The sequence below is a fragment of the Diadema antillarum genome, unplaced genomic scaffold, assembly GCF_040938485.1.
Source record: "Diadema antillarum isolate AM-2024a unplaced genomic scaffold, OU_Dant_1.0 seq00000644_RagTag, whole genome shotgun sequence".
NCBI classification, from domain to species: domain Eukaryota; kingdom Metazoa; phylum Echinodermata; class Echinoidea; order Diadematoida; family Diadematidae; genus Diadema; species Diadema antillarum.
The window spans coordinates 122,731-266,909 of NW_027271558.1; the positions used below are offsets into that span (position 1 = coordinate 122,731).

Genomic DNA, 144,179 nt, shown 5'->3' on the forward strand with positions numbered 1-144,179 from the left:
ATTCCCTGTAATTTACCCTCGGAGCTGAGTGCATACTAGTACTTCAGTATTGTATTTGGGAGAATCTACCCCCGCCTATCACAGCATGTTTGTGTATGGTCCTGTGATCCGCAGGGAATGCATTTTTCCCAGCACATACACACCGTGCCCCTTGGACACAGTTGTACATTGTATGTGGACTGGTGGTGCGATAGCTACAGTAAAGTGATTAGATTTGTTTGACAATTCAGCCACGATGAATGTGAAGATCTGTCTTCTGTTGCTTCTGACAGTGGCTAAATTGGTCACTGGCTGTGGTCCCACGACGCATATCGAAATAGGTGAGTATTCAAAGAAAATTACGGCTGGATTTTAAGGGAGCTAACGTTCGTTAGGTAGATCAAGTCTGACTGATGATAGTGAAAGCGGAACAGAGAGGGAAGTTACGCCGAAGCGCTGGGCATAACCAAGTTGATGAGTGCGCTGGGGAATCACGGGCTGTACACAGCTCTCCCAACATGGCATATCACATACGTATCAGTGACAGAGACCACGGAATACATTGCATGATGTTACAGGAGGTAACAATTTTGGGTATTGCTAATGTAGGTGATATCAGATGCCTCTCGAATTGCAAAAATAATTAACAACCACATCAAAGTAATGTGTAAGAATCGTGATTGATGAGTGCATATCTTATTGTCATTGATTCCTTGTTACCGGTAATACCGGTATACTTCAGCAAAGGGGTCGAGGAGGTTATGTTTTCATCGGCATTGGTTTGTTTGTTTGTCTCTGCGCAAAATAACTAAAAAATGTGTGAATGCATTTGGCTGAAACTTACAGGAAAGGTTGAAAGTGAAACAAGGAAGAGATGATTAAATTTTGATAGTGATTCGGGAATTTTTATGGATTCTATGACGGATTTTCGATATTTTGGCAGGTAGGATCATACTCAATTCAACTACAAGTACAACTAGTTTCTAGAAAGCACTCTGAAGTGAGAGCACAGACCTCTGCCAAGCAGCTAGTCCACTGCTGATCCTGTTCTTTCATAGAGATCAGTGATTTCCACCCATTGCATGCTGACAGTCGCCTGATTTCCCAATACTAGTCCTTTTGACTTCCAGCTGCGCAGCACGCCTCACCCTCTAGCAGAAGCTAGAGCACGCAATTTAGTGTGCATTGATATTGTCACGGAATGGGATATAAGATTATGCGAGAATCATTCAAATAGAAGTTAATGTAAATATGCGTGCGCCACAAATGACGCACGCCCATAGGGCACGAGCACAGCATGGGCTCTGGGTATAAAAGGGAGGGGGGCAAGTGAACGTGGCAGAGTGTTTGGGGGAGAAGCGGAGGGCCGGAACCGGTGGCGAGAGTTGAGGAAGGCGTGGCTAGGCGCAGTTTATAGAAGTAGCCAAGTGCGGTCCGGGCAGACAGAATTGTGAACGCCGATTGTTGAGTGAGTCAATTTCACCTTTCAATAAAGGCTTCGGTCATTTGTCATTCTAATGGAAATCGTGAGAACAGCTGTCATGTTTAGAGAGTGCGTTTCTGTACCCTGTTTGGAAGGAGTGGTCGTGAGCGAGAGTGGTCCCGTTACAATATGAAAACCTCAAAAATGCACAGCTAGCTTAAACTCCTAACCGCCCTTTGGCAGAGGTAATGAACTTGGGAGTTCAAGCTGCACATTTTTTGAGGTTTGCATAAAAGTGCACTCAAGTGCATGCTCTAATTTCTGCAACAGGAAGTTGATGACTTAACAATAGTAAATAGGTTTCTTGCATATATTGGGAAATCGCGCGATTTTCAGCATGCATACGTATGGGTGTAAATCACTGATCTCTTTGGAAGAACAAAATCAGTGGTTGAAATGAGCTGCTTGGTGGAGGTCTGCGCTCTCAGAGTGCTTCTCTAGTTAAATGTAGATTAGGAGTCAATTCAACACAGTCTATCATACAATGTATACTTTGGCTCAGTCAATCTCACACTTTTTACCACAGTATAATTGATGAATTACAGTTCCCTCATCCTGAGGTGAAAACAAGCACCCAGAAGTGTAACGTTTGTAGGTCATACATGCTTTTCTCACTTTGATGTTTATAATTGATATTTCTACTTCTAAACTAGATGTTCAGTTAGTACTGACAAGTAGATGTCTTTTTCTTCATATTGATTTCCTTCCTTCATTCCTGAAGATTCTTGTCTACTTTCACAAGCTTGTACTCCAGGCAATGCTATGCTATAAAAGTAACCAGATGATGTAAGAACAATTACCATAGGCATAAAACATCATATCAGACAGTTAAAATTCCCTTCTGCTTACTTGCTGATGCCATCCATAAATTTACAGAAAACAATCACTAATTTCACTTTATTAACGCAAGCCACCTATAATTTGACCAGTGCACAACAGCGTTCAAAATTTGACCGCCTGCTACATGTAGAAAGCGTATGCTTTTACGCATGGTTGAACCTAGGCACGGGAGGTCGAGCCTTGGTGCGGGTGCCATACTTCATTATTGTACAATTAACCACCCACAGGGAATTTATTGAAAAGGGAGATCAAACTATTAGTTGCCAGCACTTTTTCCTTTTTGAATTCTTTTTTTTTTAATGATCTTTAGATATTCTGCCCTTGAGTAAAAAAATACAATACTCACTTTATGACTTGACATATGTTATGCATAGTGCTTATCAGTGTAAACATATTTAGACAACAGTAACATAATGTATGCTCTGACTTTGCAGGACACCGGGCCACAAAGTACTTCAAAGATACAAGAGGCCAAGTTGACTACAAACAGGTGATTTAAACCTTGGTGTGCTTTGAGTACTGATTGACACAGTTAACCCGTAGCATTATACACTGTATACGCTATATATTTCGCAGGGGTTTTATTTTCGTGAATTTCGCGAGTCGGGAGCTATTCGCGAAATTAACAACACGCGAAAATATTACCTTCCAAAATGAATCCCTTGCCTTGATGATACGAATATTTCAGTACTAGTATACCATGTCATGGCCTACCGAACAGACCATGCTGGCTAAGCTTGTTTATACATATAGCACGTCCACGTCTACTTACTGTAGAGAGCCAATCCATTATCGCAAGGGGACCACTCATCAGAAATCTAGCGCGATGGACTTAACCACTTCAAAAATGTTGACTTCTAACTTACTAGTTTGCAGAGTTTTGTAAAGTATTTTTCATGCAGTGTATTACTAGTATCATTCTTATTTGCTAGTAAGTTGAAAATTCACACTTTCTTTGCCACTTCATATTTTCTCTGGTCCCCCAATCGCGAATTTAACCACTCGCGAAAATGTGTGACAGCGGCAATTCGCGAAAATTTATGTACGCGAAAATTATAGCGTATACAGTACACTTTCCAAAGTCCCTGCCAGAGAAAGAGTTAATGCTTCATGTAAACTGTTATTCCAACACTCAGTGACATACTGAAATTGGTAGTGGTAGGTTTTGAAGGTAAAGATATCTTGGAAAGCTCATTCAGTGATTAACACTGAGAGGAAGTCACTGTTTCCACACTGATGAAGAAATTGCTCAAAAAATGTCAGGAAACTGATTTTCTTTTTCCTATTGAAGTTCATTAACTTTTCTCTTTATTTTGCTCAGTAATTATACACAACTGGTGAAAACAGTCATGATTGAATGTTATATGATTTATATAATCACATGGGTGCTGACAAACCCACTGCCCACACGCCCCAGGAAGAGTTAATGACATGCAATCATTCATAGTGAATGATCTTAAATTTGTAAATTGCCATTTTTTTTTTGGCTGAAGCCCAGTATATTATGCAACATACAATTAAAGTTACAGCTTTATGATTTCAGTCATTATTTGTTTATCTCTATCAATTCGTTCAGTTTGAAGTAGTTCTTACGTATCACAATATACAGCATAAACTGTGAAGTACACAACTTCACAAGCATGATATTTTGCAATATCCAGACTTGTAAAACAATTTTGCAAGTGGTTGAATTTGCATTTACATGTGTAAGCCCAGCAAAAGAAGTGTTCTCTGTTCAGGGAGTAAAAAGTTTTAGTTGCTCCACTGTGGAGGCAACATAATATGAAACATTAGGCCTGCATGATGTAACAGTCCTGAGGCAAAATTTTTGAGTGTAGTTTTAATTCTGGTGACATGTGTCCCCTTCCAAAATTCACAAAAATAAAACCACAGCAAAAAAAAAAAAAAATGCATCAAAAAATAAGTGATCTATGAGTGCATGTATTGATTCCTTGATAAATCTAGATGATTTTGATCTTCTTACAGTTGATCATCGAAAACCAGGATGCCTTCCAAGCTGGTAATCCATACCCAGATGCTTACTATGACTCCCCTTGCCAGGGAGGTAGGTATACAAAGATTAATTCTTTTGTAGGTGCACTTCTTCCATGTTTATAATACAGAGTCTCTCTTTAAAATCTAGTTGGAAGTAAAGAGTTAGATGCTGACCATTCAGTGCATAACTCATGATATCATGCAGATGTTCACTGACAACATTTGTCTCAAGACTTGTGATTAGCTGTAGGATATGTGAAATTAATCTTATTCAAAGAATGTACTTAACTGAATTTCTACACTAATACACAAGTATGCTTTGTAGTACACACATTAAAGGGACTGTACAGTACTGGTTGAGGGGAGGATTCAGGTTTATAACTTATTAGTGAGATAATGACAAACCTCTTAAGAAATATGAAAGAGGATGTAATTTTAAGAAGGATTCAATGTTTATTTGATGAAAATTGGTTTTCAAATGCCCGAGATATAAAAAAAAGCGATTATAATAAAAGGCGTCAGGCTATGACTTTTATTAGGATCTCTTTGTTTCACCTTGTTTTTGGATATCTCGGCCATGTCAAAACCAGTTTTCATCGAATAAACTTTTGATTCCCCTTAGAATTGTACATGCTCTTTGACATCTCATACATGTAGAGTGGTTTCTGAATATCTCAAAACGTTAAAAGCTAAATCCTCACCTCAACCAGAACTGTACAGTCCCTTTAACCCGTTGAAGGCAGGCTGATTTTGCTATGACAGACACACATTTCCCATGGACACTTGTCCCAGTATACTCAGGACTCGTCCTCAATGGGTTAAACACACACGCACATGATGCATTACGTGCATGTTATTTATTGGGTTCTTCTTTGACTGAAAAGAGTTGATTTACAAAAATGTGATATCTGAGAGTTGGCGGACAATGGTATCAAGATGTTTCACTTTCCATGTTTGCAATGAATTCATTAACTTTCATATACTGCAGGAGTTAGAATTATTCCATTCATACATTTCTATGCTGATGTATGCTTTACAACAAATGATGCCACATACTACAACAATGTCAGTAATTGCTCATAAAGCAGTCTTTCATTCTTCCCACAAGGCAAGTACCATGATGTATCTGAGGACACACACTGGGCGCCGTTCCTGAAGACTACTGTAGAGTATATCAGGCAGCACTATCCCAAGCCTTGGAATGAGGTTAGTCACGGCATTCATGACATTTTGTTTTTTGCTACTTTTTCTTAAAACCTATGATATACAGAAGCTTATAAGCCCCACCAAAAAGAAAATATAATTCCTTGCCTCTTAAACCTTGTCAGGCCTGCCTTAGAAGGCGAGGTCCGAGACGTCATATTCTCATCTTTTTGTCTTTTTAGTCCAAGTAGGCGAGAAGGCCAGGTCGAGATCTCGTCTTTTTTTTAATGACAATACAAGAAGGTGAGGAGGTGAGATATGCTTGTGAGATCTCATCAGAAAAGTCCAGGAGAAGAGATCTTGCACCTCGCCTCCTTCTGTGGACTCCAAGATGTTGAGATGACAAGATCTTTCTCAACTTTGTGGATCTGAGAAGGCATAAAGACAAGAAGATGAGATTTTGGATCTCGCCTTCTTTCCTTTCTGGAGCAAAAAAAAAAAAAAAAAGGTAGAAAGGTGAGGAATGTCTGCCTTATGCCACTGATTCACAAAGATTTTTCATTTTATGGACAATAAATAAATTGAATGAAATGAAATGAAATAAACTTTCTAATCTCCTTGATGGTACTCATAAGCTTCTGTAAAGGAACAGGCCATATAAAATGTCAGTTGACTGTTGTTGTTGTTGTTTTTGTATTTGAGGCGTGTCATTCAAATATGAATATTTACGCCTTTATCTTTATAATATAATTATTTTACATATAATAAATCAATAAAAAAAGTATAACTTTTTACTATCATTTTTATGCGCGCTATGTGTCTGCTGTTATACGGTTGGGACAAATAAGTTCTGGTGCATGCTGATGGCAAACTCTGATCAGCCCGGCTCGTTACATTGAGTAGGCTTCTCGGTGACTGTGTCAGAGTTGATAGTCTTGCTTCCAGCTTGATAGTCTTGCTTCTCTGACTGTGTCAGAGTTGATAGTCTTGCTTCCAGTCTCACTTTTGAATAGTCATGATATTCTCAGCTTTTGCTATTTTCTGTGAACTACACCATAAACTTCATTTATTTCATGTCCAAAGAACTGAATTAGTGTAAATCAAATTTTGTAAAGCCAGAACTGTTACTTTTTGGCATATAGTTATGATAATTATGACTGGTGCCATGTTTGAACAGCTGCTTCCCATCTGAAACGTTCACCTCCTGGCTTGCATTGTGTTATTCTTGCATTTTGGCAAATTGCTGCTGAGTATGATGTGTCATGTAGTGGATCTGTTTGGTGAAACTTAGTTTGAAATATTGCCAGTCCTCAGACCCTGGACAGATTAAATTGTCATGTTGGTGCTGGAAGAGGGACAAGCAAGCTTCACTGTTTGTGAATCATTTTGTGAATATCACCTTCTTTAACCTTCTTTAAAAAGATGTTTTCGTAGATCTCTATGTAGCTTGCATTCATGCTTTCAAGATTGTTGCTGTCCATAACAAGGATTTCAGTTGTTGAGAAAGCACAAATTTGATGAAGTACTATCATTTAGGATTCGTCTGCTAGTATAACTTTGCCATCTGTTTAGATGTCTTAAAACTAATTGACAATTGTTGTGTAATCATTTTTTTGGTACAATATCATATGTATGTCATTTAATTGTAAGGTGCTGTGTTCATAATTCTTGTTTTGTTGTTGTTGTTGTTGTTGTTGTTGTTGGAGTTTGTTTCCTTGAGCATTATGCTTAAAATGCTGTAGTAAGATATGGTCAGAGTCAAATTGCCCAACAATAAAGATCCTGTAATTTTACAAGGCTCTACTGTGTAGGAGTGTCACACTGTTTCACCCAAGTGCCTTGAGTATTGTAGCTTTCATTACAGCCAAACTTAGTGGTGACTTGAATGGTTGCCAGTAGAAAAGTTTGGCAAGTTTATATGGCAAGTTTATGGAAATATAGTATAAGGGAATATTATGATAGAGAGAAATTTATCGCAAGAAATAATTATAAGTTGCAAGTGTTTCAGAAAAAATGGTGTCTTTTTAGACACCTTTTTTCTTGATGTATATTGTATTGAATTCGAAAAAAAGCATGATGTAATTTGAAATATGTTGTAATATGTTTATAGATGAAAGAGAATAATAAATATCCCAGTGAGGGGAAAAAAAAAAGATTATAGGAAATCTAAAAAAAAAAAAAAAAAGTTTATATGGCTAATTGTATTAATGCATAAAGGTTGAGCCAAGTGGTAAACCTAAAAACAGCCAACAAACAAACAAACAAACAAACAAACAAACAAACAAACAAACAAACATGTAAAACCCAGCCTTAACCCTCCAAGTCTAATGCAAAAGAGTATAATCAAGGTAGGCATAGTGGCTGCTGTCTTTAGTGGCTGCCTGCTTTTTGTGGCCTCTGTAGACTCCCTCATAGAGAAAGAATATGTTTTATGAACACTTTGTGTAATGGTCACCTGTTTTATGAGACCAGCTACCATCAAAATATGTCTCTCATGCTGAACGTTTCATTATGTAAAGTGAACACTGACTTTAGGTTGAGTCCTGTCTACCAGTGTACTGAGTTTACCATTATACTACATGTATAACCCTTTCCTACCGAAATGTTCATAAAAAATAAGACCTATATTTTGAAACGATATAGAGACAGTAACATGATTTATAGCATTTGGTCCATGGAAATACCATAGTCCAACCCATTATGGTAGTTGGTCACAGATCCTATGCAATGGAATAAAATTTACCACCAGTCTGTTTATCGTGGCCACCTGTCTATAAAGGCTACTGTTTTTTTTTTTAATATCCCATGATTACTGTAAACATGGAAATGGAAAGATAAAAATAATGCAATATTTGGGAGATATAATTGAACTGTGTACAAAAATGCCAGTCTCAGAAAGTATGGGTAAGTGTGTTTGTGGTAGCTGCGACAGACAGGTTTGATTGTGGTTGCTGTTGGTAACGAGATGCCCCACCCATCTTGTGTTCTCCAGGATGCTAGGAAGCTGGTGGTATTCCTCCTGGGATTCGCCTCACACCAAGTGGCAGACATCTCATGGCATAGTCTGGGCATTGACCAGGGTTTCCTCACCACCATGGGAGATGTGAGTGGACATCGTGTCTGCCTCATCAGACTTCTTTCTCTCTTGATATGTTAGAGATAGTAGTCTGCAATATAAAATCTTTCCTACTTTTTGACTTCATCCTGATTGTAATTATAAACATCTGCTGCTGGTGTCCCAGACTCTGGGGTATAGGCAGCAGGTGGCTAGAGTGTCTAACCCCCACTCTTCATGCAAGTCTAATACCTACTCTTTATGTAACTCTGTTTTGTGTGTCAATGTGGGTCAGGTTGCAAATATTTTCATGTTGGCCTTGATACATTTAGACCAAGTCTTCCCTGGTTTTGTTCTTTGTTTTGTGGGGAGTTATTAGTATGGAGCAAAAATGCATTGACTAAACCAAAATATAAGATGATGGTCATGTACTGGCAAAAGACAAACACTAATAGATAAATGATAATGCACAAACATCAATCCTTCTGGATGATACTCTATTTGCATAGCTAGTGACAGGAAGATGACGTGGTGTGTTTTAACCCCTCATTTCAAATCTCAGATGCACTCTTATCTGACATTTGATGTATCATATCCTGAACATGAAATTCCGTAGAGCCCAAAAGTAGGATTGCTGCAGCAGCTTGCTCTTAGATCAGTGTTTGTCCTTATCTCAACTTCATGTCAATTTCAGTTGTCATGAATTATTCTGAGTTACAAGTGCTTTAAATAGCCAAGAGACATGAATAATTCACAGAAATTATACTTAAGTGTGATGTGAGAGCAAAGAGAAACAGGAATCCAGCAAAATCAAAACTGACATGCTGTCAACATGCTATATAATACAAGTGTTAATTCAGACCTTAACAGGAAAAGGCTAGTTTCAGATTTCAGTGATAATTAATCCATTAAGTTTAGTGTCCACATTTTTGATTCATGGTCTGTACATAATGTGTAAGTGAGAAGTGCACCATTTGTATCTATATGCTATCAGGAAATGTATTGAGCCGTCAAGAAAAAATGAAAAGAATGTCAAGAGATATTTTTAAAAAAAAAATCTTTGTTACCTTCATAGGGTAATACTAATAGGGTAATTGGGGTGCAATTTTCTTCAAGCAAATTACCTTTAACATATGGTATTCATGATGATCCCAGGAGGTGGTAAAGTAAGTCTTCTTTCATCTTTAAATCAGAGATTCAGAACTCGAAGATATTTTGCTGTTTGTCCCTAAAGGTCTACACACTAAATACAATGTTTAGCATAAAGTGTCTCCAAAAATGCTTTAACGTTTTTAGTTCGGAAGCTTTTTTCTGTTATTGTTGTTGATGTCCTTTCAAATGGGTTGAGGTCCATAAGACACAATATCATAAGTTTGTAAAATTTTGAAAAAAAAAATTGTCTGTAAAAGTCATAGTTTGAAAAGTAGATTTGCTTGTTTTTCTTCTTTCTTTCAGATCAATTTCTTTGGATCTTTTCCCAATGCTCACAGTGTAGGAGACATTGGTAAGATGACTGAAACACTGACAAGAATCATCACAAAAATGGTGTTTAGTGTGATACATACAACATGTACTTTTTTTATTGTCATGGGCAGAGCTGAATACAAGTTGCTGATTTGGTTAAGAAACTTGATCTAAAGTGCATAGTATCTGAACTGCAAAATTTAAAGAGGTGATGAAGAGAAATAAGATGCGGAATTACTGAAAATAAACACTCGATGTATGATTGAAATTACTTTACAAATAGATTCAGTCTAAAGGATTGTGTGTTATATGACAATGCATGTTGTGAATAATGCCGTGAATACTACAAATCTTTGTCTAAGGTCCATTTTGTCCATGTTTCTCATTTCTCAGGTGGTGATATTCTCTCAGAGGCTGAGTTTGAGCTGAGTTATATTTCAGCTCTGCAAAATTGGTAAATATGACAGATTTTATTGTTTTTTGGAATTGATTTATTGACAAACCATCTTTCATAAATCAAATTGAACTACTTTACAACTTGAAAGGAAAGGATGTGTAGTCTTATTATCCAAGAAGAATTTAGAGTAATTCAAACAATATGATGTAAACATAATTCTACAGGATTTTGTATTGCCTTCACTGAAAACTTTTTTTTTTTTTTTTTGGCTTTTAAACAAGAACAGTGTCCAAATTTTAATATGAACACATGAAGGACAGTGCTCCCACATTGTTGTAGCCTCTGAAGCATGAAGCTATTATGTTCATCAGAACTGAAAAGTTATACAATCTAAATTAAAAGGTGCTGAACTATGATTAATAAAAGCTTTAGCTCCCTGTAGCTGTCAGTGTCTTGTAATGGTAGTTTATGTGTTCTAATTATTTTCCTTTTTTGAGAGAGAGAGAGAGAAATGATAATGACATGAAGGTAGGCAAATATCCTGTATTGTTTTAGTTCATTGATAAAAGTTAAAACTTGAATTATGGTGATCAAGGAAGAACATTTTTAGACTTTTTATTAGAATGCAGGTCCTCCTTATTCTGATGATATGACAATGTAGTTTGAAACTACAGTTTTTATTTGACCTTAAAGATTCATGAGATAGTTGTGTTGTCATCATAATTATTAAGTCTTACACAAGGAAACTATTCTTTAATCCGTTCTTGTTTAGCATTGTCTCAGTATCTTACATTATTGCATCCTTTCCAAAAATATGAATGACATTTCAAAGATAAAAACCAAAAGAAACTTGATTTTGATTCATGAAAATTTCATAGGTTAGACTTTAGTGCAGATTCTTTGATTTCAAAAAATCTTTAGATTTAAAAATGTGATCTTGGAGCAGGAAGAAGTGTGGCATCAAAGTAACCCTTTAACCCTCAGCTTCTTGTGGATTTAATTTGATGGTCCAGGTACGTCCCTGTGAAGGATCTTTATGAGATTTACAAGATGTACTACAATGGGAGTGTTGTCATACCAAAGGATGTCATTGTCGAATGTACTTCCATTCTATTCTTGGCCAGGTAAGAAGTCTTCTCTCATGGATGTTACAATTAGCATTAAATCTTTCTTCTCTAGTTTTTGTTAATCCCAGCCTGGGTATATTGAACCTCTCCAAGTAGTATTGCCATCCTTTGCTCAAAATACATAGAAGCTGTAATGCAAATTAGCCAACAAAGTAAGATTTTCTTTTTCTGCTGTCTGTTGTAAAGTCCCTTTATTGTTATTCAAGAATGTATAATGCTCATAGATTTGGTTCAGTCAAATTTCCTGATGGTATCTGGTATGTATTGTGTGGTATATGCAGTATATGGCTTGTTTTATTTACTGTAATTGTATACCCTTCTAGAAATCATGTGCTTTTTTGTTTACAGGGTTTGCTTTGTCGTTCATTTAAAATCATGATTTCATATTAATTCTTTAAAATTTAGTACTGTGGTTTAATGTTGTTTACTTGGATTTGATTATTGCACATTATTTTTCCGTGTTTCATTTGCCATTCACTAGGTTAGGTGAAAAGCTTGCATTGTCGAAGGTGAGTTTTATATTTAGGTTGAAGACTAGCTAGTTAAAATTGATTTGAATTGCGGAAGGGAATTTATGCATTGAATATACCTGACACACTCGGTATTGTGTTACTTCTCTCGAGTCTTGTTTTATCATGTGACATGCGGGACCTTTGTGAAAAGTTAATTCCTGCGTACAGTTATAGGTCTGTGAAGAGTATAAAGCATGCAATGAATACCCAGGGAGCATTAAGTAAATAACAATCATTCCAGTGTGAGTGCTTCACACACATGTCACAAGTAGCCACTTGAAGAAGTTTTAACAATGGATATAAGTCACTGAGACAAAGAAATATAGGCAGAGATACCACCTAGGGGAGAAAATGCTAAAGAAACTCAAGTATTTTAGCTAGCCAAATGATCTATGATGGTACAGATTTCAGTCTGATCCAAAAACTTGTATGTCGGAAGCATAGACACAGAGTTTCTTTAGATAGAGACTGCAGTAGAAAGGAGGCTGTACGGTATGTGTGAATATTGTATCATGAAAGGTATATTAATTTGTGTATGAACCCTTTGTTGCCATTTTGTGTATGTTAGCAACAGTCACGTACCTTTCCCTCCAAATCCTTGCTGTGGATTAGAATTTCTATACAAATAGCCCCTTTCTATGACTCACCCTACCGTGACTGCGAGACTCAATTAATTCATTTCTTTGGCCAAGTCTTCTTTGCCAACTTCGGTATTACCTTCCGTAGAGTTATTGATTTCCAGTTTCCTTTGTGTACGTGTCCGTGACCACTTCACTACAGTTTTCATCATGCTCTTTGATAATAACAAGTGAAACTGGGTATTTCCGGTATGTGTTTTAGCTGACCCTGCACACATTGATGTTACCGTGTTATCCGTGTATCATAATCTTGTTCAATGGACAGTGTTATGTACATGTCTTTTTACACACGCAATTAAAAAAGGCATTCTCACTCGTAGCAATGAACTTGTACGACTTTCCAGACATTTTCTGAATCAGACATGCTGTTTAATGACCCAACATTGGGCCCAGGTGTAATACTTCATTGCATAAAATGCAACAAGTGCATTGATTTTGTTTAAAGAATATCAAATAATTTCCTCTGTATTTCCAGTGAGAATGCCATTCTAGCCTTGAACAGCAACAGAATATCACTCATGTTATATTTCTAGCGTGCATAAACACAAGCTTACTATATATGTAAAGTCTATTACTAAGTATATTAAAAGCCTATATCTCATCTCTACTCCAAGCTTTATCCAGACTACTCCTCCAAGTCACCTTTCATGGTGGAAGAGTTTGAATCCTACTTCCTGGGCGGGGTCAATGACATGTCGTCATGGACGCAGACTGTCTGGCATGAAACCATCACCATGCTGGAGGAGGGAACCAAGTGAGTTCAGCAAGGTTGCTAGGCAACATTTGCAGATTTGGAATTCATGTATGCTTGCTTATGTAACAAGAAAATAATTTTGTGATACTTTAGTATCTGAATACATGACATCAGGGACTACTTTATGAACATGCTAATTTATTAACATGTTGTTTTTTTAAATAATGGAACTTTTGTCATTTATTTCTGGTAGTAGTGCTTGATATTCATTCTAAGATAAGATATAGTGCCTTCATTCTCTTAAAATCACTCGTTATTAATGTCTTAATCTAACTTCATACCTCCATCAAGTTGTAAAATCAATGATCTCTCAAAAAGAACTTTTAAGATAGTTTGGAACATTCTTTTAATGATGTTGACATTTCCTTGAACTTCAATATTGAAGTCAGGCATAATGCCTCCAGGGTATGATACATTTTCTGTACGACTATGTTATATTGCACTTTTTTATGTATGGCCAAATAGATAATGATAGTAATAATGATATGTTATTGAAAGTCATGCTTTATTCTCAATCTTGTATAGCACTGTGGCAGTGGTCTCCTGTGATCACATTTAAAATTGCACCTAACAATCATCACTGACCAATCAGTAACTGGCTTCCATATGAATATTCATATCTGACACTGTCCCATATTTATAACTGCTCTGCAGCAAATGCAGCATCCCCCACAATCCCATCTACATCAACTGCTCTGGGGATGCGTTGCTAGGGAGTGATGCGGGCCTGGGATGGGATACATCGGTGAGGGGTGTCAGGAAGAAGATCAACCTACATGGATTGACCAGGAGGGATGTAAATGTGACTCAAACACCCAGAGGGGTGCATATCTCCCCCTCGGAGAGGATTAAGGTTAGTTTTTTACCTCTCTCAATACCGAAAACTTTCTCTCCTTCTTGAACTCTTCGGTTTTCATATAATTATTGTAACACTGCTCTTATTTTGTATTATACACAAAATCTCATTTGTAAATGGCTTGTTCATTTGAAATTTCTGGTGTGTCATCTCATATCACGAGGATTATTATTATTTTTTCTTTATTTATGTTTGTTTCATATTTCATCATTTCTATATTTTATAATTTTGTATGTTTTTATTTCTTCAGTAGATGATATTTGTAGAAGTATGATATGAGAAAATGTGATTATATGAGTGTGATATGAATGTGTGATAGCTTTGGTTACTTACTGTCTGGTGCATAAAATGATGTACCTTCCTTCAAAACATACTCAAATCTGGTATGACAAGAACAGGAGCCAGAGTATTTTTTTGTCTCTTTGGGTTTCACACATAGCTACATACAACTAAACACCCTCACACATGAACCATTATCATTGTTCACCTCCAACCAAACATTCCATGTTGTCATGAGCTTTGAAATATTTCTAAATCATTGTGTTCCTAGATTTATTGTATGTTTCTCTTCACAATGCCATCCGTGTCAAACAGCCATAATTTGTGATTCTCTTATTTCTCTCCACAGTCAAAGTTGGAATCTATGAGTAAAGACATGAAGGATAGATTACGTGACCAGAAGAGTGACGTCACAAAGACCAAGACCAAGGCAGAGTCTGTGATGTCATTGTATGTCAACAATATGTATGCAAGACTGGGCTTGTGAGTATTTCTCTCTCATCTTTAACTTCGTGCATTTTTGTCCCCGCCGAACGAGTTCGAGCAGGGGACTATGAAACGGGCTCCGTACGTGTGTGTGTCCGTGTGTCCGTCCGTGTGTCCGTCCGTCCGTGTGTCCGTCCGTCCGTGTGTCCGTCCGTCCGTGTGTCCGTCCGTCCGTGTGTCCGTCCGTCCGTGTGTCCGTGTGTGCGTCCGTGTGTGATCAAAATCTTCAATTTGCTACTTCTCTGTCATTTATGAGCCAATTTTGATTCTGTTTGCTTTATATGATAGCACTACATGGGAGCTTTGAAACTTCTACACAGAATTTCAGTCGTGACCTTTGACCTTGACCTTTGACCTATATTGTACATTTTGCTACAAAATGCTACTCCTTCGCCATTTCTAACCCGATTTCGATTCCGTTTGCTTTATGTGATGGCACTAGGTGAGGGCTTCAAAACTTCTACACAGAATTTTGACCTTTGACCTTGATTTTTTGACCTATATTGTACATTTTGCTACAAAATGCTACTCCTTCGCCATTTCTAACCCGATTTCGATTCCGTTTGCTTTATGTGATGGCACTAGGTGAGGGCTTCAAAACTTGTACACAGAATTTTGACCTTTGACTTCTTTGACCTTTGACCTTGATTTTTGACCTATATTGTACATTTTGCTACGAAATGCTACTCCTTCGCCATTTTTAACCCGATTTCGATTCCGTTTGCTTTATATGATGGCACTAGTTGAGGGCTTCAAAATTTCTACACAGAATTTTGACCTTTGACTTCTTTGACCTTTGACCTTGATTTTTGACCTATATTGTGCATTTCGCTACAAAATGCTACTCCTGCGCCATTTCTAACCCGATTTCGATTCCGTTTGCTTTATGTAATAGCACTAGGTGAGGGCTTCAAAACTTCTACACAGAATTTTGACCTTTGTCTTCGTTGACCTTTGACCTTGATTTTTGACCTATATTGTACATTGGCTACAAAATGCTACTCCTTCGCCATTTCTAACCCAATTTCGATTCCATTTGCTTTATGTGATGGCACTAGGTGAGGGCTTCAAAACTTCTACACAGAATTTTGACCTTTGACTTCTTTGACCTTTGACCTTGATTTTTACCTATATTGCACATTTTGTTACAAAATGCTACTTCCGGCGGGGACATATGTTACGCACCGCGTAATTTCTACTTTTCCTTGTTCTTTTTAACAAAGAGTACATCTGTGTGAGTGATAATTAACCTATAAACAAATGATTCCTGTCCAACCTTGATATTTGTACATATTGAAAAAGCAACCATGTCTGTAATGAAATACTTGCATTTTTTTTTTGGGTACAGCAGAGAGTACATCAGATGTGGCTAATGACAAAATTATAAAATACTGCTAATGCATGTCCAGGCTTGACATATGCGTATATTGAAAGGAGTAAGCAAGTCTGTAATAAAATACCTGTAGCACTACCTTGCTTGTGAATCATCAGTTAAAGAGGCATACAATCTTCAGTGCACAGTTGTAACAAAATTTGTTGCAATGAAGTAAAAATTCAGGTCCCAAAATTACTGCCCAAATATATCTTTATACAGTTTATTTGTTTGGCTATAACAAAAGAAAACTGCCGGTCCAGAGGACTTCCTTATTACAGGAGACACCTGTAGTTGCAAATGAATTTCATGCTCTTTCTTTGTTACTAACCAGCAGCCAAGCTTATCTTTTAAGCAGCTTCATTTAGGCTTTGACTCCAAAAATTTCCAGCAAGGACAGCCAGCTCTCAAAATTCTACTCTAATTAAAAAATATAATTTGTTATGATTTCCAGGAGTATGATCACAGCCAAGATGGGAGGGAGTGAGGAGGAGATTCTGGTGGTAGGAGCCCCAGACTACGGGAGGGAAGGCCAGCCCCAGCTGGGTAGAGTCTACATCCTCAGAGGGACCGGTGGTAAGATGAGGAACCAGACTTCGCTGGACCTGGACCAAGACACTGATTTCATCTTCCAAGGCCTCCATGTAAGATAGAGCAATTTGGATTGTTGTCTCAGAATATCTGAAAATCTTTAAAGGCATTGTTTACCATTTGCAGATGAAACAAATACTGAGCTTTAGTGCTTCAAAATAGTTCTAAATGTGAGTTAGGCATAGAAAGAACCAATGTAAAAATTTGAATCAGTATAATTATTGTTAAGTATTGTTAATTTACAAAATGTGAACAATAGTTATAATAAAAAATTTTCTAGACTAAACCATCTACAGTTATGGTTTATTGAGAAAATTAATGATATCTCCTTATATTGTAGGCTTTGTTGCAAAATGTTTACATGCATGTTTGGATATTTTGTGATACAACTGACTTACACATATACATCAATTGTGATATCTTGAACATTTTATAAATCACTGCTCCCAGTGGTAAACAGTACTTTTAATGTGAAGTCTGGTATTGTGTAGTAAGTGATAAAAAGTATTGTAAATTTGCCATATATCATATATTTGGCCTTCTCTACTCTTCAGTCAGGGGGTAAATTTGGTTCAGCTATGGCTGCTTTGGATCTCAACCAAGATGGCTTCATGGACATAGCTGTCAGTGCGCCCTCTGTTGGCTCGGAGAAACTAACCTACATGGTAAGGCACCATCACCCACAATGTGCTTGCTATTGTGAAACATTCTGACCAGAGATCACTTAGTAACATGTATTTAGCTGTGCTTTTATTTTCACAGATGTGTAAAGTCCACTTGTATTTGCAAAAACGACTCACAAAAATATTGTCTCCAGTGACAAAATGCATTGTACATTGTGTCAAGGGTGGGAAATTGTTGACTTTTTTAATGGAAAAGAAGAATACTTCTTTCTCATTCCTTCGATGTGGTTCTCAATGGCAAATTCAGCCACAAGCTAAATTGTCTTACATGCTGCTTACATGTCCCAATTTAGAAAGCACTATACTCACGGAACATATCTTGTATATACAATAGTAAATATTTCATGTGAGTAACATGTTGAGACAGTGGACAAATGTATTGATATTTACAAAGACTGACCCAAAATTTGTGGTGAAACATTCTATTTACAAATTTTATTAAAATAATAGTGATGATATTATGTTTAAATGATTGTCATGCTACATGGACTGTAGTTTGACCTCATGCTAGTTTTGATTTCTAAATTTCAGTAGAGATACTGATGGTATTATGAGTAGGCAACAATTATATTTTTCATTTTTACAAAATGTACATGACTCACTGATGTGTTGTTGAACATGAATAGTTACAGATACAGTTGATTAAAAGAATACGAATACAATGACGATCAAATACAGATTGTGTGTGTACAGTTTGTACAATTATGTTTTTGTGTGATGACATTTGAATTAGTGGTCACATATGGTCAATGTTTGGTTTGTAGGGAGAGGTGTATGTGTTCTTTGGAAGCAGCAGTGGTCAGTGGAGTAGTGTCCCGAATGTGACCATCACATGCAAGGTGAGATCCATGGGTCTAGAGTGGGTCAGGAATATTGAACGTCCAGCAGGGTTTAGGACAAATAATTGTAAAGAATGGTAATTTCTGTTTCCGCATTCCCTGATTTTATTTTAATGTAGAGTATGTGAACATCAAAATGACTTTACCGCTTTATGTTTCATATTGAATACTGTCAGTTTTCAGTTTTATTCAATATTAGTGGACTAATATAATCAAACAGATAGATGAACATACAAAAAGAAAGAAATATGTTAAGAATGTTGTACTGCCACATCTATCCATGAAATTGGATTTCTGATAGAGATAATGATTTTCATTTATGTACTACTAGGTATACATTGTACACCTCAAGCAGAATTAAAGAGGAAGCCTTTAATGTTGTACTGTATAATAGAATGGTGTTCTTTAATCTTGATTGAATGACTAGAAAGGCAGAGTAGTAAGACAAGAATAATGATGTAGTTATTTGTGCTGTGGAGGGAGGGAGATTTTAACCAACCTTTGTGCCAGCTGAAAATGATCTGATGAAACATATTAAGAATCTAAGCTATTTCTCTGTCTGTTCTCAGCTAAAATATTGCAATCTTGGATGGTCACTGGCAGCTGGTGATGTCAACCAGGACGGTCAGCTTGACCTGGTGTTGGGGTCACCCTTTGCTCCAGTCTATGACCATGAGCAGGCAGGGATAGTCTCCATCTTATACTCTGATAGATCTTATCAAAGTAAGTTCTTGCTATTACTGGAGACTAGAAATATATTATTTATGATTGTATGATCTAATCATAGGAATCTTTGGTTTTGTTTGCATTGTCTTTTTTTTCAGATATTCTACCATCTTTGTTAACTTAATACTCAGTTTGTTGCTGAATATGATTGCTGTTTTGCTGCAGGTTCGACACATTCAGTGCTTTGCCAGCAATAAACTGAATGCAATGAAATATTTTGATAAAGCATTCAAGATATTTCTGATGCACATTGATTTTTTTTTTCTACAGACAATGGCACTTGAATACCTGGGATTAACTAGTCTTGTTTTGTATAGATATGAAAAACTGGCTCCCTCGATTGAAAGATATCATATGATTACTACAGAGGATTGCATTACTGTTAATTCATTTTACCATCTCAGCTGTATTTCCATGTAAGCAGTGTCAATATTTCCTGAAAACCAACCCCATGTTTCAAGTAAGAACTATGACCTTTTATGGATTCTTGCCTGATGGCTTATTTCAAACTTTAGAAAGGCTTTTTGCTCCCCTGTTTTGGACCTGTCAAAACATGTTGCACGCAATTTGTGACTACATGCAATGTATTACAACAAATCATCTTTCTGCATCATGACAGTTAAAGATGTCATCCATTTCAATTTGACAGAGGCTCCGTCATTTCAGCTGACCAGTGAGGACATGAACATCACCTTAAAGGGAGATCAGGTTAGTTTGCTGTCACTGGTTATCACAAATAGATTTAAGTTCCATCAACTTCTAAGAGAAATCTCTCAAAATCTATTGCTATTGTTTTTTCATGTATGTGCAGACTGCACACTGATTTTTGTCAGGCTACATGGGAGTATCAACCATGAGGGGGTGTATTGTGATGCAGTTGTTTCCAGTAGCCACATATTATAGAATGATATTGTTACTGACCTTTCTCTCTGCTCATGGCAATGGATATTGTATTATGGTTAGTTCCTTTTGTAGAGCTTGTTTTGAGAAAAAACACCATCACCTGAAATCCATTTAATATGTACCTGCAGTAGTTATAGAAAGATGTGCCATTGGAATACCAAGAATTACCAAGTATTTGTCAATGTTTTGACATCAATATTTGAGGCAATCATTCATTTCATTTCATTTAGTTCATTTCCAACAAAAATGTTATTGCAATAAAACATTTGAATACACATAATGACACAAAATCAGTACAACAATATATTTAAAAAATTCTGTGAACTGAATTACAATTAATGTTGTGACTTTTAGGACAAATACCCAAAAAAGGTCATTAGTCATGAAGAAATCAATCATGTAGCTAAGCACAGATGTGAAGGTAAAGGGAGACTCGCATTTGTAATCAATGATTTATGATACATCACACTCATGAAATGAATGTGGTGTTTGGTGTCAGATACAGTGTACAGGCAAGGTGGAACCAGCTTCTCCATTCATTCCTATTGTTTACATCATCTTCCAAATGCCTTGTATGATATCAAGTATACACCTTCTCTTTATTTTGTTTTTGGTTTTCCTAGGAATATGGTTGGTTTGGTCACCAGGTGTCCTGTCGGTCAGACGGAGGGGTCTATCCTCTCCTCCTCATCTCTCAACCAACCTATCGCATCTGCTCCAGGTGAGTTTAAAGTTTAAAACAATTCTCAGTCCCTTGCACAACCAGTTTTATACTGCAGCCTTGCTGTCAACTGTGCGACATGTAGACAGCTATCTATTAGCCAAGGTTTTGTTCGATTTAAATGTGACCAATTGCTTATGCTTCTTGAGAAAATGTAGCACAAATTTGAAACCATTTCCCTTTCAGGGAGGAATATTATGACTATTTCAAGTTATGCCAAGAAAGTAATTTTATCATGGATTTATTTTATGTGTGTATGGGTGTATGGGTGTTTGATAAAGCGTGATGAAAAGAGCTTGCTGATGTTTATGTAATATTCTATCCACTGCTTTCTACCAGATAACTTTTGTTGATGAGAATTACTTTGTTACGTGATCTAGATGTTTGTTGCATTTTTTTGGTGTTTGTTACATATTAGTGACAATTGTGCCCAATCAGTAACCAATGCAATCTTCTTCCGTATTCGCAAACAGGTGGGGCTTATTTCTCTAAAGTTTTTCTCTAAGACCAATAGCTCACCTGCTTATGGAATACAGTGAAGAAGGCAATACACAAAATATCAGAAGATGATGATGCAAAATATTGGAAGGAAAAGTTAGAGCCACTCCTTTGCCAAAGAAAATTTTCAGAGTTATTACTGCTCGAGAAAGAAAACCTCACATGGATATCCATAATGTTTAAACCACCTTGAAATGTTTGAAAGTCTGCATGATTGTATGAATATATTTTTGGTTTATGGAATTGATATAATCGTTATAATGATTGTTAGTGTTAAATATTCTATTGTTGATATCGACGCATTAATTTCACAGATGTCATCTGTATTATATGTTATCAAAATTGTGATTTGTAACTTTTGATTTATACCTGCAATTATCTAAATGGATAATAGACCTAGTTATGTATGTTCAACATTTTCTTAAATAAAGAAATGATTCAACACAATGCATATACTCATAACTGGATATATAACACCCATCCCTGGCTATACAGGACAGACTGTTCCTACTCCACCAGTGATGTTCAGAGTGTAGGGTCTCTGTTGGTGTATGCCTGGCACTCCTTCCCCCAACCTCTGGCTGTCTTCCGGGGTAGAGCTAGCTTTGAAAAGCTTGGAGCTAGCATGGCACTGGGGGCGCCATTCGGCAACTCAACCTTGGTCCTTGCAGTGGCTTCCTCAACCCAAAGTGAGTCAGAAAAGAGGAGAGTGTGGAAGTTGGCATCTCTGTTTGTTACAGAAAGGAGTGTCATGGATTGTGTTATTTATGTATGGGAATTATCCCTAGGTAGCTTAACCTCATGTAGTGTACAGTTTACAGTGTACAGGTTTGTCATATGTTCTTCCAATTGCACTAGTTTAGTTTTAATGTTTTGCTCTCATTTCACACATTAGTCAGCATGATGTCTAGTGGATAAGCATTCATTCATTTACAGCATGTTGGAGAAGATATGTGGATATGTCTTTTTGATTTGGGAAGAAAGATCTTGAATGCCTGTGAAGTGCTTTGTCAGAAGATTCACTGCTTAATGATATTAAAAGATTTTCATACTTTCACATCACAGCTCATTATAGTGCAAAGGCTTCTGAGGGGAGAGACATAATAAAACAGCTCCCCACATACCATTCCACTTAGAATATTTTTAATCCCCAGAAGTTAATATTCCCCAGTTGTATGGTGTCTCGTGAGTGGTGAATAATCTGCTTACAGGTAGTTCACTTAGAAGTTGCTACTTCACAGTACAGTCAGACCGCAGCACCCGATAATTCGCTCGTATTTATTCAACTCGTATGCTAGCCCGCTCGAGGCTTGCGTACGTAATGAGCTGCGTAAGGGGATTTTGTCCTTGGGCTTTCAGCAACAAAAAAAAACCCTATATTTACAAATTTGGTATCAAATTCAAGGAAAATATGTAAGCTATCGTCACATGTTACTCAAATTATTGTAAATGAAAAATATCATAGCGTAATTTGAGCTTGAAAAATGATGAAAAAAGTTATTCGTGCAGTACATGTTCAAGACGTCAAAAGAATACCAAAGTCACCTTGCGTCTCAATGAAAATGCATTATTTGGTAGTCTATCTCTTAATCTTTGTATCCATGTAAACATCTTGACAATTTGTTGCTTAATCCGTTGATGTCAGGGCTGGTCAGCTTGAAACCGTGCAATCTCAAGAGTAAGCTCTCTCATTGGACAGCGCTTGCATTCAGCGCTTGCATTACGCCATTACGCTGCTACGGTTTCATGCCACGTGCGTGCATAGCGCATGCTTGCATAGGCACGCGTGTAGATTTCTGTGTTACAGTGGTACAGTGCGCACTGAATGCAAGCACTGTCCAATGAGAGAGCTCTTTCGCCCCACTGTACACTTTGTATGGAGCATACTTCCAGCTTAGGAGTGAATTTTACAGACATGTCAAAACGGAAAAACTAGTATAAATCATGCTTGCGTCTCCTTGACTCCAATATATGATGAGCATCTAAGTTTCTTCTCTACGAAAAGCCAAAATCAGAAACAACAGTTTCTTAATCCGGTCAGGAACCAAAAACGAACTTTAGACGACAAAATCTTCCGTGAAAAGCAGGTAAAATTTACGCAAATTCAACTGATTATATCGTCATGATAAGAACCGATATTATACGCAAATTTATTATCAAAATAAGGATCAGAGTCTGCAGAATAATTTACTGTGACTTGTAGCCATGATGAATGTATGTACAAGTCGCTCTACTGTGAAAACCATAGCCCTGTCAAACTCTTGCAAAATCTCGCACGACGAGACACCTTTCGAACGCAAAGATCGTCAACGAGAGTGCTGAATAAATCTTGCCGGATCGGCTCATTAGCATACATGCTGAGGTCTGACTGAGTAGCTTATAACAGTTTGACTGTTCTCTTGTGTCTAGGCGTGAAAGGTTCTATGGCCGGTGTCTCCATGGAGTTTAACCAGGCAGGCCGAGTGGTTCTTTACAACGTCTCCTCCATGAGACGACCCAGCTTCTTGTCTTGGAGGGATCCAACAGGTGGACAAGGTCCTCCTAGTGACGGTTACCTTGACAACGGTGTACCAGTTCCTGAAATCATCGCAGTGTTTGAGGGGGATAGGAAATTTGGACGATTTGGTGGAAAAGTCATGTTTGGTGATGCAACTGGTGATGGCATAGGTAACTTAGAAACTTAATTTTGTCTCAATACTCTTGGTAATGTTACTTTAATTGTGGCATAAATTTGATATTTTAGAATGGAGATGTCTGATTCCTGATATGTTATTTTGTGGAGAAGAAGGGTCATTGATGACATTTTTGAAAATTGATTTATAGTTCAGCTAATATCATAGAATTCTACAGCATGTCATCTGATTTAATAGTGATGTCAGGTTTACATTTTTTTCCAAAGACTGAAACAATTTATTTGGTGGCATAATTGAGCTTCAAACCATTTCAGGTTACAGTATTAGCATGCAAAGATAAATGCCTTTCTTTCTCTCCTTCTCCTCTTTCTGTTACACAGCTGTGCCATAATCAGAAAATATTTGGCATTTATAGCAAGCATTCTTCCTATCAAGCAGAAATGTTACAAATATATTGTATTTCTTCTATCCTTAAGTTGTTGTCTTAATACATTGTTGCCATAATCTCAGGCCAGTCATGCCATATCATCAAACCTAACCTAGGAAACAGTACAATATATGCAGTCTTAATTGTGAAATTCTTGCGTGTATGCTTGTCTTTGAAAGATATCATAAGGAATCATAGGATGTTTCCTTGATACTGATGTATAACTACGGTGTTGAAGTCCACAGTAAGGTAGTTATGTTATGTAATTTTTATGCATGTTGTGGGCCAGCTCACTGATTCACTAATAATGAGTGAGTAAATCACAATTTTGATTCTTTGTTTCACATTTGATGATGTATAGATGATCTTATAATCAGTGCTCCATTCAGAACTGAGGATATCACAGAAGAACTCTTTAAAGGTTTGGAAACCTCATGTATTTGTCATTGTGCAAAAATCTTGATACTTAATTGTAAATCTTGAAAGATACATAAAAAGATATGGCTTCCATATGTGATATCAGGGATAGAAGTGTAACACTGTAAAAGTAGAATTTTTTTTAGTGCAAAGAACTTTGGCAAATGTCTCGAGGAGCCAAGATTCGCAAAAGTAACATGCATGCAAAAAGTTCTGTCTACAGAGTGCGTTGAATGCCATTGGCAAATATGTGAAAGTTTCATGCTCTGAAAAAAAAAAAAGCTGTCGGCTCCAATAGCTTCATGCTGCGAATGTTTTTAGTTTTATGGCAAATAATTTTGCTTGATTCAGGTTGTCACAAGTAATACCAAGGGTTTCCCTATGTACTTGATTGGGCAAGTGATCAGTACATCTAAAGCTTGTTGACCATATCTTTGAGTTATTACAGTAGGTTTGATGACCATGGTTTCTATGTTGTAAGTTAACCATATCTTTCTCAACAGGGAGCACTACTTAACACTGGAGGACTGATAACTTGACTGATGCAAAAGTTTTCATATGACTTCACTATCTGTTGCATGTTGCATCATTATTTTTACAAATATATTTTGTAATTGCAAAGGAAATCACATGTCAGTTGTCCTCGCTTACGGTGATTTGATCTTTTCAAGTATAGAACACATCATCAAGTAAAGGCTTGTAAATATACCAACTGAATTTTTAATCACTGTGTGTCTTGTGCTTAAATATGATACTGTGTATTAAACACCCTTTTCTTTGGTTGCAAGTATTTCAACCTGCACTGAGGTTAACTACATACTTTCTGCTACAATATTCTGATTTGGATTGTCCGTTATGCAGTTGAAGAGGGCGCTGTTTATATCTACCAAGGTGGGCCGTCCTTCAAGGTTGGGAACGTTAGCAGAGAGTGTGGAGGTCTGACTGTTGTAAAACCGTGCCCTTCACATCAGGTGAGATCTGTGCTTGTTACTACAGGTTTGATCTTTAGAACAGGGTATAGAGAACCTTCCTTAGAAAGCTAGGTGAGATAGGGTAAAAAAAAAAGAGAACAAGATAATGATAATAAAAGAAAAAATTATATAAAAAATATTAGGCAATTAAGACTCATTTTTTCTTTCCTTTTTTGTCTTGGTCTATGCCTCGTGATGATCAAGACAATGTGGAAACTATTGAAATATCAACAAATCCCACTTCGTAGTTTGTCAAGACTTCTGTCCATTTGTTATGGGGTCAAGGTGTTCATACCTTTTAGTTAGTTCTAAATCGTGGTCTATGACATACAATAATGAATTGAGAAAAAGATCAATCAATCATAGACCAGTTTATGAATGTATTAAAATCAAGCATATCTTTGCTAGAAAGGATTTCCCTGACACCAGAGAAAATTTGCCCGACAGGGCAAATACTGATCTATGAAATATCTGGAATCCCAAATTTGGAATGTATTTAGGTAAAGGGGGAGGGGGGGGGGGGTGGGGGGGAGAGGGGACCATAACTCTCAATACCTTAATTAACAGGAATAATGGTATCCCTAATGAATATTCATATTTTGTGCTGAACCAGTAGGATATTTTCTTACTACATTGTGGTACAGATCAGTGCATTGGACTTCACGGAGGTGCAATATGATTCATTTGAAAAGCTCTATCTCTAGCGTGGGTCAAAATTACAATTTGCTTGTTTTTAGAAAAAAAAGGAAGCCCAAACTGTCAAAAATAGACAAATTTGAGGGAATACATGTACTCTTCTGAATATCACGATAAGATTTGGAGCTTGTTGATTAGAAGAAGGCAAAAAAAAAAAAATAAAAGCCTAACAAACAGACAATCAAAGCAATGATGGAAACATCATCTATTGATGCTTCCATCTATAATTTCTATTGCATAATTTTGTGTTGTTTTCGAATGCATGGAGCCATTCCCTAACTGCTGGGGATGGTGAAAGTGAAAGTGATATGTATGTCATGAATTGATGTTTAGTTGTTACTGCTATAAGCTGTCTTTTGTTTTTCCCTCCCCAGGCGTATGCAGTTTTATCATCTCAAGAGGTGAGTTTTTTTGTGTTCTCTTTGTTAAAAGTTACAACTTTATTAGAAACTGAAATCTAATCAAACTGGGCAATGTGCACTTAAAGTAATGGTGAGATATTCAAGTTTAATTGAAAACTCAGCATTTGTGGTTGCTGTCATTTTTAGTTTGAATCGACATCTTGCGTGTAATTCAAGTGAATCTCAGAACTGATATGAAGTACTGTATACGCCATTATTTTCGCATACAGATATTTTCGCGAATCGCGGTATCAGCGGCATTTTCGCGTGTTGTTAAATTCGCGATTGATACTAGTAACGTTAGAAGTAGGGTCTACTGCCAAGCCCGAGAAACACGTTCAAACACTTGCCAACGTACTCGTAACGTTTTTCCATTTGCATTGTGACTTCCCAAACATGACAATAGAAAAGACACAGTAGAAGATTTATAAAATGAAACAATTACGGGAACTTCCAGTGAGACACTCACACACGGCATTCACAAGTACCTACCAAATGTTGCAACAAATATAGATGTAGATGACAAATTTTCAGAGCTGCGCTAGCGCTAGCGAAAGTTTTACATGCATCCCTTGGCCTCACCCAACCACGTCGAGCCGGTGTTCGTTCGCGTAGGCAAACGTAGCACGTAACTGCAACCAGCAGCCCTGTACGCATAGCGTATAATGGGGCCACGGACTGTAGCATTCAGGATCATGACAGGGGAATATCGTGGACAAATATCAACTTGAAATCGAAAAATTTTTCAATTTGAAGACTTACTTGTAAAGATGAAGTATTGAAAACAGGGTTCGTGCAACGTTTGGTCCTGCCAATAGTCCCTTTCTGTTTGAATTGAGGACTTAATGTGACTCAGTCCAGAGGAACTTGGGAGAGCTACACTGAATTAACGGCCAGCGCATACTCACACATAAATCTGTAAATTTGTGCGCATGTGATGTGTGCACATGCGCTGGCCGTCAATTCAGCGTGGCTCTCGAGCTCTCCCAGGTTCCTCTCGACTGAGTCTCATTAAGTCATCAATTCGAACAGAAAGGGACTATCCGCAGAACCAAACGTTGCACGAACCCTGTTGTCAATACTTTAACTTTACTGGTAAGTCTTCAAATTGAAGAAATTTTTTGATATCAAGTTGATATTTGTCCGCGATTCTACCCTGTCGTGATCCTAAATGCTACAGTCTGCAGCCCCATAGCGTACGTACTAGTATGAGTGTGTGTACGTACTGGCCGGTGTAACAGCCGCGTTGGTCTGGCCAGCGTTGGATGCATTTTGTCATTGATTTATACATAAGGTATGACGGGGTAATATTTTCGCGTGTTTTTAATTTCGCGATCAGCCTGAAGCTCGCGAAATTCGCAAAAATAAAACCCTCGCAAAAATAACCGCGTATACAGTATATCAAATGTTGTCATGGGAACAGTTGATACAATTTCTTTTGGAATGATAAAACAAGGATTCAAATTACAATGTTCTTGTTAATGTTAACCATAGATCATGAATTTGAGTGTATCCAGAGTAGCTATTTATTTGACTTCACTGTATTCCCTATAGGGAGGATCTCGATTTGGTTCAAGTACTGCTGTATGGACTTACCAAAAGGTAAGCCTGGTTGTTGTAAACATAAATCAACCCTTCCCAGATGACCTCTCAATTGAAGAACATCTGGATCAGTGCTTAGAGGAACAGTGTATGACACAGATTTGAATGTTAATTTCTGCTTGTATTCTCATGTCACATATGAAGTCAATTGTAATGTTTCCTTGAATCCCTCTAGGCTTTGTATAAACCAACAAAACAGTTTCCATTAGTATCAACTTGGCTCTCCAGCTATATCATAACCTTATTGTTTACAAACTGTTCTATGTTCTGTGGTGTATATTATTAATTTTTTGTAGACTCTGTTGCTGGACCTTTTTCACCATTGTGTTGCATTAGGTCTGGGTGTCATTTCATAAAAGAGGTTATGACAGCAATTCTTGCTAGGATAACAGCTTCTTATAGCAACAGCCAATCAAAAATTGAGATTCTTGTCACTACCCTAGCAGCAAGAGTCGCTGTCAGAATAACTTCCTATGAAATAGAGTCCTGACATGTTCATATCATTTTCCAGTTGTTACCATTCACCAAGAATGAATGAAGCCAGTTATACAATCTATTTTTTTTCAGAGTCTAACCCTTCACCATTGTCATTGTGTGTTCTTTGTAAGACCTTGATTGGGATCCTACTCTCGCTCTGTCATAAACTTGACTCTCCATGTACATCCCTTGTAGGAGATGGAATATTCCAGGTTGTGGTAGTCACAACCTGCTTCCATCCAACAGTTTGAATCTGTGGCTACTTCTCAAACTCAAATCTTCTCATTCTTTCACCCATTGTAAAGTTACATTTACCGGTGAGGATATTTAAAATGACGATGTAAAAACCGTGACAATCACCTTGTTATGTCAAGTTTCTCACTGTATCAGGTACAGAAATGATAATAAATAAACAATAAATAAGATATGAGGAGTACAGACCTGTAAAGTAACCTTGTTCTGAGAGGATTTTAGTTATATCCGACCTCTTTGTAAAGAGGTTCCACTGTACTTCTCACTTTAGATTGCAAACTTATATGACTACTCGGGTAAAATGCAAACTTATATGACTACTCAGAATGCAAACCTATATGACAGCTCAGTTAGAATACAAACTTATTTGATTTATTAATTTGCTTTCTGCAGAAGAGATACCTTGTTGTGAGTGCTCCAAACAGTAATCATTCAGACAGACTGGCAGGCAAAGTCTACATCTATGCCATCTAGAAATGGTAAAATATTCCACTGGAGGTGACGGAAGGGGTAACCAACATCTGCTCCTGGAGAACTGATGGTCAGCTGGTTTCCAAGAAACTCCTGGAGGTGGCCAGTGAATGGTCACATGAGATGATGTCAGGGTCCACAAGATTTAATACTGTACTAGTCAGAATCAGTGAAGAAATCTCTTGTCAGACAATCCTGGATTGATGGCAGCTGTCTTTTGATACTTTTTTTATTACATTTTGTGTACATTAAGAGATTAATAATTTGCTACAGCAATGAAATACTACGATTATAACATGGCAGACACTTTTAGACTCGATATAATTGCCCTCCTAGAACTTTAGTATCAATTCACTAAAGCTGTGAAATATAAATGCATATGCAGAAATCATGTTAGCACACAAGTCACTATTCATATGGTCCCACATATGCCTATAAATATGTGCATCATGTTGTTTTTGTACCCCCCCCCCCCCCCCCCCACAGGCTGGTAATGGTAATGCTTTACAAAACTTCACAATTGTTAGAAACTGTCTGGTGAACAAACTATTAGTAGCGATCTTATCACAGCTATCAGGAGGGTTGGTTTCTTATTCTACATGATCAGAATCCATGCCAAAATAATGATCAATAAATGTTTTAGTCACCCATCATTATGTAGTTCACTTTTCCTCACGACGCAGTGTGAAATTCAACTTGTAGGTCATGCTGCATTTACTGAGTTGTTGCTGCAAGTATGAAATAAGATTATGGTTTCATCTAGAATTCTCCATTTTGATGGCACATGAAAATATATCTTCTTCTTCTGCTATAGAGATTTATCAGCAAAGTTTATTTCCTTGCCAGTTATGTGTAGGAGTACAAAATTTCAGTACCTGGTGTATGGTGTCATAAGGGGTTGGGGTATCAGCTGGTATGTCATTTTTGATAAATTCGCTGGGCTTTCAATCTTCCACTCGGTCTTCTAAAATTCTGTAACCTATTGACGTGAATACCTAATGGTCTTTAGAAAGACCCATTAGTTCCAAAAAATTGAATAGTCAGATTTATGCACCACTCTGGGAAGACTTGTCAAATGTTGGACAGTTTTGTTTTGTGACCTGGGGGGCATTTCATGAAGGAACTTGTCGGATAAAATATCTGACAAGTCGATTATATCCGACTAGTTTTGAGAAATTCTTTAGTCTGATTAGCTGATTTCTCTGAACTTGTCAGATATAATTGACTTGTCAGATATTTTATCCGACAAGTTCCTCCATGAAATGCCCCCCCCCCCCCCCCCGATCACTTTATTGACACCGAGTAGGCAAAAAAACAAAAACAAAAACAAAAGCAAACCTGCTGTCTCACCATCTTTTTTTCAAGTTTTACCCTTTGACTGACCAGGGTTAAATGCCATCTTCCAGTTAATATACCTCGTGGCAGTCATATTTTTTCACAGATTTAATCTTAAAAGATGCCTTCGAATTGATAGTTACTGCTTTGCAATTGCTATGAATATGAGATATTCCTAAGTTTTGGAATACAATATAAAGGTTTACATATTTTGATCTTTTCTGTTTCTATGCAATGACATGGGACACTGTGTCCAGCTAATTAGTCTGGCATGCTGAAATATTTCAGGTTTTATAACCATGAAGACAGATACCTCTCAAAGGCTTACTGTCTGTTATCTATAAATCATGAGGTGTAATGTAAGTGATTTTTCATGTGTACACCTGGGGGGTGTTTCATGAAACTTTTTGTCGCTGATTTACACCGACAACTGTTAAAAGCTACTGAAATCATTGCATCTGATTGGCTGATAGCAAATTTGTCGGTGAAAACCTCCGACGAACTCGTTGATGAAATGCCCCCCAGGGCTGCATTTCATAAAAGATGTTAGGATAGCAACCCTTTGCTTGTATGGCAACTTCTCATAGCAACAGTGAATCAGGAAGCTGGATTCTTGTTATTACCAGACAATTGCCATTCCAGCAATAGTTGCTATCATATCAACTTTTTCATGAAATGGGGCCCTGGTGGACTCGACTGTCATATTCTGCCTAGCAGAAAAATTGTACATGCATAATGGTTTTCTGAGAATGATTTTACTGAAAGATAGTATTCAGAGGGATGAAGGTTCAGGAGGGTGTTTCATCAACGCTTGTCAGCGCCGACAAGTGTCGGCCCTGACCAATTTCAGCAAAATCCTTGATTTTGATTGGCTGAGATGCTCTGGTCACTGACTGTTACTATGGTGATTCAAGTTGTCAGCGCCGACAAACGTTGATGAAACACCCCCCTGGTGTGAGTTTCTTCAATTTGTCTCCTTCTACAAATTAAATTTGTTAAGATTGCAACTGCTGATCTGTAAATATGGTTCCCGTTTTCCGACAGGGTTGTTAAATTACAGATCAGCAGTTGCGATCTTAACAAATTTAATTTGTAGAGGGAGACTCTCACACCTGAATAATTTTGATGTTTTGAAGATTTTATGATGTAAATGTGAAGTGCAATTGATGATGCATTGCTTGTTGAAATTTTCAGTGAATCAGTGATATTCATATTGTTTATATTGCTTTCAAATATGTGTATTTTTGTATAAATGCAAGTTGCTGCTATGCAGAGGAATGGGATAAGAAATATGTCCCCATATTACTTTTATCACACATGCACCGTATACATTCTATATTTCGTGAGTTATTTCACAAATTGATACTTGCAACAGAATCTAACTAGTAGTTGAATTTGTGATCAAGAATTACATTGATGGAATGAGTAAGAAGTATTATCACCTGTTAATAAGAAAAGTTAGCGAGTTTACACCTTTTGGACATTGAACAAGGCATTTATGTTACAATACTTTTGTGTAGTGATAATACATGTACATGTGTAGTCTGTTTTTATAATGTATTCAAATCTATGGATGTTTCATTCCTGGAAACATAGTGATGAGCTATTCCATAAACCTGCTCTTCTCAAATGAAATTCAGTTGCTGGACTCCAGTTTGTATGTATTACTTGTTGCTATGTTGGACAAGCCTAGGACAAGCTTTCAGGTTGTCAAGAACAACTTTTGTTTAAAAGGTATGCATAAAATTTGAATATGTTGCATAAACCGCCTATTACCCACATATTGGTCAATGCATATAATTTATGATACTGAGTATGCAGTACACTTATGTCATTTGCTGCTTTAAATCGAAGGTGTGTAAGTGCTTTTTGCAGAAATACTACTTGAAATCAATCATGGCATGTAATGTCATAATATATGTCTACATTTTGTATATTCCTGGTACTGTACAAGTACAAAAGAACTGAACCATTTTAGTTCATTATTTTTGTACAGTGCACTTCTGTTATAATGAATATAATTATAACTAAGCTCACATTACGATGAAGTAAAAATGCATGTCCCCAAATTAATCGCTACATATCTTTGTATAAATTATTGTTTGGCTATAATGAAGAAAACTCATGGTCCGGGGAGTAGCTTGCACTTTTAATTTTTAAAAATAAAGAGTTTATGAAGGAGAAAAATTAAAGTTTTGCACATCTAAACAATGATTAAAGGGGAAGGCTAGTAACTGATCAGTGGGAATCAGTGGAAATTCTGGGAGATGATTGTTCCAATCCTTATGGGATTCATTCAAGAGTTCATTGTATATCTATTGTTGTGTGAAAATGATTTGCTTCAGAATGGTCTCATATTCAAGTAATGAGCAGTTACATGCTTCCAGGTTAGCGTCCCTGGTCAGTGACGGAGCATTAATCTGCACATTACTTGAATATGAGACCGTTCTGAAGCAAATCATTTTCACACAACAATAGATATACAATGAACTCTTGAATGAATCCCATAAGGATTGGAACAATCATCTCCCAGCACTTCCACTGCCCACTGATCAGTTACTAACCTTCCCCTTTAAGAACTGCTTTTAATTTTGTACACTTCAATGTAAGTGTTGTTGGTTATGAGTATGAAAGTGAAAGAAATATAATGATCACACTTCATGGCTACTCTACATGTTCTTGCGAGTTACCAAACAAAATGAAACAAAAATCCTGTCAATATCTTACTGTATGTTTTCCACGTTCCATCCTGATGTGTGAAAGCTCTTTTCTTCAGCAAACTAATACAGCATAATAATCTTTCTCATACTCAATCGTGACATTAAGAAAAGTATTACATACATTGTACAAACTTTCCAACTCACATTGGTAACTAGAGAGGGGCCGTCAAAGGCGGCAGACCCACGCCTAAGTACAAAGTCGGGGTAAACATAATGTGCATTCGGTCATCTACCAGAATTCGGCCACTTAATTGCCAGTGTGCTTTATCACCAGCCAGTGAGTTCTACCAAAGATCGTACACTGAAGTGTACGATCTTTGGTTCTACAGTCACATCACACGCAAATCACATAATTACACATACGGCATTAACACTCATTCACGTACAGGAAAGTCCTTAAGTCTCCTCCAAAAATCCATCGAAAATCCCAAATTCCATCGTCAAAAGTGCAGAATCGGAACTTTTCCAAGCGCGCGCGAATTAAGTCCAGTTTTAAGAGTATTGTCTACGCGACGGGTCGCGGAAAAAGCGCTAAAAATCGAGAAATACGCCGTTTTCTTGCGGGATATTTTGATTATAGCAAGCCGAGAGTGTGATGATATCAAAGGTCGTATGAGTGTACGATCTTTGATGGTATCCACAAAAGCAAAAAAGAAAAACAAAATTTACGTACCCCCTAGGCAATTACCCCTATGATTAGTGTCTACGGGAATTATTCAATGCAAGGGTTGAATGCAAATGTCTACTGCACCAGTATTCGGCCACCAACGAGCGCCGCAACGTCCCCGGTGCAATTTTGCACCAACAGTGTAGAGCGCGATGCATTTTCAGCGGCCTTGCACACGCATTGACATTGAGCACGCATATCGTGCAGTGTGACTGCGACCGAGCAAAATGCTCCTCCAACGAAAAAAACAATCAATGTTAATTTGAAAAATCATCAAAATACGGGCCAGTTTGTGATGACGGAGAACAAACTTTCATAAATCTAGAAGGACATAGTCCCTCAAATAGGCCTAAACGTAAATTTCGGAATTCTTACGAACATTTGAGCAGCGAAGTCGGATCGTTGGGGAGTTTATGTCTTCGTATGGTAGCGGAAAATCGCAAAGTGAGAAACGGGAAATTTTCGGAATGGTCACTATACCATGGGGTCAAAACTTCAAGGTCACACAGAATTTGCAAGGGTCAACCGATTATCACCAAAATCTAATCGATTCTTTCCTGTCATTATCCATATTCCCTGAACATTTCGTGCAAATCCGTTTACCCGTTCTCTTGTTATCTTGTACACAAACAAACAAACAAACAAACAAACAAACAAAAAACCAACAAACAAACAAACAAACAAACAAACAAAAAAACAAACAAACAAACAAACAAACAAACAAACAAACAAACAAACAAACAAACAAACATACGGAACCCTTTACATAACCCCCTGCCGATTTTCATCGGCGTGGGTAACAACAGAGTACACAACACATAAACAGCAATCTTGATTTCTGTGCGTGTAATGTCAAATACACACTGACATTCAGTTTAATTTTCACTGCATTTTGTGAAATTGACACAGACATATTCAAGTCGTATATTGCCACAATACGTACATAGAAGGCTCCATGAAGCCAAATAAAATTATTATCTTATCAACATGCAGCTACTACCTATGATACTTCACCACACAACTCACATGTAAAAGTACAACAAAGATTGTACAGCTCTGAAATATTCAAATAATGTGCAGTGGGTTGGCACTTAACATTTAACTTAAGTCTTAACCAACTTTTTTGACAATGAAATATCGAAAAAAAAAACAACTGCAAGCCACTTTATAGAAAGCTATCTGAAGACTTACAGGTGATGTTTGCAGCCGGAGAAATCTCACTTTATGCTGCTCCATCCTTACTCGCCATACAGCAGCTTGAAAACTAGAATTCTCTTTGCTTCCTGTCAGTATAGTGAGGTCATCTACAGAGTGATTAAAGGGGTAGTACAGTATTGGTGGAGATGAAAATTGGGCTTTAACTTTTTTGCAAGATACCAAGAAAACACTTATGAAATAGTACAGAGCATACCATTTTAAGAGGAATTCAAAGTTTATGTGATAAAAATCGGGTTTGGAATAGCTGAAACATCCAAAAACAAAGTAAAACAAAACGATCGTAATAAAGTGTGGGTCCCACATTTTATTAGGTTCGCTCTGTTTTGGATATCTCGGCCATTTCAAAACCAATTTTCATCAAATAAACATTGATTCCCTCTCGGAATTACATGCTCTTTCATATTTCATAAAAGGTTTCTCACTATCTCACCAAAAAATGATAAAAACCTGATGTTAAGGCTCAACCAAAACTATACGATCCCTTTAATGGAATAGCAAATTTTGTAAGATATTGATTCCCTACATCCCAAAATATGACTGACAAAACAACAGACAGCAAACAAGGTCATTACTGATTTGGCTTGTACCAAAAAAGTTGTTATTTTTGTAAGGGTTTAATTTTTGCAAATCACTGTTGGACCGCAAGTTTAACAACACCCAATATTATTGTGACTGGACAGGCATCAATGCACTTACAATATATGTGAATAGCCTTGGTGTCAAATTGCAAAAAGAACATCTTGCTAAAAATGTCCGAGATTGCATCATTTGTGACTCTGCACCTCAAAACAAACAAAAAGTCACCAGACATGAATTTTTAGTTAAGACCATATTCTGAAAGAGCAGACTTTAAGCTTTAAAATTATGTATAACTCAAATCAAATGGACTCTCCTAACCTATCTAAATATTGGAAAGAAAGCACAAACTCACGAAAAGTGTGAACGGAGAAAAGAGCCTCTGAAGTACAGTGTCTATTCAAGCGCTTAATCTTTACCAAACCGTGCTGGCTGTGCGATGAATGGGACAAAAAACAGGAAGTAAACTACCAGAGTAACAACAATGAAGGGATTATTGGATTAAACTGAAATTAAACATGCCTCATTAACCCATTCTGTCCATAATCAATGCCAACTTTCAAAGCAGTAGCATTATCTTTTTAAAAGTTATTAGAGTTGAAAGTGAAGAGTGTGGACAAGGTTTTTCAGAAATGAAAAAGGGATTCTAAAGACACACCTAATCACACTATTCTACCAAAAACGTTCGAGATAAACTGCTAAAAAAACACACTTTTCTGCCCGTTTTATGATACCAAATTTTAGCATAATGTAAAAGAAGATCCGCTCTTTCTGAAAATATAAAAAAGTCAAGTTCGGCTAGGTTGACCCATTTCACTTATTTTCAGTCCTCACGCAAAATCAGTGTGTGCGACTTTTTGTTCGTTTTGAGGTGCACGGTCACATTTGCAAAAATATCTGCACACTATCATACAAATAATAGCTTTCACAGTATGTTTTAGCCATTGATTGGGCTGTCTGAATGAGTAGGCCACCCACATGACACATTCGCTCTTGTAATCCTCTGCTCTTTAAATCCCTCAAACCAAGTCCCATCACCAGAATATTATGGATGCATGCATAACTTTATATAGTTCAAAAGATATATGACCCCTTGAAGTACTCCAAGCTAAAGTACAGGCGATTTGAGTAAAATTCTGTTATACACTTAGACAGTGAAGTTTGCTTATCATACCAGACTTGGGTCTTACAAAAGTAAAATCTTTTGCCAAACTGCTTGTTGGTAATTGGTGGATTTCTCTTTAAGGTAGACACCGAACAGCTGCATATATCATGGATTTGTCTTTTTGCTTGTGGCTGACTTCAGTACAAAACATAAAACCAAAAGAGCAAGATATGTATTTATGACCTTTTCACGTACGAGCAGACAGCAAAACAGCAACAGTTGGAGCAAACACTTCTCAACCCTTCATAGCAATACTAAGACTTTATCCTGATATTCTCAGAAATCTTGTGTTGCTGGTACACAAATAAGAACCTTCATAAATATTTGCGACTTTCAAAAAATTATATATCTACGAGTACAAAAGACTAATTCTGTATTGGTGTTGTATCAGTAGATACAAAAAGATATCTCAGGTTTCCTTGTAAGATGGAATGGGGAGTTTAATAGAAATCTGTTGTGGTTAAAATGTATTGAAAAAAAAAGGACTTCAGTATCTGCTCTTAAAGTGGGTTCATATTCTTTTACAGCAAAATCAGTTTGTAAAGCATATCATCATACATGTTGATTGTTTCTACTCAATGGCAAGAACATAACTCAGAGAGATAAGAAAAGAAAAGAAAAACAATCAGTGGGAGCAAGATGTATTCATTCTTGGCTTCAAGATTCTCCATGTGAAAAGAATGCTACCATCTGCATAAAGTAAAATCTTAACAATTATAGTTTGGCTAATTAGAAACAAAACTTTCCAACAGACCATAGATAATCAAGATAACTTTATACATGTACTTTCTGGAAACACTTCTGAGGTCTACAATCTTGTTAGGTAATACTTTTTATCATCATGAGGTATTTGTCTGGGAGTCACACCAGTGTATATATCTCACTCGTCAGTAACGTCATGATGACATACAATGGGCAACTTACAACTGGAAAATGTGTTAGTGGGTATTGTGTTAGTAGACAATGATGACTTTTCAAGGGATAAAAGGTCCAAAAACGCATCCCTGCTTTAAACAAGATACTACGATTCAAAATGAGACAAGCTTACACTGCTGTAAATATTCTGCATAGTGATGAGACAAACGTGTGCTTAAAACTGAATTTGTGGCAGATCATGAAGTACAAATAGTGTTTTCATTCCATACTGATCGTGTCAAACTTTGATTGTGTAAGAATGAAAGAGCTGCTAGCTGCTTTGATTCAGCGATGTACTCAGTCTGTGTTTTACTTGAGATATTTCAGACCCTTGCACACAAACAGACAGACAGGTGGACACAAGACAAGATTCACATTGAGATGGCAGTTCTCTTCTCTAGCTCAGTCGTCTTCTTCCTCCGCCAGGACTCGTCTCTTTGTTGCCATGACAACCGCTCAGGATCAATGCTGGATAAACTGCTTCAAGAATCGCTCCAGTTCATTGTCCAGCCACCCTGCCTTGTTCCTACACAAAGAAAATTTGCAAAGAAATGACAAAACTATTGATCACAGATCTCCCTCTGCAAAGGAATGCATCAAGTCAATGCTGTTGCAATTTGCTCTTTTATTCACACACCCTCATTCCTGAAGACAGCCTTTCTCAATGATGTAAAAACAAAAAAACAAACAACCCCCCCCCCAAAAAAAAAAAAAAAAAGAAAAAAAAAGAAAAGAAAATGAAGTGCAGCATTTGCATGCATGAAAGCCTAGAGTGACAACTACTTTATGTCTTAAATGACAAATTTTTCTTTGTTATCTTCCAAAGGATGAGAAACTTCATTCTTTGGGTGTAAAACATTTTTGAACACAATTTTTGAACACCTATACAATAATAACACTAATACTTTTTTTTTTCTCAAAACCTCTCAACAAAGTATACAACTTTGCAGACATGATGCCAAGAACACTTTATAAACCTCAGAGATATATTCATTGTATGTCACAATTGCTCTGGTATCAATATAAAATATAACATATTTTGTCCATTTCTTAGAAATAATATTATCGTACTTGCTACCATTTCGCCAGAGTTGGGTTATTCACTCATCTATCTGTTTCAGCTAACAGGATTGTGAAATAAGAAGGCTTTACAATTCTCTCTCAAAGCAAAATACAGGAATTGTGTAACTATCAATCCAGACTCCAGAACCTAGTCCGGGTCCAACTGGACCACCTGGTCCTATGACTCACCTCATGAGTTTGGCCTTAGAGATGAGACCCTCCAGTCGTTTGGTCTCTAGTTCCAGGTCCATTATGTCCTTCTCCAACTCCTGCTTGGCATTCTCCACCTCCACAGACAGATGGGCAAACGTCCCCGACAGCTCCCTAGAATGGACCATCAAAAACAGCATTCATGATGTACACATAGCTTGCTCGTCATACCAACAGTATACATAGAACAGACCCCCACCAAAGAGAGCATTCATAATGTACACATAGCTTGCTCGTCATAACAACAGTCTATCTTGCTCAGAAGGTTTGGTGTTTTACTACTTATCTTGATAATGACAGACATGTACTTGAAAATGATTCATGATCTGTATGATATATGAATAGCTTGCTCATCATGATGAAAATGACATACATATTACATGCTCATTTTCATGATGAAGATACACACAGCTTTACAATTATCATGCTCCACTGACTTCCTTTGGCTCATAAAAAACAACAACAACAAAAACAAGAAAAAAATCACGACGCCTGTGAATTTCCAATGTATCCTTCCTTTCATTCTTCCCGTCTGACCCAGACCCCTCGCCCCCTTGGTACCGCAATTCCCGAGACTGAAAAATGCTCTGCAGCCCCTGTATATCTCTCATATATCTCTCACTGAAGCACTTTGTTGACAGTAGAAGGGAGAGGATTCCCAAAGTGGTTGTACAATGGGAAAAATTAAATTGTACTACAGGCTGTTCTCCAGACGACTGTCAGTTTAAATGTAAAGTACATCATTTGTTTATTGTAAAATTATCATAATTTGACCCTTTCACAGTGACCACTTTCGCATATTGGCCAAAAATCTTATGAGCAAAGTTCTTAGTCTGACCATGATCATAAAACATGTGACTAAAGAAAACCAATGTGCATGATATTTTCTAAGCTGGTTGTCTCAAATTGTACTGGCTGTGTATCAGGATTTCCTATGTGTACATGATGGTGTGACAGAATAAGATGATATGTGACCGTGCATCACAAAACGAACAAAAAGTCGCACACACTGATTTTGAGTGAGGACTGAAAATAGGTGAAATGGGTCAACCTAGCCGATCATGACTTTTTCATATTTTCTGAAAGAGCAAGTCTTCTTCTAGATTATGTTAAAATTTGGGATCATAAAACGGTCAGGAAAATGTGTTTTTTAGCAGTTTATCTCGAACATTTTTTAGCAGAATACTGTGACTAGATGTGTCTTTAGAGTCCAATTTTCATTTCTGAGAAACCTTGTGCACACTCTTCACTTTCAACTCTAATAACTTTTGAAAGGATGACGCTACTGCTTTGAAAGTTGGCATTATTATGGACAGAGTGTGTTAATAAGGCATGCTCAATTTCAGTTCAATTTGATAATCCCTTCATTGTTGTTACTCCGGTGGTTTACTTCCTGTTTTTTGTCCCATTCATCGCACAGGCAGCACGGCTTGGTAAAGATTAAGCGCTTGAATACACACTGTACTTCAGAGCCTCTTTTCTCAGTTCACACTTTTCCTGAGTGTGTGCTTTCTTTCCAATATTTATATAGGTTAGGAGAATCCAACTGAATTGAGTTATACATCATTTTAAAGCTTAGAGTCTTCTCTTTCAGAATCTGCCCTTAACTAAAAATCCATGTCTGGCGACTTTCTGTGTGTTTTGTGGTGCAGGGTCACATATCAAAGTGCCTAGATACATGAAACATCAAAAATTGAGGGAAATGGTAGACAAGGCCCCCATGGACTCACTGTTGGATCTGGTGGCTGAGGTTAGAGCTAGTGAAGCTGACCAACAGTTTGAGTTTATCTGAGGCGTAGTCCACAAATTGGCGCTTGAAGGTTCTCTCCTTAGCCCTGTTGGTCCATGTGAGTCTCTCATAGACGTAGACCAGTCCGTAGAGCCCGCCCCCTACCACCAGCACTCGCCAGCCGACTGATTTCCACACCTGTCACATTAAGAAACATTGCATACATTAGTACTGGTCTCACGATGGATCAAATCAACATGCTATCACATGGAATACTGCAAAAATCTGTTGTGACATATTGAGTATACAATGTACCTGATGGATCAGTGGAGAAATGAGGCAAGTACTTCACATTTACAGTGGACTCCCGTTATAATGAAGTCCTCAGGACTGGCAGTTTTCAATTGTTACATTGAAACTTCATTATAACCAAACAGAGGAAAAGTAGATGATAATCATGGAACCTGAATTTTCATTTCATTGTAATCAGAATTTTTGTCTAACCTTGTTTGTTATAATGGGAGTGGGAGTGCACTGTACACACAAACACTATCAACATTGCACTTGAATGTTGATGCTCATTACAGGTTCGGTGTAAAAATGGCAGAGGTAAAAATGGCAGGGGTGAAAATGGCAGGGGTAAAAATGGCAGGGGTAAAAATGGCAGAGGTAAAAATGGCAGAGGTAAAAATGGCAGGGGTAAAAATGGCAGAGGTAAAAATGGCAGAGGTAAAAATGGCAGAGGTAAAAATGGCAGGGGTAAAAATGGCAGGGGTAAAAATGGCAGGGGTAAAAATGGCAGAGGTAAAAATGGCAGAGGTAAAAATGGCAGAGGTAAATAATTATGTGGTAAAAATGTCACAGGTAAAGTTGTCAGTGGTCGAAATGTCAGTGGTCAAAATGCTAGAGATAAAAATGCCATTGATAAGAATTTAGTCGATGAAATGCAAGAGGACAAGGTAAAAGTGACAGAGATTTTTTTTTTTCTTCATGTTTCTGACACCTTTCTCGCAATACGCGCGAAATAATACGCCTGAAATAAAGCATGGGGGAGACCGGGGAGAAATGGGACACGGGAAGAAATATGGGACACTCATGTAACTTGAAAAATGCTCGGCCAGTCAACAATCCAATTATATCAGTAAAATGATAAGCCTCGGTACACCTGAAAATGGACATATTAAACACTAAATAGCTCGACATGTATCTTGTCAGTAAAATATCAAACTTACTTTAGATCTGGTAGGGCCTATGCTATGTTGATAAGTATTTCAAAAAGTGTGCAAGCTTCTGGAAATACAATTGCTTGATAACAGACATGCAGGTATGAAAAATTGGCAGGGATCTTTTATTGTTTCTGTTACCACTGGGAGAAATCTAAAAGGGCAGTGTTACATTTCTCCCCGCGGCACATGTAAAGAGAGTCTTGCAGAGCTTCAGCGATCCCTGTGTAAATTGAATCGCGATCATATGGTAGTCATGGACGGTGATTTCAATCTACCTGGATGGGATTGGATTGGATTTTCTTACTGTTGTTGTATAACGAGGGAACAACGTTATTTTCGGTGGCTGAATCTACCAATCTTTAGCAACACACCATGTTGATAACATAATTGAATCTGACTTTGGAGCAACAGCTAAGTTTGAAAGGCATCAAACATTTACATTTTTTCGTCTGCGAATTCGTTCAACAATGGTTGAAAGAAATCCCAAGCAAACTATCAGTTTTTACTCTCACTAGTAGAACAGTTTATTGCTCTAAAGTTCATCTCCAGTTTTAATAGGCATAAGTTGGTAAAGTGACCACAAAGTGTTCATTAAACTTCGAGATATTTGTTTTTGCGCCATGTGATACTTGAACAATATAATACAATATTTTGCAAGAGCTTACTTATGTCTGCCGATACATCTGCTGTAGTTTGTTTTCTGTGTTTTGTATTTTTACTTCTACATTATGTTGTGATCAGGCCTTGTGAGATAAATAGGCTCCAACGAAACCTGAATGTGAGAAAATAATATTGAACAGGTGAAAAATTAGCGGTTTGCTTCGACTATGTCTCCTTCACTTTTTTACACTAAACAGTTCAAAAAATGAAAAATTATGACAATATACTAGCCTGGACGTGAGCGGAATTCGTTTGTGCAAGACTGTGTATGTGAGAGTATGTATATTTGCGTATATGTTTATACCAAAAGTGGGTTCGTGAGTGTGTGTGTGTTTGTGTGTGTGTGTGTGTGATAACTTCATTGGGCGAAACAACGTAGGATTATACTGTTTAAGGGCTTTGCAGCATTGTTGGAACCCCCTTGTAATGATAGATAATAATAATAATAATAATTATAATGATAACAATGATAATAATAATAATAATAATAATAATAATAACAATGATAATAATACTGAATAATAAAAATAATTTCCCATAGGCCTACTAGGCTCTTAGCTGGTTTATTATTTCTCTGCACACAGACAGATTACGCCACTGCACTTGAATCAAACTCAGAATAATGAGAGTGCTCTAATCTTTTTAAAACATAATTAAATCAATATTTTTCAAATCTGCAATTTGGATTTGATAATTCCATAAATGCAGTTTGTTCTGACTAGGTTATCATTCAAAACCTCTTCATACGTTTATATCTGACGAAACCGCTCTCATTACTTCTGACATTTCACTTCTGCCATTTTTACCTCTGCCATTATTACCTCTGCCATTTTTACCCCTGCCATTTTTACCTCTGCCATTTTTACCTCTGCCATTTTTACCCCTGCCATTTTTACCTCTGCCATTTTTACCCCTGCCATTTTTACCTCTGCCATTTTTACCCCTGCCATTTTTACCTCTGCCATTTTTACCTCTGCCATTTTTACCCCTGCCATTTTTACCTCTGCCATTTTTACCTCTGCCATTTTTACCCCTGCCATTTTTACCCCTGCCATTTTTACCCCTGCCATTTTTACCTCTGCCATTTTTACCTCTGCCACTTTTACCCCTGCCATTTTTACCTCTGCCATTTTTACCTCTGCCATTTTTACCTCTGCCATTTTTACCCCTGCCATTTTTACCCGTGCCATTTTTACCCCTGCCATTTTTACCTTCGCCATTTTTACCTCTGCCATTTTTAACCCTGCCATTTTTACCTCTGCCATTTTTACCTCTGCCATTTTTACCTCTGCCATTTTTACCTCTGCCATTTTTACCCCTGCCATTTTTACCTCTGCCATTTTTACCTCTGCCATTTTTACCTGGCACCCATTCACATGAGCATTTTCTAGACTAGACTAAGTCTGCAATAAACCAGTCTGAAGGTACAGATAGGAGAAGAGATGGGTGCAGTATTGGGAAGAGAGAAAAATAAAAAGGAGAAGGGAGGAGGTGGAGGCTTACAATTCCAGTGACGATCATGAGTCCAACCGACGTGCGAGAGTATAGCGATGCGATCCCAGACAGCATAGCAACCGTCATGTCGGTTGACGACGGATCCTCCACGTCCGTCACTGCGGATGGCACTCCTGTAGGGACCTGCAGAGATACATGAGTTGTTTTCAAGTTCACTTTTATCATGGCAGTCTTCAGAATAATCAATAAGTTAATTTTTAGTGTGTGCTCACTGGAGTCTTTAGTTCAAGTCATATAAGTCCACATGTTTTAAGGAACTGTAAATAACTGGTCACTACACAAAAAACATATTTTGCTTAAACTTTGTGATGTGTCATACATACTTTTATAATTGTAGACCAGACACAATTCATTCACAGTTTGATAACAAATTGAACCATTCCATTCCATGATAAACAATTACACAACTAAAAATATCAGTAAGTCAATGTACAGTAGTAAACTTATGCCTAATATGACATACTCCACTGGAAAGTAAAAAGATTAACCCTAACTAACCTCGACGTTCCGCGCGATGTATCGCAATCGCAAAAAGCTATCACCGCGACGTTTCATGACTTTTTTCTTTTGAGTCTCCCGCATCTTTTGACACCAAATTAACGACGCCTGGGCGCGCGGTTCTGAAGTTACGCATAAATATGTACATGCATGTCAGACCAAAAATTGCTCAAAAACGTTAATTTGTGTACAATTTCAATGCAAGCTGTGCTTACAGGCAAATTTCATAAAAGCACGATTATTTTGGTGTTTTATCGATTAAAATCAATGAATAACATATTTTCTTGTTCGGAGCGATGTCGCGGACAAATCTCATTGAAAAAACAATGAAAAACATAAAGTCAAAAAACAAGGAAATACATAAGAAATTCAAAAAAACCATAAGATACTTAAGAATTTTTTCTGATATCACAATTTTTTTTTATTACATTTGCTCAGGACACTAAAAAGAATATCTACACAAAAAATGTGCCTGTTTTGAGCTTTATTTTGTGATTTATACCAAATAGTCCGATTTCATGCATCATTATGCATAAATTAGCATAATTTAGTATAAATGATAACTTTTTGAAAAATTAACTTCATGGTATTTTAGATTACATCATAGGCAATGTGTGTGCCAATTTTCGTCGCGATCGCGCGGTCGATGGCTGAGATCTGGAGAGGGGGGGCCTGGGAGGCCCACCTAAATAGCCCGGCCTAGTTAGGGTTGATAATTGAAACTCTGCAATAAATCTTGCCATCAGCTCTGCCACTAACTGAGTGAGAAAGTATTAAGAATCACGTTAGATAGATCCCTCACCATTCCAGTGAGACCTGCCAGGGTAGCCCTAGCCCCCCTTGCTCCCAGGAAACGGTTCATGATGGCCGTGATGCCAAGCGAGAAGCGGAACTCAATATTCTCCTTGAAGTCGGCAAAGAGATGTTGGCAGTCGAGACGGTAGCTCAGATCAAAGTCTCTCCTAAAGAGAAGTCCCTCAACTCGGTCCTTGGACTCGTCCGACAACAAGGCTGACAGACGCTCTGGAAATCATACAGTATCATGCTTTTAATGTTTGTTTGACTGTTTCTATGTTTGGCAGGCAAAAGATTCAGTCATTCAACTTTACAAATCTGAACTATACTTGCAAGAAACATTGTAAAAGCATCTCCTCCCAAGATGGTTTCAGATATAAAAAGCTGTCATAATTGTAATACACTTTTTAACAACTAAATATTTGTTTCCCATTTGTTATGCAATTTTATCAGACTTGGCTTGAAACTATTCAGGCCTTTGAAATTAAGTACAGAACCAAGTCCACTCAGGAGTATTTCTCTCCTTTGTGAGTGGTCAGATAAACCCCATCCTTACTTTTATCACCATGGCAACCTACCTGTCATCTGTGTCTGTACCTCCTCCACTGTCTGCTTGATGTTGGCCGAACATCGGGCAGCCAGGTTTTGACCCAGGCCTGCCTCCACGTGTTTCTGAAGCTCCTGAGAGTGGAGAGGAGAGGAAGAGAAACATTTCAGGACTGGGGGTTCCTTAGGGGGGGGGGGGGGGGGTTGCTGGCCAACACTTCATTGGTGGCATCAAAGGTGGGGTTAGGGTAATGGTCAGGGTTTAGATCTGAGAAGCCTTTTTGCATCTACATTAGTAGTGGAGTAATAAGACTGGTTAGGTCTCTGATTAGGGTTTGGGTGGGGCTAGAAGGAGATAATCTCCTCTGTTTAGGGCAGTATTCACAGTATTCATCTCCACATCTTGGTGGAGTACTGACTGGGGTTGTGTTTAGCAGGAAAGATATAATATCTCCTACATCATCACAGGACTGCATCACACAGTAGAAGAAACTAGAAATGTCGCTACAGCGACTGGTTATACCCCCGCCAAACAACATTTCATAAGCTTTGGTCAAAACAACATTTCATAAGCTTTGGTCAAAAAACTGAGGAAGTAGTTAAATCCGCAAGATCTTTCCTTGATCTTCTGCCATTAATATGCTGTTACCATGGCAACGTACTTTCGGGTACTGTCAAAAAATGCGTCTTGCACATCTACAACCAAAGGCACACATCTGTACCAAGTTTCATGGAAATTGGGCAAAAACTGAGGAAGTAGTTTGCAACACAAAATTTTCCATCATTTTGGCTCATAATATGTGAGCTGTTACCATGGCAACATACTTTTTGTCACTGTCAAGAAATGTGTCATGCTGACCTATATCCTAAGACAAACATTCAATATGAATTCGATAAGAATTGGAAGAACACTGATGAAGCAGTTTTGCCATGAAGCATTTTGCCCTATATTTTACCAATAACATGCCGTTACCATGGCAACGCACTTTTTGCCACTGCAGAAATATGTGTATTCACATATTCAGATGAACATCTGTACCTAATTTCATAAAAATTGATCAAAAACTGTGGGAGGAGTTCGCAACGCAAGATTTGTACCCATTTTTGCCCATAATATGCCGTTACCATGGCAACATACTTTTGGGTACTGTCAAAAAATACGTCCTGCACATCTACAACCCAAGGCACACATCTGTGCCAAGTTTTATGGGAATCGGTTGAAAACTGAGGAAGTAGTTCGCGACCCAAGATTTGCAACGGACCGACCGCCCGACCGACCACCCGACCGCCCGACCGCCCGACTGCCCGACCGTCCGCTGATTCCTATATACCCCCTTCAAACTTCGTTTGGCGGGGGTATAATCATAGAATTACAACATAAGAAACAGTAAAAGCAGTTAGAGGAAAATTTAAGAAGATGAAAGGGCAAAACATTAAGGCACAGGTAGGCATAGGTACATAAATATAAACACATGGAGACAGAGAATGCTTAAGATAACTTTAACAAACCAAACCAACCCAAAACATTGAGAGATGCATTAATAAAGAATGAAAGAGAAGTGTTACAGTGCTCACCTCTTTGTAGACTTGAACCACCAATGTTTCAGGATGAAATGGTTTGTCAAACTGGTCCACTAATAGAGATAATCTCCTGATTTCATCTGTCATTGTGGCTGACACCTAATGATGTAAGGAAATGAAAAAGAAATGAAAGAACTCATGAAATCAGAGTACTGGCTGCAGCTAGCTCATAAAGTGCTGAAAATATCTGTGAATCATAAACTGTTCAACTCTTTTTTTTTTTTTTTTTTTTTTTTAAGGAAGACATTCTGTACAACCTACACATTACTTGACCTCTTATATAATGGGTACATGTATATGTACTTTCTGTCATAATATGGCAGCATCTCTCCACATTCACAAGAACTGGATGACAAAAAGTCCTGTGGCATGGATTTCAAATGAGTAATTCTACCATTTTTTTTTTTTTTTGGGGGGGGGGGGGTCATAGCCCTGTGAGAGTGAAAATTTACAAACAAGACACTTGGTTTCATTCTATTCAGAGACTTATAAGAATGATAGAATCACATGAATCAGAGGTCTATGACAAAGTGGGAAAGTCTTGTAGCATCTCATCCTAGCCATAGCTCCTCTGGATGTTATGTGACTTCATGCATGCACTACCATCATCTTGTCTATTACACAGAGCCACTGAATGTCTTGTAACCTTCTCTAAGTGTAATAACCCAGGATGGAATGCACTTCTCCTCTTGACATGAAAGTGATTGCATGACTTCATTTTATGCTCTGATCACGGTTCGTAAGAATTACAACTCAGAAACATTTTTACAGACTTTTCAGACAGGAGATCTTGGGTTCAAATCTTGGCCAGTTTACTCATCTTGGGACAGGATTATGTACCAAAGTCTTGAATCACGTTCATGAATGAGTGGTGGAAACTATTGGGGTTACAACAAGGTTCCCCTTTGCTGATTACCTTAGACTCTGACTGTTCAGCGACATCTTTGATCTTTTCCTTGCACTCCATTGAGAGGATCTTCATCTGATCCTTCAGGTAGTCCAGTCGGTCATTCTGGTCCTTCCGTTTCTCAATGCACATACCCCTGTATGGAATGTCAGTTTTGAAAAATTAGTAAATTTGTGGGCACATGACACAATAGATGTCAACTCTGAAAAACTTGGAATGAAGCAATTTGTCAAAACAAAGCAAAACATTGGCATGCTCTTTCCCTCTTTATTTTGACACACATCAGTATGCCTATCTATCTATCTATCTACTATCTATCTACCTATCCCTACATGTGTATGTATCTCCATCTATATATCTATAAATGGGATTGAATGTCATGTGGTACCAATTCAACGAATCACAAACGCTTTTAAAACACACATGATAAATGTACACATTTGTGTATATAATCATATACAGTTGAACCTCTCGTATCCGGACAAGTCGGGACCGGGGCTCATCCGGATAAGGGATTTGGCCGGATACGGGAGACTCGATGCTTTATACATGTACATATACATACACATGTACTGATGTAGCCCGTTGTAGTACCACATGTAGTAATGTGTATACTGCAACCTTTTCATTGTTACACTCAGTAACAGACCCCAAAATAGAGGTTCGTGTTTGCAAGAATGAAATCATTTTCTTTTATAAATTCTTGGGATGATTTACCTAAATAATTATTAAGAAATGTATCAATAAGTATATGTAATTCATTGTGTTTGTGTAGGAGATCTCAAGGAGTTGGGAATCCCCCTTTCCTCCCGTAATTATTAAAAAAAAAATCACAGTGAGATTGCGTCCGTATAATAGAGAGATCCGGATAAAGGGAGGCCGGATAAGAGAGGTTCACTGTATATATTTCATATTTATCAGCCATTACTAGGCAGAGCAAACCTCTGGGAAGCAATAAGGTAACATACAGAATGAACTTAACAAGTTGTATGAAATACTTTACTCAACTACTGTTGTTTATTGTAAGCCAATACATAATACTGCCCAGCAATCCCATGACTTTGCTGTTATTAACCTGTTGAACGAGTCCCGAGTATACACAGGCAGGTGTCTATGGGGAAATGCGTGTTGTAGCAAAAACAGTCTGTCCTCAACTGGTTAAAGTTCTACCATCCCACACAACCTATATCCCCAAGCATTCAACCCCACAATCCTGGGCCATTTCTTCCTCACCTCTTCTTGGTGGCTGCCTCAAGGACCTGTGAGAGAATTTCCTGGGTGTAGTCCACAATCTGTCTACCCTGCTTAGCATGCTGCTCAAACTTGGTCCTTACTGCCGACTGTGAGATGCACTCCTACAAAGGTCAAAGGTCAAAGGTCAAGCATTGTACTGATCGTGCTGACACAGCTAAACATTGTACAAAGGAATGATGTCCATGACACACTGGAAGGTTTGCTTGTTTGTTTGTTTGTTATAAGTGCTGGGAGGAATAATCTCTACACAGAGTTCAGCAAATTAAGGGTAGATATACCAAACAATATCAAGAAAAGCTCTCATGTTTAACATTTGTGTCTCATTTTTTATTTAAAGCTGATCAGCAGCATAACTAAATATGAGCACTAGTATATATGTACATAACATGAGACTGATATAGACACGCAGACTTCCAACAAACAGGCAATAACTCAAATTCACAAATAAACATTCTCTATACCACCACCAAGTACCAACATTTCTTCAAACGCCTTTTTCTTTTTTTCTTTTTTCTTTTCTTGAAAGACATACATTAGATTTCTGGTTATTTTGCTTTTTCTTGGTATTTGGAAACACTCTCTTTCATCATGGCATCACAAATAACTCTACTTCAGCAATACCTCCCTTTTTCCCGATGCCTGAATTTTATGACATTACACAATCTAAAAACAAGAGGCTTGCAAAACCTTGTTATATATGGATTTGCATGCACATCCATTGTAAATTGTAAATATCCAATGCAAATCAAACATATCTCAATCAGATGTCACTATATCAAACATGTCCTAACAATCATCTGCTTACCTCAAACTTTCTCTCAAAGTTTTCAAACTCAAAGAGTCTTGCCTGGTAACCCTCAATCACTGGACCTAAGAGAATGGAGGGTTAAAACAGAGGCAGGCGAACATGATGTATGGCAAGACATAATGGTACATATAAAGCATGTCAACACAATGAAACTTCCTGTCATAGATGGGTGTGCTTTAATATTGATCCTAATATCCTACAGGACAGGAAGTCTTACTTCAACTTCAAACATCTTCATCATAAACTGAAGTTCGAATTCATTCGGTGTGGGTATAGTTTTCACTAGTGCTTTGATATGCCGCACAGAATGATTGTGGATGCTTCCTTTTACACACAGACCTAGATTGCTCCAAGTAAAGACATCAAAACACCATTATCAAAACGATCATCATCTTTATCATCACCACCACCAACTTTAGCATTTCATACACGTACAATCATCATTACTATCATCACATAACTCTCATAAACATCATCAAATCACCATCATCTTTAGATATGTCATTATCATCATTCCAGACATCACAATTATTAACTTCATGATCACAGCCATATCACTGCCACCATCATCATTACTCTCATCACCATGGCTACTATTGTCATCATCACTACAGCTACTGTTGTCATCATCACCATGACTACCACTGTCAGTACTATGACAACCACTCTCAATCATCTCAATGACTACCACTCTCATCGCTATGGCTACTGCTGTCATCATCACCATGACTACCACTCTCATTATCACCATGACTACCACTCTCATCACCATGGCTACCAAAGTCATCATAACATCAAGTGGTACCCGAGTCTGGTGTTGACATTGTTTTAGGTATCCTAGAGTTCAAGGCCTCCTTGGCTGAGACGAAGAAGACTCTGTCCTTTGCCTGGGATTCATTCACTACCTTGAGCTCCTCCACCAGGAACTTGATATCTCTCTCTAAGTGCTGCTTCTTTACCTGTCAAGACATATCAGAATAAAATGGTTTACTAATAATATTCAAATTTCATGCATGTACCTTTCTGGCAATGGTTCTTCTCAACAACTAGAAAGCTTGCCCAAGGTTTGCTCCACATAGCAACAACTAATGTATGCAAACTGGATTCCAAGTTATGAGAAGTCTTTTTGAGGTACAGATAGCTCGTTACTATGCTAATACAGAAGAAACATTCATAAATTTAAAAACGGTTTGTATGTTAGATAGTAAACCAGTCTATTACTATTCCTCTAGGTGGGTTTTGGGGGATAATTCTCTGTTTCAAGCAATGAAGCATACAAGTGTATATGACCTTTAGCGATCAAGCATCCTATTCCCAGGCCCCATTTGAAAAATGTTATGAAAGCATCTCTTGCTGCAATGGAAAGTATCATGGTACTGACATGAATTCTGATCTTCCTGATTGGCTGTTGCTATGAGAATTCACTATTTTTGCAAGAGTTGCTATCCCAACATAATTTATGAAATGGGACCCTGATACAAATTAAGCTAACTTGATATATCTGTACCTTTTTCTTACAATATGAATTTTGATGAAATTTCATCCTATGCATACTTGATTAAAGATTGTATGTAACTCATATGTTTGACCTGGAAGTTTGACTTTCTATCAACTTTTCACAAAATCAAACAATGATTTTACCTGTCATTTTTGCAGTATCAATTTTCATTTGAATTTCAACCCATTTTTTTCTGAATTTGTGGCAAATTATTGATGCTGTATAATGTAAAATCTTTCTACTTTGCCCTGACCATTGATCAGATCTTGGCAAAAACTGAACGAGTGAACTGTCATAATAGCTTTTCCCAGTGGAAAATTTGATTTAATTAAATCAAATGCTTTTTACATCATTGCTGTGCCAAGTAAACTCAGCCCTAAATAGTTTTGATTACATAATCTATTCATGGCATGATGCTAAAGTGTTATTGAGATATCCTATGCCATTTCTTGTTGTCATGCAAACAAGAACTTATTCACTTTTGGATAACCCCGAAACACAGTGCCTTCATTTCTCAATTGCATTGCTGTAGATAAAATGAAATAAATGTTGCTTAAAATTCATCTAATGGCTTTTTAAAAATTCAATGTCCTTAGGGGACTGTCACGATGTGACTGAGAGTGCGAGTGTGGAATGTATGAGATTCCTTTGTTCAGGCAAGCCATCAGGTGGGAAATGGGGACAGCAGGCGTAAACAGCATAGAAATTTAGAATCGGGCAAGCCAGGTGGAGAGAAGTGGTTAGGGAGAAAGGACAGTGTGGAAGAAAGAGGGAGGCTCAGTGGAGTCAGGGTAGAATGGCTAATGTAGAAAGGGAGAGTTGGTAGGAGAGAATAGGTATTTAGTTAGGGGGAGATAGTTGGGATAGATAGGTTTAAAGCCAAAAGGAGGAATTAGTCGGAAAGAAAAGGGACATGTAATAAAAAGGGGAAAGCTAGTTGGAACCAGTTTAAGCACAGTAGAGGGTGGAGTTATATTAGAGGCGACAAGGAAAGTAAATTTGGAGGGAAAATCAGTTGGATCTGAACATCTGTCAGAGCAAGACATGCTCTTCTAACTCACTGGTGATAGGAGTAGAGAGGTAGCTGATCGGCCTACAACGCAGCGCTGCATTTCAGGCAGGAGAGTCATGGCACAGCAGCCCCACGCATTAGGGCAGGGCACGCGCAAGACATGCTGCAGGCACTGACAACAGCTGAAGTCTCCTCCTCACCATTACTTCAGGGTCTGAACACCAAATCAGACGTAAGTAGTTTTGTAGCTGTATTAAGTTGTTTTTGCAATATTCTGAGTTCGTCATTATTGTTATATATATATATATATATATTTGTATATAGAGATTTATGTTATGTTCGCTGGTTCACTATAATATGTGGATTAATGATGTTAAAGTAAAGATTATGTTGTATGTCAGATTGGATAATCAGGTTGTATAATGATGAAATAGGATTTGTTTTAGTTTGGCAAAAGGCAGGCCAAGTCAGCAGGTGAATGTTATAGGTGGAATGTTTAAATTTACAGCGATATTTGTGGATACAGTATATTTTGTTTTTCTATGGTTGTATCAGGAAAATACAATCCAGGTTTTGTTGTTCATAACTAAAGTGAATGAAGTTAGAAGTTTGTTAAGTGATAAGTTAGAATGTAATTTTGGTTGCTGAAGGATTTAAAGGTTAGTTATAATGAGAAAGGGATATATGTTAAGAGAATACAGTTTAGCTGGGTTTTGATTGAGATAGTTTATATGAGATGATCTGTCATGTTTATATGTTAAGTGAGTTATGAGTATATACATGGCGATGGTTTATTTCTGTAGTATGTATATATAGGTCTGTTTGTCATGGTGGAAGTATACAGGAGCATTATTAAGTATAAGGAAGTATTGAACTGTGGTTCATGATTGATATTACCCTGTGAATATATAATGTTATGAGAGGTGGTTATAATGTCCCCTTATAGATCGACACTGACGAGCTGGGCTCGACGTCATCGCAAATACGCTCGACGGAATCCTCACTACATCGACGGAACCATCGTTATCTCGACGGCATAGCAAATACGCTCGGCGGAATCACCGTCAGGTAACTCAACGGCATCATATTGACGGCATCACCATTAGCTCAACGGCATCTCGGTTAGCGTGAGGGCAATTCCCGCTACCCTGACAGAATTCCCGTACCTTGGTAGTCCTCCGGCGCAAGCGGTAGCATCTCGGTCGACACGACGACAATTCCCGCCAGCCGGACGACATCCTCGACATCGCGATTATCCAGGCAACTTCTGCATTACCGCACAGACTAGTTCACACCCCCCCCCCCCATTCCCGTCGGACAGTATACATTGAAACCACACGTGCGCACAGTAAAGTATTGAACCACAGGTATTTTATTCAACCCGGGTCTAGGATGTGTTTATAAGATTAGTCTAGGATGTGTTTACATGAGGAAAGGATTTATTAGCATATTATATTATCTCATTGGATTGCTCCTGAACGTTTCTATAATTTCTTTGGTGTAAATACGAACGCAATTGTAATAGGTTTTTTTTGTGGGAAAGTATTGTAAAAATATATATATTTTTTTTGAAGTCTTGTTGGAAAAATAAATAGCATAAGAGCTGCATTTTTTGTTCAGTAAACTCACGAAGTGTTGAAGTGTATTAATTACAGTGTATCTCATAGCAGAACCAGACTTATCGTCAGTCGTAGATAAATACAGATCTTAGAGCTGACAGGGACAATTATATCTTTGTTTTTGTTTTTCTGATGTTATCTGGAGTTACGTTTCAATCACACTAGAGCTTAAACTTGACTTTCTGCAACCAAATCATTATCGTTGCATATGTCCACAATATGAGACACTGCTCAATTAAACTCATCTTTTTGACATATTGCATCTATTTCAATTATGTATCACCTTGGTGATGTACTTCAACCAAAATTACCAAAACCCCATAATTACTTCATAATTACACACTTTCATGAATGAGAGAGATGAAGAAAACGAGATCCACTTACTGCTTCCATGTACTCAGGTTCTGAGGCAGATGCGTCCCATCTGTTGTTGAGGATGAAGATGTTAGGTTTGGAGAGCTTGTCGCTCACTTTGTGAAAGAAACTTTTCTCCTGTACATCAGGATGCAATGAAAAAAAATAAATCATCATCAGTTACACAGATAATGTACATGGCATTCTAGTTTATAAAATGTCTACTCTGTGAATAAAAAATAATTGACTAAACCTTCAGATTCAGACATAAAAACCATGTCTATAATTATTGAGCAACTTTCCACTTAAATGTCGTTGATAATCATCATGCAAATTTAGGTGCATGTCCCAAGAAGTAGTATCTCCTTTATACTGTAAAAGCAAAAAAAAATTTGAATGCATAAAACTTACAAGAATCTTGTGAGGAGCCAAGATTTGCAAAAGTACAATAAAGAAGAGTAAAAGTTTATCTACACAATGCCTTGAATACCAACGACCAATTTGCGACAGTTTCATACTGTGAAAAAGGCCGCCTACTCCAATTTGTGAAAAGTTTCATGGTGTGGATGTTTCTTGTTTTACAGTTTTCTGTGGCTGGAATCGAAAACGGATTTTGTACAGAACTGAGCATGTCTTACCGTTCTCATGAGTGTGGATTCAGCATTTGAGACGAGTACAAAGACATCAGCATCCATGCAGTGATTGTTGATCCATTCATCCAAATCTTGTTCAACATCAATACCAGGACTGTAGTAAGGAAGGCACATTGAGAGAAACATAATATACTGCAGTCACTTCACATCCATCTAATACTGTAAAACGAGGAATGTTCACGTGCATTTCAATTTCGCGAATTTTGCGAGAGCCGAGTTTCGTGAAATTAAAATGCACACTAAAGAACTTGTCTACACTATATGCATTGAATGTTAGAGGCAACTCGTGAAAATTTAATGCGAATGTGAATGAGGTCGTTGGCTCCTATTCGCGAAAATTTCATACCGTGAAAATATCATGTTTTTCAGTATATCTCATGAGAACTCTATACAATGTGGGGAAACGTTTCTGACGCTATAGGACTTGGCATGAAACGATAAGCTCTTGGACTCTTTCAACAATTTGAATGATCAGATTACTATTGTGTTCATATCTTATTCATGCCATTGGAGTTGATTAGGGCTTCGATCAACACTTTTTCAAACAAAAATATATACAAGTGAGTTTTATCATGGCCATACAAAGAGCATTGATAAAGATATTTTCTCCCACAGCGGGTTTTTTCTTCTTTTTCTTAAGGCTACACAAAGGTCATCTCCACCAAGCAGACACAGGAATACACTAGTATACACCACTCAGATTTTCAGCCACAGATATCTATAAAGTTGTATAATGTAAGAATATATGAATCTATCCATGTATAAAATAGTATTACATTTCAGATTGATGTAGCATGGAAGAGGGGGTCTCTGTGAGGCAGGGAAAGAAAAAGAAGATATTTACTGATCACTTGATAGGAAGATGAGGAGAAAGACTGACATCTCACCTGTCAAGTAGGATGACATCATTCATGAGGAGGTGGCAGCGAGATTTGGGCCAGAAGATGTTGAGTACACTACTCTGATGACAGGCCTCATGGTCCCTCTCATTGGCTAGGGCGTGGGCCAGCTGACCTACAGACTGTGGGCAAGAATCATGTACATCACAAATATTGTCAAGAAAAGGTGAAAAAGGTGAAAAAGCATGTAGACATATGTGTCCATTTGTTCTAAAAAGACATAATTTTCCTAACATTTGCTTATGAAACTAATATTACAAAACACTGCAAAACCCCAAAATACTCACAATCATTTTAATTTTGCAAATTTTGTGGGAGCCAAGATTTGCAAAATTAAAATGCATGTGAAAGATCTTGTCTTCACTATATGCATTGCATATAACTGGCAATTCACGAAAAAAGCCATCAGATCCAATTTGCAAAAATTTCATACCATGAAAACATCTTGCTTTACAGCACATTGTTTCCTATGATATTGTTTCCTATATGTACTGACATTGACTTTTTTCTCTATGGTCTTTCTCATGACTTCGTAGACTTTGTATTGCAAACCTCTCCTTATGTTTATCCTATCACCATGCAAACCTTCAAACATCATCATCATTGACATGTTCATCATCTTGTGGGGTGTGCTCATATACCAGTACATTTCTTCATTCAATATTATTCCCATGCACACACTTTGTAATACACTGGCCTTGGTTTTGTGTACATTTTATAGCAGTATGAAATTAATTACCATGGCAAGAATCCAGGGTTAGCAGAACACGCATAATAACCTCCTCATGGACTCAAACTACATGCATACTGACACACACTATTCATTTCCTGCATGCAATATCTACCACGGTAATTAGGGGCAGGTGGACCACATATTAGTATTGTCCTGATTTATCCATCATAAATGTGTGTAAAGTGTTGTTTGGCCATCGCGAGCTCTAAGTAGTTTTAAGGGCTAATATAAGTAAACTTTCCAATCTGATTATTGTAAATAGCAGAGATATCACTGGATTCCCTTGTATTTACATCTGACACTCTTACTGTGTTACTTGCATAATTTAAATCAAAGTCACAAGTCATTGCAGAACCGTTTGTCATCATTTGAGATATCCCCAAACAATAAAGAGAGGTAGATATTGACCACTACTGACCATCATGCTGAGCCGCTCTGTGCTGTTTGGCATTTTCATGTATCCCTCCTGGCCCTCACATCCCTCTACACACAGGAAGCAGTCTGTGGTGTGACCGATGCCTGATGGGAGAACCTTGTCTCTCAACATGGCATTGATGACTGTACTCTTGCCATTGCTTGTCCTTTATACACAGAAAAAGACGAAAGAGGAAAAAATGATAAACATTTAGGGATATTGGGCTTGCATTATTTTCATAACAGCTCTCACAAATATAATTAGTAATTCCAGTGCACATGCCATATAACGTCGTGAATACAAAAAGGTCACACATATGATTTGACATACTATACTCCTATCATATATTGAGTCTATTTGATCTTTTAGTAAACTCTGATAACACACACTAGCTATAAGCACTGATCACACGAATCAAGCAATCCAGTTCATTGAACTCCAAAACATTTATCTCTAAACTGCATTTTAGATTATATGTAGATTTGACTCTACTATTATTCATCACACACTCTGATTAATCAGGAAGTGATAATGACAAAACTTTCCATACAAAAAGTACACCTAGACCTACATCAACTTATGCAATTTGACACAATAAACTCAGGAACTATATGAACTTTTATCTTCAGAAAGTTGAATTATCTTGATTCTCATTTCATATTACAATCACTGCCATGGTTTCTTCCATCCACCCAAGGAGGGAGATTAGACAGGCCCTGCATTCACTTGAGTCCCTATGATGCGGGGAAAGTCCAAATTGTGGGACTTTCTCCTTGAAAACCATAATATGAATGCTCACTGGGAATTGTGCTCCCATCCCCGCTAAGCAAATCGAGTCCAAGGATGAAATTTGGAGGGGAGAGCGACCTTGAGGCATAATTGATAACGTCCACCTGTATTCATCAAATGTGGGTGATGTCTGGTTCACGTGGCAGAACTTGTCCCAAGTCCCAATTGCCCCTACAGGTCAAGGACAGTCGAGATAGCTCAGTGAGGACGGTCAGTCATAAAAAAAGATAAGATCTCTCAGTGACTGTCCCCGCAATGTGGGTTCTAATGTGAATGCACGGAGGGCCCAGGCAGAGGGTAAGCCCTGAAAGAGAGAAAATGTTCTTACCTGCCAAAAAATGCCACCTTCATGTGATCTCTCTCCAGTACGTCCTGGATTCCTTTGACCTGCTTCCTAAAGGCCTCTACTTTGGTCAGCTGCTCCTCAGAGACCACCTTAGACTCCGAGGGAATGCCTGTAGGCAGAATGATGTCATTATTTTTCTCTCTAGCCATCACTGGACAATGGTTTAAAGGCTAAATGCACGATGTGCATGGTCCTATTTGATAACATCAGTATATTCTATCACGAGCATCACTGCATTGGCTAACTTTACAAACACAGTTCTGCATTGTGGATTAAACATTTCAAGCATTAAAAGTTGATTTGAGAGTCAATACCACTATTACCTTTTGAAACTCAGCGTGACAAAATGGCCTCCTAGTACAAGTTATACTACATTTACTACTACACTGTACTACTGCTGCTGCTGTTACTATTACTACTGCTGCTGTTACTACTACTACTACTACTACTACTACTACTGGGCCATTCTCAGATTAAGTGTTCAATTCCATGTGAGTAAAACCGAAAAATCAACCACAAAGTAATTCATTCAAAGATGTGTTTTCGGAAACTTCAAAACCGGTCAAATACGAAACAAAAAGTGGAACATTCTAAATGATGGCCATTCATTGAGTAAAAATGAATTGAAATAGAGCATCATATATGATTTTTGATCACCAATCAGATACGTTACCGCAAATTTACATGTTGTAATGGACTCCTAACTCTGAATTAAATTTATTGTTTTGATCCAATTTCTGTTCAGGAAAAGACATCTGTCCCCCCTAAAGATATTGGGGTTTTTCACGAGGTAAAGATGTTGTCATCCCTTTGGAATTGGTAGAAATTATTTCTGTGTGGTAGGTTGAAATATGCTTTTTGCTGAAATGAAATATAACCTTAAGATTCACTTTGTATTTTTAGCAAATTTCGCTTACAAATAAAGTTTCGAATCCCACAAATCATGCAAAGGGAACGATCCGATCTGGAATTTCCACAGGAAACAAATATGAATTGCTTTCCTGGGGAAATAACTATTGAAAAACATCGAATCACCTTTGGTAACGTATCTGGTAAAATATAAGTAATAATTTTAGTTGTGTATGAATTAATAAATATCACCTGTTTAATTATTTACCTCATGAATTGATGTAAAAATGAATGATGTAAGCCCAAATTAACAATTTTAAACATTGTACGTAATATTTAAACTATGAAATGTAGTGGAAAAGAGCCCTAAATGTGAAAGCTGAGTTCTTCATTCACAGAATATTCTCATCTTACGTCTGAATGTATTTATCCATCTGACTATAAATATTCATTAAGTTTTGATGGATAATGCAAACAAGGTTTAAAAAATATATTTTTGCAGGCACTTAGAAGGAAGTAGGTACAGTCTCTATGAACTCGATATGCTAAACAGTTGTTTGACCTATGGTAACGTATTTGGCTCATCCCTTTTAATGAAAATTAATAAATAATTGTTCAACTTATCAATGAATCTTGAGTTGTTCTTCATATGTTGAAAAACACTAGAATAAATATGCAACAGAACACTGAAACTTTTCTCGGAAGCGTTTCATAAACTACTTTTTACTCTTTCAAAGTTTGGTAACGTATCTGGCGTACCGTAAATGAATCTGTCGGTGAAGTTACAGAGCAATTTCTACTGAATATTCTTCATTTGAACATAACTTTAATTTTTTATGGAAGCGTCATTCTATGCAGAATTTTTTTATGAACACTTTGTTTTACATAACATTATTTGTCACTGTGGGTGCCCTGAATTATACGTAACGTATCTGCTAAATCTGAAAAGCAAAAAACTGATATGCTGAATCTTAGCTTCGTCTTGTAAAATAAACGTTCAAAGTTGTTGCATAGAATATGAAAGTGGTTGGGTTTTATAGAATAGAACTTTGGAGTTTATGAGCACACAACGATTTGTTTGTAAAAACATTTACAATTTCTTTTCAGCATTTTGATTATGTGGTAACGTATCTGTCGGAAAACTTGGCATTAAGTGGTGAGACACTGACGCTCAAAGAAAAATCATGTGGAAGTGTTGCTCTTTTTCACCTCTCTGTCCTTTTGGTGTAAGAATATAATCCTGAGGTCCAACAAAACGAAGCATGTAATGTGTAGGGATGAATTTTGACCAGATTTGATCCCCAGAAAGCACAAGACCAATGAGCAAAATTCGGTCACGTATCTGGCGTAACGTATCTGTGGTAACGTATATGGTCGATCATATTATTATGAGAGCGATATCTACCAAATATTTCTCACTTGTACTAAACTTTAATGTTGAATCGATGCGTCATTCCGAGGAGTAATGTATAATATACAATTTGTCTGACATTGCAATATCTATCGCAGTGGGTGACGTGAAAAGTATGTAACGTATCTGTCCAAATAAAAGTGTAGAAAACCGATATTTCAAACATTGTACCATATTCTCAATAAAGAGCTGTTGCACAAAAAATCAAAGTACTTGCAGTGTATGAAGTATATCCTCAGGGTTTCATATACACAGGGTCATTGCATAGTCTTGCTATTTTCGCAATGCTGTAACACTAAAGAAACTGGTAACGTATCTGGCGGTGAATTTGGCGACAGGTTTCAAAAGGCTATAAAAAAAGAAGTCAATAAAAATTTTGGAACTTTTTGAGTATTGTGATTAGCACATATGATATGCTCATCGTCCATGAAAATGATATGTGGAAAGTGTGTTTGTGGACGGAGAGGAGCAATAAAACATAATTCTGAAATAGCCGGCGACACTGCGTTTTGGGGGTCTTAACGAAGTTTAACAGCAAAATTTTATACAAAAAGGCAGACAACCGCATTATATCGTGTTTATTTTTAACAAATAAAGTCCTCGTGATATATTATAAACATTTAAATAGTATCTAATAGGTTTCAGGGAACCGCAAACTGTCATGGAATGTCGGTGACACCAAAATTCCGTATTTGAACGCTTTTACTGAGAATGGGCCTACTACTACTACTACTACCCATGCATTGATATTAACATGGGAAAGACAAAGTGGACCTCCAATGAAATGAATCATGGTAAGAATAGAGTTGCAACCATCACCTCATTTTAATGTTATGGATTACATGGCTTACCATCCAGAAAGGTCTGGCTCTCTGTGATGTGACCAGCCACTTCTTTGTATATCTCATTCATCTTTCTTTTGGCATCAACAAAGAGCCTCAGGGGTGTGTGGCTACGCCCCTCATCGGGGCGTACCATGGCACTTGGTCGACGCCCATAACCGTTCTCCATCTTTGTTCAGTTTCCTAATTCATAAAAGTGAATCACATTGGAAATACTGTTGGTAAAATGGACATCTGCTCCCACAAGATATTGGAATGGGGGAGTTGTACAACTTGATATTGTCAGTATTTGTTTAGAACCTTTGCTCTTCCTACATGCTCAAGGAAGAATCAAACAGACTGTTACTGACAAAATCACTTACTGGACTTTTTTTTTGTATGTGGTAACAGTGTTTCAATGAAATAGTTCTAACAAGATCGATAAACTTTTTAAACAATCATTTATTTTTTTTTTTTGTAGAACAGTTGATCCAGAGTGAAAACTGCCAAAGAAAATCCTGACATCTGTTAATGAATTCACCTTACAATGCATTTGTGTCAATTATGAAAATTTAGATGGGAGCTTCAATTCTCCATATTCTGGGTTACTGCACACATTCTCTCAGGGACTAACCAAGCAGGTGTGTTAATAGTCAATACGCATTGGCCCAGGAGAGAAAACAGCAAGAGGAGCTTCTTTATACTTTACTTATTCGTAATCTTTATTTTTCCACATTCTTTGCTTTTTTTAACTTTGAATTTACCATTCTGCTTTTCTAATTTGTGTGCTTGAACTCAACATAGAGTCTCCATTCATTCCCTTGGCCTTGTGGCAATTCCAATATTTCTTTTTTTAAAAATTGAACTTACAATTAAGCTAACACTTTTATGCGTGCTCTCCAGTCCATGATGCACCAGATTTTTGCAATTTTGTACAACATATTAAACTTTGTGAAAGCATCAACACTGTATGTCTCTCTTGCCCTTGTGCTATAAGATGCCTATAAAAATTACAATTCTTTGTTATTATCCAATACTGAACAAGAGTTCTAATGTCTAATAATAAATCATTGTAAACAAGTACGGGTCGAAAGGCCCTTCTTTGTATTTTTTGTTGGGTGACTATCGTCCAATCTGTGTGGATGTAGCTCTTTCTTTTTCTTCCCTTACTGTTAATATTTACTTGTTTATCATTTCTTTGTAATTCTTATCTGATTCTGATTCTGATTTCCAGCGAGACGGACCGCATTGCACCATGTCCGCAACCCAATTGTTTAGCATAGACAAGCCTCTGTTTCTGGTCTACAACACAAAGTCTTCTCACAGATATCATAATGAATATGTCAACAGCACATAGAATGGAAAATTCAGGATCAACATCATTCATGATCATGTCACATGACCATAATAATGATTCACATTTGGCATTGACAGTGCAGCAGTGGCAGTCAGTGTGATTTGCACAAATGCCTAACGTTCTAGATTTAGATTCTTCTACTATAATATAGACATGATAAAACTTAGTAAAAGTTAGTACTGTACTGTCTATTTGTCTGTAAGACAAGTTCGTTTTTTTTGTTTTTGTTTATATGATTCCTTATGAAATGTTCTCTGATGAAACATCCAACCAGTGCAGTGCCACCAGCACAATTTTACACAATTTCAGTTTCACTTCAGGCCAGCTACTCGTACCACTACTCATAGGTCTAGTCTAGTAGGAGTCGAAAGCTGTAACTTAGTGGCTTTCAAATTGCAATATTGCTGGCACAGACAAGGCACTAACACAACAATGACACCCACAACAATCGGTAAATCAGTTCAGTTCGACTCGAGTTCCCTTTAAAAATAAAATACCACCACGCACAGGCCACGCGCACACACACACCTGCCGCTTAAAGGTAGGGAATCCCATTTGCATGCCTTAAATGAAGAGTTGTATAAATACAGTGGTATGTTGAAGAGAGTATCATTTTAGAAACTCCCATAAAGTATTGAAAGTGGACGGTAACATTTAGTACATTTTTTTGACCGTTAGATTTTGAATTGAATTTTTTTCGGGGCTCACCGTAAATTCCAGTACATTACTAGGCTACCTTTGCAGACCCATGCACTGCATGTGTGTCCATCATGTATATTTTGTGAAGAAAGTTCGTCAACACTTACAAACAGTTCTATATACATTCTTGCCACACACTCTATTATGTTATTACATCAGCTCTTGTACTTTTAGATTTGTGTTTATAGATAACAAATACAGAAGACTGCAACAAAAAGGCTTAAGTGTGGCTGACACACAGATCTACTGAATAGTTGAGTTTTGTGCATCATTCAAATTTTAGATAACTGTTGACTTCCAAATTTCTAAGCAGTGGCCTAAGCAAGTCTCCTGAGGTTCATAATTAATGTTTTGCTGCATTTTGAGAGGTCTGTAAAAGGTATCCCCTACCTTTAATGTATTTAATGATTTGTGAATGATCTTTCTGAGCTGCGGTTAGATCATTGCATTGGGGCCGGTGTGTTGCGGCAGAGTTATATTCCTCCCATGACTGTCAATACACCTAGTGTAGAAGGTATACATGTATGTATACATCAAGTGTTTGCAATCTAACGTTAGAATAAACTCACATCATCACTAATCACGGGAACCGACACACGCGCAAGACAACCAGCAAAGCAAGCAACACGCGGGACTACATACTGTAAAAGTACCACGCATATTGGGAATCCCGTCCTACATCGCATAGCACACAATAAGTACCAGGTTAGAAGCGCGTTTGACGTCTTCCGATAAGATAAATATAAAAAAGAGATAGTAAGTAAAGTGCGATGGACAAAAATATATCCTACAAACGTAATTTCTTGCTCAGAATTTGAGACATTACTTACCCTTACTCAAGACTATGCTTCAGACTCAGTAGCGCACTGATCTGTACAACACATACGTAATTTATTCATTTTACCCGTATTATGCATGCAGGTACACCATGCATAACACCGAGCCCACACCGAAGTGTGCGTAGGATCTTTGATGACACCTCGCGTAACCTGTCGTTGCAGCTCTGTTTTTTCCGTGCCACATATGTGAAAGGCGCGTTTATTATTCACCCAGGCGGGAGCGTATCGCCCCCCTTTTGTTAAAACAAGAGAAATACTGTTCAAAGTAATAAGAAAAGAAAAAAAAAAAAAAGGGGGGGGGGTTTGTGCGCCCCTTAAATTTTGTAAAGGCTTGAATCAGAATCAGTGTTTTGTGTCGAAACCAGTAGTCTCAGGAATTTCCGGAATTATTCAAAGGATTCTTTTTGTGATGATCTATCAACTGTGCAGTGGAAAGCAATTTATGAATGTACTAATCCTGATGAAGTTTATGAATTATTTTATACAATATTCCTGGAGGTCTGCAATAAACATGCACCAGTTCAACAGATATCTTTTAATTCGAAGAAAAGGTCAAATCCATGAATAACAAAATCTATTTAAAAATCCATATGAAAAAACATGTTTTATATTAAAAAAACCATCAAGTCTGGGTTTCATGCAGCACATGTTGACAAATTAAAAAAATATGGAAACACATTGACTTCAGTAATTAGAACAGCTAAAAAGCTCTACTATGGAAAATTATTTCAAAAAGAAAAAAAAACACAACGGCAAAAAAACATGGAACCTTATAAATGAACTTCTGAAAAAGACACCTTCGCAAAATAACACAAGAATTGATGAATTAATAGTCAGGAAAGAAAATGATGGGTCAGATGTAAAAGTTACTTCATCGACAGATATAGCAAGCACTTTCAACGTTTTTTTTTGTAAACGTAGGTGAAAATTTAGCAAGTAAAATTCAGATTAATAATGACAACTTTGCAAATTATCTCGGTCCGCATCAACAAGAAACATTCTTTTTCTTGCCAGTTGTGAGTTCAGATGTAAACGAAATGATTTGTACTCTTGATCAGTCTAAAACAAGCGGGTATGATGACTTACCTGCTAGAATGTTAGTGGATGCAAAGGAATTCGTCAGTGAACCTTTAGCATTTATTCTAAATTCATCAATTTCGAGAGGTATTTTTCCGAATAAACTCAAAATAGTTAGGGTAGTGCCAATTTTTAAGAAAGGAGATAAAAGTAATCCAGGTAATTATAGACCAATTTCGATTTTACCGATGATAAGTAAATTATTTGAAAAGTTATAATCAATAAAAGTGTTGTAGATTTTTTGGAAAATATGAAATTTCATATAAACATCAATATGGATTCAGGCATGGATATATACACAGTACCAAACTTTCACTTATAAATCTAATTAATCAAATTACAAATAGTAGATGAAGGGCGGTCAACGATCGGAGTTTTCATTGATTTTGCAAAAGCTTTTGATACGATAAATCATACAATTCTTCTTAAAAAGCTTGAACATTACGGAATCCGAGGTTTAGCTTTACAATGGTTTAGGAGTTAAAAGACAGGCAACAATTTGTATGTTATAATGACTGCATATCTTCAAATAAATTGATCTCGTGTGGTGTTCATCAAGGATCTGTTTTGGGTCCAACACTTTTTCTCATCTATATTAATGATTTGCCCAATTCAACTTCATGTTTTAATTTTAGATTATTTGCCGCGATGATTCTAATCTTTTTCATACTTTCAATACAAATGAGCACAATATAAACTTACATAGCAGATGTTGTGTATAAAAAATGTGGTTGCATGGTGTAATTCAAACAAGCTAACAGTTAATATTAATAGATTTAAGTAAATGATTCTTAAAAGTAGGCGTAGAAAAATTGAAATATTTGGGCAATTGTCAATTAACGAATCCGTTTTAGAGTCAGTTGATTCAATATCTTTTCTCGGAATCTGTATTGATGAAAACTTAAATTCGAAGAAGCACATCTATAATGTAATATGCACTGTTTTAAGCAACAAAAAAAATAGGACTTTTGTACAGAATACGACACTTCGTCTCTAAACAAATACTGCTACTGTTATACAATGCTTTTATTCTACCTAACATAACCTACGGATTGGAGGTCTGGGGCGGAGCAAACAAAACTTTCTTAAATCCTGTTCTAATTCTACAAAAGAGAATGTCGAGAGTGATAACATTCCAACTGAGTTTCAGGCATCACTCAGCACCTTTATTGTATGAACTAAAATTATTGGATGTATTTAAGGAATATAGATACCTAATTGGAATATTTATCTATGATCTATTAAATGATAACCTACCTCATAAAGTATCGTATTACATGTATTTTTCTCATATTGACCATACAACGAAACAAGAAACAAAGAAAATGTGCAATTCTAAACTAAAAACTGTCAGAACAGAATTAGGGAAGCGATCAATAGCATATTCAGGTGTTAAAATATGGAACAATCTTTCAACTGATTTACGTTATACATCCTCTCGTAAAAATTTTTGTAAAGTTTTCAAAAAGAATTTATTGGAAGAATACACATAATTGGAATAAACTTGTTTATTTTGTAATCCACAAAGCAAAAACTTCAATTCTAGTAATAAGTAATGTAAGTACATTTATCAATTTCCAAAATGTTAATCTTGTACATAGTGTAAATACACTTGTTTATAATGTAAATAATTTTCTTGTTGAATTTATACATTCTTCTTCTGTATTCAAGGGCCAACGTCCACTAGCGTTGCTATTTGTTGGACCCTTTTACCAAATTTGTAAATATGTTTGTACTTTCATATTCATATTGTTGATAAGTTTGATTCTATACTTTCATGTCTTGTATTCCTGTTAATTGTATTATCATTATTGTATCCTCAATGATTGTATAAATTATCTGTGATTTTAAACTTGAACTTAAAATTTGGTAATAAAATCATTCATTCATTCATTCTTTCAGGCAAGAGCAAAGAGATTTTCCCCTGTTGAGGAGGAGAAAAATATCTAATTGGAATGGGCAAGAGTTACTTTTTTATTATGTTAGAACAATATCAGACATGAAACATTTACAAACATAACTTATGGATTGAAGGAGCAAATTAGGCCGGAATTCGGTTTTCAAGAGTTGATTATCAATGGCGGGGGGGGGGGGGGGGGGGGAGAGCACACCTGGGTGCGCCCCCTTTATTCTTTTGTTGTTGTTGTTGTGACAAAAGAAAAAATAATGGGGGCGGCATGTGCCCCCTCTATAATTTTGTAAAGCCCCCCTTTACGGAATAGGGCCTATCTGGATCTGGCCATACAATGTAAATCACGTAAACCTATACTTTTTTTTTTAGTCCTAGCTGCTTATTATTGTTTATAGGGCCCCTTTGACTTTGTTTGTTTGTTTGTTTGAAGTCTATGGCTATGGCTGATACCGATGGTAAAACAACTGTGTGCCTGGTATAGAGGGCCGACGACTTGTGCATCAATACAATCTCATTAGGCCTACTCTCTAAAAAAAAAAGAGTGAAAATGTTCACTCTTGAAGGAGTGAATTACAGAAAAGAGTGAATTTTGAGTGAAATTGGAGTGAATTTTGAGTGAAAATATCTATTTTCACTCATTTTGGAGTGACCTCAGGGATCACTCGAAAATCTTGGAGTGATCCCTGAGGTCACTCCAAAATGAGTGAAAATGAACATTTTCACTCCAAAATCACTCTAATTTCACTTGAAACTCACTCTTTTCTGTTATTCACTTCTTCAAGAGTGAACATTTTCACTCTTTCTTTTTTAGAGAGTATAATGATTTGGAACTGAGGGAAATAAAATAATTATTATCAGAATGAATGTATGAATTACGAATGAATACAGGGTGGATCCAAGAATTCCGTAAAGGGGAGATACCTTTATAAAATTAAAGGGGTGCAGGCGCCCCATTATTTTTCTTTTTATTTCTTTTGTTTTAACAAGAAATAAAGAGGGGCGTGCGCCTGGTGCACCCCTCTTTATCCACCACTGTGATAGGTACCTGGTATAGGATTAAGAAAGCGCTATAGAACCCATGATGAAAATAATGCTGAAAAAAAAAGTATGTGTTCCTATTTTGAGGAAAGAAAGAAGTAGTGAAACATATCACCTATAAAACGTGAATCTTTTGCAAAATGGTAATGTCATAGAATCGATGGAAGCTAGTTTATGTTCATAATATTTATGAAAATTTATTCTAAGAAAAATATATGAAATCAATAACTTTTGGCAATGAACTGTAACTAGCTGCCCTTATACACCATAGCTTGCAGAGAACATGCGTGAACTACTTTGAGCTACCCTAGTACGCAATAGACGACACCAATCAAATGTATATCACGTTTTTATTAGTAGCAGCTATAGGAGCGCTACACTCGAAGGTCAGTAGTGCTACGGTGTTTCGCCTTGATTAGCAAGTGCAGCGAAATTGCACACATCCCAATGCTACACATTTCGCACATGTATACACAACACACAACTCAACTTCGTGAGGTCGGCGCGCCGCGGCGGCGCGCCAAATTTGATGCAGTGCATGCATGCAGCAGCCGAGCAAGTGCAGTGTCTCCCCACCAAACACCATGCCCTACGCTCTCTGTTGGTGGTACATGCATGCATGGTGGACGTAAGTGTTGACATACAAAATGGGCGAAGAAGGAAATATCGACGAATTGGCTTATATGCAGGTGAGTACGCATTGTGAAAGGATATTTGCGTAGTATCAGATGAATCTATAGAGTCTGCTAAAGCCTAAACAGGTGAAGACTCGTATGTTGATCTACTTGTGATTATAAATGATTTACAGCTAGGTGCGTTGTCACACTACCACACGCTCCACGCCTATGGTCCGTCCGGCCGGCCCGCCCGGCGGCCGAGTCTGGGTCTGAGTCCCTCTCCATGATCGGGTGCGGGTTAATATTGCTGTGGTGCTTTTTGCTTTGTCGAGGGCCACGGTGCACCTTCTTCACCAGTAATCCAATCTTGAATCCATTGTCTCTATGCTGAATACAGTAGTTGGCTGTCGAATAGTACCCATCTGTATCTGGGGAAGACTTCCGTACCCCCATACGAATTGAGAAAAGAATACTGCAAAAAAAAAAAAAAAAAAAGAAGAAGAAATTTAAGGGAAATCTCAATGTAGACATATGATATATTCATAACTGTAACGTTAGTCTATATAAACGTTAGATATCTCACGATATAAATTTATCTATTAAATTCTAATGTTTAATTATATATTTTCTGGGGACTAGTAAAGTTGTACTATTTTGTAGTGTTTCTATCTGTTGTCTAGTTGAGTGTTATCTGCAGGGATTTGATGAATGCATTCAATCAGAACTGAACTTTAATGTCTCAAAAATGAAAATTATCAAACATTTTGATTACATGATAGACCCTATCCCTTTTTGATACAGATTTTATAGAGTAGGGCCTGAAAGTCTGAACAATGAATGAGGAAGCTCGCAGGAATAGACCCTCTAAGTAATAAAATCCTGATTTTTCTTTTTTCCTTCATAAGTTACTCTTTCATTCCTTCATTGATTGGGTCAATTGTCATATATGGTGTGTCATGTTATGTGTAATCTTTTGATGAAAATAAAGTGTCTAGCCATCCGTAGAGATTTTAGTTAGAGTAATTTTGGAAAGAGTAAAATGATCAAACTGGACAATACTCAGTAGAACTTTTTCATTCAGAATGTAATGATCGGAGGTGTTGAAATCATCTGACAGTGCTCACTTTCATGTCTCTTGTATTGATATCACCCCAGCGTTTGAAGGCTGCAGTGCACTACACGTCTGGACGGATCTGTGAGGAGATAGGGCAGGAAATGGACGTGACATTCTCAAGGCAATTTATTTCTGCACTGGCTGAGACGACATTTAAACAAATGGGTAAATATTTCAGCACTTTCCCAAGAAAACTCTCTTTTCTGTCTCCTCCCTCATTTCTCACCAGGTCTGTACTTTAATATTGCAATTGATTGACAAACTGCCCTAATAACAACTTGATGCAAGAATTTATTAATTTGAATAGAGCAATACTTGTCAGAGAAAGGGGAACTTTTAGTTTGATACAGAAATTTGTAAAGTTTCAATGGCCATTTTACACACTACTTAAAATATACTTCTAGTATACTGTACTTTATTTTTTTTTCTTTTTAATACATGTACAAAAGAAATCACTTCATTGAAACTAAAATATCTATCCTCTCAATACTGACAACAAGCATCTTTACAGATTATAAGTGTGTCTGTAGGTTTATAGAATAAATCCCATGGATGTGAATTCATTGATTTATTTGGAAATTGATAAACTGAGAATGAACTAATGAATTCAAAAGCATGTGGCTCGAACTCCAACTAATGTGAGGTTTGCTGCACATGGTTTTCTATAAATACATGATTTTTATTCTTTTGTCTCACCATAAGAGTGTAACAAACATCAGTGAGTGGCTTGACAAGAAGCACATCGTTTATTAAAGGACAAGTTCACCTTCATAAACATAAGGATTGAGAAAATGCAACAATATTAGTAGAACACATCAGTGAAAGTTTGAGGAAAATTGGACAATCGATGCAAAAGTTATGAATTTTTTAATTTTTGTGTTGGAACCGCTGGATGAGGAGACTGCTACAGCTTGTGAGTCATATGTGTACAACAGTATAAAGATAATGTAAAAGAAAATTCACCATATTTTCACTTTTTTCGCATAATAAAAGAGCACTTGACTTGCCTCTTTCTAAAGGCAGGGGGAATAATATTACCCATAACATTTGTCGGTAACGAGTCCGGGGAATGTGTACTTTTTTCAAAAGATGGAATTTTGTGAAATTCTCTTTATATTTTCCTTATATTGTTGTACGCATGTGACATCTAAGTTATTCATACACTGCAGTAGTCTTCTCATCCAGCGGGTACTGCACAAAAACTTCAAAAATTCATAACTTTTGAACGGATTGTCTGATTTTCCTCAAACTTTCAATGATGTGTTTTACTAATATTGCTACATTCTCTCAATCCTTATGTTTATGAAGGTGAACTAGTCCTTTAAGCCATACTGTAAACTAATGGACGTATTATTACAGTTAAATCTTCAGTATAACAATTACAGGGTTATGGGTATATTTTACATGGCCACTAAGGAAACACTTAAATGCTTGTGAGCAAGCTACTGTATTGACCAGATATTTTCGTGGCATGAAATTTTCGCAAATTGGAGCCGAGGGCCTCTTTCGCGGCATGAAATTTTCGCGAGTTGCCTCTAACATTCAATGCACAGAGTGTAGACAAGAGCTTTCGCATTTTGATTTTGTGAATCTTGGCTCGAAATTAAAATGCATGTAGTCGCAAACATTCCTCATTTTACAGTACCACAGGACTGCAATGAATATAAAGTGTCTAACAGCTGCCACTAGGGCACTCATACCAGCTTGAGATGGATAGGATAACATATTTTTTTTTCCCCCATACAGAAATATTCTCAGAGGACCTGGAAGCATTTGCACAGTGAGTACAACAGACAAGTCCATATCTGACAAATCTATACTTGGTTTACTTGTTTGCAGTCTATTTTTATGCAGCAAGGTCAAGCAAGCATCATATCGTCGCTGGGGCGATAAGAATCAGGGTATTAAAGTACCATTCAGTGACCGGTCGAAAACTGGTGTCGAAAAATCGAATATTGCGTGGAAATCCCGTCGCCCGTCGCCTATTCCAACGGAAAAATGAATAAAATATCAATATCCTATTTTCAACTGAAAATGGAACACAGGATAATGGATTTGCTCTTAAATTCTGTTTTTCGCGTTTCATTATAATGAAATGTCAAAAAATGACTCAAAATCCTATTTTCTGAACATTTCAAAAAATAGGAAATGAAAAACAGGATATCGGTTCGATATTCGTTTTTCCATTTTCCATTCGCAACGAGCGACGGGATATTGAAGACCGCCCCCAACGGCCACTTTATTTCGACACATAAATCGGTGGTAGCGATTTGGTATTGTTCAGCGTCTAGAAGAAGGAGACTATACCTTTGGCTACGCTACGCACCTCGTGTACACGCACTGGTAATGTCAATAACTATCCAGTAGGCACTGCCAGGGTGTAGTTTTGTTGTGGCGATGTGCTCTGCTGAGAAACTACAAGTTTGTAGAGACTTCCGACCGTAATTATGCGATATTTCCATCTACGGAAAACCCTTTTCTTCTCCGACTGAAACTGAGATGAAGTAAGAAAATAGTTTCAGTCGGAAATCCTCAATTTTTTTTTTTCTTATTATTTGCAAACATCTAAGATTAAATTAACAAATTCATAATTATGATATATTATTCTCTACACAAAATATACACCAAATGAAACCCTCTATTGGTTATGATTCACCTCTTTTCTCACCATATGTTCCTTTAGCTGTCCCTTCTTTTCATGTGATCATAATTATCATTTCGATTTCATGTGATCGTGCATGTCCAGAAGTGACCACCAGGTGGACCATGATAAGACCACATTTTATTTTGTCTTAACGACTGCCCACTATAGGCCTACCACCTGGCTGGTCATGACAGAACATTTAATGTAACATACCGTTTATAGGTACTTTTTTATAGAACAATTAACTGATTCAATCAAAGATACATGTCTAACGATGAATCCGAGACAACTCACAAGCCCTCATATACATGATCAAACAAAGACAGTTTTTCCTATTTATTATTTTTTATTTCATTAATTCATTCCCCACTCATGGGAAGGATTGCCCTGTCAGCTAAAACATTTTTCTTCTCCGACTAAAACTGAGACGAACTAAGACAATAGTTTCAGATGAAATCCTCAAATTTCAACAACTTCACCAATCGTAATGTCAGTGAAAACCGTGAGAAAGGAGTTGCGTTTCCCTCCTCAATTACCAGGACCAGGACAACAGGAAGAATATACATTATAATACCAATTTGTATGTAGCTTTCCGTGTTAGTGACTGTTCTATAAATATAGTTGAAAGCCCACTGTGGTATGGAATAAGGGGAGGTGGAAGTGGTAATTATTCACCGTAGGCCCTACTCATTTCCAAATCTATTCAGCAATTCTACATAATTATACAGACTCTGTTTTGAGTTTGTGTATTATTATTTATGAACAGGCCATTCATTATACTTCGTTTTAAGTTTACCTATATTTTTTCTTATCATATGCAAACACCTAAGATTAAATCATATTCTACACAAAATATACACCAAATTATATCCTCTATTGGTTATGATTCACCTCTTTTCTCACCATATATTATGTATATGTTCCTTTAGCTGCCCCTTCTTTTTATGCTTCTTTTTGTTAAGTTTATTATGATTGATTTTTTTTTTACAGTACTGGGCCCCCTTCTCTCATTATGGTATAGGTTTTATTTTGGTTTGTTGGTTTGGTTTTATTTCTGCCTTTTTCCAAATCACACATAACAAAAGAATACATATATTTAGCTATTATTAACATTGCACGATGCATAAGCTAGCATACTGTCTTACAAATTAATTCAAAGTACATATACATACACTATGAATATGACAGTATTCGATGTATGAGACGTATAGCATAAATCACACACACCCACACACGCACACACACACACAAAATGTTCAGAAGGAAATCGGTATGGAATTAACAGATGTAAATTATCTAAATGATGATTGATTATTCATTCAGAAATGTGTCATGTCGTTACAATAAACGAATTTCAGAACAAAATAAAAGAGGGGATTTGAATGAATTGAGTTTAGGATTGAGCATTTTTAGACATTATCAATAACAGAAAAGCAGGAGACCGCGATCATAAGCAGCAGCTTGACATGGATCGAGGCCTCGGAGTAAAATTCGAAACTTACAAAATTCTATTTACATAACTGTATAACGGACGTGACTACAAAATAGAATCAATAATCAAATCCAAAATATCGTGTGAGATCCAATAGAATAGAGGGAAAATTCAAAATAGTTATCGTTTATTTGTTTTCAGTGTATAGGCATTCTTTACTATGTACTGTGCTGAGTTGAGTGTTGTGCTGTGCTGTGTTGTGCGTGCATGCGTTAAAATACAATTTTGTTAATTTAACGTTTAGGCATAATACATAATTAGTTTATTTTAGTTTATTTATGTATCATGTGAATGTCTGTTACATATTTCTGTTTACAATATTAATCTTAATTAACATGATCATAAATACAATAAAAAAGCTCATGCAGAAAATTACTAAACTCGTAATCCTTTTGATTTTTAGTATTTATTAATGTTATCATTGTATTTATTTTTCGTGTGTGTGCATAAGTAAGTTATTCTGTTTTCAGTGAAGCAAAGTTGAATGTACATGTTTGTACAGCCCTAACTTTGGCTGACAGGGCAATCATTCCCATGAGTTGGGAATGCTTTAATAAAATAAAAAAAATTATAAAGAGGAAAATCCGTCTTTGTTTGATCATGTATGAGGGCTTGTGAGTTGTCTCGGATTCATTCAAGACACTGTTCGTTCAATGCTTTTGTTTGTCTGTTTGTATACCACTATTATAATACGTGCAATATATGTTGTCTGCTCCTTTTCCTTTGTTATGCCAGTGGAAGACGAATTTCTGCATTTTTAACAGACAATAAAGTTCCTTGTATCCTTGTATCCTTGTTTGTTTTTAATGTACGGCAAGGATCCCTTTGAAAATCAGCCCTAACTTTGGCTGACAGGGCAATCCTTCCCATGAGTGGGAAATGCTTTAATAGAACAGTAAAAAAATAATAAAGAGGAAAATCTGTCTTTGTTCGATCATGTATGAGGGCTTGTGAGTTGTCTCGGTATCATCGTTGGACATGTATCTTTGATTGAATCAGTAATTGTTCTATAAAAGGTACCTATGAACGGTATGCTGCATTAAATGTTCTGTCATGACCAGCCAGGTGGTAGGCCTATAATGGACAGTCGATAAGACAAAATAAAATGTGGTCTTATCATGGTCCACCTGGTGGTCACTTCTGGGAGGTGTTTCATCAATATAGTCAGCACTGACAAGTTGTCAGTCTCTAACAATAACCATAGTAACAGTCAGTGATCAGAGCATCTCAGCCAGGATTTTGCTAAAATTGTCAGAGACTGACAACTTGTCAGCGCTGACTATATTGATGAAACACCCCCCTGGACATGCACAATCACATGAAATCGAAATGAAATGATCACATGAAAAGAAGGGACAGCTAAAGGAACATATGTGAGAAAAGAGGTGAATCATAACGAATAGAGGGTTTCATTTGGTGTATATTTTGTGTATAGAATAATATATTATGATTATAAATTTGTTAATCTAATCTTATAGATGTTTGAGCCATGATAAGAAAAAAATTGAGGATTTCATCTGAAACTATTTTCTTAGTTCATCTCAGTTTCAGTCGGAGAAGAAAAGGGTTTTCCGTAGATGGAAATATCGCATAATTACGGTCGGAAGTCTCTACAAACTTGTAGTTTCTCAGCAGAGCACATCGCCACAACAAAACTACACCCTGGCAGTGCCTACTGGATAGTTATTGACATTACCAGTGCGTGTACACGAGGTGCGTAGCGTAGCCAAAGGTATAGTCTCCTTCTTCTAGACGCTGAACAATACCAAATCGCTACCACCGATTTATGTGTCGAAATAAAGTGGCCGTTGGGGGCGGTCTTCAATATCCCGTCGCTCGTTGCGAATGGAAAATGGAAAAACGAATATCGAACCGATATCCTGTTTTTCATTTCCTATTTTTTGAAATGTTCAGAAAATAGGATTTTGAGTCATTTTTTGACATTTCATTATAATGAAACGCGAAAAACAGAATTTAAGAGCAAATCCATTATCCTGTGTTCCATTTTCAGTTGAAAATAGGATATTGATATTTTATTCATTTTTCCGTTGGAATAGGCGACGGGCGACGGGATTTCCACGCAATATTCGATTTTTCGACACCAGTTTTCGACCGGTCACTGAATGGTACTTTAATACCCTGATTGATAAGACCTCGTATCTACAAAATGCCCAATGCTCAGGAGAGCCAAAAGACATGGCGGCCAAAGCAATGTGGCGAATGGGATAGCCTTTCCTTTGGCATGCCGTGGTGGCTTCATTTTTGGAGTAAGACAGTTGGGATTTGGACAGGACATCACTTAACCCATTATTTGACCAATAATCCAAAAAAGTCATTTTCACCAAAATTGCAGATACAAGGTCTTATCACCCCAGCGACGATATGAGTTTTAGATGGTTATAGAATGGGTACAATCTTAGCGAAGTATATGATAAAGTGGTATAATGCATTTATGTTGTTCAAACTTAATGTCTGATGTTGATAGATATACAGTAATATAAAAAAAAATCTAATATTTTTGTGTTGTTAAAAATTGTCTGATATTATGTTTGCAAAATGTGAAGTCTTCGAGATGATATTTTAGTCAAATTAACAAAAAAGACTGTAATTAAAAGGGAATGCCAAACTATAATTAAGACTTTTATTGATCTGTTTTTGCTTTAAAAACACATACCAATGAAATATCTTTAGCATGGCTTTGTTTTCTATGATGAGAGAACCAGGAAATTTCATGAAGTTAATACAGAATTTGAGTACATACAAATATGTATTCCATGCGTGTCTTTTTGTGCATTTTGTTGATACTCTTACACTCAATGCATTGCTCCTGAATTGTTCGGCTCACTGTATTGATGACATTAATGCATCCCTTGCACACGCACGTAGAGTAGGTATAGACTAGCTATATTATCCACATCCAAATCTGGTGCCTGCGACTGGGTGCATGCAGGGGCCAGTGATATATTGGTCTATGTTGATTGCATGGAGTGCTGTATCACCACAGAAAGTCAACCCATCAAAACTTTGCACAAATATTGTTCTTTTTAGAGACGGTAGGACTTTGTGTGGTAAAGATAAAATTTATGTAACAAACATGCGTCCATGTGTCGCATATCTGTCATACAACAAAAACAAAATACTTGCTCAGCAGTACCCTTTGAACATTTATGTTGTAATGATTCTACAAAGTGCTGGTAAAGCATGATCAAGACTAGAGTCCTGCCATGCTGAATTTGGACATGTAAGACACGTGCTACATTTGAACATGGCAGCTACATATTTAATTCCTCACAAACACAAACAGTATTTAATACTGGATGTAAATATTTCACAAGTAACACAGAATCTTTAATAGACAGAGTGACTTATGTGCATAAATTCATCTGGTGACTAGCTAAAGATAATTTGTTTCTCTTTTTTTCCAGACATGCAAAAAGGACAACCGTCTCATCGGATGACGTCAAATTATTAGCAAGACGAAGCAGTGACCTTGTAAGTTAGAAGTGATAGTGATGGTAGCCATTTTCAATGTCAAGCTATTTTGAGGATGTATTAAAAAGATATTATTAAAATTTCATGCTTAAAAAAACTGTCTTTGCACTCTTGTGTAATGTTACTACAGTATTTTCATGATACCATCTTGTCTTTCCATCAACCTATAATTTGCACATACATGTAGTATGTATTGATCTACTTGTACATATGTAAATTCATGTAGAGTTTATGGTGACAAGTTTACTGAATTACTTTTGTACCATTTGTATTTCTTTTGTAAGGAAAAGTGCAGGTTAATATCATGGTGAATTCATTCTTGATTTTCAAGTTTTCCTTGTTTAGTACTAGACTTTTTTAGATGGAGGTACTAAATGTACAATGGAAACTCGATATAAAGAGATCTGATGTAACAAAATACCTGATATAACAAACTCATTTCTCCGGTCCCAGGGAATTTATTTCCTTTGTTTTGTATTGTTTATCGACTACTGACATAACAAAATGTCTGATATAATTTAAAGAACACGTTGTCTTGGTCCAAGGATCTGCATTCTTTCTTTTATCAAATCTGACTATACTAGTGTTGTAATGACACATTGTCAGTTCCCTTCAATTTCATGACTGAAGTGAATTGGAAAATACAATATTCAGTGTTTAAAATCTTAGACTAGTAAAGACTAAGTTAAAGAGTCTGTACTATAAAAGTTTGCCACAAGAGTTACCTATAGTCTATAGGTAACTCTTGTAGCAAACTTTTACTATTACAGGTTGCAATGTGTGCTATAACCAATATTTTAAAGAATTATCTGTGTACTGTGTTCCCTTGGATTGTTTTCAGTTGGCCCACATCAATTCTCTTAGTGCTAAGCAAGCTGCTGAAAATGATGCAGCGAAAGAGAAGAAAGGAAAGAGAGGCAGGAAACCCAAGCCAGTGGTGGAGTCTTCAACAGATGAGGAAGAGTAAAGTGGGATGGACACTTTGGCAGTTTGATGCCAATGAAATGGACACTCTGGATCGTGTGAGGCAAATGATGAAGAGATGGAGACACTGGAGTTGTCTACTGCCTTATGGACACATTTCTAAGCTGTGTTTCCCTTGACTTATCACCAGAAAAAGTATTTATCTTACAACTGCCCTCAGTGGTGAATGTCTTTACAGGATCATTCTTTCATGCTTATGATACCAAAGTGGCAGTAATCTTGACTATATTGTTGTACCTGTAATACATTGTGCAGATTTCTAATTTTACATCGCAGAGCTACTAAGTCTCACGCATTCTGCGTGAGACTCAAGCATTTAGGGTCTGTCTCACGATCTCACGCATGGCACTCATTTTTCTCACGCATCTGGTGAAGTCTGCAATTTGGGCAAAAAAAAAAGGAGCATAGCTCAAAGGATTAGAGTGATAGTTGCAATTGAAGGTATATTTCCCTTTTGCCTTTCAAAATTAGTAAAAAATAGTCACTGAGGTATGCACCAGATCGCATCATTAAGAGCAAATAATTTAAAAAAGCTCCCTACCATGGGAGGGGGACACCCTCCTCGTTCGCGTGCGCATGCGCGCAAGCGCCGAGACACCGAGTCATAAGAATCTCACTCATAAAAGTTTTTTGAACTTGGCATCACTGACATCATGTGTCAAGTTTCATTATACAATTGCCGGTGAGAGCCAGTTGTTCCCAGTATATCTTACATTAGTGTTTTGTAGATGCATAGAAATTTATGTACAGTGCATACAGTTGTATTTTATATCTTTTTTCTCTGTAATGTATTCTTCTTGTAGCAAAACTCCATGTTACCAGTGAACTCCCTTTGGTATGTGAAAAAAAAAAAAAAGGTTTCAAAAGCACTTGATACATATATTGAACTTATGGGTAAGAAGTACAAGTATTGTACAACAATGTCATAGCAAGTTTAATATATCATTGTTCTTGATTATGAGAATCAACTCATTAAAGCACTCGTGTAGTCTGACAAATATACAGCACAAGGTTTAATTTTGTCCCATAACTTTCCAATGATACATACAAGTACTTTAACTTCTTTTGTGTGTGCATTCCTCGTGAAATGTGATTTCAAGTTTAACTGTGACCAGGTTAACTTTAATGACATTATATCAAATCAAAAGGACAAAATGTAGAGCTTTCAATAGTCATACATAAACTTAAGAAAGTTTTGACATTGTTAAGTTTCACATCTTCAGCAAATACATGTAGGGATATAGGTCCCAGCCACATGCAAATCAGGAGAGGCTGTGATGTGATCATCAGACAACTCTACCATTTGTTTGTACACACACACACACACACACACACACACAATCACACTTTTTTACAATTGTACAATGGTTTATTTAAGAATTATGTTTTTGGGTGAGGATTAAGCAAATCTGCAACCCCTTTCCCCCTTAAGTCTTCGCAGCCCCGAGGTTTCACGGGAGAATGCCATACACTGTAATTTGATGCAAATGACACACATTTTTCTCTTAGCTTTAATTCCAGTGAAAATTTCGTGAAGATTTGTGTTTAGTTCAATGAAAAAGATGCAAGGTGATGACATCACCTCTGTATGTGATCGCAAGGTTGCAACTACACTTGTATGTGCAAGAAAATGGGAAACCTTGGAATTCAATGTCCTTACTTTACGTCCAATTGAATGAAACTCTACCACTGTTTGTTTGATTTTACTCGGGGGCGTTTCATCAACGAGTTCGTCGGAGATTTCACCGACAAATTTGCTATCAGCCAATCAGACCAAGGATTTCATTAGCTTTTAACAGTTGTCGGTGTAAATCCTTGCGCCTGGGGGGCGTTTCATCAACGAGTTCGTCGGAGATTTCACCGACAAATTTGCTATCAGCCAATCAGACGCAAGGATTTACACCGACAACTGTTAAAAGCTAATGAAATCCTTGGTCTGATTGGCTGATAGCAAATTTGTCGGTGAAATCTCCGACGAACTCGTTGATGAAACGCCCCCCTGGTTTACAATGTTTATAAATGCCCATGACATGGACTTGTACTGTCTTGGTTCTTTATTTCCATCAAAATTATATACAGTGTGCTCCCATTATGTCGAAGTCCTCAGGACCAGCCATTTTCATTTGTTATAACGAAAGTTTGTTATACAATTTGTAGTCGCACAGTAAGGTATATAATGTACATACATGTATTATACAGCTGATGATAATCTTTTACATGAAGTTTTACTTTGTTGTAATGAGTATTTCGTTATACATCGTGTAATTGTGTTTGTTATACATGTACTGGAGTGTACTGTAAAGCATTAATCATTTGTTGTACGGTACAACTTTAATACCAGAAATCCATTTCATAGAAAGTTCCATTATTAGCAACTCTTGCTGCAATGTATAGCAAGTGTCATGGTAATGACAAGAATGCTGCTTCCTGATTGGCTGTTGCTTCAAGAAGTTGTTACTATAGCAAGACTTGCTTTCCCAACATCTTTCATGAAATGGGACCCTGATGAGTAATATTTTGCAGACAACATTTAACTCTTTCACAGTAATGGCAAAAATATATATATATATATATATGAAGAGAGGCTGCAAGAAACCAACATGCCTGTAGGTAGTAAAAAAAGAATCATACTTTATTGGCCAAATTTGTCAATCTTTGAGTTTCACATAAAACTAAAGCAATTTAAACAAACTTCATGTTTATGCTCAATATGTGAATGGCATAGAAGACTGAATGCATGCACACACACACAAAAGAGGCACATTTTGGTGCCTTGGGGTAATGATAGGAAAGGTCTATGATACAGTACTTGTACATGTAGTTGTACACTGTAACTGCTCCATACAATGGTCTGCTCTTTACAGTTCTCTTACTGTTAGTCCATGGGCCAGGCCAGATATTGGTACCACCTGAGGTGGCAATACCTTTTTGGTGTCATTTTGTTTGTCGGGCATAGATATGCTTATCAAGCTATGATAGCATTTCCAAATGAGTAGCTTAGTCATAATAAATGAATTTTAAACCAATTTGGTCTCGTTGTTATATCCCTATACTTCTGAATCGAGACCAACCGCTATACAAAGAAGAGCGCTGTCTTCTGTATGTTCACAGGTGTTCTGTTGTAAACGCGGTGCGCTTAGTCTTTATTCAAGGCAGCGAAGGGAATATCCAAGGGTTATGATGTCCACAGCGCTTAGTCTAATATTCAAGACGGCGAAGGGAATATCCAAAGCTTATAATACAGTGTATATCCCTTTATCTAAAAACAACAACAAAAAAGCAATTCCTCGTGAATTCTACCATATTTTTCAATTATTTATCATTTTCTGGTGAAAACGCTACGGTGAAAACGCTAATACCACGCCAATGTCGCTTTATTTCCATCCAACAATGAAAGATAATGCAAAAACAATGTACCGGTACACTACAATACATTATAATAAATAATGTTGTAAATGAACAGAGTGATTTTTGTTTAAAACTGATGTACTTGTTGAGAGGGTGGTATAAAAACAGTATAGATAATCCCTTTTATTAGGAACTTTAGATTTGATAACGGTATATTGTTCTAGATAAAGACTGAGAGCACCGCTCGACACCTGTGGACATCGTAACCCTTTGGATATTCCCTTCGCTGCCTTGCATAAAGACTAAGCGCACCGCGTTTACAACAGAACACCTGTGGACATACAGAAGGCAGTGCTCTTCTTTGTATAGCGGTTTAGTTTCGATTCAGAAGTATAGGGATACAAACGAGACCAAATTGGTTAAAAATTCATTTATTATGACTAAGCTACTCATTTGGAAATGCTATCATAGCTTGATAAGCATATCTATGTCCGACAAACAAAATGACACCAAAAAGGTTTTGCCACCTCAGGTGGTACCAATAACCCATTTTTCGGGTCTTGGCCCATGGACTATGTGTATTGAATGACAGGGGTGATCTAAAGCAATTTCTCGGTAATATCATTGTGGTATACAGTGCTACTGAAAGGGAATTCCATGTCCCAACACTTTCTGTCAAAAACAGAACAAGAAAAATTGAGAAGTGTGGTATTACAACCTGGATGACGGCGCACATTGAAAGAACCACTGGTTGAAGGCACTCCTACAGATTATGCCTTTGTTTGTACTATGCTTGCTAGAAGAAATGGAGATACAGCGCAAGATTTGACGAAAATAAATTTACAACTGTATCGTATCAAAGATGTTGGGGAATGGAATACATGTATGATCTTGAGAACAGCATGCTTGATTATTATTGTACAGAACACTCCTCTTGATTGAACCATGGACCTACAACTACGGTCCATGATTGAACCAAAGAAAAGGGATAATGTAACTCTGACTTCAATAACATTTACCTTGATATAACATGTATGTAGAGGAACACACATGTGGTTCAGTGTAAAATAAAGAGTAATTGTTCAACATGCATCAGAATCGTGCATCATGCCACTGGTATGCCGGCAATCTTGCCTGGAAGTACAGTACAAGTACAACAACCCTGTAGTTTGCTCGTGTTATATGTGGGTTTGTCTGTCAGATGAGATATAATGCATGCCAAAATTATGAAAATACACTTTACTGGTACATATATGTTGCACTAAAGGCTTCTAATTAATTTCATAGAGACATCCTCAAGTCACTGATCTTTTGTTTGTTTGTTTGTTTTTTGATAATGGGATTGAAGGCAATTTGTTTTTCAAGAATCAAAAGGCATACGAGACAGTACCAGAATCTTAACTCAGATTTGAACATATCCTCTCCCCTTACAAAATGTATTTTGTACATATCTTGTCAATGTACCCATATCATACAGTGGAGTAGTACAATGTACACTGTGTACAGGATACACTATCATCCCTGGCATGACAAAACCTTGTTTCTCAAAAATCATGTATTTTTAAGAGAGTAAGAACAATATCTCATTTCAACAAAAGTTTCATGAAATAATACAGTGTAACATCAATGTTGATGTCAGATAATGGATACATGTAAATGTTGTTTGGATTACAGTTTCAAACTTCACATCAGTATTTCTAATACAATGTACATGTACGTTGTAAATTCAAAATTGAGTTAGGAGATTTTTGAACACAGTTTATATGTACTTGCCAACTGAGATACTTGTACAAGGTCTTGTCACCCTGGGGGCAATACGCTACAAAACGTTTGTACAGTGCATGATTTAACGCTGAGTTCAGTCAAGTTATCACTGCACTCTTTGTACAGTTTATTCTCAATCATAGAGGTGGAAATCTCTCACACTGCCCAGTTGAAACGTGTGACTTCTACACGATGGACATGAATGCACTAATACTCAGTACATGTAATACAATCTGCAGGGCCCTACATGCATGAATTGGAATAAGCACTGAGCCTGCTTGTAAGTGGCTGGTGAAAATGTCTTTTATACATGATGGAAGCAGTGTCAAAATCCTTGAAGACCAGTCAAGATTACATAATGAAAATGGGTAAAATTAACACGACATGCTTTTGAAAACACATCCTTGCTACATTTAATGTACATCAATACAGTACATTTATTTATGTCGTGCAATGATTAAGGAATCAAACATCTTTAATACATGTACACATAACATTCTGTCAAGTTAGTTTGGAAACCATAATTTAGCAGAGGGCACATACCAATGTATGAAATGACTTTTAAATACACACCAAGTCCTACTACATGTATGTAGTTTTGTAAAACATCAACACTGTAAAGTGGAGTTCATAATTTCTGCATATTGATAACAAAAGTATGTCATCTTTGAACTTTCAAGAACTGCTTGGAACTCTTCTATCTAAGCATTTCTTTCTGGTGACATGGACTTCTTGCAACATGACTAAAAAGACAACTTACCACATTTAAGGCAGCGACACAACATTTTACACCATATATGTTGAACACAACTATTGTACATGCTTTTGAGCAATATAGTCAGTTCTTGTTATCTATACCCACTGAACATTGATACATGGTGTCTGAAATGAATTGTTCTCTCATTTTTTCGCGAAGATATAAAATGGGCTTCAAGTCTTCTGTGCAAAACTGCTTGAAGAATGCCTCACAGCACTGCCTGCTCAGGATCACTTGATCAGCTACAACAAAATATCCGTGACCAATATCAGGTTGTCAAAAATGGCAGCTGTGCTAATTTATGCATGCAAATCTGCACTAAATTTGCGTCTTCAAATCCATAGCATTATAATAATCATATATGCTGTAGGGATAAAATGACAATCGTAGGAATATTGTAAAAAATATCAAGCGTAAAATGACACATGGTAAATTTCATTAATCAATCAACATGATTCAATACATTGTACTTCAATCCAATTGAGAGATTCAAGCAACTACAGTCGTTCAAGTGACAGAACTTTGAGAAATGCTTTGCAGACTGATAAATGTACCTGCTAGTACCAACAACTGATATGCATGTACTCTGAAAGCAAATTCAGATTAGAATTTTGAATTACATGGACCAATCACAGAAAGATCCATCTGAAATACTGACATCTAAATCTAGAATATGATTTTGTGTGTGTTCTGCATAGGAATACTAGTGTTATATTTAGTTAATTAGGCAGTCAGACCGCAGCACCTATGCTAATGAGCCGATCCGGCAAGATTTATTCAGCACTCTCGTTGACGATCTTTGCGTTCAAAAGGTCTCGTCGTGCGAGATTTTGCGAGAGTTTGACAGGGCTATGGTTTTCACAGTGTAGCGACTTGTACATACATTCGTCACGGCTACAAGTCATGGTAAATTGTTCTGCAGACTTTGATCTTTATTTTGATACTAAATTTGCGTATAATATCGGATCTTATCATGACAATATAATCAGTTGAATTTGCGTGAATTTTACCTGCTTTTCATGGAAGATTTTGTCGTCTAAAGTTCTTTTTGGGTTCCTGACAGGTTTAAGAAACTGTTGTTTCTGACTTTGGCTTTTTCGTAGAGAGGAAACTTAGAAACTCATCATATATTTGAGTCAAGGAGATGCAAACATGATTTATACTAGTCTTTCTGTTTTGAAATGTCTGTAAAATTCACTCCTAAGCCGGAATTATGCTCCACACAAAGTGTACAGTGGCGCGAAAGAGCTCTCTCATTGGACAGTGCTTGCATCCAGCACTTGACCTTGGCTTGAACTACACGCGTGCCAAGAAACTGCAAGTGGCATCAAACCGTTACGTAGCAGTGTAATGACGTAATGCAAGCGCTGAATGCAAGTGCTGTCCAATGAGAGAGCTTATTCTTGAGATTGCACGGTTTCAAGCTGATCAGCACTGACATCGATGTATATTTTACTAGTTCCTGACCGGTTTAAGCAACAAATTGTCAAGATATTTACATGGATAGAAAGATTAAGAGATAGACTACCAAACAATGCATTTTCATTGAGATGCAAAGTGAATTTGGTATTCTTTTGACGTCTTGAACGTGTACTGCACGAATTACTTTTTTCATCATTTTTCAAGCTCAAATTACGCTATGATATTTTTCATTGACAATAATTTGAGTAACATGTGACTATAGTTTACATATTTTCCTTGAATTTGATACCAAATTTGTGAATACAAGGTGTATTTTTGTTGCCGAAAGCCAAAGGACAAAATCCCCTTACTCAGCTCATTAGTATGCAAGCCTCGAGCGGGGCTTGCATACGAGTTGAATAAATACGAGCGAATTAATTATCGGGTGCTGCGGTCTGACTGTAGGTATGAAATCAAAATGGTTCATAAAAAAACTACAATCCAGATCCCCATAGAATGTGGTGATCTTTTATTTTTTTTCAGGCCCATAACTAGGATTTTTATGGGGGGGGGGGGGGGTGGGGGAGTTCAAAATTGGAAATAATGGACCTTTCTGAGGAAGTTAACCCTAATCAGGCTGGGCTTTTTTGGCTATGCTAAAACCGGCTTGGGGGGGGGGGGGTGGGGGGCATGCGTGACAACCACATCGTGATCTACAAGATTGTGTCCTAAGATTTTTTGAAACAATTAATTTCTAATTTTAATTAATTAATTATGCAAATTAAGCCCAAGATCATATTTTAACCTAATTAAAAGCATCGAGAGTCTACTTTTTGGTATGTGTATCTGTTTAAACATATTCAACAATGGTTCATCACAAAAACTTCCAAAAGTCATTTCATTTCTTATGTATTTTATTGTTTTTGGAATTTCTTATGTATTTCTTTGTTTTTCGACTTTTGTAGGCCTCCTTATATTCTGCTCTTCACCATTAAATGGCAGTGGTTTTTACTATTGTGTAAGACAAAGTACAGAATGCTGTGCTTCATCTTATTTTGGGTCAGCAGCAAGGCAAAACACTTTGTGTGATTTTCTTGGGAGTCCTACTTGGCACAAAATACTTGTTCCTCATCAAAAGCTTAAGCCAAAGCCATCAATTCTGTTCATCTGACTCCTCTGATCCATAACATGATGAAAGGGTGCTTAAAGGAGTATTCTAGACAATTTTCATAATTTCCCATTATAAATCAACAGCTCCATGTACTGCATAGACCTGTGGAATTTATTGTGGTCTTTGAGCAGAGAAACTAATACTCTGAAAAATCTGAACAAAATAGGAGCCTCATGTATTTTAGAAATGTAGCAGTGTAATTCCATTACAATACCGCTTGATTGACAAGTTAACCTGTGTAGAATATATGCATACCTTCTTCTTTTGTTCTGTTTCCTTGAGCCTCCACTCATGCATTCAAATGCTGTCATCATCCTTGTTCATTGCAATTTGCTACATATTTTGAATACATTCTTATTCCTCATCCCAATCACTATAAATTCTGAAACTCTGTACTCGGTATAAGTAATTTATTGTTGTTCAAATGTAAAAATCTGAAAATCATCTGGAGGTCTCCTTTAAAATGTAATGTAGCCCTGTGATAATTCTATGAATCACACCTGGGTCTACCTCTGTACTGAGATCCTAATCCATGCTACGCAGGGAGGACCAAGGATTTCATATAAACCAAAAGTGACATTTCCACTGCTACCCCTTTTCACACATTTGAAGCATTTCTCCTTCCTCATCCATACAAGGCAATGTCACTCAACATTCTCACAAAACTAATTTCAGACATTTTTACACTGTAAAGTGAACAATGTAGACATTATTTTCTACAGGTACAAGAAGAGGAAGTACTGGTGCTATGCTACTTGGCACAGATGTATTTTCACAACCAGCCTCAAAATCCTCATTACAGGGGTAACCTGTAGGGCCTGTCTTATAAATACAAAGCTTCAATGCATAAAAAAAGACATCTTCAGTGTTACAGTCCTTTCATCCCTTGTTGCGTAACGCAAGACTATCTCAGTTGTGACCTGTGATGCATTATTTATTTATTTATTTTTTTTTTTTCAGAAGTACCTGCTTCTAATAAAGTCCAAGCTCTTGATGCATTCTCAGGAAAAGATAAAGAAGCATATAAAAAAACACAACAGGCATAGATCCTTAAGGGAAGCCTATGAACTTTGAAGCGTTCCTTTAAGAGCAAATCTTCACACATAAAGACTGAAGTCGATCCGTCGGGAGCTGTAGAAATTCTGACCAGACCCCACTTTCCGCACCCAAATGCCATCCTTGAAGTAGTCCTGCTCAGACCAATCCTGCATCTGTTGGCTCTGGTATGGTCCATATATTTCGGCATCATCCGTGTTTTCCCATTTGTACTCCCAGTAGACGAGGTCTGGGTCAAGTTCCCCTTTGTCGGCACCATTGGTTTCATCTGTGAATGATGTACACAAAGTTTGCTTTATAAAGAGAGAAAAATTGCACTTGGTAGGAAGTGAAATCTAGCTACGTTACTGTATTCTTACAATGACATGACAAGGGTACATGCATCTCACTGCCGACGCCAGGTTTTTAAAAGTGTGTGTGAGTGTGTGTGTGTGTGGAGGGGAGGTAGTTTATATTTCTGGTGCCACTTCCAATTAACAGCTATCAGCTAACAAGCCAAAAAAGAAAAAAAAATACCTTCACTGACATTTTCTGGTGTCACTTCAACGTTTCTTCAGCTAACATGCAAAAATACAAAACAAAACAAAACAAGAGAAAAAACAAGGCCTTCAGTGCGACTTTCTGATGCCACTTCCATGTATCTTCAGCTGATGAGCGAAACAAATAAAGGCTGTACCCGCGCTCCTACTTCAAGGTTTCATTGCCTGGCCAAAAACAACAACAACAACAACAACAACAACAACTTGCAATCGGCAAAAGCCTAATCACATTCTACTTTTATTTTCTTGTGCCACTTCTGCGGCAAAAAAAGTGAGGGCACAAAGTGGTTACACCCTGTATACGTATTCCTATATATTATGGAGAGAAAAAAAGTGCCCTCTAAAAAAAGGCAAAAACACTGTCCCTCAAATACAACATGCAAGGTAGGTTCCCTGTGTGAGAGAGTAACAACTTGCGCATGTAAAAGATCCCGCTTCATTCATTCATTGTAAAGAACTGGGTGCATAACCCTATGAAGTGTTTTGCTTCGTATCCAACTAGACCTCATGAAAGACCAGCTAGCGCAGCTGAATATGGGCTTTCCAGCCATCTAGATGGAAAAATGAAACAAACAATCAAACAAACAGACTGCATCCTACCTGCTTTGCTTGTATTTGTTGTTAACTTCTTATCATCCACTTCCTCCGCAAACATGTCAAACTCTGCTTCCTTCTTGGCAGCCTTAGCCTCCTCATCCTGCTTCAGAATATGATGGATCTTCTCATATGTGTACTGATACATGTCAAAGTGTCCCCTTGCTACTAGCTCATCTACAAGGTCCGTCAGTTTCAACATATTTGCTTTGCTCTCAGCTGTTACCTCCTCAGGTTCAGAGTCTTTAAGTTTCTGTGCTTTCCTTTGAGCTACTGAGCCCATCTTTTTCTTTCCACCACCAAGCCTCTGCATCGCCTTGGTGACGCTCTCTCCCTCCTTCATGTAACCAAGCATCTCTCGCATTACTTCAACTTCGGGCCTGGTAGGAACAGCCTCTCCGTCGCTCTCATCATCAGCATCTGCTCCCTTGTCCTGTCGCTTGAGGGCATTCTCCTCCTCCAGTCGATCCCAGTCAATATTCTCCAGCCATTCATCCCTGACATCATCCGTCTTCTTCTCATGATAGTTGCCATCCTTGTCAAAGTGACCCTCTGACATCTCCTGCTTGAGGTTGAAGGGCGTTAGCTTCACATCATCTTCCAAGTCAGGAGCCTCATCTTCCGCCCCTAATTGAGACAACAAAAAATAACAGCTGAAGTCTTTTCCATCCTTTCAACCTGACAATGCTCAACAATTAATTACAGCGTACTTGCAATGATTCACTTTTTGCACCAAAATACAGATCTTTTGCAAGATGATATTTCATTAAGTACTGTACAAGCTGAAATTTTCGCGGTGGTTTTATTTTCGTGAATTTCGCGAATCGCCTTTGAACTGCGAAAATAACAACCCGCGAATAACTAAGTTCAGTTAGACCCTCGCAACCACAAAATTAACAACACGCGAGAATGTCCTCATAATAGCAATTCGCAAAAATATCTGTACATGAAAATTTCAGCTCGTACAGTATCTAAGAATAACCAACATCATACCATAACAGACATCAGGTAACTGAATAGCTTCTAGGGGCTGCAAGATGGATTACCTCATCAAGTATCAAGTTGGTACTACATTGTGGCAAATTTCACTTTCTATAATCAAGTAATGATGAATAATGGGTAATTTAAAGTCTCAACCCTTTGTTACTTACCCTCAACTTCATCCTCATGCATTTCATAGGCTGAAACCTCATCCACCTTGTCCTCTTCATCACTATCCAGTGAATGCTTGTCCTTAAAAGTCTTCAGTCTCTTCGTCTCTGTCACACCAGGTTCTCCTGTGCTCTTTTCACTCTGCTGGTCACTTTGGTCAAATCGTACCTTTCTCTTCATTTTCTCTGCCATTGTAGCGTCTCCACTTCAAAAATGAAAAAAGACAAAAAGTGGGGAATAAATAATTAGAATACATTTTATATTTAAACTCTACATAATGCAAAGTAAAGGATCTCAATTGCTAATGAGTCACAGACACAGTGCAGCAGAGACTCCAACCCCAAACACCTTCTGATCAGATGATTCTCCCACCTGAAACCCCTACTGTCCTGACAAACTGGAGACTCCAACTTGATGTGCGCAAAGTGTAACGTCCCTTGGGGCCAGGGTCCAGAGCCCTAAAGCTCCAGTGTTCTAGAAGCTCTCTTGTGCTATCTCAGGTTTATTTTTCAACATGCGCTGGCACTAAGTAATTCAATGATTCAAATCACATAGTTTGGCTCCATAAAGCTTCAATTCATATACAGTATCATATGGCAATGCAGATGTCACATGACGCTCCACCCTGAGTCCCCTTGGATATAAATGAAAATTCAATTCCAGATTTTATACAGGTGTTTGGGCTGGAAAAAGATCATTTCAAGTGAGATAAAATACATCTTCTTATTCTTACGCGGGAGAAACAGAGCCAGGGTGGGAGAAATTAAATATCAGGTGGGCTTTTGGTGGGAGATCTCCCATAGAAAGTGGGAGTGCTAGAGACAAGTTTCTGGTGCAGAGCAGAGTGCTGGGGCCATGAGGCAAAGGCAGTGCCCATGCCTGTATGTAGCGCAACAATGAGGTTAGTTCTGCAATTCTGTACAGTGCATTTTATGCACCACCCATGCCCATACTGGCCATAGACATAAAGTTTCATGTAACACAGTTACTCTGAGTTAGATCTAGTCCCAACTGCAACACAACAGCCTTCAAAACTTCTAGAGAATGGAGCCACAACCGTCTTATTTCCTTTGCTAGATGTTCGAAGCTGCCGCTCAAAAATATTTGAAGCATGTGCAAAACAGGATCTGCCGCGCAGATAGGAAGACAATTGACTCGTGTCTCATTGCATAATCACTACTAAACTAGCCACTTTCAAAGAAAGATATTTCTTTGTGATACTGATAGTAATTACTCTCGCTATCCCTTCTTATAAATAAAAGGTAGGTGGTACAGACATGAGGATGCGCGAATAGAAATTGAGCAAAAAATGCTGAAATGAAGATGAAAATTACTTGACTGGGCATATGCGGGCACTAATCTGATATATCTATCAATAAAGTCTATTAAAGAATTATACTTGAAGATTATTCCATATTAGTTTCATTTGTGGAAACTCAGCGGAAAAGTGATAAAACCAGCTTTCCAGGATGGTACAGTTTTAAACATTTTCACATGATGCACTATATATACAGCTCAGATTTACACTTTTGCGCAAATTTCTGGACGGAAATGTCTTTTGTTTTACTAGCCCCGGAGACCGCACCGCCAGGCGCGGTCCTGGCGGCTTCCCCGCAGTTTCGCTTATGTGAGAATAATGAATAGCTCTCCTATTCTGTGTGCTTGTGTAAGTGATTGTGAATTCTGTGAACATCGGTGAGCTGCTTGACATCATTTTGTGCATCACAAGCAATGAAATGCCTCAAACAGTCGCCGATGATAGTCATTTAGGTTTCATCGACCCATGTAAGTATTCCTAGTAGTTTCTGTTGAAAAATTAAGGAAATATAGCGCCGCAAAGGCACCCGTTTGTTCAACATGAAGATCTGAATGGGAACACGGCACAGCTGCCACACGCCGTGTGGTGGCTGTCGCAGTTATTGTTTTACATGCTTTATCATTAATTGAAATTTCATTTCATTTAATAATTATAGATAAGCAAAATATGGCCAAAATTATGATAACATTCAAAATTAATCTTCAGAATGCCGAGCAAGGAACATCAATCATCAAAGGCACAAGTGCACCTGTGGAATTCCTTTGTACATCAATAGAAATCTGACAACTGTTTGAATAATCACAGCCAGTTGGAACTCCAAAAGTTTTGATGTTTGGCAAAAAGTCTGCATTCATTTTTACTTGTGTAACACACTTGTTACCAGTCAAAGTACACAACAAGTAACGTTAACGTAAGGCCTACCAGTAAATTTAGTAGAATTAGAAATGAGAATGTGATAGGCCTTTTCTATATGTTTTCTAATCAGATTCTAGACTATGGTCATGGACACTGTTTCACACTTCAAGTCTACTTTTCCGAATTTCTACTTGTTGGAAACTGGTGTTTACATTGGCTATTGCATTGTTAGTTCAGTTTGTTCGTAACGTTAGTTGTACAAACATTTGACTAGGACGTTTCGTTATAGTTAGGAGTCTAACAGTAACACAAGACAGTCTACAGCCACAGGCAGGGCCAGGGTCTACACATTATTACAGGAAACGAGTCACAATACACAGAAGGAAGTGCGTGGGACTGCGCAAATATAGACTCTAGCTAGTTCACACTTGCAACTGATCATTTCTGGTGTCTAGTTGAGTTCATTTTATGAGTACATCCGTGTGCTTTATTTCTCAATTGCAAAGAGTTTGTTGAGGAATAATGCTCTTCTAGTGGCATAGAGATTATTAACACATGTATCATTAACACTGCTTACCTGTTAGCTGTTGCCGGTCGTTTGAATTTAGATCTCGTCGTAGACGACTAGACGAACTTTCGCTCAGCAGTCGCGTTTTTGGTGTCACCTTGTTCACTATTATAACACTTTTATGTTTCCTTATATTGCATTTATCTAATAAATGATGTATAAAGTATAAATGAAATATGTTAGATAATACAAAGCACAATTTTTGATTGCAAAACAATTTGCAATAAAAAAGGACCAATTTTTGTTTAGAATAATAATAAATCTTATTCCACGACCATTGCTAGCTCATGAGCTAGCTAGGCTAGCCGTCGTCTGCTCGTTCAAGCTCGGCCGAAAGTTCGTGCTTCGTGCAATGTGCCAAGGGTATCCGATCACCCCGGTAAAGTTCACTGGCCCTGACTTTGGACATTGGCGATTCAACTGTGAAGAGATGAAATGGATGAATCAAAGGATTCGGCAGGAACACAGTCAGTTCCTACAAATTCCTTCGAGTCCAAATGTACGAGTACAGACATTGCCGAGGAGAACAGTTGCAGCAGCAGTAGCATTGCCAGTAGCGTCATTTCAGGCTCAACTGAATCTGACTGCACGCCGTCCCCGTTGCTCCTCGATGGACTTCAGTTGTAAGTAAATTTACATCACTAACTGTTTAGTATTACCCATTAGTGTTAGAAACCTCTAGACCCTACATATAACATGTCCAACGTGATGTAGATGTACTTGTAAAAATAAGGACCTTGACAATCAGAATGCGTTTAGCAGTGACAGTTCAATTAGGCTAAAGAGTAAGACTGAGCCCGAAGAAGAAACACAAGACGTTCAAGGGGCTACTAGAAAGCTTAGCCAGGTCCATTATATTTCGTCTAACTGTACTGTAGTGTTAGTTGTAGTTGAATGAAGTAGAACACAATCTAACGTTAGATTTTCTATCAATCGAACACTCCAGTCTCCAGTCTGACCCAATTTTGATAAAAATGGGGAGCAAACTATAAAAATGGGGAGCAAACAGAGCGAGAAAAACAAACAAACAACAACTAACGGCTAGGCCCTAGCTTAGATCAAGTGTGAAGTAAGAATATCTAATGTTAGATCTCACTAGAATCTATCAACTATTATGAATATTTACATCTGCAGTTCAAACAATTGGTTCATTACATTTTATAATGTGTTCAATTATTTTTTTCTCCTTTGTTTGGTGAATGTTAACCCAGTTTGACTAATAAACTAAAAAAATAAGAATGTTGTAACATGAATTCTAACATGTTAATAATGTCTTTTGATTTCTTTTGAACATATCATTTGACTTTTTTTTTTTCAGAATGTTACTGATAGCGTTATCATTACCATCATCATCTAATTGTTCCTTGTACTAGATAGCCTGACAAGAAAATCTGGAACCTGCAGTCCATCTGGTGGCAACCACACTGAAAATGGTGAGATGTCTCTTTTCTTACCAACAAATTCTGATGTGGAAGGAATAGCTGGACTTATCATGATGCAAAAGTCTCAAAATTGCATGAACAAACATTGCAATAGTGATGAATGGAAATATCGATATCAGTTTAATAGCTAGCTTGATCATGACAAAGTGGGGGGGGGGGGGGGGATTGCATGCATCGTAGAACTTTTTATTGTAGATCTTATGATTACCAGCCACCAAATATTTAATCTGGTGTCAAAATGTCTACAAGAAAGACTGCCTTTTGTTAAAGACAATATGAAGATGGTAAAATATTTTGCTTTGCATTATCTACATACCGGTACTTCAAGCTTAGTACATTTGCTACATAGCATTTTACTCTGAAGGACAGCTGACAGGTTATTTTTTTAGGTAAAAGGAATACTGTATAATGAAAAGGTAATCACTATGAATCAATGGATTTTTTTCCCCTAAGGAAAAATTGTTTGAAGAAGTAACAATGTGGTCCAAGATCATTTGACTGATTATTGAATGTTTTTTTCATTCCCTCAGATGGAGACAACTTAGATAGTACTTCTTGTTCAGAATCTCTTCTGGAACCTGTGAAAAGGTGAGATGTGTGGGTACAAATGATGTTTTGTTTCAATTTGGTTGTCAGATACAACTGCATGCATATATAAAAGTTAAATGCAAATGCTGCATTGTATGAGCTGTCTTGAAAACTCTAACAACAGGCCACTGTCATTGGCTTTTGTAAACCCGCAAAGACATTATTTAAAATACTAGGGTTAGAAATCGTCAAAGTTTGCAGACAAGCTGTAGGCTCATGTTTAAATGCAAAAAGAAAAAGAAAAGAAAAGAAAAGAAATCCAGCAAAAAAATATTTCAAGAATGGTGTTTGAAATCTATATCAAGAGATCTATGTGCAAATATCACCATGCTGATGAAATGTTTCCTGAATGGCTTATTCTAAAACTACAACTGTCTTTGAGAAATTCTCATATGGTAACCAGTTACTCAGAGATTTTCACTTTTTGTAGACTCTGGTAGCATGTGGAAATTTGTCAAACTGGGAACATTATTATAAAGCAGTTTCTTTGTCTTTGCTTGCTTTTGTTGCACAACAGATCATCTGACAATTTTCAGTGCAAGTTACAAACTAGTAATGATGACATCAGTGATTTGGAAATACACAGACCATGGCATTTATTCTATCTTCATAGCTACAATTCATCTTGGCCAGATTTTTGGCTGTTACTACTTACAGATAGCTGATCATTTGCATTGACATTGTTTGGAAGCTTGTAATGCTTATAAATGTTCTATTTCAAGTCAGTTCTATAGGAAATTACTAAATAGTATGATTTTGTGGTCAGATACTTTGGTTATTGAGGAACTCCCCCGTTGATTTATCTTACCTGTTGACTCGTTTTCATTTGATAATGACTGGCTTTCAGAATCCAGAATGGTGCTCTTTTACAAGCAGAAGAGCCTCTTTCTACTGGCAGCCCAGTGTTTTCATGGAACCAAGTGCAAAAGTTGTCATGGAGATCTCACTTATCTGAGGTAGCTATTCTTGTAGAAGACGATGAAATTGTGTCAAACCAGGAGCCCCTTTCAAGTCCCCTGAAATCTCCCTCACTGCGAGCAACAGATGGTGTGTCTGTTGTTGTGGAAGAAGCAAAGTCGCCAGGAACAGAAAATGTGAGTGAGTCAAACCAGATCCAAAGGTTTGATGTTTATGAGGACTCTGACCACCCGATATGTCCTGCAGTGGACAGTGAGGCCCTTTTGTGTCCAAGACAGCTCCATCAACAGCTTGTTCCTGGTAGTAACATGGCTATCTCTGATAGTAAAGTTAGTCACCCAACTTTAGACAGACATCTCAATTCTGATGAAGTAAGGTACACAGAAGTGCCTTCTGAGAAAGAGTCACGGCATAGGGGAGATCAGCTAGTTCCTTCTCCCAGGCAGATGACTAAGAGCACAACCTCAGAGAGGGGCCCTGTCCTCTGGGACTCAGATGATGAAACCCAGATTGATGGGAGCGCCTCCATGTTTTCTGACTCCAGTTTCATCAAGTCTTCTATGGATAATGTGCTAAAGCTTGGGGATAATAAGTCACTGACTTCTTCCAAGGAGACCTGGTACAATAGAGACTGTGATGTTGGAGAAATGAGTGGATCGCCTAGCATCAGTGGCGGTTGTTCTGCAGGCGGCATAGCTTTTGGGAGGACAGAAGGTGGTAGGACCAAGTCCATGGCAGGAACCTCATACCATGAATCTGGAAAAGGACATACTTTGACCTCATCTCTGCAAAGTAGACAATGTTTAGAGGATAAAGAGGCAGACCTAAGTGCTCTTAACTCAGATAATGGACTGTCTCAAAACTGTTTCAAGTCCTCATCAGGACCGTGCAGGGTTGATCATTGCAAAGAAGATGCTGATAAACACTTAGAACAAAATCAGGAAGGAACAAATTTTGCTGATTCCTCTGTTAGCAAGGTTGATAACGGAAGACAAATGGCTAAAAGTGTTGGAGGAAGAAAAAGGAAAAAGAGTACAAGCACCAGAGAAGATGCAAAAGTAAAGCAAGATTGTTGTAGCAAAGCTACCAAATGTAGGAAGAAGGTTAATGAAAGGAAGGTAATTGGAAGACTTGGTGTCTCTTCAACTGAGCAAAGTTCAACAGTTGGTTCAGCAAGGAGTATGCGACAGAATGCCGGAATCACCAGAGCTGACAAGTTGGTGCGTATTCTTCAGTTTACTAATGCTGTGTGATATATACCGATGATAAAGACAATTTCAATAGTAGATTATTAACCATAAGTAGAGTCTGAACATTTGTGAGATAGTATATGAGTGCAGAACTGACTCCTATTTCTATATTACAATTACTGGAAGATGTTCACATCAGCTAATGAAGGAAATGCATATAAGATGTCAGAATTATAGAGAACTGTGTCTTTGGAAATGCCTTTATTCCATTTCATTTATTTTATGCAATGTCTTCCAGCTACTAGTATGTGATTCTCAATATCTGCGTGTGTGTGTGTGTCTGGAAAACTTACTCTGGTAAGTATTGGGATATCATGGGACATTGTGAAGATTTAAAACAAAGTCAAGAAATGCACACTTACAAATGTGCAAATTTGTTGTATGAGAATACGTGACTTTGTGTTAGGTGTGTGTGAAATGAAAGTACACTGCATTTCTATCATGTCATGCATTTGTCTATTTGCTTTCTCTTCTTTAGATTCACAGCAACATTACCACACTGGCAAAGCGGCTGAGGAGATTGTCTTGGTGCCAAACAAAAATTGAAAAAGATCTCAGACAGCCTGAGATATCCTGCAAAGGTACTTAATGACTTTGCAACAACTTTTTTACAGTGTTTACCATTTTACTGCCTGATAAAGGAAAATTTTGTGATATACTTTGAAGAGATGTATCCCTGGAGCGTCATTTCATTTCTTGGGAGTCAACCCATACCTTAAAGAATCATTTGCAAAGTTTCCCTTTTTATGTCGTGAGTTCAAAGAAGACATCAATGATGCAAAAGTATCAGCCTTTGACAAAAAGTGCCATAAATTAAAAAAAAAAAGTACTATGAGTTTGTTATTGCACCATGTGCCTACACACATGTAAATGACTATGGAGGTTGAAAGTAGGATAGGGTGACAGAGTCATCAATATGTGATGCAGATATTCCTTGTGCATTGTGTGGCATCAAAATTGAGGTTATACTGTACGAGCTGAAATTTTTGCAGTGGTTTTATTTTCACGAATTTCGCAAATCGCCTTTGAACCGCGAAAATAACAACGCGCGAATAACTAAGTTCAGTTAGACCCTCACAACCCCAAAATTAACAACAGGCGAAAATGTCCTCCAAATAGCATTTTGCAAAATACTGTGCGCGAAAATTTCAGCTTGTACAGTACTCTGTAGCATACCGTATATACAGAGATGAAGATAACCAAGACCTTCCATTAAAACAAGAAACACAGTTCGTGAAAAATGCATTGATATATCAGTTGTTATAAGACAGAGTACAACATTTGAAATAGAGGAGCTTTGCTCTACGTGGCTATATAAACAAAGAGAATTAATGTCATGTGGTATTGTTCATATTTCTCTAGAGGGAACTAGGATTGGAAAACAAATGCGTATTGCCCACAACACTCTTCGGCAGATAACAGATGAAATCACCCAGATCAAGGAGGATCTACTTCAAACTCTTGAGAGCATCAGATTGATCCACAGTCAGGGGACTCACAGAAAGTTCCTTCACACTGAGATGAGTGAAGTGGAGGAGCTGCAACAGAGTCTTTACAGGCAGCTAAAAGTACACAGAGGCCTTGCATGCACTCTTCAAGCCGTCCTCCTCAAGCTCAAGTCCAGTCCAAGAAAGGAACTGAGGCAAAGAGAACTTGAGGGAGGAAAACCGAAGAGGGCATTTTCTTCTCATACACAGAACAGTGAAGTCACAAGCTCTGTGGTAAGCCTTAGACTTTCAACAGGGGTGGAATTTACACCTTTTTTTTTTGCACATGATCTACAGCATTTGCATCCACTATGACAAGAATGACACTTACTTTTTATTATCTTACTCCCTTGTTGTTAAATGTTGAAAAATAATAGTTATTGGTAATTAGTCCCTTTGGAACCACAGCATTGCTATGGTAATGATCAAGATGAGAAAAGTGCACATTAAAACGAACTAGTATTCTGGGTTAAGATATCCCCATGTTCATATCTCGTGAAGATAGCACCACAAAAGTGGGCTAAAAAAACTACAACACAAAAACATACAAAAAAAACAGAGCTTCAAGCTGGAATTTGAAGTAATGTCACTGATTGCCTTTTTGCTTTATCTGTTGCACTTCAGTTTATTAAAATGGCTTCTTAATAAGGTATAAACTTATATTACTTATGCTAAAAAAAAATGGAATATCTTTACAGCATGTGCAATTTGTTACATCATTTGACAATTATCATCTGTATAAAATTAGTAGCTAGTGTGGATAACACCATTGGAAACATAAAAGCATGCATTCAGTGTGAATGATCAATTGTTTGGCATTTCCTTTGCCATGAAATTGCTGTCAATTATGTTCATTATTCATCTGTCTAATGTTTCCTTCCAGCAGTCTGTACCACAAACATCAGACAGAGATGATAACATGAGACGGCAGAGCAGTTTGCTGAAGGAACTCATGACCACTCTGGATGAATCTGCAGGGGCTCTGTTGGTCAGGTTCATGTCTCTGCTACAGGAAAAAGAACACAGCTCCAACACTGAAGATAGGAACAGGAGTGGGTCTGATCGTACAAGTGACACATCTCGGCACAATGGTGATAGGTGCCCAGTAGGAAAGACAGGTGAAGATAAGGGGCTCCTTCCAGCTTCCACCTATAATGCCCTGGATGAAGAAGGGCAGCTGGCAGTCACTCCAAAGTCTGATGAGGCTGGAGATTCAATGAATGAAGGAAGAGAAGAGTGCAGTCCATTCCCAATGGCAGATGAGTGTTCTTCAAGTGAGGATGAAGCAGAACTAGAGCATAGGAGCATCACATCTCATGGAGTAGATGTCCCTTCTGAGGACTCACGAGACTGCATGAGAGCACCAACAATACATTCATTGAGCACAAACCAACACAGAAGTGTACGAAAGCCTGGAACTTCAAGTAATGGTGTGACAAGAAATATGACAGAGGGAAAAGGTTTTACTGCAGCCAGTGGAACAGAGCATCCTGGTGCAAGTAAAACACAGTTAGGAAAAGTTTTCTCCAAGGCACTATCAGTATCCACTGCAGAAGAAATCTCGTCTAAGTCTTCCTCTACAAGTGACAATTACCCAAAGTCACCCATTTCAGATGCGCAATTGGACCAAGAGTACTTGAAACCAATTGCAACAAGACTTGTCACTCTACCAAGACCAGATGGCCATCAAACTGTTGGCAAGCCTTCAACGAGCTCAGACAGCCCATCAATAAGAAATGCCACATCTTGCACAATGGATGCTTCAAGCTTTTCACTGCCTGATAACACCAGACTAAATCCAAAGACCATTTCCATCTTGAGAACCAGCACAGAATCTACAGCGATGGCTAAGGAAGCCAACATCAGCAGCGTACCTATCTCTGCAGCTTCAAGAGCCGTTGATACAAGTGTTCAGACAGCACAAAACAGAAGTGGTGGCAGGCTACAATCTAAGGAAGCAGGTTTCCTGTCCACAGGCTCAATATACCCTTTGACTGTCACATCACTTCAAAACATATCAGCCAGTGAGCCCTTACAATGGTCTGGAGAGCAATTGATGGAAGCTGAAAGAGAGGAAGGTGATGGAGCCATCAGCAAACAAACTTCAGGGTATCAAGAATTTGCATTTCATGCCACTGGTATGAAGAAGTGCTCCACTGAGGCACCTACCAACGCACCCACTGCAACATCATTGCGCAGTGAGACAATTTGCTGCCGGCCAATTCGGCAGAATACTGCTAGTCTCCAAGAGAAATTTCACAGGACTTCTCTGCATAGGGACCACACCCAAGCCGTGCATTCTAACTTGCCAGACATGACATCCCTAAAGAAGGTTTGTGTTATTTTATGGATATGTTTGCTCGTGCTGATTTCTCCTTCATTCATATTTTGCTGCGGCAATACATTTGACTCTTGCTCTTATCACAATTAGGACAGCTCATTTATTTATGTATATTTCAGGTGTTTCTGTGATTGAGCCAGGTGCTTTCATTTTTTGAGTAAACAAGTCAGTTCTAATAGAATGCAGTCCCATTGTGATGAACATGGTTTTAATGAAACTATACATTGGGAGTCACCTGTATACCAAGCAACAATGGAATTGATAAGGATGATATGCATATTACATGACTGTGTTTCACTTCATAGAAATATGCACAAACTGTAAATGTCCATAAATCTTATCTATAAACCCCAACGTATTGAACATTGTATGTTACAAGGCTCAGTAGTGTAAAATGATATGTTGTGGTACCATCTAAGTAGAAGTCGTAGCTTATGCTCTTATCTCTGAATGTTTATCATTGTATGCTGTGTACATGTACACCATTGTATGCTGTGTACACCATTGTTGCTATGTAAATGTTTATGGTATTGTTTTAAATACCTTTACCATACCTGTTGCCTTTACAGCGAGCCCTTCTATTCCTTCTTTTGTTTTTTGTTTTTTCAGGTCTATCTCATCAATGAAAATGAGCTCTTTCCTTACACCCAGGTTCTGCCTAGAGAATTTTGGACAAATGATGATATCATCGACCTTGAGTTCCCTGGAGGTTTGTTTGAAGACATCAACGTGTGGTAGAAGTGAATAGCCCTTATTTTAGATTATCAAGAAGGATTCATTTTCATGTTCAAACGACTGTAGTGTAGTGCTGACGTTGTGAAGATGTGTAGCCTTCGATGCACATACAGACTCTCATTCACAAAGTATAACTGAATGACTTAAGTTATTGGTTAGATTTGTTTTTCTAAATCTCAGATACTAGATAAGTGACCAATTCGAAAGCTTTTCCTGCAAGTAAAGCTCTTCAACTTACAAACAAATTAAGAATCTGCTGTACAATCACTTCGATCAGCTTTAAGCCTTTTGTTATTTTGACAAGTTTTGGGTCTGTGCTGGGGGTCTATTCATACTGCTCGATTCTTGGCCCTATGTAGGGGACATGTTCATTGCAATCAATCCCAAATTTGTTTGGAGAATCATCTTGTATGAATAGTTCTTGATACTACTGTGAAAGTGGAATTTTCCCGCGGTATGAAAATTTTCATCCATTTCGCGCAACCAGACGCTAGCGTGAAATAGAAGCACGCAAATATTTTTGTATGCCATATGTTCCAGTCGCTAATGTCCTGATTCTGTGGAATTAAAATCACTAAAAATCCATCTTGCCCAGCCAACCGTGGAAAATTACTTTCTACGCGAAAATATTCACTTTTACAGTATTTGAAAGAATGTGACACTCATATTAAGGTTGTCGATATTTCAGTGAGTTTGATATGCCAGCTTCTTGTTGTAGTTCAAGGTGCCATAAGGTAGTTTACTATTTTGGTCCAATTCAGAGATGCATGTGTGAAAATGAGGCTTTTGTTAGAATGACTGCCGACACATTGGGTGCAGTTTAGTTGATGATGCAGCAAGTACATTGTTCTCAAAAGATTAGATTAGATGCAACACAAATTTGAGTCCCAAAGAACTGGTTTACCCTTTTTCCACAGTATACAAATACATCAAAAGTAACATCACTCTGATTTGCATCACTGACCATGATCTAGTAAATATGCATGGTCATATAGTGTATCTGTTTAACAGTATTATGAAGTACAGCTTATACATGTATGCTGGTACAATGTGCTATCTTTGAAACTCTACAGATGTTGGTAATAATGTTTAGTAAAATTACCTTCTTTATAATGTCATCTAAATCTAGATACCCCCCCCCCCCTGAGCATTCTTATGCAAATCTTGTGTCATACAGAGATATTTGGAAAAAGTCCAATGACATTGTTATACATGAAAGATTTTTATGAAAATAAGAGCACCACTTCCTAAACAATGTTATATTGGCAATTTTATTAAGATGATTATTGAAGAAGGAAAGTGCGTAAACAATGAATGAAACTTTGAACTTGTGTTGCCATTTGGTTGAACTGTGTGGCTGTGTTGAGCGATCCAATTATATGTTGTGTAGTGATTTGTTACAACATTCTCTTTGTAATGGATTTCCTCGTGTGGCAGAAGTCATATCCAGTACATGTATTCTGAAAATTTGGCAACAATTGCTTTTTGGCTTGCTCTATTGGGTTGTTGTTGATATGAGGCAAGTCATGTTAGAATTCATAATTATGTAGTATGTCTGCAAAGTAACCTGTGCCTATATTAATAGATTTAAAAAAAAATTCGATATGATTTGAACCAGGTACTCTACTGATTGATGTATGATACATAATTGATATGCTGTTCAGAAGAAGATAATGATTTTGAACTTGGTTTTGTGAAGGTTTCAAAGCATGTATCACTATTTCTATCATGCACTGGAAAAGTTCGATTGTTCAGGTGTAATTAATTCAGTTACATTGTACTCATGCAGTAAGGCCTGTTGGTCAGATTTCAGATTTGATGTCTTAAATGTCTTTAATGTGTTGTTCTGACACAGTGAATTCAAATTGTTAATGTCATTTGTATGTTATATGAGTATAATGTGTGTCCACGTTTCCGGGATGCTTTGTACTGTACGTGAAAGCCGTTATCCTGTAAACTCTCTGTACATTACCAGCAGAGGGCGACAAACTTCAGGCTAAGTTGAGTGAGGCACAGTTGAAATCGGCTTACCGTAGGCTTATTTCCTGGAGTAAGCCATGTGGAACGAATGATTCAATATCACAAAATAGATGAAAGAAAAGAACCATTACCTAAACAAATTGCATCAGTACATATCATATTGAGAACAAACATTTATCAAAATATAGAATAAGATGCTAGCTAAATCTGGGTACAGATTTGGCAAGGTGAAGTGAAGGTATTCAGTAAATTTTCTTCCGTTTTCTTCACTATCTGAGATGTCTAACAGTTGTCTTCCTAATGAATGGATGATTTATTTCCTGTGATTTGAGTGTTTGAATTTGTCATTCATGTTTTTGTTTTACCCTTTCCTTGAAGAGTGTAAAAGACACCCTGGTAGGTTTTCAGGTTGCTTGTCCATCATTCAGTCCATCCCACATCTTGTTATTGTAATTTTCAAAGAAAAAAAATCCCAATGGGTTTTCTTTGTATCTGGTCCAGTTATGCTTGATGAGTTGAAGATGTGCTTATTTGCTTATAGGTAAGATCCCTGAAGGCCAAAAGTCAAAGATAACTAAGCTTTGGCTAGAATTGGTATTTTCAGCTGTAACTTGATGTAAGCATGCAGCCTGGGTGATGGCAGAGGAAGGTTAGATTAAGTAGACAAAATTTGTTCATGCAAAAAAAAAAAAAAAATACCAGGGGGAAAAGTCAAGTGTCACATATTTCAAAGTACAGTAGTAGTAGTAGTAGTAGTAGTACTACTACTACTACTACTACTAGTAGTAGTAGTAGTATATAGTAGTACATGTAGTAGTAGTAGTGGTAGTAGTAGTAGTAGTAGTAGTAATAGTAAAAGTAATCATAAAAACCAGTGTCATTTGCAGTTACATGTATTACTGTTGATATAAGTTGTTGCACATGGTAGAAATTACTGAATTGACAATCATTCTTTTAATGTGAACATCATTAAATTAGTTGGTCAAAGATCACAGCTGAAGGTCTCTGTACTTTTGTGAGAATACCATCTTCCAGCCATATAACTTCAGATGGGACTGTCCGGTGTTAATATCATTTGAGTAAGACTAGAAACCAATCAGGTATTTGCCGAAAATGAGTCTCAGTATGTAATGGATGTCTGGGGACATATCACCTTTTTGTGACCGTTTTGCAGTTTCTAGAATCTCTAATGTGATAGAAAAAAAAACACCACTTTATTACATTCTAAGACTTCTGAGCTTTTTATTGATGTATAACTGTACCATACTTGAGGCTTCCCATGAATATATACCTAAAAGACAACCAAACCTATAGATCATTATGCATCAGATTCAAATTACATGTATTATGCATCCATTATACCGTATGCCCCCCCCCCCAAAAAAAAAAAGAGAAAAAAAATACAACGGGACCCTCCGCAATGATAACTGTAAAAATAGTGAATCAACATAAATACAATTTCAGGATACGAAACTATAACTCATTGCACTACACATCTTACAGAAAACCCCATTTGATTTGCTTCAGTGGTCAAAGAAAAATGACGAATTTTGTAGATCATGTCAGGAATCACTTCCCTCCAAGTTGTGTCTATGAATTGTGTTCACACACAAGAGCATCCAAGTGCTAAACTTGGAAGAATCGGACTCACGACATTCTTTACAACAATACACATTTCTCTGTGACCGCTTAATCAAATTGAACGGGGTTTTATGCAAAATAGAGCTAAGATGTTATATTTTAAGACCCTGAAGTAGCATTTAGACAATGTAATCATATTGGGTGTTATATATGCGAAAATCTGATTGTATTTTTTTTTACCTATGTACTCTATGTGGTGAAGGTACATAACAGTATTAAAAAAATACATTGCGACTGTAATCACTTCTTTAAAGTTGTCTTTACAGATACTAGAATACAATGTATTTCAAAACAAACACATTGTGAGGTAACTTTTAGGAAGCAATTTTTTATTTTTATTCCTTCATGTAAAGAAATAGTATAATTTAGGAGAAATTTGTTGGTCTGTATGTGGTTATAAGTACAATTTACCAATGTTTTCTCGACACTTTCTTGTTTGTTTGTTTTTTGCCATGTCTCACCTCTCTCTCTCTCTCTCTCTCTCTCTCCCTCTCCCTCCTTTTTTTTTCACGCTACTCTGTCCAAGGCTAAGGTGAACGTAGTGTGTACTGGATAGGGCATGTTTTGATTAAGATACTGTGCATGATTGTGCAGACTTGTCCGAGGTTAATTTCTACTTTATTCCAGCAGACATGAATCACACAGGTCACATGCATTAGCAAAGAAGGGGAATTCATACGATATTTACGGGCTTTATGTCTGAAGGCAGTGTTTTGGCAATAGCGAGTTTGTTTACGTGGAGCTAAGATCAATCGCAGTTCAATTCCCATAATCATTTGTAGCTCGTCTGGTACAGGCGAGAATGAAAGCACGCGATGTGAACGTGGACAGAACGCACGACATTGACGAACGTTAGTACTCCACAGCAAAGAATGCAGCATGCCATGCAGCGAGTTGGCGTCGAACCAAATACTAAATCTGTCCCCAAAAACCCCACACTCACATGATCTCTTCAACCTCCTCCCCTCTTCTTCCTTCTAGCCCTATTTCTTACTATCATAACGATTGTTGCTGTTGATACTATCTAGATAATTAACCAGGGATATATCTTTCTTTCTTTCTTTCTTTTTCCTTTTTTTATAGTAGTAGTACTGTGTAGTGGTGGTGGTGGTATTTGCGTAGTAGTACACTTGTACTTGGGATAGAGAGTATTATCAGTTTGCTAACATGACCATAATGTGTTCATATGATTTGCTTACTCATATTACCACCGTATTATTACTTAGTAGACCTACTATATTACATGTTTACTACTTGTACATACGTACGATCACCAGGGAGTCTCCATGCTATTTGTACCACAACCACAACAACCACTGCCTGCGCTAAAATCATCTTGTTGTCCATAGTTTCGTCTAGATGAGCACAGTGGTTTGTATACAGGTTCGACAAGATTAAAACTCCGCACAGTGAACGTAGCACAACGCGCGACCTACACGCTCGTTGTTGATATTTTGCTCGTGGGAAGTCTGTTGAGTCGTCACAACATCCACCGTAATAGTGACGTCACCGGAGCGAAGGTGAATGAAAGGTGAGCGAACTTTGGCTGGGCGTTGATTGGTCGATGCCTGTAACACATCTTATCAACATTCAACGCTATCAACCATGAGAGGCTACACTACATGTTTTACATGTTTGGTGTTGGTCTGTTGCTTTGCTTGAAATTCAGGAAGGGAATGTTTACTAAAATTCTAAACATGTGACCAGGATTAAGCTGTGTAGTTTTCATTTTGTTTAATTGTCTGTTTGTTGCTTGTCCGTAAGGTAGAGCTAGGATTGGTCGTGTTTTCATAGTGATCATCTTTATAACCATGATAATTAAGTAAAAAAAAAAAATACATACACACACACACACACATACGCATAAAGTTTTTGCGAAACCAACACTGCCAGCGTGAAAGAAACATACAACGTGTATCAGTGTATTATACGTGTATCTACACTGTACCTTGTTAATATTGTTCTTATTATGATGTAAATAACCATACAGCGTACTTGACATTGATATTCACATGGATTTAGGTAATAGGCCTATCTCTCGTGTCTGCCAACACTCCTGTGATTTTGTTCATAGCATAGAGTCGGCAGAGAGACGTAGTGATATAAACCAACTTTTATGCGAAAGAACTACAATAATAACCCCCCTCCCCCCCCCCCCCAAAAAAAAAAGAGGAAGAAGAGATTGCAAGAAAATGCTACGGAGTGTGCATGCGGAAGCCATGCACATGATCTAAACACTTGTACTTGGTTATCTTTCCACCTCCCTGGTTGACATGAGTTCATCACATGTTATCGTCGAGTACCGTTCTAACAATACAGCTCGAGACTAAATTGACATTGTCTGCGGATTGGCTATAGCCTGCGCTGATTGGTTTAGCTGCCGACACGCTTTAGTAACTTCGACCACAACAACCCCGCAATTTTTACTATACGCAAGAAGCACGTGGCTTGCATAGTCGAAACTAAGTGTGCTTGTTGCGACCGAATGCATGCCATGTAGGAGATTTAGATACTCAGTACATGAACACCAGCTAAATTTCGTGCTTGAACAACTATTTCCATCAGAAGGATTGTCCTCTTACTTTAACAAAATAACTTCTCTTATTACCAATCTGTGTTGAGATTATTGAATGTGTTTTGTCGATCGGTGAACTAGTCTAATTTTTTACTACTCCATCCTTCTCTCACTACACAGAAAGATCTATAATCTTACTTCTGAAAATTCATTGCTCTCTGTGAAATGGTTACTGCATTCATGTTTAATTCGAAATGTTGTTTTACCAAATTATCAGTTTACCCACACTAGTTCTCATAATAAGCTCTATGAATTAAGCCATTGGTAGGCCTGCTACTATACATGTTGTACGATCATCATAATTATCATATCATTATTTGTATGGACTATGGGTAACCTACTGAGCGAGGGAAGATTAAACAAAATGAATAGTGCCAATTAACAAAATCATGATTTCCTTGAGATCATAATGATCGGGCTGAAATAGGCCTACCAAGGATTTAGGCCTATCCTCCTTGACACACATAGAGTACAGTATCACATGATAGAAAATGGCCTCAAACGACATCTTTAAGTTATCGCGCATAGCAACGGACATTGCTGTTTGGAAATAGAAGAATCCGGCAAATCTTGCCACCAATTCATCGGCAACACGCACGCACCACAATGTGTCACGTAGACTCCTCAAAGCTATATATCTCCATGTATAGATACCATTTATGTGCCAAAGTGGGTTTCAGAATACGGTTATAACAAAAAGTGATGGAGTGTTCGTGATTGTCATTTAAACCGAATACAAAAGTATCCCCGTGTGTCCATTGAATGATTAATGCAATGACGTGATTATTTTCCCGTTTTCTTTCGTATGGGCCTGTATGCCTTCTGTGTTTTGTTGTTGTTGTTTTTTTTTTTTTCAGCTCACCCGAGCCTAATAATGCATCGGGTGAGCTGTTGCGATCATTTATCCTTCGTCGTCCATCGCTACATAATACATTGTATTATGAATAAGTAGAATGGCGACTTGGATTTTAAGTTTTTTCATTGTAGATCTGGGGATGGGGGGCTGGGAAGGACTTTGGGGCAAAATTAGAGTCTTATTTTCACATTTTCATCTTCTTACTGACGCATGGTCAGCACGAGTGGTCAAAATTTCACCAAACTTAATTGGCATGCATACTTAGGCGATATGATCTCAATTTGTTCAAATTGCATCGCGTCATTATGGGGGGGGGGGGCATTTGAGAAAGCCGAAGCCTCCAAATGAAGTATTAACAAAATATTAAAGTCTCTAGAAGCAAAAAGTGACTCAGCTAATTTATCTTGTGAAGGTAGGTTGGTAACTGTAGTTTCAAGTTTATTCACGGCAGAGTTGGGGGTGCCCCCAATGATGAAGGCCCAATTTTCACATCATTTTGGCATCTTGAAAACATAATAGCCGTGATAATTATGGTTCCTGTATGTAGGCCTATACTACCCGAAAACAATGTAATTGCACATTAAGCATGCAATATTAAACCCAATTAAGGAAAATTTTGATAAATAAATGAATGAAATGAATGAATATATAAATGAATAAATATTTATATAAATCATATTAATGTGCTCTCACATGTAATATATACATGTGTACATAATACATACATAGCATACTGCGAGAAATTGGTCTAGACGTGAACATGCCTTGTGTCTCATGTCCAAGTGTATGCGAATATATGGAATGTATTCAAATCTTATTTTATGATTTATTTATGATTTTATGATATATATACATATATATATATATGCATATTTTCATTTTTATTATTACTACTATTACTTTTATCATATATCTATATAATGAATGTATGCATAAATACCTACGTAATTAAAGATCAAAATTTCTACACTATCATAGTATTGTTTGACTCCGTCGACTTGAGGTATACATTGTATTTCAAATTCTTTAAATGGACACATCTGGCCTTCAAAATCATAATTTGACACTCCACGCGATTCGTTTTTTGTTTTTGTTTTTTTAGTGGTTTTTATTGCTTCTTACAATACATTAATTGTTACAATTGTTAATTGCATATTTTGAAGTAAATTCTTGCATTGTGTACAATGTATGAATATCAAAACAGTCTCTGTCATGTTGTAAAACGTAGTTACCTTTTCTCTTTGGAATATATTTACGTATACAAGTATATCACTGATATATGAATATATTCATCCTGCACTACGCTTATAATATTGTAATGCTCTACCTTGCATATCATATTAGGAACCTCCATGTATATCATTATTGCCTAATGAGGAAGGCAGATGAAAGTTTGAATAGTCGATGCAATGTGTTTATGTGATCTATCCTTCTCAATTCATCTCCCGCCGTCCAACTTCAAACTATAAAGATGAAGTATTGCATGAAAAAAAATTATCGGAAGCTATACATTTGTCTCCTCTTTTAAAGCACTGATAGTGTATAACACGAATATGATTCTAAATATTTTGTTTCATCCTTCTTTGTTTGGGGTGGGCCAATAAAAAAACTGCACATTTTTTTTTTGACAGCAAAGCTGAGAATAGGCGTTGGAATTTTGAATTTGTTCTCGAGTGGAGAGCGGCGAAAAACAGTTTTTTTCTCCTCGAGCCATAGGGACATATGATTTGATGTCTGCTAAATAACAGCATAGTACATTTTGATATAAATGTTTTGATATCAAACAGAAAAAGCACTAATTCACCTCTCCTACAAAATCAAAATTGATAATGTGTGTGTATAAATTATACACAGGTACATACACTACTTTCGAGTGAATATGTCTCGGACATCCCACAAAATTTATGTTTAAATACACATGTATGTCGACTATACCGAAGGAAATGCTGCTGCGTATCTTTTGAAATATCAAATTACAAGTTTTAATCTGGACTAAACTATACTGGTTTCAAACGCCCTGGCTAGTCCAGAAAACGGATTCGAATGCCAAAATGGTGCATCAATAATCAATATTCCCTGTTTAATAAGTTCTCACTATGTAGTAAAGAGTCAAAACATTTAAAAATGGATGTATACAAAAAAAAGTGGTGCATGCCAAACATATAGGCGAAATGGTTGAAATATAAATGAAAGTGGGTTAGTACTGTTCATTGAGAAAGACAGTCATTGAAAAGATCAAGAAGAAAGACAATGGCTATTATACACACACAAAATAGACCTCTGCTCTTTTACAACTATATACATCATAAATAAACATTCTTTATCTGTATCTATAAATAGGATAATTCGTAATCAAATACCCGGGACCTGCCGTGGTACTTTCTGGTCCTTCGTACATAGTAGGGCCTACATAGTTTACATACATCGATATGCCACAAGTATACTACAATATTACAGATAACAGTTTCTGCAGTGAATAAGTAACTTGGCAAAGAATATAATTAATTTATGTTTGCATTAAGGGTAAGCATTTATTATCATGCCTTAACACGTTTCTCGGCTGCATTCCAACTGTGAGTGGATTTGATTCGTATTTGTATCTGTATAGTTCAGTTCTGTTCACAATGACATTGCGAAATCCTGACTTGATGGGGGTAATGCAAGTTGGTGGAGCAGATGGTGGCGTGTCATACTCTGGTCTCTGTGACGTCACATCCAGTGCAATCAGGTGTTTGAGAACTAACACTGGTGTATGAGAGAGAATTTGCGTTTCGGTGTAGAGTGCGGCGCTTCCGTCTTCTCTTTTCGAAAATGAGTGCAAATGAGACAAAGATCGCAGCGACAAGCAGCGAAGCGACGACTATCGCAGCAATTGCCAGTACTTCCATCCTCGTATATTGGTTTGTGTGAATCAATAGCGGTGTTCCTGTAAAGGAGAGCAATTTTTAAAACATTTCACTTGGTCACAGAGTACAGAACTGATCAGTGATTACAAATCGGAGGACATGTAACATGTTAATTTCTGACCAAAAAAAAAAAATGAATAAAAAAAAAAATGTTCAGTGAACATGGACTCGGGAGGTAACAGCAATGTTGACAACGTTAATTGACTTGCAGGGAGTAACAAGCAGACGAGCATAATGGATTAAATGAGGAAATCCATTTTCTCCCCTGCTCCAAAAACAAATCGAATACATCTACATTTAGTGAGAGTCTGCTGCTTTGATCAATCTTCAGCTTTCTACGAATCAGGGAATCCACAACATCAAACAGTGGTGAAAAAGAAGGGAATTCGTACTTGAAGTTTTTAGTTCCTTATAAGTGCATGCAAACATACTCTGATGAAAAGAATTATCCGTGTTTCCGTAATTCTAATAGCATTTGACGTCCGTGAAACAGTGTACGTGTATTATTATGATCACAGGTTGTTGACACTGTCCATTCATTCAAAAGGAACATAATAATATTATGACATGGTATACACACGAGGTGTACACTTGAATACAAGTATTCATTAATGCGTGAGATCTACTTTAGGGAAAGTGTTCACATTCCAGTTAGAAATAAAATCCCAAATGTCCTTTTAACTGATTTACCTTGGTCACTTACCCTGGTCACTTACAACATACTATGATGTGCTCAGTAACAAGGCATCAGCCAATTAACTTTCAGGAATTCTGCCACTTGTTTTATAACAGTTCTCACTGTAAAGTACACATTATATGATACTGTTACAGTAGTTATGAATGTCTGCCAAGCTCCATTATGGTATATTAGCCTACAGAATGTTTACCTGATGTTGGTCGATCAGTGCTCTGTAGGTTGGCTGTAGAGGCCTGTCCATTGGCTCGTCCACGAACTACAAAGAAGGCGACAAAATTGAATTATGGTAAGAGTCAAACAGTGATATCCAATGTATACATGACATTATAACTACATTTCAAGGTTTCTGGTGTCCGTGCATTGATCGGCAAGGCAGCTTCTCTAGTTCAACTTCTTCCAACGTGGATCTCAGAGATTTTCGCGCAGATGAGATTGGCTCATGACAGTAACCTTCCAGACAAACACTCGGGTTACCGCGGTGGTCATTACGTTTGAACAAGGAGGTATTACCTCTTGGTGTGACCACTTATCATGTGTATTATTGTGATACGTACATTTTTCTTTTCTTTAATGCATTGACTTTATCGGTCAGCATCAAACTGCGAACTAATTCTTCCTTGGTACATCTCCATGCTTAGTCATAATTATCACCGTTAGCGGACACGGCGTGATGTGTGTCAATGATTATATCTTACCTGGGAGCTGATTTTCGTCGTGTGGAGGCGCCCTGCAAGCCTTGATGCCTCTATCAAAGATGAAGTTTGGGTTGATACACTCGAACTTAGGGTCACACACAGTGTCGTGACCTTGGCGACATCGTGACGTCATACGCACGCCGTCCGGGCAGCTTGAACATGTGTAACACGTGTAGAATCTGTAATCAGAGAAGAAGAGAAAAAAAAAAATGATCACATGAACATGAGCAAACTCATGACTCTTATTGGTCTTATGAATATAAGTAAATGTGGTGAATGTTATGACAGTTTCGCTTTAAGAACACTGGCACGAGCAATGAGAATGAACTTTTTCATGCTGTTTCTCCATCCAGCTCTCTTCCCCAAATTCCGATGCTATTTGTGGTTCACACCTATGCATAATAATGCGGTTATACATTTTGCATTACTGTCGTAGACCCAATGTGTATGTGGGCCGGGGGTAAGTGGTGAAGTAATTTTTTTTTTTTCTCGCTTAATTTTGTCGACGGCACAGGCCTTGTCTGCAAAATAGGCCAGCTTGTAACATCATGATATTTTACTCATCAGTACACTGCGTAAGGCATACACCAGTCGAGGAGCTAGGGCTCTCATCATTCGAAAATGATGATATCCGCTATTATCGAAACAAGGAAAAGTAGAAATTACGCGGTGCGTAATATATGTCCCCGCCGGAAGTAGCATTTAGTAGCAAAATGTACAATATAGGTAAAAAGATCAAGGTCAAAGGTCAAAGAAGTCAAAGGTCAAAATTCTATGTAGAAGTTTTGAAGCCCTCACCTAGTGCCATCACATAAAGCAAACGGAATCGAAATCCGGTTAGAAATGGCGAAGGAGTAGCATTTTGTAGCCAATGTACAATATAGGTCAAAAATCAAGGTCAAAGGTCAAAGAAGTCAAAGGACAAAATTCTGTGTAGAAGTTTTGAAGCCCTAACCTAGTGCCATCACATAAAGCAAACGGAATCGAAATCGGGTTGGAAATGGCGAAGGAGTAGCATTTGGTAGCAAAATGTACAATACAGGTCAAAAATCAAGGTCAGAGGTCAAAGAAGTCAAAGGTCAAAATTCTGTGTAGAAGTTTTGAAGCCCTCACCTAGTGCCATCACATAAAGCAAACGGAATCGAAATCCGGTTAGAAATGGCGAAGGAGTAGCATTTTGTAGCCAATGTACAATATAGGTCAAAAATCAAGGTCAAAGGTCAAAGAAGTCAAAGGACAAAATTCTGTGTAGAAGTTTTGAAGCCCTAACCTACTGCCATCACATAAAGCAAACGGAATCGAAATCAGATTAGAAATGGCGAAGGAGTAGCATTTGGTAGCAAAATGTACAATACAGGTCAAAAATCAAGGTCAGAGGTCAAAGAAGTCAAAATTCTAAATTCTGTGTAGAAGTTTTGAAGCCCTCACCTAGTGCCATCATATAAAGCAAACGGAAGCAAAATCGGGTTAGAAATGGCGAAGGAGTAGCATTTTGAAGCAAAATGTATAATATAGGTCAAAGGTCAAGGTCAAAGGTCACAACTGAAATTCTGTATAGAAGTTTCAAAGCTCCCATGTAGTGCTATCATATAAAGCAAACAGAATCAAAATCGGGTTGGAAATGGCGAAGGAGTAGCATTTTGAAGCAAAATGTACAATATAGGTCAAAGGTCAAGGTCAAAGGTCACAACTGAAATTCTGTGTAGAAGTTTTTAAGCTCCCATGTAGTGCTATCATATAAAGCAAACAGAATCAAAATCGGGTTAGAAATGGCGAAGGAGTAGCATTTTGAAGCAAAATGTACAATATAGGTCAAAGGTCAAGGTCAAAGGTCACAACTGAAATTCTGTGTAGAAGTTTTGAAGCTCCCATGTAGTGCTATCATATAAAGCAAACAGAATCAAAATCGGGTTAGAAATGGCGAAGGAGTAGCATTTTGAACATTTTGATCACACACGGACGCACGGACAGACACACGGACGCACGGACGGACAGACACACGGACACACACACGTACGGAGCCCGTTTCATAGTCCCCTGCTCGAACTCGTTCGGCGGGGACAACAAAACAAACCGACCACTAGAAAAACAAAAGCAAAAACAAAACAAAACAAACTTGCGTCACGTAGAGATTGAAGTTTAGTAGGTTGTAAAATTCCCCGGAAAGTGAGAAAACTATACGATTCGCCCTTTTTCAATTGAGCCTTTCCAGATTCAACCCAAACCTTATCAGCGAATTGCCTTAACCATGATGACATTACTATAATGTTTGATGTACTCGCGAACGTGTCTTTTTAAATAGGTTACAGCTCGTTATTCCGAAGGTTCGTTCTTCCGAAGGCTCTTTATTCATAAGATTCGTTATTCCGAAGGTTCATTGTTCCGAATTTCATTTTCGGATTAACGAACCTTCGGAATAACGCCATAAATCTTCGGATTAACGATTTAACCCTTTTTCATTTTCGGATTAACGAACCTCTAGGTATAGGGAATTTGCGTGTTTCGGATTAACGACCCTTCGGAATAGCGAACCTTCGGAATAACGAACAGCACCCTTTAAATATATAGCCCGATAAGAAACCTTGGGGTCGTGCAGTCTCCCTTTCAAAACCACACAGAATGGCTGTTGTAACGAGAAGAGGTTCAGAAAGCGAACGACTTGTTTACATAATGTGACATCGCGTCAACCGAGTATGAGTATAATACACTTTGTATATACAACTACTCCCAAGCACTGCGCATTATGTTCGGTACAAAGTCTTTCCACCACTCCCCCCCCCCCCTTCTCTCTCTCTCTCTCTCTCTCTCTCTCTCATCCCCACTTTTCTCTTTCTCTTCATCAAATCGTATTGTGTTGTGTTCTTTTCATAGGAATGCGCGACTGGAATTTCTTTTGTTGGGGTTATTCATTGAGTGCAACGCAATCGGAGACACTCGGCAGAAGAGAACTACGGTGTATATTTGAGGAATATACTAGTAGTGTACAAATGTGATGCAGGCAACAGGGTATCTAAAGTCAATATATTACACTACAGTCATGTATATATATTCGACTGTAGCTATATAGACCTGGCGTCTATTATGCTGCGCAGTCGACTGGATTTGGGGTTACCAAGGTTATGTTTGGAAAATGACCCTTGACCCTAACACCTGACCTCGACATCGACCCTTGGCCTTAGCCTATATATATATATATATATATATATATATATATATATATATATATATATAATATTATGGTCGTCAGAATAATAATCTATATATTTTATATCCTTCACTACCATTCTTATCTGACTGAATTATACGATGACTAAGGTCAATGATATTTTGACCTCTCAGCCTTAACCCGTTGAGGACGAGTCCTGAGTATACTCGGGCAAGACCAAAGTGTCTATATGGGAAATGAGTGTTGTAGCAAAAGCGGCCCGCCCTCAATGGGTTTAATTCATCTAAAATATTCCCATGCATTTATACTGTATAGATCCTCTTCTCAAGTTCATTTGGGATATTTTCAGCTAACGCTACGCTAGTCTATGTTATAAATGACATCTTTACAGTGTAGCCATAGACCATTAGCGTCCTCTGTTCTCCTGACCTAGCGACACTTTTCCCCAAAAACATCTTAATCATGCGCAGCACCATCTTAACTTCAAAATTTTATAAGATCCTGAAAGGACAAGATTTATACTCATAAGACAACGTGAATCTAAGTAGACTTACATCTGCCGATGGCCTTTCGGGATGCTGAAAATGCCCTCCTCTTCAAGTTTTTCAAGTGGTTGGCCGTACACCTCAGCGTTGGTCACTTTCTGGGCGTACTGACCACAGCGACACCGAGGGAAACGAGAGTGAATCTCACCCGGCTTGCATCTGACAACAGCATCCAGGCTTGGATGCCAAGGTGTCGAGTGTCGAGCCGCAGGACTGGATTCATCAGGGGGTGGAATAAATCTGGTAAAGCCTTCAAGCACACACAGCAATAGAATAAACAGCTGGAATCCTTTCATTTTGTCTGCTCTTGATCAATGATAAATGAGTCAAATAAAAGGAGAAATAATTGATAAGATGAGTGAACGATGCCGAATTGTCACGTGACTCCTGAATCTTCTTGTAGAAGAGGATCTCGCAATATCACTGCTCTCATGTGAATTATAATAATGAGTCTAGCTGCCTCCGTGATATGACAAGGAAATTGTTTTTAAAGTCCAATAATTCCTATGAGAAAAATATTCGCTTGAGCTTGGCAGCGCGTTCCAATGATTGTGAGCGGGTGATAGCAATAACTTTGAAGTTCTGCTCCACATTCATGGCAAATCACTTTTTATAACGAGAGACGAGAACGCGGAGCGCGTCACTGCGAACTGAGTACTAGTACTTCTGTGCGTGTCGCAGTGAGGAAAAGAAATGAATGAATTCCGTTTACTACTATTTGTTATTATTTTGGTGTGTATGTAAGCGAGAAGAAACCCACACACTCGCACCAAGCTCCTGTGCACTGTGTGTACATCACATGGGAAGCTACCAATAGCCTCATGACCATTTTTCTCCCCTGAACAGACGATCGAGTACAATAGGCCTACTCGTAAATCCCCCGTCTGTGCACACGATTGGCATCTCTCCAAACACGCCTACGTGGAGCTTGCATGTGCGTGTGTGTGTTTGTGCAGGCGCGCCGGAAGCAGTTTTGGATTGGGGGGGGCAAACATTGGAGGGGGCTCAAGATTAGACCGTGCATATGTTACACAATATACACATACACACACACACACACACACACACACACGCACACACATCTATTGTATATATATATATATATATATATATATATATAATAATAATAATAATAATAATGTAAAGTGGCGTACGGTGGGTCGAAACATGGGGGGGGGGGGACCATAAAGTAATTTTAGACGGTCTGTATGCTTACAAGTGCGTGTGTGCGTGAGCAATAATGGGACTACAATACATTACGGAATGTGATACATTCAACAACACAGTCATTGAGGAACATTGTAAGTTTTCCTTACATGGATTATGGAATGACGATGTGAAACGATTGACAAATTATATACTGTCAGCAACATAAGGTGAATGGCATAACGATTCAATGCGAGCGAGCGAAGCGAGCGAGCTTGAAAATTTTGATATTCTACAGTTCCAAAACTGGAGTTTTAATTGTAGCTATATATTTCGCTTTGGAAGTAAATGGGGGCGCATCGGGCGCAACTGCTGGCAATTATTGGCAGCAACATTAGGAGAATGGCATAACGATTCAATGCGAGCGAGCGAAGCGAGCAAGCTTGAAAATTTTGACATTCTACAGTCCCAAAACTGGGGTTTGTAGCTATATCTTTCACTTTGGAAATTAATGGGGCGGTGCATCGGGCGTAACTGCTGGCAATTACTGGCAGCAACATTAGGAGAATGGCATAACGATTCAATGCGAGCGAGCGAAGCGAGCGAGCTTGAGAATTTTGACATTTTACAGTTCCAAAACTCCCGTTTGTAGTTATATCTTTCGCTTTGGAAATTAAGGGGGGGGGGGCATCGGGCGCAACTGCTGGCAATTACTGGCAGCAACGTTAGGAGAGTGGCATAACGATTCAATGCGAGCGAGCGAAGCGAGCGAGCTTGAAAATTTTGACATGTTACAGTCCAAAAACTCCCGTTTAGTAGCTATATCTTTCGCTTTGGAAATTAAGGGGGGGGGCATCGGGCGCAACTGCTGGCAATTACTGGCAGCAACGTTAGGAGAGTGGCATAACGATTCAATGCGAGCGAGCGAAGCGAGCGAGCTTGAAAATTTTGACATTTTACAGTCCCAAAACTCCCGTTTGTAGCTATATTTATCTTTCGCTTTGGAAATTAAGGGGTGGGGGCATCGGGCGCAACTACTGGCAATTACTCTCAGCAACATTAGGAGAATGACATAACGATTCAATGCGAGCGAGCGAAGCGAGCGAGATTGAAAATTTTGACATTCTAGAGTCCAACAACTGCCGTCGTAACTATGTTTTTCGCTTTAGAAATTAAGGGGGAGGCGCACCGGGCTCATCTGCTGGATGCGAGCGAGCGAAGCGAGCGAGCTTGAAAATTTTGACATTTTACAGTCCAAAAGCTGCCGTTTGTAGCCATATTTTTTCCCTTTTATTCATATATATACATATTTATTTTATTTTCTTTGTTTATTCATTTATTTTTATCATTATTGTTATTATTTTATTTTATTTATTCATTTTTTTTTGGGGGGGGGGCTTTTTGGGGGGGGCAAAAATGCGTTTTGCCCCCCCCCACTTTTTGGATTGGGGGGGGGGGGGGGCGGCCGCCCCCCCTGCCCCCCCACTTCCGGCGCCTATGTGTTTGTGTGTGTGTGGGGGGGGGGGGGAATTTGTATTATTCGCAGCGCATTTTAAATGAGCATTTAAACCCCAAGTGAGCAATCAACAAAATATTTTGTGCGGTTGTTGTAGTTCATGCCTGTCAGATATACACTGAACGAGTACATGCCAACCTTCCGGGTATAGAAGTTAATTTCTTGCCTATTTGGTTCAGTTGCACTCATGACGTTTGAATCGAGAGTGAACAATATATCAAAATTGCAATATTACATAACGTTTTTGTTGTTTTTTCACAGAACAGTAGTCAGTATCGATAAGAATCACACATGAACACCAAAGAAACTTGAGGGAGGAACTGATCGTACTTCATGGGTTTCCCGTGTGTGTGTACGTGTGTGTTGTGTGTGTGTGTGTGTGTGCGTGTGTATGCGTGTGTGTGCGTGCGTGTGTGTGTGTGTGTGTGTGTGTGTGTGTATGTGTGTGTGTGTGTGTGTGTGTTTAAAGCTCCTTGATATTACCGGTCGTATGCTATAACCGAAAAGGAGGGAGATTTATCGGCTAAGGGTCACCTCGAAATAAAAAAGTTGCTGGACCTCAGAGCTTCGTGAAAGCGATAAATTTTTAGCATGCCACATTACCGGTAGTTCCATTGTTTGACTGTATAACCTCGATCTCGTAAACACGGAATGTGTACGTACTCAGTGACCAAAATACCATACCGATGAGTTCGCGAGGGCACATGCAAGCGGGGATTCCCCTGCAGTCTTCGTTGAGTCTGCTTTTCAAGGCCCTTTGTCAATTTGCATGGTTAAAAGTGAAAATCAACAACGAGATTAGGTCGCTTTGTATGAAAATGGAAAAATCAGAGAAGTAGATCAATGAAAAATAGAACATAGGAGAGAAATCGGACGCATAAAACAGTTTTGAACTGTTAACGTTTAGAGGGTAACACAAATTGACAATTCTTTGTGATCTTGGCGTTGAGCAGTTCTCAAAGTTAGTTTGCACAAAATTTCACGAAATTTCCCCTTTCTTATCAAATATTTTGGCACAGACTGATTTCATGTGTTGAGTAGGACACGCAAAAATATTACTTAAATGTCAAGCCTATAACCACCATAAGGAAGCTTCATCGGGAGGAATATGAAAATTGGCGCATTTATGTGTGTGGTATGCAAACCGAATTGATGGAATTTCTATTCTTAACCAGTTGCAATATTCAATGTAATTATATGCCTAAGTTGTACATTCTTCTCAAACGTTTACCCACGGTAGGGCCTAATTTCTAGAGCATGCCTGACCCGGCATAATGAATTGTACGCTATTAAAACAAAATCATACCAAATTGGCCTACATTAAAGTATCTACCACGCCATTGTGCTTGCAAACAAGCGTTGATTTAATGTGTATCAGTTCCTGTATAATAATTATGTAAGAAATATTCTAGTGTTTTCTCTCATGGTCAAATTATTGGGATCGCGCAATCAAACTGCACGCTCGACGCATGTTCTACATGGCGCTCTTTTGCGTATCATACTTCAGAAAAAAAAAAATGAAATCCAGTATAAAGTCCGAGACTAGTATGTACTACAGCGTAGTGCAGGTGCTGCAGAGTACCTCGCCAGACTGAAAGGCGCTGCACCATCATTTTGGCAGTGTGCCATGATAGTTTCTCGATCTCTCCAGGATTTAGGAAGGTGGGAAGAGATCTCTCATGAGCTAGTCGGGCACTTCTGCTTCTGTGGTTTTTTGGGGTTTTTTTTTTTTTTTTTGCGTGTGTGTGTGTTTAAGTATTATGCCTATGGACTGAAAACGGAGGTAATCCAGCAAATATGCCCCCAAAACGTGAGAAAAGCAAATGTTTAAAGATCAGATAACGGAAATTTGTCGGTAGGATTTGTATTAATATCACCATCTCATGAAATGTTAATGGCAGAAAAAAAATCATGATAAATAAAGCGGAGGATGGCAACATGTCTCAATGGGGTCCGTCTCGATCATAACGTATTACGTTTTCGACACCTCGCCGGCACCCGGTAACAAACAACCAGCGAAATAAAATATGATAATAATAATAATAATAATAATAATATTAATAATAATAACAATAATAATAATAATAATAATTATAACAATAATAATAACCAGCGAGGCAACATAAGCTTTCTTCGCTACGTTATATAGGCCTGACAGATTGATGTTGTAGGACCAATCGAATGACAATCAAGATTATTATCATCGTACTACGTGGTGCATTTTGCTTCGCCAAAATTATTGTGCCTATCAATACATTGCATCTTTTTATTTGGCAGGTGAAATCGGTACGTACATGTACAAGTTCACAATCATGATTGTGTACAAGCCCTCCGTACTGCATGCATCTGGCCTATCACTATAGTATACGCGTGGTGCAACGCACAAAGTGACTTTCAGACCACTATTCGAAGCTTTTGTGGAATCGGAATGTAGGAATGTAAAGGGCTAGACATTACGTCACAGCTGGGCAAGTTGCCAGAAGTCTCTGTTGGATTATACGGGAGACCTCGGGTGACCCCACAGCAGACAAAACAAACCCAGCCCTCCTCACGGCTCCTGTTTCCCCATTATTATGATTGCATTGGCAAAAGAAAGGGTTGGCCAATGAGAACCGCGAACAGATTACTATGTATGCAGTCATAGTACATTGTACAAACCTACCCTCGATATCATTTATCAATAGAAGTCACGAGTTGATGGTTGAAAGTTTGTTCACCCACACTTCCTTCTGCACTCAGGGTTGTATTTCAGCGATGATACAGCATTTTTTATCGTTGTGATGTTTCTTCTCTTGTGTGTGTATGTGTGTGTGTGTGTGTGTGTGTGTGTGTGTGTGTGTGTAGGTGCGTGCTAATAATATGTGTGTAGCTGGGAGAAACCAGGAAGTGATGAGAAAGGTTATCTCAGCACTGGCGTAGCCAGGGGGGGGGGGGGGGGGCGATGGGGGCGGTCGCCCCCCCCTAAGATTTGGACCGGGGATTTGGGAGGCGGAAAAAAAATGCGTGTATACTGTATGCATGCACATGAAGCGGGTCTCCTTTGCAACCTTTCATCAAGTAAGATATTTTTATTGAATATTTCACTCAAAGTGTGCACCAGATCGTTGAATTTCAATTCAAAATATGCAAAATCTCTCGTGCTTGGGAGGGGGTATCCCCCTCCCAAACCCTCCCCCTCTGTGCCTCTTTCCCTAGCTAACTACACTTTTTAGATTTACAAAAAAATTATGAATAATTCTGAGTGCATAAGACTTATCACTTATATTCCGAAAACTCAAGGTTCCCTCATGTATAAGGGGAATTTCCCCTTTTAATCGACCCTTTCCTCCTTCAGCCCCCCCCCATCAGTTTGTTTGCTTGTTTGTTTTTTTTGTGATTTCCCAAATGTTGATTCCATCAAATATGCGTATACGAGATATCTCAATTTCAACCTTAAAAAGGCAAAAGCTCCATCGGAAGGGAAGGGTGGAGATAACACTCGCCCACGTCTTCTTCCTGCTCGCCCCCCCCCCCCCCCCCGCCATGCATAGAAGTAGACTGCGGCCATGCCCAGATCGCTTTATTTCAATTCTAAAAACGCAAAAGCTCCGAGAGCGGGAGGGGGAATCCCCCTTCCCCTAAGCTCTACCTCACTAGACTTTATATATACACACAGATGGTGCACATTCGAAATAAGAGCTAAATTCCGTGATTTTAACACTTCGATGAAAAAGTATTGCACCAAAAATTTGCGCCAGATCGCTGAATTTCAGGCCTGAAAACGCAAAATCACCTTCGTGTGGCAGGGGATATGCCCCTATCTACACCCTTGTGTGCATGCTTCTTCTATTTGATTGCTGAACAGACAGCGTTCATGATATTCAATGTAAGAATTAATACAAGAAGACTAGTGTATTTAAATTATACCCGGTGAGATAGGCAAATTGTTCAATAATAATCTACACTAAAATATACTGCAACCTTAAACAAGTAGGACTGTTTCAACTCGTTAAAACACGCAAAAACATGCATCAAATTGCACCATTTGCAACATCAAAATGCAAAAAGTTCTCACCGTGGGAGGGGGGACACCCCCCTCCCACACCCTCCCCTCCCCCTTCGCTCGCTCCTCTCGCTCGGGTTCAGTCGCGTTCATGATATTCAGTGAAAATAATTAAACAATAAGTGTGTTTAATTATACCATTTTATAGGCAAATTGTTCAATAATAATCTACACTAAAATATACTGCTACCTTAAACAAGTGGGACTGTTTCACGTCGATAAAACGCGCAAAATCAAGCATCAAATTGCACCATTGCAAAATCAAAATGCAAAAAGTTCTTACCGTGGGAGGGGGGAAACCCCCTCCCACACCCTCCCCTCCCCCCTCGCTCGCTCCGCTCGCTCCGCTCTCTAGGGTTCAGTCGCGTTCATGATATTCAATGAAAAGAATTAATATAAGAAGTACATTTAAATTGTACCATTTTATAGGCAAATTGTTCAATAATAATCTACACTGAAATATACTGCTATATACCTTAAACAAGTGGGACTATTTCACGTCGATAAAACGCGCAAAAACATGCATCAAATTGCACCATTTGCAACATCAAAATGCAAAAAGTTCTTATCGTTGGAGGGGGACACCCCCCCCCCCTCCCACACCCTCCCCTCCCCCTTCGCTCGCTCCGCTCGCTCGGGTTCAGTTGCGTTCATGATATTCAGTGAAAAGATTTAATACAAGAAGTGTATTTAAATTATACCATTTTATAGGCAAATTGTTCAATAATAATCTACACTAAAATATACTGCTATATACCTTAAACAAGTGGGACTGTTTCACGTCGATAAAACGCGCAAAAACATGCATCAAATTGCACCATTTGCAACATCAAAATGAAAAAGTTCTTACCGTGGGAGGGGGGACACCCCCCTCCCACACCCTCCCCTACCCCCTCGCTCGCTCCGCTCGCTCGGGTTCAGTCGCGTTCATGATATTCAGTGAAAAGAATTAATACAAGAAGTGTATCTAAATTATATCCTTTTATAGGCAAATTGTTCAATAATAATCTACATCAAAATAAACTGCTACCATAAACAAGTGGGACTGTTTCACGTCGATAAAACGCGCAAAACCATGCATCAAATTGCACCATTTACAACATCAAAATGCAAAAAGTTCTTACCGTGGGAGGGGGGACACCCCCCTCCCACACCATCCCCCCCTCGCTCGCTCCGCTCGCTCGGGCTCGGTCGCTTCGCTCCCTCGCAGACTAACCGCCCCCCCTAAGATGAAATCCTGGCTACGCCGTTGTATCTCAGGGAGGTCTCTCTTCCCACCTCCCTGGTTATCTCAAGTAGGTCCTACATTGTATACACACGAAAGGAGATATTTAGCTAACCCAAGCAGACAAGTCAACATCATCAAATTTGATATAAAAAAAGAAGAACGAAGAGTTGCCAGCAACCCCAAACTCCGTAATTTTCTTTCATCAGTATGGCGGATAAAAAGGGGGCACATCGGGCGTGCACCCCTCTTTATTTCTATTTTTTTGTTAAAACAAAAGAATATGGGGTTGGGGTGCGCGTGCGCCTCTCTTTCATTTTGTATAGGCACTTCCCCTACACGGAATTCCTGGATCCGCCCCTGTTTCATGGTAGGTCAAAAGGTAGGTTCCTTTAAAAAATGATCGTATTAACAGTGAGACAAACAAACTGTGATACAAAGAATCATAACCAGTAAGTCGAAACAACAATTACAAGGCCCAGTACCAGAGTCTGGCCACTACAACGTAGTATCTATTAAATGCAAGTTATAGGACCTACAGGTGGCGGATGTCTTACAAAAATATGGGCTTATACAATGTTATATGTACAGTATGTGCGTACATTATGTGTGTATATAATCCCTACATGTATTAATGTAGTTTTACAAATTGTATGTTTTGATAGTTAATAATTATGTGATACACATATTTATCATATTATCTTTAATAAAGCAAAACAATTACATTGTGTTGATAGAAATAATATGAAGTCTCACTAAAAACAAATCCACAAGAAAAATACATTGTAAGAGATTGTGACAATTTTTAGACCTAGTGCAATAAAAGAATAATGGGGTCTTCATTTGAAAAAGAAAAAGAAACCTCCAAACTCCTACCTTCATTATGTTGCACACATTTTTTTTTCTCATGTTACATAAAACACAAATAACTTGAATAAGAAAAAAAACTAGATATATCGCTATGGCTACTGATATGCCTCCGCCATAATGCATGGTTCTCCTAATAGGTCTATAGTACAATGTCTTGACAATGTGTGATGACAGTTTCACACAATTGGCAAAATATTAAAATGACAGGTTTGACACAAATGTGCTGAATGTTCACTTTCCTAGAACTAGGTTCAATTGGATGAATGATTAAAATGTCAGAGTGCAGGTATTTGGGGAATATAAGTATAAGTATTTATGCATTGAGTAATTTTCAAGGTATTGAGAAAAAGTATAATTTCAATATCAAATGGGAAAATAGCATTATCTAAACCTGGCCTTTGACCTTTGACCTCACAGTTCCAAAGAGAATCACTGTTAGGTTGAACATGCATAAATATGTAAGTTTCATGATGATACCTTGAGTTACTTTCAAGATATGGAGGCAAAAGTGCAATTAAGCACTTTCACTTGACCTTTTACCTTTTGACCTTTGACCTTTTGGCAAGAAACTTCCCCAAAAATATATATTGGGTAATACATGCCATACATCAAGTTAAAAAAAAAAAAAACCTTCAGGCATATTGCATTCTAAGGAAAGTAGTGATATTTTGAGGAGTTGACCTTGACCTTTGACCCATGACCTTTGACCCATGACCCCCAACTTCCCTAGATAATCACTGCCCATCGGTACAAGCATATATACTAAGTTCCATGAAGATACCTTGAACCATTTGCGAGATATGGAGAAAAACATGAAATTTCAATTTTTTTTTCACAAAATAACCTGTGACCTTTGACCTTTGACCCTGTGACCCTAAAATCCACACAAAGTATTATCCCCCAAGGATATACCCTCATACCAAGTTTGATGTAAAACCTCCACACGGTTCTTGAGATATCGACAAAAACAAAACGGGACGGACGGACGTACGGACGGACGGACGGACGGACGGACGGACGGACGGACGGACGGACGGACGACCCGAAAACATAATGCCTCCGGCCACTTCGTTGCGGAGGCATAAAAATGCGCAGTTCATCACACCCAATGCCTGGGCATGACGCAGGGGCAGTTACTGCTATTCAGTAAACACCAAAGACTAAAGCGTGACTCAGACTTTGATATGGGGCATATAGTGGGCGGTATTTACTGTAGGACTTACTTGTATCTCTGCCAGATTTGAAGGCAATATTTCGGACATATAGTAGTTGCACAAAAGAGCAGTCTTCAGCTATAAGACCGGAAATGAGACACTTTCAGCATAAGATTCTCTTTGAAGTTTGTGCCAACAATGAAGTTAGATCGTTTACAAGGATGCATCCGTCAATGATGGGATTTTCTCAATGAACTTCTGATTATGGTTACATCATCACACTGCAAGAAACTGAGCACAAGAAGAAATGCTTTTGAATGGTGGTCTACAGGTGTGTTCCCGTAGACTGCTTGCTTCTTGTGGTGTTGTATATCATATACTTGTGCCACAACATTCATGATGGAATAATGTATGAAGACTGCGTTTGTTTGGCTAAAGTTTCTTGGCTTCATTGCAAGGGGTTGTACACACATTTATGCATAAAATTTATCTTGTCTTTGCTGGCAGTTGTCACGTGACTAAATACATGTATCACCATGACTCTGAAGGGTTCATTGCTGGATCATTGAGGTTCTTTATCTTTTTTTCTTGAGTTGCATCCATCTACTAAGTGCAGCGCACTCATGTTAAAACGAACACGGTTATAACAAAATTTCGGATACAGAGTACCACAAAGTCAAATTCAAAGTAAAAAATTATCATTCAGATATCTTAAGAAAGTTTTACACTTTATTTGTTCAGCTATAACAAATCTTTAAGATACAACAAAAGAAAATTGCTGGTCCCGAGGACTTTGTTATATTACAGTGAATTAACCAACACATGTACTCACTCACAGTTTTCTCTGTGGAGTTTGTTTATCAATGCACAAATTACCGGTTCTGTATAATATGACTCTGGATAGACAATAATCTGACAATCGCATAACATTTCACGTCTGATCAACATCCACTTTGGCACATGATAGCAGAAGACTGATCACATGATCATCAGATGATGTAGACTCCTTTCCCAGTCTCATCGCTGATGACAGCAAGACTGCCAAAACAAACAAACAAACAAACAAACAAACAAACAAACAAACAAACAAACAAACAAACATGTGCTTACACTGGATCAAAGAAAAAATTGAATAAATCCTTCACTTTTTCCATGAAGGAATGGCAAAAAGCTTAGCATTCAGTACTTTGGTTGAGTAACCTCATAAACACATAGACACACACACACACACACACACACACACACACACACACACACACACAATCTGTACTTTGAGGGGCAATTAACTAAAAGATAATTGTTTCAATGAAAACAAACATGTTCACATCATAGACCTGTACAATTTTAAGTGCAATTGGCAAGAGAGAAAAAAATGCAAAATTTTGCCCATGGAGCAACAGATGTTTTGACAGGGAAAATGTTCCGTTTCCTTGGGGACGGATAAAAATGTAACATCATAAATCCTGTGCATGATCACGACAAATGTCATTTTGACAAAATGTTGGAAGTAGCGAGATATCAATTATGAAGACAAATGATAACTTTACCAAGATGGCACCTCATGGATGACACAATGTGGGACTCACTGAATTTCATTATTTTGCCTCATTTCTATAAAATTCACACTCATCTCATCTTCAGCTTATGTTCACTCCTAACAATTTACATGTTACTATCTCTCTCTCTCTCTGTATATATATATATATATATATATACAGTATATATATATACAGTATATATATATATATATATATATATATATACAGTATATATATATATATACAGTATATATATATATATATATATATATATATATATATATATATAATTGGCAGCAAAACTTGCACATAGACGTGGCTGATGTTGGGTTGCACCTCTTTAATCAAGCTTTCGGGCGAAATGCCCTTCTTCAGAATCTACACAGTCAATGACAACAACGTATAAACAAAATCAACCTAAATATTGAATCATACTAAACTTAGCTAAAAGAAGGGCATTTCGCCCGAAAGCTTGAATAAAGGGGCGCAAACCAACATCAGCCACATCTATGTGCAAGTTTTGCTGCCAATTATACAAACTGTCCTTGCATCGCCCCGCCATGTTGTGGTTAAGTCCTTTGCTGTCACTATATATAATCAATTTTTTCAATTTAAAGTTTATTTCATTTTTCGACAAAACATATAAGTTACACTTCTTTTGACAACAGAGAATAAGGTAAACAGAAAATTATGTATCAAAACGAATGTACAACAATTGAGATCCTTATAGTAATTATACATTGTAGTAAAAAGGAAACAGAAGTGATCGAAATGAGGTACATGTATAACTTTGCTTAAGTGCGAAAAATGGAGAGACCCACTAAAAAGACAGAGCTTGTAGAATGTAGGCCCCTCTGGAGTAATAACATCTATAGGAAGATTTAAATAATTGAAGCATCATAAATACAAAAGGAAAAAAAAAGAAAAAAGAAGAGGAAGAAGTCTGGAAGCCCACTGAGAATTAGATTCACAAATAAGTACACTTTTATACTCATGTAGACGTGAACAATATAGGACAAGACTAGACAACAAAACAACTGCTGGAGAAAAGGCTGTACGGGACAAAACGGATGGACAAGACTAACAGTCTTGTCCATCCTGTAAATTGTAATTCAATTACTGATACCTGTGTCAAAAATCTTTTCAAACTGTGTACTGTTAGCGAAGAAGATATTTTAAAAGAAATACATTTATTAAAAGATAAGAAATCTGAAGGTTTAGATGGTATATCTGTACATATTTTGAAAATTTCTCAGAATGACATTGTTAAACCTATAACATTTTTGATTAATAAATCCATAACCCTTGGTATCGTTCTCAAGAAATGGAAGGTTGGTAAAATTATTCCTTTACATAAAAAGGGTGACAGATCGATTCCAAATAATTACCGACCAATTTCTATATTGTCATGTTTATCCAAAATCCTTGAGAGAGTCATACAAAAACAGTTGATTCAGCATTTGAATCAGAATAATATACTCACAATAGAACAATCGGGTTTTCGTCCGAATCATTCTACTTCCACAGCACTGATTAAGGTCACGGATACGTGGTTAAAAGCCATGGATGAAGGAATGTATACAGGTGCCGTATTTGTCGATCTTCAAAAGGCTTTCGACCTGGTCAATGTGAAATGCCTTCTCAATACAATGCATAGAATAGGGATCAGTATCACCTCGCTTAAAAATTTGAAAGCTATCTCTCGGATCGGAGGATCGTTACTAGTATAGGGAATTGTTTTTCTGAAGAATTACCCATTGGGCTGGGGGTGCCTCAAGGATCTATCTTAGGTCCCTTGCTATTCATTATATTTATCAATGATTTACCTTCTGTATTTGACTTATGTAGCGTACATTTGTATGCGGACGACACAGTTTTATATGTTTCTCATAAAGACCCGCGTATAGTACAATCAATTTTGCGATATGAGCTTCTGAAACTCGACAAGTGGATTTCCAAAAATAAACTTAAAATCAATTATGAAAAAAACTGTGAGTATGCTCATTGGGAACCGTCATATGATTACAAGGTATAATAGATTGGATCTTAGCATAAAAGGCCATATGATAAATCAAGTACAGAGTGTGAAATATTTGGGCCTTTATATCGATGCTGAACTCAAATGGGATGTTCATATTGATCATTTGTGTCAAAAGGTGGGTCGCATGATTTCATTTCTTCGTCGTTTACGACAATTTATCAGTAGAAAATATTTAAATTTGATATATCGAACGGTTATTTTACCTCATCTAGATTATGCAGATATTATATTTCAATCATCACGTGGGCAACTTCTTGATCAAATACAAAAGCTTCAAAATAGAGCAGGAAGAATCATTTTAAAGATTAAGCCACAATCTCATTTTTCCGTATCATCCATGCATGAAATATTACAGTTCGTCAAATTCGTCACGTTCAAATTATGATGTTTAAAGTTTTGAACAATTTAACACCCAGTCATTTGCAAGAAAATATATCATATGTTGATAAACCCTATCATTTTCGATACAACAATCTTCCTTTACCAAAACCTCGAACAAATAGTTGTAAACGCACATTTTTTTTATAGAGGTATAAAGTTGCATAATAGTCTTCCCATTTGTATTCGTAACTGCCCAACAATTGTAACATTTAAGCGATTATTGTTAAACAATTAGACTGAATAAGACTCAATGGTGTTTATTATATGAACAATTCAAAGATTTTTCATGTATGATGTTTATGTATCAATCTGTATATCGATTTTTAATTTGAATAAGAAGATAATATTGAATATCATTATTGTTATTACAAGACGATATTACCCCCTTTCCTCCCTCTTTTTTTTCTATATTTTTTTTCTTCTTCTTTTTCTTCTTCTTCTGGTCCCCATGGAAGACCAGTGACTCTACAACAGTGTCGCTGAATATGGGTTTTCCAGCCGTTTTCCACCATCTCATCTATCACTTTGTCTTTGTTATTGTTGCTTAGGTTCTCTGTTTGTAAACTCACACTCGTACTGCTTAATGATGTTAATTTTTTTTTTGTATAGTTTGTATAAAATTGCATTTCTGTAAACTCTGTATATTTGTAAAGTTATTTCATTGTATGCTTTTTATGACGGGAAATAAAACCAAACCAAACCAAACCAAACCAAACAGACGCGAACAAACATGAAACAAGACTAGACAATAAAACAACTAATGAAGAAAAGGCTGTACGGGACAAAACGGAATGGACAAGACTAACAAACAGAAGACAAAATAGCAAACAAAAATGCGCAACAGAGACAGCGATCTTCGACAGAAGCGTGTCAAGAGAAACAGATGATAGTTGTGGAGAAAAAAAAAAGTGATATTGTAACGCCTGAAAGGAGAAAAACAAGGAAATGAAGGGACGTATGAACAAGAATAAGACAGAAATTCAAGTCTTTGACTCTTTTGGCGATAACGTAGATGACAGCAGACATTCAAAATATTACTATTGATTCTTCGTAGAGGAAAAAATTAAATAAGTCAGTATATTATGTGAGAAAGAAGGCCAAATGGCTAGCTCAGTACTCTAGAGTCATACGACTGCAATAGAAAGGACTTCAGTCTCCTCTTAAAAGAATATATGGATAGGGCGTTTTTCATTTCATGATTCAAAGAGTTCCAATGATTTGGGCCTATATAAATAAGTGCATTTTTAGCAAGGATCGTGCGTAAAAGGGGTAAATGAAATTCATTGGAACGCCTAGTGGGATATTCATGAAATGATTGTTTTTTTTAGGAGCATAGAATCAAAGATTGATAGAAGCAAATTGTTACAATACTTGTACATGAATTGACCTAAATTATACAAAAACAGATCTTTAATTTTTAAAAGCTTGTTAGAGGCAAACAACGTGTTTGTTTGAGAACGTACAGAGGAATGGCAGATAACGCGGAGGGCTTTATTTTGCAAGAGGGACACTCTTTCAAGTAAATTCTGATGCGTGTTGCCTCAAACTAAAACTCCATAATTCAAATGAGGCAATATTAACGACGAATATATCATAAGTAATGTTTTTTGTGGAATATGAAATTTCAATCTATTAATAACACCTATATTACGCGATATTATAATACAAACATTATCAACATGTGATTTCCAAGATAGTTTATCGTCCACGATAACCCCAAAAAATTTAATATTTGAAACTCTTTGTAGATGAGAATCATCTAAAATTATATTTGTGTTTAAACTATCAACAGTATTACTAAAAATCATATATTTCGTTTTTTGAGCATTAAGTGATAACTTATTAGCTCTGACCCAATTTGTCACTTTATTCAATTTAATGTTGATTTTGTGAACGAGAAAATCAATATCATTATGGGCAAAAAATACGTTGGTATCATCTGCAAAATGAATAAAAGAGAGATCATCAGATACGCGACAAAAAAATCATTTATATAAATAATGAACAATAACGGCCCTAAAAACTACCTTGTGGGACGCCACATTTAACTTCTCTGATAACTGAATCATTATTTTTAATTGTAACAAGTTGTTTTCTATCGACTTAATAACTCTTGAACCACTCCAAGGCCTTCCCACGTACTCCATAATGCGATAATTTATAGAGTAAAAATGTCATGATTGATGGTGTCGAAGGCCTTGGAGAAGTCCAAGAAAATACTAACTAAATGAGAATGATTAAATGGCATGAACTACTCTATAAACGAAATGTAAAAGAGCATGCGAAGTACTATGTTTCTCACGAAAACCAAACTGAGAGTTCGTAAAAACTTCATGTACCTTCAAAAAATTGATCATTCTCTTATAAATATTGTATCCCTCCCCCTCTCTCTATAATACACACTTTTATACTTACTTCAAATATGACAAATAAGTAGGATTGAATATACATTAGTAATGCAAAACAAAGAGATGCCATCTGGTTTGCCGAAGAAATTATTATCAGATTCTTAAATTATTGTATATGTTTGCTCTTCGAGTAATCAATTTTTAAACATAGCTATACAAATTGCTCCCCATGGATGAAAGCTTGTACGCTATAAGGGAATAGGTTATTGATTACTACAACAAGTAATCACTCAGTATTGATGCATCTTTCCCCCTGATTATTGTAAGAGAAAATGATTACTTAGTTCTTGATAATATGTCTTACAAACAGTAAACAATGTCCAACATTGACTAGTCATTATAGCAAAGGGCAATAAATGATAAATAACAGTTGTTGAACACTTCCAGATTAACATTCATAAAATCATGGAATATCTTGGCCAGTAGTCCAGCCTATGGTTACAGAAATGTCAATATTGGAAATAAAAATATACATAATAATACAAGCCAAGCCAAGTCCACATAATCATTTCAATTAAGCAAAACCTTTGTGTTCTTCAGCTCTTCATTGAATTACCCGAAGTGAATGACAGAGGGCAGTATGCATATTTTCTGGATAGACACTGATTGATTTGGGGACTGGGCTTCATTAAAAAAAAATAACCAACCAACAAACAAAGAACCCTACAAGAGACCCAGCTGCAGGCCTGGCGCTCACCAGAGTATATCGTAAATAGGTATTCGCTTTCCACGCATTCTTGCACTATACTGTGCAGCAAATTTGGGAGGAGCGGGCTTGAGACCTCAAGGAAAGATGTCATCCGTATAATCATTCTATCCTGGCGATGATACCTGCCAAGTTTGCATAAATTTGAGATGGTGTTATAAGAAAGAAATTTAGATGTGAAAACTAGCCCTCAATTTGGGCTCAGCCATAAGGGGGTCAACCTGGACCTGCCGTACACAAACGCGAACGTAAACCTAATAATATATATGTATATATGTATATATATATATATATATATGTATATATATATATATATATATGTATATATGTATATATATATATATATATATATATATATATATATATATATATATATATAAGTAACAAAGCTGCAACAAAGTTCATGCTGTATTCACCAACGGTTTATTTCTTCACACAAATTTTCGAGCGTCTCGCCGCCCTTTCTCAAGTGTTGAGAAAGGGCGGCGAGACGCTCGAAAATTTGTGTGAAGAAATAAACCAATGGTGAATACAGCATGAACTTTGTTGCAGCTTTGTTACTTATCTTTTTATCTTGCCAACACGTGGACTACCTTATCAACATATATATATATATATATATATTTTTTTTTTTTTTTTTTTTTTTTTTAAGATCCTCTGAGTTGGGAGTTCTGGGACCCCCACAGGTGAGAGGGGGGGGGGGGGGATGGTGCCCATTGTGCAAATACATGTATATCATATTCTATCACCGTAGCGATAGCACCTGCTAAGTTTTGTGTTAAAATAGACCATGCATTCTGAAAAAGAAGATGAAAATGTGAAAATTAGATTTTCCTAGTTTGGTCCACCCTCCCCCTTCGGGGGTGGGGGGCATGAACAAACCTTACTCATATTGTACTTTGCTCTCTCACCTCTGGTTCTACATAAGAAGATTTTAAAGACTCCTTGATCTTACATTTTGGGGGCCCCATGGGGCACCATGTGACATTTGACCCATTTAAACAAATTTAACTCCATTCACCCGAGAGACCCTACACCTGCTAAGTTCAGTAGAAATTCGTGGGGTTTCAAAAAGAAAAAAGTTGAAAATGTAAAAGGTACAGAACGCACGATGCATGTCTGACACTAGACGATCGATCAGGGCCCCGTTTTATCAAAAGATAAAATCGATTTTAAATATCCTGACCACACAGGCTGCCATAGACTTACAGTTAAAATCAACTATATAGTTGATTTTAACTCTTCATAAAACAGGGCCCAGGTGAGCTAAAAGCTCAGTATTATTCTTGTGAATCAATGGGATTATGGATTACCTGAGAATGCATAAAATGGGCAGGGACAATGTATGGTGTTACTGAACTGCCAACGACCTGTGTAACGCAGGATATAAGCAAAAATTGTTGGACTTTAAGTTTGGTCTGCTGATATTATCATGAACCATGAATTATTAGATACCTCATTGGAACCGTAAATTTATCGTGGAATGTTTGACTTGGCGCTAAAATTCCCACAGGCAGAAAGCAATCAATTGATTTTGCCCCCGTTTGCCTATGCTCGTTTCAATTCAATGTTTATTTGCAAGCTGAAGCTATGTAAAAAACAGGTATGATACAACTGGTGATATGAGTATTATTGTAACCCGAAGTCAATACGATTTCTTGCAAAAAAAAAGAAGGAGTTCATTCACATGCAAGAGTGGATGCGTATAAACACAAGCAAGCAATAAAGAAACTATGAGTAAATAACAAAACCATGACATTGAATGAATTCATGATTTCATCTATCAATAAAGACTCTGCTATAAATGAATTTTGATCAATATTGACATCATGGACTTACATTTTTTTTTTTTGGTGAGCTGGTGAGAAATCCAGGGGCGGATCCAGGAATTCTGTAAGGGGGGGGGGGGGGGCTCAACTAATATTTCTGGTGCCATTTTCGGGTTTCATTTCATTTGCTTCTTTTTATTTCTTTTGTTTTTAACGATAAATACAGGGGGCGTGCGCCTCTTGCGCCCCCTCTGGATCCTCCACTGAAATCTCTAATGAAATATAAAAGAGCATGTAATTTCATAAGGATTTCAACATTTTTGATGAAAATTGATTCTGAAATGGCTGAGATATCCAAAACAGAGTGCTCCTAATGAAGTGTGGGACCCACATCTTAATACTATCGTTTTGTTTTACTTTGTTTTTGGATGTTTCAGCTATTCCAAACCCGATTTTCATCCAATAAACTTTGAATTTCTCTTAAAATGGTATGCTCTATACTATTTCATAAGTGTTTTCTCGGTGTCTCACAAAAAAAGAAGAAGTTAAAACCCAATTTTCATCTCCACCAATACTGTAATAGACCACTTTCCTGAGGGAGTGCACTTAATTTTTATCACATTTTGGTGGTCAATGAGATCACTGGCCTGCAGTGAGGGCGTCGCGACGCGTCGGGAGGACCAAAATAACTGTGTTTACAGTCAACTACAGAGGGTCTCCTATTTCTTGTGTACACATGCACCATCTAGTCTCGCACCACAGAATATTACCGATTATATTTGTTAGTTGTCAAACTTTTCGTGCTTGTATGTCGAATCTTTGCCATATATTCGTGATTCGTTTAATTCATTCAATTTTATTCGTTTGATGTCTGAATAACTCTGAAGACTACTCGAGTGTTCTTAACTTTTAATATAGACTAGTTGTTGACGCACATACAATAAGATGTCTTTTTGCGTGAATCGTTCTCAATAAGGTCAAGTAGGCCTTCCTGTTCTATTGCACATTTTATAAAGAGCATCTTAATGGAAACGAACACGGTTTAACAACATTTTCTTTACAGCGGAGTAGAAAAACTAATATCCCCAAACTATCATCCATACATTTCTATACTTTACCCTTCTGTTATAACGAAAGAATACTGCCGGTCCCAAGGGCTTTGTCATAACGGAACCCGCCTGTAGTACAAGTATCATGATACTGTAGTTCCAAACACACAAACTCTGTGGATTAGGGCCATGGGGCACAGTTTCGGCTGGACTTAGGTTAGGTTAGCTTATCGCCGATTTTGAAGGGAATGAATCTGCATGAGGTACTGAATAGATGCAGATGCATGTGTTTATGTTTGAAATGTTACTTAGTGAGTGATTGTTATTGATTTAGTAAGAGAAATATAGAGATAGAGGTAGTATCAGAGTTTAGATAGAAAAATAATGAGAAAGGGAACAAAGGAAACATTAAAAAAACATTTTTCTAACTATTCAATCTTTTAGTAAAATCTGAAAATTACCTCTTGAGGGAGGAAAGAGTTAGAACGTCTTGTTAGAGTTTTACCATATGAGTATCTGCATATAAGAACGACCCAAGTCCATGGAAGACCATTTCGAGTAAACTTTAAAAAACTTAGTATCTTTTTTGTTTGTCCAATAATATTCTATTTAACTGTGATGGGAAGGCAACATTGTATATACAAACCAGAACATATTATAATGACAATTAACATTGACATTAATTGTGGAGAGGCCATTTTGTGTGATGGACTTGGGTCGTTCTTTGAATCATATGGACTTGGGTCGTTCTTTTAATCATACACATGATATTCTGCTATAGAGATGAGAGAAGGATGAGAGAGGGCGCTATAATATGAATGTAAGAATGACCCAAGTCCTTCATTCTTACATACGATTTAACTCATTCATTTCAGGCACTTCCGGGGGTAATTAGGCTTTTTCACTTATACACAAGATGAGTCCATGCATAAGCTACAATTTTCTATGTCAAACTGAATTTGGCCAAGAATTGGACTTGGGTAGTTCTTATATTCAGGTCTTCATATAGAAATGATCGATCATCTCTAGAATTATTCCTTTTTTTATCAGAACATTGTAACTGTAAGTCCTGATTGCTGATGTAATCTGTTGTTTCTAAATACCACTTGACGCATAATTTCTTGGCGGTGTCGCGCATCACTTCAAGGTTAAGAGCACTTCGTTTCTATTCCATCTTTGACACCTCCCGTGTTTGAGTTCGATGTTGTATACATCATTGTCACGGGGTAAAATATGCAATCAATTCAGCATCGATTTCTTACAGATTAAAATAATATAGAATGTCTCGAAGTAAAGATGATAGATAAGATTGTTTGTACTGCCCATATACACACAAATAATTATGATTCTTTTTTTTTTCTTATATAGACTGAAGCTGATTACCGCAGAGCTTTCCTTCGGCAAAAATGTTGTAGTTTATATTTACTAAGCCCTATAAGTTCAAATCCGGTGTTATTCTTTATTCACTGTTATTCATTTTCTTATTTATTTATGTATTTATGTATTCATATATTCATCTTTTTATTTGTCTATACATCTAATAATGTTATGCATTTTTTCATTAATCTATTTATTCATTTATTTATAAATTATTCCTTTTTTTAACTTTTGATATAAATCGGGATAAGGTCCATCTCAAATATATAGACACAATGATTGACAACAAGTAAAAAAAAAAATCCGAAAACAAAAAGGAGTAAACATAATCTATATCGGACCTAGGAATAGACTATCGCTGCTGACGGGTCTGCGATATGTTTTGATTTACACTCTGTGCTTAGCCAGTGTATCGATATTTGACAATATTCAAGCAAGGAGGTTCAAGAAAATGGAGTCACAACTGCCATATTTCCTTGGATTCATGTTCAATGCTGCCACTCAAAAATATTTGAAGCATGTACTAAATAGATCTGCCGCACAGACAGGAAGACAATATGATTTATTGACTCGTGTCTCAATGCATAATCACCAGCCACTTTTAAAGGAAGATAACGATATAATTATTTTCGCCATCCCTATACTTACAATAGAAATTGCGCAAAAAAAAAAAATGATAATATGAAAACGAAAATGACTCGACTGAACAAACTTAGACACTAATCTCATTTATCTTTTAATATAGGACTATACTTGCAGATTATTCCATGTCAGTTTTATTTGTCGGAATCATGCAGAAAGGTGATGAAACCAGCTTTTCCGGGGAGTACAGTCTTAAACACTTTCACATGTCACAGCTCTGATTTACACTTTTGCACAAATTTCTGGACGTGATAGACTTTTGTTTTATATGCTTTGTCATTAAGTGATATTTCATTTAGAGTCATTTCATAAATAAACAACATGTAGCCAACATTATAAACGAGTGTTCACATTGCTCAGCCAGACGGCCATAGAACCTCGATCATCAAAGGCACAAAACACTATGGAATTCTTTTATACATCAACAGAAAACTAAAAACTGTTCGAAAACAGCCAGTTGGCACTCCATCTCTTGAAGCTCCTTGATGCCACTTTCTTTCTGAGGTTTCTTCTTAGACAATGACTACCAGTAGAATCGCGCCATCTACGGACGGACAATCAAAGAATGAAGTAATGACGTGGCAAAAAATGCGCCTCATGCAAGACTAAACTTGTGATTGGGGTCCTTTTTTTCGGGTGCACATCACGAGAGCGACATCCTCGAGTCATACAACCAACGAGTCATACAGCTCACAAGTCATACAGCTCACGAGTTATACAGCTCACGAGTCATACAGCCTATTAGTTCAACACTAAGCTAACTAAGCCCACGAGACCGACGCAAGCCTCGTGCTGTATCTGTCGAACTCGTGGGCTATTTTAACCTAGAATCGAACTCGTGGGCTTTATTTGCCTAGTGTCGAACTCATGGGCTGTATGACTCGTGAGCTGTATAACTCATGGACCTTATTTCAATGTCTAACTCGTGGGCTCAATGACTCTTGGGTGTCGGTCGAGTGGGATGACCCCACTTTTGTCCCCGCCGAACGAGTTCGAGCAGGGGACTATGAAACGGGCTCCGTACGACCGTCGTGTGTGTGTCTGTGTGTCCTTGCGTGTGTCCGTGCGTGTGTCAGTGTGTGGTGGCGGGGACATATATTACGCACCGCGTAATTTCTACTTTTCCTTGTTTTCCCTGTTACAAAGTCTGTGTAAGTAGGACCGTTGCACCAGCGATCTTGACTTATCATGTTGTTATCTAGAGCCCGCGCAACGGCAGAATGTATGCAGAATATGATGCATATGGCTACGGTGGCGAAATGTCATCAAATCTATGTACCGGTACGAATCTTGCCTAGAAAGTAATTGTGCTTTTTCTAACTGCAACATGGACAGTTACATGGCGGATCATTTTTTTTTTTTCAGGTAACACTGATGAAAAAGAAACAAAGATCTTGAACATGATCCTGTTCTGATAGGCCAAACGTTAGGCTAATCGTTCATGCCTTTAAAGGGTCTATAACTGTTAGTTTTAATGACACTGACATTTAAGAATACTTAAGAGCAGAAGAGCTTTCAGAAAAGAGCACAGAAAGAATGAAATAGGAACCAATATTATTGCCCCACCACTAAATCTTGCTACTAAACTGTCGACATCTGAATCAGATAAAACTACAATTTACTAAGCATTAGACTAGTGTGGTGACATGTTTCACAGGAAAGTACAGGATGATGTACACGCGTACACACACATACATACACTAACACATATGATCTCTGATATTGTGAACACATCACACACAATAGCGCATGATTAAGGCTGTTGCCTCGACGGCATTGTTTTTTATGCACGTTCCAGAGAATTGAGCCCTTTTTCTGTCCTACGCAATGAATATTTATGAATTTGCAAACGTTTATTTTAGAAAAAAAAAAGAGAAAAACAAAAAGACCGGTTAGAGTGGGTGCATGCAAACATGGATGACGTCATTATATCATTTGGCCAATGAGAGCTATTCTTCGCTCTGCAGCATGCTTGGAATTGGAAGTTAGTCACTCAAATAACACTGACTGCTTTGATGCGCAGCAGTAACATTATTCTGCAAGAGTCGAAGGCACACGGGCTCCCTTTGACTCCATTATTCCACTGGCTCGGCAGCTTTAGCAGCTTTAGCAGCTTTTTATCGTTGCTGCACTTGATAAATTTGTATTCATATCACACTGGGGGAAGCGTATCTCCGTCTCATCGGGGAGGTGAGACTACCTCCCTGGTCTCATACTCACCTCGAGTGATAGCCCAACCAGACGACGTGCGAAGCACGGCCTGTCGCGATTTATACAACGACTGGGCACCGTTTTTCAAACAACGAGACTGGACTGTTTGTCTGGACCCCCTGGAAACGCTCTAGTCCTGCCAAGGAGGTACTAGGCTCGCCGCCAGCATCTCCTTGGCCCCCTCATGAGCACTGTCCTTCTTTTGTACAGCCACCGCACTCTCACTCTGGACGTTAGTGGTGTGGACCAGGACTCGACACCATCAATGCTGGTGAGTGGTAGCTATCCTTCTGGGAGGGAACTCATTTCGTCACTAAAGTATAGGCTAAGTCAAAGTAAAAACAGGGAGGTGAAACGACTTCCCTGGTAAAAGGTGCGCAAATCGTATTCTTTCGTATATATCTGATTTCCTTAAATTTAAAACTTTAAAATCAAATGACAGTAAAATTGCATGAAGTAATTGATAGATTTTGCCAGTCTGTCACTTCAATTTGAATTAAATCTGTTTCCGGGATCTTTTGTTATGGACGACGAATTGCATATCTGGGCCAATGATTGTCATAACATCGGCTCAGCTGAAATTTTAAGAAGACTCCAATGTTAAGTTCTTCAAATAACTTATTCCCTATCAAGTTCCCCCCCCCCCAAAAAAAAATGAATTTACAAAATCCTTTTATCACCAATAAACATCAAACGCAATCGAGTTGCTACGGGAGAGCATGGATTTACAATCTGAAGTCAAGATTCTCACTTGAAACTCATAGTCATATCCATTACCCGTGACTCAATGTGAAAATACACATCCATGAATCTTTCATGTTGGCTGTGATGATGGGGTAATTTAATTACAGCGATTAAATTTAGCTCAAAGTTTCGAGCGATTTGTGTGCTAGTTGTAGTAGGACTATAGCACGTTAGAAACACAAAAAACAAGCCTTGATAAAATAATGTGAAGGAAATGACGCAATTTGGTAAGGAGGGATTTGAGATATCTACATGGCTAAGAAAGTTCTAATCCCTTCGAATTTTTGGATGACTTGCCAAGGACAATATTCATCCATGTTGTTACTTCTAAAGGAAATTTATAGCGATATATTACAAACTGAATCACAATTTTGTTTATTCTTCTTTTGAACCTATCGACAGGTCAAAACTTGAGGGAATAATGTCGCTAACCCATTTTCAGTTGATTATATAGGCATATTATGTTTGCATAATCTGATATGCATTCATTGTGAATACAATATACAAAACTGTATTTCTTACTCTAAATTATTTTCGTAGTCGATACCATCATTATTCTTTATACAGTCGCTATTAGGCTATTTTGAAGCCTTACAAAAACTGTATTCCTGCTTATCTGCCTGTAGGGAAATTCAACATCGCTCTGATTGCAGCGATTGGACAGGATTTTCACTGCCATTCGAATCAGAGGATCATCGGTTCAGTCACTCCCGGCTGAAGACAACAAGCATAAATTGCATCCACCAGACCTGTGGCTGACTAGACAAGATGGGTGCGATGAGCAAAATGAGTGATGAACATAATGAGGATGCTGTGATCAAGAAGGGTGATTTGACCATCACCATGAGTAATGGAACCCTGGTCAAAATTGTTGGTATTGCCTGTGCTACTGTGGCGGTGATCAGCATAGGGTACATCATGGGACCCACTGCCACTGCTGCGTTGGCACAATTTTTTATTACCGCAGTTACTACTCTTGCACTGACCGGTATGACGGAGGTTTCAAGGTTGGGGGAACTTATGATTAATAAACTATCTAGTCTTTCTAAGGATGCAATTAACGACTTTATGAAACTTCTAACGAAACACCTAGAAAACAATCCTAAGTTAGTGAAGGAACTGACGACACTGTTTCAATCGTAATTTGGTTCCAACGAACCTTTATGAATGAACCTTTGGGAACTCATGTGGGAACTCTTTTATTGCGAGGTACTGTAAATCTTAGACTAAAAATGCAAAGAAAAGCAAAGATTTCAAAGTTTTATAATGTAGATAA

General features: G+C 37.6%; 4 protein-coding genes across 4 annotated transcripts; 2 read left to right on the top strand and 2 right to left on the bottom strand.

Moving 5' to 3' along the window:
- Positions 1-235: 235 nt before the first annotated feature.
- LOC139736409 (phosphatidylinositol-glycan-specific phospholipase D-like) lies at positions 236-30,104 on the top strand. The gene is made up of 25 exons (XM_071647161.1): positions 236-320; positions 2,737-2,792; positions 4,289-4,367; positions 5,406-5,503; positions 8,433-8,543; positions 9,951-9,999; positions 10,353-10,413; positions 11,370-11,480; positions 11,965-11,992; positions 13,248-13,387; positions 14,042-14,240; positions 14,872-15,005; positions 16,835-17,024; positions 17,526-17,636; positions 18,419-18,493; positions 19,063-19,216; positions 19,869-19,927; positions 20,746-20,843; positions 21,837-22,030; positions 23,751-24,008; positions 24,763-24,822; positions 25,680-25,789; positions 26,860-26,886; positions 28,441-28,488; positions 29,611-30,104. The coding sequence occupies exons 1-25, from the start codon at positions 236-238 to the stop codon at positions 29,689-29,691; spliced, it is 2,616 nt and encodes an 871-aa protein (XP_071503262.1). The 3' UTR covers positions 29,692-30,104.
- Positions 30,105-37,092: 6,988 nt separating this feature from the next.
- Positions 37,093-62,686, bottom strand: LOC139736414 (mitofusin-2-like). Its single transcript, XM_071647165.1, has 17 exons — positions 62,505-62,686; positions 59,376-59,502; positions 58,262-58,424; positions 57,099-57,232; positions 56,197-56,305; positions 55,589-55,696; positions 51,881-52,034; positions 51,073-51,137; positions 50,247-50,368; positions 49,023-49,149; positions 48,101-48,205; positions 46,558-46,660; positions 45,987-46,207; positions 44,675-44,809; positions 41,287-41,483; positions 39,536-39,670; positions 37,093-38,810 (listed from the first exon to the last, which is right to left on the bottom strand). The coding sequence occupies exons 1-17, from the start codon at positions 62,662-62,664 to the stop codon at positions 38,747-38,749; spliced, it is 2,229 nt and encodes a 742-aa protein (XP_071503266.1). The 5' UTR covers positions 62,665-62,686; the 3' UTR covers positions 37,093-38,746.
- A 7,356-nt stretch (positions 62,687-70,042) lies between these two features.
- On the top strand, positions 70,043-79,722 carry LOC139736410 (centromere protein S-like). The gene is made up of 5 exons (XM_071647162.1): positions 70,043-70,085; positions 71,169-71,292; positions 72,874-72,907; positions 78,689-78,755; positions 79,597-79,722. Exons 1-5 carry the CDS (start codon positions 70,044-70,046, stop codon positions 79,720-79,722), a joined length of 393 nt encoding a protein of 130 aa, XP_071503263.1. The 5' UTR covers position 70,043.
- Positions 79,723-88,983: 9,261 nt separating this feature from the next.
- Positions 88,984-94,335, bottom strand: LOC139736415 (CD2 antigen cytoplasmic tail-binding protein 2 homolog). Its single transcript, XM_071647166.1, has 4 exons — positions 94,272-94,335; positions 91,521-91,726; positions 90,376-90,996; positions 88,984-89,504 (listed from the first exon to the last, which is right to left on the bottom strand). The coding sequence occupies exons 2-4, from the start codon at positions 91,711-91,713 to the stop codon at positions 89,278-89,280; spliced, it is 1,041 nt and encodes a 346-aa protein (XP_071503267.1). The 5' UTR covers positions 91,714-91,726; positions 94,272-94,335; the 3' UTR covers positions 88,984-89,277.
- Positions 94,336-144,179: the final 49,844 nt, after the last annotated feature.

Coding starts and splice junctions, on each gene's coding strand:
- LOC139736409 (XM_071647161.1), top strand. CDS start 236: ATGAATGTGAAGATCTGTCTTCTGTTGCTTCTGACAGTGGCTAAATTG. Junction 10,000..10,352: donor TCACAGTGTAGGAGACATTG/GTAAGATGACTG, acceptor CTCATTTCTCAG/GTGGTGATATTCTCTCAGAG. Junction 17,637..18,418: donor CGGAGAAACTAACCTACATG/GTAAGGCACCAT, acceptor TTTGGTTTGTAG/GGAGAGGTGTATGTGTTCTT.
- LOC139736415 (XM_071647166.1), bottom strand. CDS start 91,713: ATGGCAGAGAAAATGAAGAGAAAGGTACGATTTGACCAAAGTGACCAG. Junction 90,997..91,520: donor GCATGAGGATGAAGTTGAGG/GTAAGTAACAAA, acceptor TGTCTCAATTAG/GGGCGGAAGATGAGGCTCCT. Junction 89,505..90,375: donor AACAAATACAAGCAAAGCAG/GTAGGATGCAGT, acceptor CATCATTCACAG/ATGAAACCAATGGTGCCGAC.
- LOC139736410 (XM_071647162.1), top strand. CDS start 70,044: ATGGGCGAAGAAGGAAATATCGACGAATTGGCTTATATGCAG. Junction 71,293..72,873: donor GACGACATTTAAACAAATGG/GTAAATATTTCA, acceptor TCCCCCATACAG/AAATATTCTCAGAGGACCTG. Junction 78,756..79,596: donor CAAGACGAAGCAGTGACCTT/GTAAGTTAGAAG, acceptor GATTGTTTTCAG/TTGGCCCACATCAATTCTCT.
- LOC139736414 (XM_071647165.1), bottom strand. CDS start 62,664: ATGGAGAACGGTTATGGGCGTCGACCAAGTGCCATGGTACGCCCCGAT. Junction 52,035..55,588: donor AACCTGAGTACATGGAAGCA/GTAAGTGGATCT, acceptor ATGTCTTGACAG/GTAAAGAAGCAGCACTTAGA. Junction 44,810..45,986: donor TGGCAGGTCTCACTGGAATG/GTGAGGGATCTA, acceptor GTATCTCTGCAG/GTCCCTACAGGAGTGCCATC.